The sequence below is a fragment of the Callithrix jacchus genome, chromosome 8 (genome assembly GCF_049354715.1).
Source record: "Callithrix jacchus isolate 240 chromosome 8, calJac240_pri, whole genome shotgun sequence".
In the NCBI taxonomy this organism is placed as follows: Eukaryota; Metazoa; Chordata; class Mammalia; order Primates; family Cebidae; genus Callithrix; species Callithrix jacchus.
In genome coordinates this window covers 60,927,901-61,072,079 of record NC_133509.1, presented here as the reverse complement: position 1 = coordinate 61,072,079, position 144,179 = coordinate 60,927,901, and the positions used below count along the sequence as shown (strand labels likewise).

General features: G+C 35.2%; 2 long non-coding RNA genes across 5 annotated transcripts in view; both read left to right on the top strand.

Annotated features, from left to right (window-relative positions):
- The window catches only part of LOC103795702 (uncharacterized), a 55,564-nt gene extending 44,042 nt beyond the window's left edge, over window positions 1-11,522 (top strand). The window contains exon 3 of the long non-coding RNA XR_623307.2: window positions 11,316-11,522. This is a non-coding gene — a long non-coding RNA (uncharacterized LOC103795702). The remainder of the gene's footprint in view (window positions 1-11,315) is intronic.
- A 14,843-nt stretch (window positions 11,523-26,365) lies between these two features.
- Window positions 26,366-83,706, top strand: LOC118144902 (uncharacterized). 4 transcript variants are annotated; one of them, XR_013521692.1, is made up of 7 exons: window positions 26,366-30,795; window positions 40,475-40,622; window positions 53,660-53,780; window positions 55,687-55,857; window positions 73,411-73,492; window positions 78,462-78,700; window positions 81,507-83,706. It is a non-coding gene; the product is annotated as an uncharacterized LOC118144902 (long non-coding RNA). The 4 variants fall into 4 exon arrangements; XR_013521693.1 differs by having other exon boundaries at window positions 26,366-31,497; XR_013521694.1 differs by lacking the exons at window positions 78,462-78,700; window positions 81,507-83,706 and adding an exon at window positions 77,451-77,719.
- The last annotated feature ends 60,473 nt before the right edge of the window (window positions 83,707-144,179 follow it).

Genomic DNA, 144,179 nt, shown 5'->3' with positions numbered 1-144,179 from the left:
TGGGGATAAATGTTAAACATTGGCTTCTCTAACCCTACACCTTTACAATCTCTTCCCTGCCTACCTTTTCATCTTTCCTTATTTTGTTTATACATATGAAGGATATTGGATGATGGAGCCACTGACCTGTACCTTTGCACAAAGTAGATCCGTTATATACATATAAAAGAGAGAAAACATAAAAACAAACACCATGCTTAAAATTAGAAGGAAATATTTTAGTAGTACATTCAGTTAAAGTTGCTGTTCTTATTTAGGGTGCTATTATAGCTTCTTTGCCAGAATGTTGATTTCTAGAATTGTTCGCTGTTAGCAATTCACCATAAAATTCAAGAAGTGTGTCATATAAGATCTCATCAAATGTAAGAGTTAATCAGATCCTTTTAATTCTCTGCATACATTTTCTCAAAATAGCACATAGTATCCTTAAGAAAATGAGTTCTAAAATATGATCAAAGCAAAAATAACCTGTTTCTGATGGAAGCGCAAAGTCTCTACCAAGTACTTTTCTAATTCGTATAAACAGAGACAAATAGGTTAATTTTGTTTATTGTTTTATTTTAACAGCTCTCAGCCAGGATCTCATTTACACTTTTTTGAATCATAACTCTCTTTCAAATGGGTATTTCCTCAAGACAAAGAAAATTCATAACATAATTGGCATGAGCATGTTATGTGAAATTGAATTATGTTAGCCAGTATTCCTCTAATTACCATTTTTTCATGGGCATCCATTTTTCAACAAAAATATTAGAAAAATAATTAATACCTTCAGGACAAGGACCTGAACTTTATGCAAATATAGATTAGGAGAGTCCAAATTATTTTTTAATGAACTATATGTATTATGTCTTCCTATCTAGAGTTCATCTGGACCATGGCATTAAATAAGCTTAGAGTTAATTAAGCATATTATAACTATTCCTGGCTTCTGCCATTATTAGTAGGAATCTGCCAGCTCAGAGGCACTCAGCAAACATGAAAATACTTTATCAACACCCCTCTCCAAAACACCTTGAAATATTTCAATCCTGTCTGTACTCTTGGGATAATTCTGGAAGCTCAAACCTATTGGGCCCATTTTGAAATCCATTACTTTTCTATTTATATAAATATGAATTTCAGGAATAAAGGAGGCTTTCTTTGTAGATGTTGATTTATATTAATAAGAGCTATAGTCAAACAATAGCTCTCAAGCACATGAACACATGAAGGTAGTCTATCTCTTGCTGCAGAGATATTGGCTTAGGCAGCAGATTAAATGAATTGATTTGCTTCATATTTTAGTGTGCTAAATTGAATACAAGTCATAATAGAAAATCTCAACATGAAAATGAAATCAGAAGAGCTTTTCTAATTTTCAGGAGAATCACTCTTTCAGTTTAGAAAAAAAAAATGTCAGACCACTCATTAATAGCTGATCATATTTTGGCACCAGCCAAACTAATTGAATTTAAACCTACACAGAGGATGTGTTAGTTAGGAGAGTGAACCCTGTTGGAGCAAGTCCTTTTCAAATCTACCCGAAATTTGAGAGACTGATTACTTACATAAGATAATCCTATGGTGGTAGAGGAGCAATGCCGTGAATATCAAGACAAAAGCAATAAACATTCATTTTCTATTAGGAACTCAGCAGGAAAAGTAAAAAAGCAGAGTCAAGATGCATTTTCCATGGGGCTGGTTCAAATTCTATCATACACCCTAAGGCCATATTTCAACAGCTGTGGCAAAATTTTTTATAGAAGAACGATCTGACATTTGAAGAGTTATCTTCCCAGTCTCTTCCATGTAATTCTGTGATGAAACAACAAACTCAGGCACCCTAGAGAGGGCCTGGGATATCAAAAAACCAATAGATTGTGGATTCAGACAAACTAGACTTTAAGTACAAGCATAGCCGTTCCCCACATGAGACAAATCAGTTAACTCTTCTCAGCCTTCGTTCTCTCTACAAAAAGAGAATTCACTACACAAACAGAGCCATTGAAGGCATGTACCTAGCAAATATTCTGAAACATAATAGGCATTCAATAATTATTTATTTGCTCATCTCTTTTTCTTCAGATATTATCTTCACTTTGATTTCTATGCTATTAGCTACTGTTCAAAACTTCAGGTTTCCTGATGCGATTTAGGCTTCAGTCTTGTATATTCTACTCTATCTCAAGGTGTTCATCAGTTTGACCATATAGTATATCTTTTGAAATACCTCAAGACCTTCTCTCTCCACAACCTCACTCCTTTCTTCTCTATAGCTGGGGGAAAAACAGAATAATAGTCAAATGGAATTAATAAGAATAGGTTTTTGTACCAGAAGGTGGAATTTCTTTTGGAAAGAAAAAAGGAATCATAACGCCAGAGAGTCCCAGGCAAACACACTTCTCTTTCTCATGAAATACTCTCCCTCTTAGAATTCCTTGTGGCTGATAGGTTTCTTATCCTATTGGAAAAGAAACACCCATGACTCTGGAGGAAGAGTCCAGGAAGAAGGAACTAAGAGACAGGATAATGAGACCCACACATTGTTTAGGCCAAGGTAGTCCTTATGACGAATATGAAGTACAGGTTTGTTCTCTGGAGTGCTGGACACATAAGCGTTTTAGAGCCAAATGAGTTCTTTTTCTTTTTGTGAAATGGTATCTGTGCACATGGGACTCAAGTTGAGATGGTCAAGGAGGGCTACAACTGCTGTATGAGACAGGGAGAAATTTCAGAGTTTTGAGTCTGTCCATATGCTATCACTACCCTTCTAATAGCTATATGAATGTAGCCCAGCTTTCCTTAGTTACATACAAAACAGCTTATAATATTATAAAACGTTATTTTATAACTTTACTAAAACATAAAGATTTAGTACCTCATAAAGAAATTTTGAACTTCTTTTCCAAAAATGGGTATAAAATATGTGTTCAGATCATTTACAAGGACTCTCTTAGGGTACACATTCAGATAATTATTTATAGACACGAATTTTTGATGGGCCAGTATGGTCAGCTGAAAAATAGTCCCTCAAAATATTCATACCCTCATCTCTGGAATGTGTGGATGTTTTCTTACCTAGCTAAAGAAATGATGCAGATGTGATTTAATTTAGGATCTTGAATCTTACATTATATCATGGACCCTAAATTTAACCATCAGTGACCTTATGCAGAGCAGATGGAGAGAGGTTATTACAGGAGATGATGTGAGGGTGCTGCTGACTTTGCAGGTGAAAGAGGGGATCCTGGGTCAAGGCATGCATCTCCAGAAACAGAAAAGATAAGGGATCACTTTTTCCCAGAGAACCTCCCTAAGGAATATGACCTTGCCTGTGCCTTCATTTTGTCCCAGTCAAATCCACTTCGAGATTCTGGCCTCCATATTTATAAAAGAATATATTTCTGTTTCAAGTGACTAAATCTGTGGTAATTTGCTACGGCAACCATGGGAAACCAATAAAATCAGAAATGTTCTAACCAAATAGAAACTGAGGGTTAAATAATTTATAATCTGAGTTAGTGAACAGAAACTAAAGCTTCTCCCCAAACCTGCAAACTTGATTAGGTGCTTTCACAACATAGCATAATCCTCTCTCACTGCATCCCTCACATACGGTGAAACTTAATTATTTAGTTATTTCTCTTCTCCAAAAACCGTAAAGTCCATGAGAGCCTGGTTTCATACCTGCCTTGCACATCTCTGTATCCCTAAAATTGAGCATAGTAGCTGACACATAACAGCATCAATAAACATTTGTTGAAACAGTGAATACGTGAATGAGAAAATGAGTGAATAAATAAATTATTTAAGGATGGTGCCAAGCAAGGAGAAGCAAAGTGAGGCAACAACACAGGTAAAAGATCATTACCTCACACACTTAAATTGTTGTCAGTGTAGGGAAGAAAGCCAATGGATTCAGGAGATTATTCCATGCTCTTCTTGATCATCTTTTGCTAATAATATGAAGTTCTATATTATTTATAAAGTTTTAAACAGACCTTAAATTATCATAAAATGTAAGCATTTATAGATGAATGCAGGATAAAACATTTAAATATTTGAAAGTGATCTAATTCATTTTATAAATTGTGCTTATTTTATTTATAAATTGTGTTTATTAATTGCATTTAGCATTTCATTGTACTATATTAAAGAAATGCTAATATTATACTGTTATATTGTGTTATTATATGGTCTAAACAATGATTCTTAGTAACAAATTACAAATATAGTACTTTTGCTCTTTTATACAAGCCAATAATCAATAACTGAATTCAACAAGGAATTTGTATTTTTATGCTCCAAATGCTTTGTATAGCCCAACTGGTTGTACTTCAGACAACCTTCACTAAAGCTTTATTCTCTTTGACAATCAGCACTTCTCTAAAACACACTCAAATACATAGAAATGGGAGGCTTAAGTGTGACAGCACTTAAACCACCTGGGTGGTAGGGTTATTTGTCCAGTGACTTGCTGCTTACCATTACTAATATTGCTCAGTAAAGAGGGCTAGGTGTTTCCCTCTTTCTAATATACATAAAAACTTAGGCTTGTAAAAGTTTTTACTATCACTAAATGCATTTCAATCAAAGCCAGTCTATGTATCCCAAGCTAAACACTTTCTTCAAACAGAAGTACATACCCTGGAATCTTTTGCACCTGTTAATTTGAAAGCAAAATTTGGATCTGAAACTTCACTTTTTTCATATTTACCTAAGCAGTTCTTTGCAGCTGTTCAAACTAGTGTGATAATATAAAAATCACATATCATTTATTCAGCAGGGGAATTATCTTTTATAATAACACACATTTCAGAAATTTTTCATGTAGATAAACACTGTTTTTTCCCCAGATTTAGATTCTCTTTGCAAAGATTTGTTCTGTGTCACTGAATTCTTCTTTCTCTACTTTGAGAGCTATATATGAATATGCAAATAAACTGGAGCAACAGTCATTCATTGGAAAGCAGTACTAAATACTAATATTAATGCCATTCATGTCTTACAAAGAATTTCTCAGAGTTAATATATAACTTCAGTGTGTTCTGATAGCCACTGTCACTATACACTTCTTTGAGTCTTTACATCTCCTCCTGCTGCATTTTAAAACATTTTCATAGTAAGTAGCTTGACCTAATAAAACATTTGTATAGCAAAAAAATTATACTATATAATACTATATACAGTATTATATGCAAGTAATTCTCACTCACATATAATATATAAAAGTATGCCTGCCTCAGTATAACTGAAGCTGAATTTGAAAATATTTCCAGTAAAATTCTAATTTTAAGTATTTTCAATACTCTTCAAACAGCAATTTTTAAAAATGTAAATAAATGCAATAGATATTATATATTATTAATGTATATTGAAAGGTTTTATTTCTTTTTACTTTACTGTTGCTCAGTTTTCCTAGCATTTCTAAGAAGAAAATATGTTGCATGCTAATGTATATTATAAAGACCTGTGAAAACAAATGAAATTGTATGTTTCAAATGTTTTAAATAAAAGTTTCATTTTTGATTGTTTAAGATAATCCTGTTACATTTCCTTCATTCTAACATGCATACATGTTTCATATTTTAACATCCCTAAATATGTATGTAACTTAGATTTAGCAGTGTTTTGCAATTTGACAAGTTTTTTTCTTTTCTATTAATAATACATAATAATGGTATATGTAACTAATTATGTCATCTTAGATTGATTAAATGTAGTCAATTATTCAGCATATAAAATAAAGCAACTATATATTTCATTTATCTTTTATTATGTCATTCACTTTATAGAAAAAGTTATTATAAAAGTATCAAAAATTAAGAAATTATAACCTAGAATTATGTATTAAGAAATGCCTTAAGTGTTGGATACTTCTTTGTGACATGTAAGGTTTACTTAAAAGAAGAAAGTAAAAGCATTTAAATATGAAAGATCTCTAGAACAATATCAACTATGCATAGTTGTTACATCTGAAAAATATTTCCTCATATTAGAGATGAAAAAATCTATTTGGTACTTTCCTTTTCTCACTGAAACAATTTTACAGATTAATATTTTCTCAGAGGTCTAAAAACTATATATTAGCATGTATCTAAGACAAATGTCTGAAACTTATTTACAAAAGAAGTATGATTATTTTAACATCAGTAAGTATAAGAAAAGGTAAACAGGCATCAACCTGTGTTGTAAGATTCTAGAAGATGATGGAAAATGCAAATTGGCCACAAATTTATAACTAACTCTCCCTGCAATAGTGCCTCAGATCCTCAATCCACCTAGTTGAGGCATTGCTATTGAAATGCTTTTTATATCTGAGAAGGCTCATTCTGGAACTACGACTAGCCCTTAACATTCCAGGATAAAATAGCCTAAAACAATTGTTAGTCATTCAAAGACTTCGTGACTAAAACACCAAAAACAATGGCAACAAAAGCCAAAATAGATAAATGGGATCTAATTAAACTAAAGAACTTCTGCATAGCAAAAGAAACCATCATCAGAGTGAACAGGCAACCTAGAGAACGGTAGAAAAATTTTGCAGTCTATCCATCAGACAAAGGACGAATATCCAGAATTTACAAGGAACTTAAATAAATTTTCAAGAAAAAAACAACCCATCAAATAGTGGGCAAAGGATAACAACATACACTTCTCAAAAGAAGGCATTTATACAGCCAACCAACATATGAAAAAAGCTCATCAACACTGGTCGTTAGAGAAATGCAAATAAAAACCATAATGAGATACTGTCTCATATCAGTTAGAATGGCGATCATCAAAAAGTCAGGAAACAATAGATACTGGAAAGGATATGGAGAAATAGGGACACTTTTACATTCTTGGTGGGGGCGTAAATTAATTCAACCATTGTGGAAGACAATGTGGTGATTCCTCAAGGATCTTGAACCAGAAATACCATTTGACCCAGCAATCCCATTACTGGGTATGTACCCAAAGAATTATAAATCATTCTACTACAAAGACACATGCGCATGTATGTTTATTGCAGCACTATTAACAATAGCAAAGACATGGAACCAACCCAAATGACCATCAACGATAGACTGGATAAAGAAAATGTGGCACATATACACCATGGAATACTATGCAGTCATAAAAAAGGATGAGTTCATGTTCTTTGCAGAGACATGGATGAAGCTGGAAACCATCATTCTCAGCAAAGTAACACAGAAACAGAAAACCAAACACTGCATATTCTCACTCATAAGTGGGAGTTGAACAATGAGAACACATGGACACAGGGAGGGGAACATCACACACAAGGACCTGTTGGAGGTGAAGGGCTAAGGGAAAGATAGCATTAGGAGAAAAACCTAATGAGGATGACAGGTTGATGGGTGCAGCCAACCACCATGGCACGTGTATACCTATGTAACAAACCTACATGTTCTGCACATGTGTCCAGAACTTAAAGTATAATTAAAAATTTAATTAAAGAAATAAAAATAAAAAGATTGCTAGCCATTATCAAATAATTCCCTAAGGAATAACACACATTTGGATTAGGAGCAAGAAAATGTGGTGAAGATTGTAAAGATTCCCATCAAATTTTAACATTGATACATTACTCAGGCTAAGAGTGACATCAATGAAGAGTGAGTGATGAGAAGAGATTCTGGGCTAAAGTACAGAACCATCGTAAAGAAGATCTGACAATGAAAAGGAAAGAAAAAAATCACAGAATGGTATTCTTAATTCAACTGGTCATCTGCTAGAATATTTGTATTAAGATCTTGATTAATACAGGAACTCCGAGAAGTATGCACAGGTTTAAACACTCAAATTGTTCAAGCAGAAGAAGGGATATCAGAGGTCAAAGTCCAACTTAATGAAATAAAATGAGAAGACAAGATTAGAGAAAAAAGGATAAAAAGGAATGAGCAAAGTCTCCAAGAAATGTGGGACTATGTGAAAAGACCAAATTTACGTTTGATAGGTGTACCTGAATGTGATAGAGAGAATGAATCCAAGCTGGAAAATACCCTTCAGGACATTATTCAGGAATATTTTCCTAAACTAGCAAAGCAGGTCAAAATTCAACCCCAGGTAATACAGAGAACACCACAAAGATATTCCTCAAGAAGAGCAACCCCAAGGCACATAATCGTTAGATTCACCAGGGTTGAAACGAAGGAGAAAATACTAAGGGCAGCCAGAGAGAAAGGTCAGGTTACCCACAAAGGCAAGCTTATCAGACTTACAGCAGATCTCTCAGCAGAAACTCTACAAGCCAGAAGAGAGTGGGGGCCTATATTCAACATTCTCAAAGAACAGAACCTTCAGCCCAGAATTTCATATCCAGCCAAACTAAGCTTCACAACTGAAGGAAAAATAAAATCTTTTATGAACAAGCAAGAACTCAGAGATTTTATTACCACCAGGCCTGCTTTACAAGAGCTTCTGAAAGAAGCATTACACACAGAAAGAAACAACCAGTATTAGCCTTTCTAAAAATACACCAAAAAGTAAAGAGCACCAACATAAAGAAGAATTTACACCAACGAATGGATAAAACAGCCAGTCAACATCAAATGGCAGTAACCCTAAATTTAAATTGACTAAATCCCCCAATCAAAAGACACAGCCAAAACCCAATGGCATTTTACATCCATACCTGTTTCAAATGCAAGGATACACAAAGACTCAAAACAAAGGGATGGAGAAAGATTTACCAACCAAATGGAGAGCAAAAATAAATAATAAATAAATAAAAAGCAGGAGTTGCAATTCTCGTATCGGAGAAAATAGATTTTAAAGCAACAAAGATATAGTGGTAAAAGGATCAATGCAACAACAAGAGCTAACGATCCTAACACCCAGATACGAGACTTAGATTCAATGAGACAGAAAATTAATAAGGATACCAAGGACTCGAACTCAGATCCGGAACAAGTAAACTTAATAAATATTCATAGAGCTCTACACTTCGAATACACAAAATATACATTCTTGTCAATACCACATCACACCTACCCATAAGTTTAAATGAAACATTGATTGGCCATTATTAATACTCAATTTTTTTCAAAATAAAGCAATATTTCCATTTACTCTCCCTCTTTCTCTTCCTCTTTCTTCCTCTCCTTTACTTATTTTTTTTTTCTTTCCTTCTCTCAAAAAAAAAGAAATCAACTTGTAAACCTCTAGATCCAGGTCGGCAATGTCTCTCTCATTGCTTGATTTCCTTCCTTCCCTTCCCTCCCTCCCTCCCTCCCCGCTTCCTCCCTTCCTTCCTTCCTTCCTTCATCCCTTCCTTCCTCCCTACCGTCCTTCTTCCCTCCCTCCCCACTTCCTCCCTTCCTTCCTTCCTTCCTTCATCCCTTCCTTCATCCCTTTTTTCCTCCCTACCGTCCTTCTTCCCTCCCTGCCTGCCTTCCTCCCCCCCCCCCAAAAAAAAAGATCTTGATTTATAGGTGTAAAAGATCACCAAGGCCGGGCATGGTGGCTCACACCTGTAATCACAGAAGGTAGGGAGGCCAAGGTGAGCAGATCACTTGAGTTCAGGAGTTTGAGACCAGCCTGGGCAATATGGCAAAATCCCATCTGTACAAAAAATGCAAAAACTAGCCGGGCATGGTGGCATGTGCCTGTAGTCCCAGCTACTCAGGAGACTGAAGCAGGAGAATTGCTGGAGCCCAGGAGGTCAAGGCTACAGTGAGCCATGTTTGTGTCTCTGCATTCCAGCCCAGGCAATAGAGTGAGACCCCCATCACTAAGAAAAATAATAATTATCAATTTTCTTCTCACTCTAATACATCATGATAATCAAGACCTGAATTATGTTTCTGTTAAGGCCATCATTTAACAGGAAGATAGATAAGAAAAGAATAAATTCACATTAACACTATGGTACTTACAAATTTAAAAAGTGATTATTACCTTTTTATTAATGTCCTATTATTAACAATTTCCTATTTCCTTTATGGATAAAAGAAGAAATACAAGTCAATTTGGATTTGATTAAAAAATTGTAAAAAAGCAATCATTTATTTTGAACATGGACTCTGTAAAGTAAACATATTTGAGCTGCTGAATTCTTCATATGTGTAGCTCTGCCAGATTTTAGTGGTCTTTAGTCTCAGTTTGGCACTCTAATGCTCACACAGACTGTTTCAAAAGGAAATTTGCAAAACAAAGAAAGATCAAAGTACATTTAAATATGTGGATGAGGCTGAAGTATCTGTCAGTGGAAAAGATCTCCAAGATAGAAACTGTGATCTTTAAAAGACAGTTTCTGTTCATCAGCATAAGCCAAACAAAACATTATTTTGTTCCAGAAGATGAAACCAACGCGTTTTGACAATTAGATTTGGATTACGGGCTTCGTAATTAATTTATGACTTCTAGCTTTGTGTGGTAACCTTCCTAATCCATTTCTTGAAGAATAACACCACACAATGAAAAGTCGAATTTATTAAGAATCCAAAGTTACAAATGGGCGGGGACTTAGAATTCAACTAATGAAACGATCTCATGTTACAAGCATGGAAACAAAGGCGGAGGGAGGGAAAGCGTCTTGCCAGAAAGATTACACAACCTTTCCTCTAAAAGGAGGAGACTCCACATCTCCATGCCCACTGCCAAGTTCTCGTTCCCCCAATATTAAAGCACAACAAAGAGCAACTGAATGTGAATGAACGATTTACCATACGTCATACTTGAGTTTTGGCAGCATTTCACCACCTTTTGAAGCCATAGTGTTCTGAGTTATTAAAGACTGACACCACTATTTCAGTAAAGTTTATTGTTCATATGAAACCATTACAAAGTATAGTAAGAGATAGAACAAATTTGATTTTGAAGTTGACTTTCTGTGCTTACAGCATGTGATGAGGGAAAATGTTCTGACAGTTCAAGCTTACTCAAGCTTAATGACAGATCTAAATTGGAGCTTGGAGATAAAAGAAATTCTTTAGTGATGCCTCAGTTGTCATTGATTGCTACGAGCAATTTTAAAGCTATTCAAGATGAGAATTGCCAGCTTAGTTCTGAAAGGAGAGAAAGTGGTACATAAGATTAGAGGCTGGTACAAATGCTATCCTGGTTTAAAAAGAGAGAGGACACTTTAGTATCACACGCATAGGTGACAATCCTGACTACATATAGACATTTATCAGCAGGAAATGACTCAATGAATGTTTAGGGTAGTGTAAGCACCAGCTGTGCTGAGGAAAATGAAAATGAAAAGCAGCTTCCCTTATAAGGATCACCAGCAGCAACATGGTTGGGGAGGGAGGGGGAGGAAAGTGGTTGCTAAAGCTGAGAGCTAATAAAAAATAATAATAAACTATCTTCATAAATTACAGAATATTGTCCTTCTGCTTGCTGAAAATCATGGAATTAAAAAGATATAGAGTTCATTCTGAGAAATTCAATTTCATCGAATGGAAAATGAAAGCATCTCCAATCCTATATATATGCACTGAAGCCTTCATGCCCCATTTACACTACTCGAATCGAATCCTCTAATAAGTTTCTGCCTATTGAATCCACATAAATGGTGCCTATCAAAATGTTCTATTTTAAACTGATCTTTTAAGTTGCTTTCTCTTTAGTACTTTTCCTGATAAAATATCCTAATTTCTTAAGACTGTTAATTAATTGATGTGCTTTCCCCTAAATAATAGTATCATTCATTTAAAGGTAGGAGCCAGAAAGAGAAAATTTCAGCAATCTTTGAGATTTTTTTTTGTTGTTGTTGTTAACAAAAAGAGTTCTGTCTACAGGTATGATAGAGGGCCCCAGGAAAAAATATAGCCCCCGTAGACATTTTTTATTGGAGTACACATCTCTTACCTGTTTATCCCCTAAATATACTTTGCATACTCATACTCAGTTCCTTTTTAAAAATGAAGCCCTTAGTCTATATAAAAATGGTTTTTCCAAGATTATTCATCTATTGTATATAGCTCATTCTCTAATTCTTAACTCCAGCATCACTTTAGTGACTGGAAATCACATGTCAGAGAGAAATAAACATTCTGCCTTTATTCAGAACCACACCTCCAACATAGCAGTATCAGATACAATTAGTTTATTTGCCAATTTCCTTCACTGTAAGAACTGCCCTATTGAATATTATTTGCCTCTGTATCTGCCACAGGAGTTAATATATTGACTAGGACATAGGAGATACTACAGAATATTTGTTGAATAAATGAATAAAAGTGGACTTTACCAAAAAGATTGTATATTTCTTTGCTTTCAATGGGAATTACAATAAAATATAAAATCCAGCTACAGACAACCTTGCTGTTAAATTTTTCTTTTACATATATCACAGAAATGTATGCTTTACTCTAATATGTTCTATGTAAATATTTTATTATGTCTATTTTCTACCTTAGTATTTATGGTTAACAAAGAAATTGCACAGGAATTTATGAGTGTGTTCCTATTATGAGATAAATCACATTTATTTCTTTATTTTGCAGCAATATAGAAGAACTCACCAAAAATATTATTTTCTGTTAATCTAGACTAGGATTGATAAATGTAGAGATGGAAAAATGATTGTATGGAAATGACAGAATCCATCTCCTTTCAGGATTATATCTGGGTTAGGGAGGAGAGCAAGTGAATCACAGGAATTCCTATGTAGTCTCTCGCTAACATCTTCACCTGCAATATCATAGCTTTCAGTTACTGTAGTGAGATTCAGCCACAGCATTTTTACTACACCATACTGTCTGCCAAAGTATTTCTTTGCACAATTCTTTTATAGAAAATGAAAACTATTCTCGTGTATTTATGTTTCTCATATGAGTGGACCTGGGCAGAAAAATCCAGATGGTTTTGGTAAAGTGAGCTGGCAAAACCCAATGTAAATTTCCTAATGAACAAAAGCAAGTATTTTATAGTGTAAATTGTGCCACATCAGGGGAAATCTCATAGTCCACAGATGTTGCAAATCTCTAATAAGATATCCAATCCCCACAGTCTGGGTATATTCAGTTGCTATTTGTTTCTTTGTTTCTACTAGTAAAATGCTATTGTTTTCTAAATTCTTTTTCTTTTTGGCAATGTGCTCTAATAAGAGATGGGAAAAAGTTCATTGAAATAACTTCCCATGAGGGTGCTTGTTCTCTGTGAAGGTATATGCAATGTCATTATCTTTATCAGGGCAGAAATAGTTCTGACCTTCTAAAGAATGCATACAATTGCCAGGCGCGGTGGCTCACACCTGTAATCCCAGTACTTTGGGAGGCCTAGGTGGGTGAATCACAAGATCAGGAGTTCAGGACCAGCCTGGCCAACATGGCAAAAGCCTGTCTTTACTAAAAATACAAAAATAGCTGGGCCTCCTGGCATCCACTTGTAGTCCCAGCTACTCAGGAGGCTGAGGCAGGGGAGTTGCTTGAACCCAGAAGGCAAGGTTGCAATGAGCTGAGATTGCATTACTGCACTCTAGCCTAGGTGACAGAGTAAGACTCTGTCTAAAAAAAAGAAAAAAAAAAAAAAAAAAATATATATATATATATATATATATATATATATATATATATATACAATCAATAAAAAATGAGATGGTTATATTTACTTAACCTGCCTTATTTTATCCAAATAAACATGAAAAGAATTTAACATAATATTTGAAATTCTACCATAGGATATTTTTACTAGAAAAAAATAATAGCAGTTTTTAATTTTTATTTATTTTTATTTATTTTTTTTAAGTTGGAGTTTTGCTTTTGTTACTCAGGCTGGAGTGCAATGGCGCTATCTCGGCTCACAGCAACCTCCGCCTCCTGGGTTCAGGCAATTCTGCCTCAGCCTCCCGAGTAGCTGGGATTACAGGCATTCGCCACCACACCCAGCTAATTTTTTGTATTTTTAGTAGAGACGGGGTGTCACCATGTTAACCAGGATGGTCTCGATCTCCTGACCTCGTGATCCACCCACCTCGGCCTCCCAAAGTGCTGGGATTACAGGCGTGAGCCACCGTGCCCAGCCCAGTTTCTTAAATGTTTGTTCACATCACAAAATTACTGAGAAGCAAAACATTTCTAAAGTTATATTAGGACATTGTAATTCACATTTGTATTAAAATGATGGTTACCAGAAACTGAAAAATGTAGTGGAGGAGTGGAAGTGGGGATGGTCATTGGGCACAAAAATATGTGTAGAATGAAAAAGACCTAGTATTTGATGGCACAACACGGTGACTACAGCCAGCAATAATTTATTGTGCATTTTTAAGTAGCTACAAGACTATAATTAGATTATTTGTAACACAAAGAAAGGAAAAATACTTAAGGTGATGGATATCCCATTTATTCTGATGTGATTATTGCACATTGTACACTTGTATCAAAATAAATCATGTATCCCATAAATATATACACCTACTATGTACTCATAAAAATTAAAAATTATAGAAATTATAAAAAATAAAAAAAAAGATTCTCTTTTCTAGTAATCCTCTAAAATTATATCAAGAATGATATTGATGCTATAACAAAATTATACCAATATTGATAAAGGAGGACTGCAAATTGGGTCTTGTAATAAAAAAATTGCCCTGTGGTTTTTCCTATATAGTTAAGTGGAATCGTTTAGTACTCAAGCCACTCCAGAAGAGCAAGTTACCTAACTTTGGAGAAAAACCAAACCAAACCAATTATTCTTACGAACCACAAGTAACTTAGTAAATTTAAAAAAAAAATTATGAATATTATTGCGAAGCATAAAAAAGACAATGTAACCTATCAATTTATGTCCAGAAATAAACATCAGCTCTATACATAACTAATAATGATAATAATTTTTCAAAATGTTCGTTTTCTGGTAAATTTCTGGCCACTACTTATCATTCCAGTTTGCGCTCTTGCCTAGCTTACACACAGCAGACTCTTAATTTTGTGTTGATTGAACAACTTAATTATTGATTTGGTCTGCTTTTCCTCCGTTAGTCTGAATATTCCAGAACTGATGATGTATTTTCACTTACTCTGAAATTAACTAATAAGAAAGTCTAAATTATAACATTTTAATGCATCAGAATTGTTCTTTCAACAAATATGCTTTTAGCGTTGAGGAAATAGCAATTATATTCTCAAAGTCTTTGTTTCACTAATACTGATACTGCAGAAATGAGGCTTCATTTATTTTTAACAGGAAAACTGTTGATTAGTGGGGCACATTTTTGGTTCTTCGTTTTGTTTTGTTTTGTTTTGCCCTTATTAATTAAAAAGTAGGAAACAGGCTGGGCTGGTGGCTCACAACTGTAATCTCAGCACTTTGGGAGGCTGAGGCAGGTGGATCACCTGAAGTCAGGAGTTCGAGACCAGCCTGGCCAACATGGTGAAACCTCATCTTTACTAAAAAAAAAAAAAAAAAAAAAAAAAAGTAAAAAATTAGCCAGGCATGATGGCGCACAACTGTAATCCCAGCCATTTGGGAGGCTGAGGCAGGAGAATCACTTGAACCGGGGAGGCAGAGATTGCAAGTGAGCCGAGATTACACCACTGCACTCCAGCCTGGGCAACAGAGTGAGACTCCATCTCAAAAAAAGAAAAAAAAAAAGAAACATGTATATGTTGAAGTAGTGCCTTTGCAGTTGCAATAGGTATATTTCTTGTTTTTTAAAATCTGATTCATCATGCAGGCAAATTATTATGTAATCTTTTGTTTCCCTCTAAATTATATTAATGTATTCTCATGTTAAAAAATCACATTCTGTCATGTTAAAGCACACTCATATTTTTAAGATTCTTTAAGTTTACTAAAAGTCATCTGATTATTATGCTTTCAATGGCCAGGCCTATATATCCTTCAACCTTTTCAACAGTAACGTTTGTTCATTTAATCTAAAAGAGTGAAATAGCTAAGGTTAATAAGAAGAGAAAGCCCCTATCAAACCTAGAAAAATTGGATTGATAACTGTAACCAAATGATAATCTGATATGAAATTTGATTTTTAATTTCAATGACATTTAATCTTTAGTTCACATAACAAGTAGTAGTCAAGATTCAAGGACATATTAAGGTATGGTTAAAGAGATCGTTCTGGGTAGAAAAAGGCACTGTAAATAACAATTACCAAGATACTACTGCGAATGCCTTTTTACTGTTCATTAGAGCAAAATGTTGTAGAATTTTCACTATATTCTGGGAGCAATATGAAAGAGATTCTGGAATCTGTGAGCTTTCGCTGGGTCACTAGTGATCCAACAAATATGTATCCCAAGTCATATATTCCTTGATGTGAAAGTTAGAAAATACTTCAACTCTATTACTTTCTGTATTTTTTTACTTTTCAAAAATGGAACTTGACTTTCATTCTTATCAACTACAGGACATGCCTGAAACTAATGGACTTCAGACTCATCTAGCCAAAATAATGCAGTTATCTATTTAAATCTGTAGTGTTTGTGGGGTCCTGTTCTTCTTCACATTCTTAAAGCTGTTATTTAAAATATCTCTTTTTTTACCTTTGATCAGTTTTTCAAATGTTTATCTATTTTATTAATATTTTAGCAGACTTATTTTAATATTATTAATAATTTATTGTTTGCTTGCTTCTTTGCATCTTTTTATTTATTTTCTCAATATGTAACATTATATTTACTCTTAATTTCTTTTATATTAGTTGGATTTATTCTGGGTTTATTTCCCTTAATTTTTGAGTTGAATGCTCAGCTCATTTATCTCAGTCCCTCTGGTGTAATGACACCATGTCAGGTAACTTTTAAGCCAATATCTTTCTCTCTATGTAATATTTAGTTATATGTTATAAATATTGAGGTGTGGCAAATTCAATTCCAAATATTTAACACTTTTCATTATCTTTTTTATTCATATCTTTTCTTTTTAAAAGTAATTTTAATGTTTATTGTAGATTCAAGGGTTACACATGCAAATTTGTTACCTTGGTATATTGCATGATGCTGAGGTTTGGGGTGTGATTGATCCTGCCACCCAGGTAATGAGCATAGCATCCTTTGTTAGTTTTTCAACTGTGCCCTCCTCATTCCCTCCCCACTCTGGTAGTCTCCAGTGTCTACCGTTGCCTTCTTTACATTCATGTTTACTCCATTTTTAGATCCTACTTATAAGTGAAAACATGTGGTATTTTGTTTTCTGCTCCTATATTAATTTGTTTAGGCAAATGGCCTCCAGCTGTATCTATCTTGCTGCAAAGAATATTATTTCATTTTTTTGTGGTTGTGTAGTATTCATGGTGTATATGATTTTTATTTCCCTGATGATTAGGGATGTTGAGCATTTTTAGATATGTTTATTAGCCAAGTGCATGTCTTCTTTGAGAAGTGTCTGTTTATGTCTTTTGCCCACTTTTTAATGTGGTTATTTGTTTCTTGATTGTTTAATTGTTTAAGTTCCTTATAGATTCCAGGTATTAGAATCTATATAATGCACAGTTTTCCAGATGTATATTTTGTGATTATTTTCTCCCATTCTTTATGTTGTTCATTTACTCTGTTGATAGTTTATTTTATTGTGCTGTCTCTTTAGTTTAATGAGGCCCCATTTGTCAATTTTTGTCTTGGTCATAATTGCTTTTGAGGACTTAATGATCACAATTGCTTTTGAGGACTGAGTTATAATGTTTTTCCCAAGGCCCATATCCAGAGTTGTTTCTTGGATTTTTCTCTAGGATTCATATAGTTTGAGGCCTTACATTTAATTTTTTTTTTGAGGTGGAGTTTCACTCTTGTTGCCCAGGTTTGAGTGTAATGGCACAATCTCAGCTCACTGCAACCTCCACCTCCTGGGTTCAAGTGATTCTCCTGTCTCAGCCTCCTGAGTAGCTGGATTACAGGTATGCACCACCATGCCTGGCAAATTTTTTTGTATCTTGAGTAGAGATGGGGTTTCACCATGTTGATCAGGCTGGTCTCGAACTCCTGACCTTGTGATCCACTCATCTTAGCCTCCCAGAGTTCTGGGATCACAGGCAGAAGCCACTACTTTGGGCATTACATTTAATTCTTTAATTCATCTTGATTTAGTTTTTGTATGTAGTAAAAATAGGTGTTCAGTTTTATTCTTCTGCATATGGCCAGTTATCCCAGTACCTTTTATTGAATAGGGAATCCTTACCCCATTTGACTTTTGCAAAGATCAGATGGCTGTTGCAGCTTTATACTGGGGATTCTCTATTCTTTTCCATTGTCTATGTGTCTGTTTTTGTACCAGCACCATGCTGTTTTGGTTTGGTAACATTTTAATATAGTTTGAAGTCAGTTAGATGACAATCTATTGATTATCCCATCCTGTACTCAGCCTTCTACCCACACAACTTGCTGACAAACATATGTTTTTGGTCCCACAATTTTTTACTCATTTTCATGTCAAAGCCAGTTATGTACTTTCCACATTTCTGAACACAGGCCTCTTGAGTTGTGCTTTGTCTTAGCTATGTCTACATCTTTCTTACACAAAGAAAACATTTGAATTCTGGCTTCCTCAAACATACCTCTCAAATATACCAAGTATTCTTCTATTATCTCCTCATCAAAGGAAAAAATTAGAACATCACATCTATTGTGGCAATTTGCTGGTGTATAGAAGAGGATCAAGGCAAAGGCCACGTTTCTGCACACATGTACACACACACACATACACACACAAACACATACACACACACGCACACCCCTCAGTACCTAATTAAGTCCCTCCTCACTAAGTCTCCTCACTACATCTACTCCCACTCTACTTTTCTCAGAGTAATGGAAGTATTATTTAATCTGGATAGAAAGGAGGCAGGAAGGAAACATTTTCTGACTTATTGTGTATTTTTTAAAAACATGTTGTTTATGAGGCTGGGTGTGGTGGCTCACACCCATGATCCCGAAGCATGTGGATGCGTTGAGCCCAGAAGTTCAAGACCAGTCTGGCCAAAATGATGAAACCCCATCTCTACTAAAAATACAAAAAATTAGCTGGGTGTGGTGGTTTGTAACTATAGTCCCAGCTACTCAGGAGGCTGAGGTGGGAGGATCACCTGAGCCAAGGAGGTGGAGGCAGAGGTTGCAGTGTGTGGTGATTGCATTACTGCACTTCTGCCTAGGTGACAGTGAGATCCTGTCTTCCCCAAATATGTATATTTTACGGACTGAACTTTATGCCCAGCATTCTTCAGGGCTTAAGCTTTTGAAAGTCAGAGGTGTTATTTTTTTTTCTTAAAAGAGGCTTCAAGTGTCCAAAATCTGTAATGACTTTCCTTGAGGATGTAAGTGATTCAAAACCTCAAGGTATGAGAGAGAGAGTAGTTTTGAGTAATAGAGAATCCTAAAAGTAACACAGAAGTTAATATATTAAAAATATTATTCTGTCACATACCATATGAGAGCAACACTAATGCTTTCTTTTTATTTGTGTTAAAGCAAATTTATAAGAATTAAGACATACTGTATTCCAATTCTAATCTCCATTTCAGGATATCTCCAATGAGTGAATTATTTTCAGAACTAGATAAGTTTTAAGGAGGTTATATACTGTTATGTAAAGAGCCTTCAAAACACTCAAGGTTGTAAATATTTTTAAAAAATCAATAAGAATAAAGTTTCATTCCGAAATGCCAAATTTTGTTGTTTCAAAGGAAACATACAAGGTCCATAAGCTAGAGATTGTATGTTGTACCTGTCAGACAGCCAAGTTTAAAAAAATAAATAAAAGAAAAAGAAAAAAAGATAGACAATCTTTTACTAGTGGCTCTTCTTTGATAAGAATTTTTCCAGGATTTTAAGTAGAAATCAGTCAAGTTTGGCAATATTAGACCTCCACATCCACAAGACTGATATAATCAATGTTACCCTAAAACTCTGTAAAATACAATCCATTTTAAGCACATTAGCATTTCTTCTGGAAGAGATATAAGATGTGAGAAAGAAGCAATATTTTTAGTAAATAGTGGCAATTAAACATTGAGTATAAGTCCAAAATGAAGCAAAAGAATATCTCTTAGGTTAAATGAAAATTTTAACGTAAGATTTTTCCTTCTGTGTAGAAAAAAATAACTATAAGTAATTTTTAAAATTTGCATTAAATGTATTAGAACCTAGTTTTAAAACTGTGAATGTTTGAGAATATGTACCACGAAGAAACAATATCAATTTAAAAATCAAAGATTCAGAACCATTTAAAAGTACCTTGTGTTTCAAGGCTTTTAAAACTCTTTGATTCTAAATTTTGTCATAAAAACATAAGCTCTATGAGGACATAGGCCTTCTCTAAGTTTTTCCCCACTGAATTTTCACTGCTCAGAACTTTAAATAAAATATGAAAATCACTTCATAAATCCCCATAGAATGAATGAAAATATACGATTTTACCCTGACCACATATTTGTGACACAATGAAGGTATTTTGGTTTCACTATTTCATGAGCAGAGATGCTTAGTGATATTTTTCAAATAGCACACAGTTATTTAGTATCAGACATAAATGTTATTAAGTTTTAAGTCAGTGTAATGTTCTTTACTCAAGAGCAGAACAAGATTGATGAGAATGCTAAAGGGTTACATATGTACATCATTGAATGAATCAAAACTGCTATTTTAATTCCCTACAGAACCTGAAATTTTGTCAGATTCAGAGAAAAAGTTTTCAGTTTGTTTTCCTTTAAATCTGTATCTATTGAAGTATAACTAACATTTGTTCCTGAGCAGTTTGTCTATCAATTCATTCATCCATTCATTTGTTCATCCTTTTTATCTTAATTATATCACTCAGCACTAAAATAAAGCAACCATACAAATGAAATAAAGCTGAGGGAGTCTGGACTATCACAATAAATAACTCAACTTACTTTGTGCTTAGAGAGTACTATGACTTTGTTATGCCTTTGAACTTTTTACAGCAAGAAATTATTTTGTCACATTGGCTTAGTTGTAGGGAGTGCCAATAAAATTCCCTAAACTTTCAACATTCTTTATCATTTTTCAAGCAACTCCTTTTTACTTTACCAGGACAGTTTGATTAGGTCATCTACACTGCAGGATTTCATTCATTCCTGGGTTAAGAGTGGAATGAACACTTTAAGAAGATTCTAGCCAAGCCATATGGGTTTCTCTATGAGCTCAGGATTGTGACAAAAATTAAAGTCATATTGAATGAGAAGAAGTTAAAGGAACCTGGAGGTACTTAGCAGTGAGAAAACTCCATGATCAGGCAAGGTCATGGTCTTCAAACATTTGAAAGGCTGTAAGGTTCCGAAAAGGACTATTTGTACTAGGGATAGAAGTCATACTGGTGGCAGGAAGGTTAAGAGTACAGATTGCAGTTCAGCATAAGGAAGTAAGAGCTATTCAAAGAGAGAATGGGTTATGCAATTCAGCCAATGTGGAAATCTTCACTATTTATTTGTCACTGGGCTTATCCAAGTGTAGGTTAGAAAACCTCTTGATGGGGTTGATGTAAGCCAATTCAATCATTACATTAAGGTTTAGATTTCATGACCTTTAAAGTCCATTCCAATGCTGAGATTCACCGAGGCTCAGAAACCCACTCCACTGGGAGTGCTGCCTGCCAAATTAGTCTTTGCATGAAAGGCACAAAATGATGTCAATTGTGGCAGCTGCAGTGAGTCAGCTGGAAACTGCCTCATAAAGGCAAAGTTCAACCTAGTTACTAAACCCCAACTAATTTTAAATGATTTTAGCTTTCTTAGATGGTTCCAGAATTACACACTCAATTAATGCTGTTGATTTCAGCCAAGTCTCCACAAAAATAAGTGGAAGCAAGGCAATTATTTGGATAAGTCAAACCAAAGAAACTAAATCTTTCTATTTTAACTCTATTTTCAATGGTCCTGAAAACTCAGACCAAAAGTATATCATGATTCATGACATAGAGAATTGAACTGGAAAACACAAGCTCTCAGTCCAAGTCCCTGCCATATTTCATTTCATTTGTAAGAGAGAGAGTTTCAGTCAGGCTGATTTGGGTTTGAAAACTGACTTAACCATCGCTAGTTATGGGACCTTGCAGGAGCCATGATATCTCTGAGTCAGTAATGCCATCTACACTAACAACTGCAACTACCATTATTGGAAGCCTGCTATGTGCCTGTCACTGGACTAGAGTTTCAAATGCACATTTATTATCTTTATAGTATTTCTATGAGATGAGAATGCTCATCTCATTAATTACATTTTAGAAATGAAGAAAATGACTTTCAAGGAGAGAAAGTCACTTCCCCAAGCCACACAATTAGTGGAAATCTTATGAGGTTGAACAGCACTTCTTAACATTTCGTTGTAAATCGTAGCCAGTGAAATGTAAAAATGTCCTGTAGATCTTACAGAAGGATTTATTTGAGAGAGAGGTCATGTTCATCTTATGCCCTGCCTCTGTCCTTGTCTGTGATGGCTAGCTCTGGTAACACATCTAAGGATGAGGAAGAAACACATTGAAAATAATCTGGGTCCTATGATTTTGAGCAACCACCATATGTGTCTAAACCAGCTCATTAAAAAGTTCAACATGATAGGGAAATGCACTTCTCTCATTTTAAGCATTGTGAGACATTATTAATATGAGTTTTAGTATAATCATGCTGACCCTAGTTATCCTAAGTGAGGTACCACATATCCAAACAAATTGTGTTTCTGGAGCAGAGACTCATGCTGAGGCATTATATGAAAGTTGTTTGATTAAGCAATATGCAGATAACAAGTACAGAAACCAAAAAGCTATCTAGAAACTTAAAATTATTGTAAGTTATTAAGTAGCCAACCATGGTAAGTTTGGGGGCAGATTTAACTAAGCAGAATATATACACAAAATAAGTTGGAGTTGAGGACAAAAGCATCTCTTCCTAATCTGTAACACTGGCAAATCAATTCTTCCTATAATATTCCTCTAGAACCCAGTAATAATAAATAAAAAACAGTCATCAATTATTGCTAGAAGCCAATAATCTCATCCTTTGGTTGACTCACTTACTTAAATAATTTTGTCATATTCTCCAACGGGCCATGCCTGTTACATATGCTCAAGTCCTCACGACTGATTAGAGACACAGAAATTGAAAAGCATAATTCCTGTCCTCTAGTGAAAGAGACATAAATTAAACAAACAAACAAATACACAGAAATGAGTGATGTAATGGAAATATGCACAAAATGCCTTGGAAGCCCAGAGGAGAAACATTCCCAACCCACATTATGGGAAGGGAAGGGGATTACAGACTTCTCAAAAGAGGTGACAGTTCACCTGAGTCCTCAAAAATACATAAAATCTAACCAGGCATATAAATAGCAGAAGGGTACCCTAGACAGAGTAAAAAGTCTGTACAAATGCAAAGAATTGATGACTTGACATATTTGGGCTGGAGTACACACATTAATATGGAATAGAGGAAAAGGGGATATGAGGAAAGGATTGGATAACCAAATCCTAGCCAGAGGAGCTTAAATTTTATCCTTGAAACATTTAAGGTATTTCATGAGCACTTAAATGACCGAATGTGTTTGCAAAGATTACTCTAGGAAGAGTTTGTAGGACAAAATTGCATTGTCAATGTAAATTGAAGGGCACAGCTCCCTGCAGCCTCCACCTCCCAGGTCCTGGTGGGACCAGCCTGCTGAATAGCTGAGCCTCCAGTTGCATGGCACCACACTTGGCTTCTCTCTCTTTATTCTTTCTTTCTCTTTCCCTTCCTTCCTTCATTCCCTCCCTTCTTCCTTCCTTTATTTCCCTTCCTTCCTTCCTTCCTTCCTTCCTTCCTTCCTTCCTTCCTTCCTTCCTTCCTTCCTTCCTTCCTTCCTCTTTCTCTCTCTCTCCTTCTCTCTTTCTCTTCTCTCTCTTTCTTTCTTGTAGGGAAAGAGTTTCACATGCTGCCCGGGCCACTGTCTAACTCCTGGGCTCAAGCAATATGTCCACCTTGGCTTCCGATAGTGCTGGGGTTACAGGTTTCAGCCACCACCCCTATCATAAACATTTTGTACTGTATTTTGGTATACCTTTTCTATGTTTAGACATGTTTAAATACATAAAAACATACATTGTACTACAGTTGCCTACAGTATTCAGTACAGCAACATGCTGCATAGGTTTGTAGTCTAGGAGCAATAGGCTATATCATATAACCTAGGTGTGCAACAGGCTATATTGTCTAGGTCAATGGTTCCCAACCTGTTTGGCACCAGGGACTGGTTTTACGGAAGACAATTTTTCCATGAACGAAGTGGCAGCAGAAGGGAGGGTAGTGTGGAGTCAGGATGATTCAAACACATTACATTTATTGTGCACTTTATTTCTGTTGTTATTATATTGTAATAAACAATGAAATAATTATATAACTTATCATAATGTAGAATGAGGGGGAGCTCAATACGTTTGTTTTCCTGCAATTAGATAGTCCGGTTTGGGGGTGATGGGAGACAGCGACAGATCATCAGGCATTATGTTCTCATAAGGAGCGCACAACCTAGATCTCTCGCATGCGCAGTTCACTACGGGATTCGCGCTCCTGTGAGACGCTAAGGCCGCCATTGATCTCACAGGAGGCAGAGCTCAGGCAGTAACGCAAGCAATGAGGGGTGGCTGCAAATACAGAAGAAGCTTAGCTCGCTCGCCCACTGCTCACCTCCTGCTCTGCAGCCTAGTTCCTTACAAGTCAGGGAAGTGGCGCAGGGCTTGGGGACCCCTGGTCTAGGATTTTGTAAGTACACTGTATGATGTTGACACAATGACGAAATCGCCTAATGTTGCATTTCTCGGAAAGGTACCAGCTCAATGCATGATTGTAGTTTTCCATCAAAGCAAAGCTGCTTGAATTGAGACAATATTCAAAACTATGATTCGGGAAGAAAAGTAAAAGGAGAGTGTCTTTTTCTAAAACTAGAGAAAACTGAAAATGTTTATAGTGTGGTGGGGGCAGGAAAGTGTGTAGGATAAGGGTAATAATTGAAGGAAACACCGTGAGCACTTAAGGGAAAGGGACCCTATGCAAAATACACAGTATGTAATAAACTCAGGCAATAGAATAGTTCATGAAAAGGGACCCCAAGCGTGAGTAAAGTATTCAGATTTAAGGAAATCAAGAATTTTATCACTTGCTTCCCTATCCCGGAGGTAAGCCAATTGGGAGAGTCAAAAAGAAAATAAAATGACAGTCAGCAGGTCTGAACAGGCATATTATCTGTGAGATGCTTTATACTTGATCCAAGAAACAGAACAAAGAAATGTATTCTTTTCTTCCCTATTCTTATTATCTTATTTGTCTTTTTCAATGTAAATAGGTGTTGGCATAGAAATTAAAAAAAAAAAAACTTGAAGACATTTTTCTTCATAATTAGGTAGACAGGCAAAACAACTCACTGAATGGAACTATAGACAGTGTTTTAAACATTAAAATCTAACACATGAGGAAAAAGGAAGGAAATTCAGAAAGAAATTGTTAGTATTATTCATAAATGTAAAGACAATATTGTCAGATCAACAGTAGGAAAATTATAAATAATTTTGAGAGATTAACACCTGGGGGAAAAAAATCTCAGGATTAAACCCCAGAGATTAGGAACAGGATTCTCAAAATGCAGTTTTGACAATGGTGAGGACTAGTGTGTTTTTCATCATTGTATTCCCCATATGTGATGCTATAATAGCATACAGCACTCACAAATGACTACTATTTGTATATCATTATGAAGTGTATAACATAAGCCTCATACCTTCAGTATGTTTAACCACATTCTTAGTATGGCTAAGTATGGGCTATCAGTTCTATAACACTTTTTAAAAAAATTAAAGTATTTTTTTAATTGACAAATTAACATATATGTTTATGGTATAAGACATGATGCTTTAGAGTATACATACATTAGGGAATGGCTAAATCCAGCAAATTGATATATGCATTACCTCTTATATGTATTATTTGTGATGACAACATTTAAAATCTGTTAGCAATGAACTTTCCTTCTAGGGTTTTTATCGTGCCAGGTCTTATGTTTAAGTCTTTAATCCATCTGGAGTTAATTTTAGTGTAAGGTGTCAGGAAGGGGTCCAGTTTCTGCTTTCTGCACGTGGCTAGCCAGTTTTCCCAACACCATTTGTTAAACAGGGAATCCTTTCCCCCTTGCTTGTTTTTGTCAGGTTTATCAAAGATTGTATAGTTGTAGATATGTTGTGTTGCCTCCGGTGCCTCTGAGTTTGTGTCGTTTGTAGGGACATGGATGAATCTGGAGAACGTCATCCTCAGCAAACTGGCACAAGAACAGAAAATGAAACACCGCATATTCTCACTCATAAGCGGGTGATGAAAAATGAGAACACATGGACACAGAAAGGGGAGTACTAAACACTGGGGTCTATTAGGGGGAAAAGGGGAGGGCCAGTGGGAGGGGGAGGTGGGGAGGGATAGCCTGGGGAGAAATGCCAAATGTGGGTGAAGGGGAGAAGGAAAGAAAAGCACACTGCCATGTGTGTACCTACGCAACTGTCTTGCATGCTCTGCTCATGTACCCCAAAACCTAAAATCCAATAAAAAATTAAAAAAAAAAATCTGTTAGCTATTTCCAAAGATACAATATTGTCATTAACAATAGTCACCAGATTGCACAATAGTTCTCTTGAGTTTATTCTTTCTATCTGCACTTTTGTATCTTCTGAACAACATCTCCTCAACCGCCCACCTGCACTCCAGCTCCTGGTACCACCAGTCTACTCTCTACATCTATGAATTCAATTTTCTAGATCCCACATAGGTGATATTGTGTGTTATTAGTCTTACTGAGCCTGACTTGTTTCACTCAACATAATGTATTCCACATTCGTCCATGTTGTTGCAGATAATGAGATTTCCTTCTTTTTATGGCTGAATAGTATTTATTATGTATAAATCCCACATTGTCTTTTTCATCCAATGATGTACACTAGGACTGAGTCCATATCTTGGCTATTGTGTATAATCCTACAATGAATAGGAGAGTATGGGTATCTCTACAACATACTGATTTAATTATTTTGGATTCCCAGTATCAGGTTTGCTGAACAATATAATAGTTCTATTTTTAATTTTAATTTTATCTGTAACTAATTTATATTACCACCAATGGTGAGCAAGGGTTCATTTTCCTCCATATCCTCACCAATGCTTATTATCATCCATATTTTTGATAATGGCCATTCTAATAGATTTGAGGTAATACCTCACTGTGGTTTTAATTTGCATTTCTCTAAGGATTGGTGATGTTGAGCATTTTTCATACATTTATTGGCCATTTGAATGCCTTCTTTTGAGCAACTTTTCAGCTTATTTGCCCATTTTTCAGTCAGGTTATTTGTTTTCTTGCTATTTAATTTGATGTGGATTGGCTCTGTGTCCCCAACCAAGTTTCATCTTGAATTATAATCCCCATGTGTCTAGGGAGGGATCTGTAATCCCCATATTTGAAGGGAGAAAGGTAATTGGATTATGGGAACGGTTCCCCCGTGTTGTGCTCCTGAAAATGAGGGAGTTCTCATGAGATCTGATTGTTTCATAGGTATTTAGAACTACTTCCTTTGTTCTTCTCTCTTCTGCTGCCTTTTGAAGAAAGTGCTTGCTTCCTCTTCACCTTCCACCATGATTGTAAACTTCCTGAGGCCACAGTCTTTCATAACTATAAGTCAATTAAAGCCCTTTCCTTTAGAGATTAACCAGTCTCAGATATTTCTTTATACCAATGTGAGAATGAGCTAGAGTTCTTTGAGTTCCTTATATACTTTGGATATTAACCCCCTATCAAATGTACCATTTGCAAACATTTCCTTCTACTTCATAGGTTGTTTCTCCATTCTGTTGATTGTCTGCTGTGCAGAAGCTTTTTAGTTTAATATAATACTATTTGTCTATTTTTGCCTTTGTTGCCAGTACTTTTAGGGCCATATCCAAAAACTTCTTGCCCAGGCCAATATCATTTATGGTTTTGTATGAGTTTTATGATTGTTTCTTCTGTGAAAAAATGTCATAGGAATTTTTATACAGAGTGCATCGAATCTGTAGATCACTTTGGGTAGTATGGACTATTGTAACAGTATTAATTCTTCCAACCCATTAATATGGGATATATTTTCAATTATTTGTGTCTTCAATTTCTTTCCTCAATATTTTGTTGCTTTCAATATGCAAGTCTTTCACCTCTTTGGTTAAATTTATTTCTAAGTATTTTTTTGTAGCTGTTATAAATAAGATTGTTTTCTTGATTTCTTTTTGAATGGTTCTTTGTTGTTGCAAAGAAACACTCGTGATTTTTGTATCCTGCAACTTTGCCAAATTCTTTTATTTATTTGCAAAGAAACACTCGTGATTTTTGTATCCTGCAACTTTGCCAAATTCTTTTATTTATTTGCAAAGAAACACTAGTGATTTTTGTATCCTGCAACTTTGCCAAATTCTTTTATTTATTCTAACAGTTTTTAACTGGAGTGTTTTGGATTTCCTATACATAAATATTGTCATCTGCAAACAGTGACCATTTAACTTCACCCTTTCCAATTTGGAAGTCTTTTATTTCTCTTGCCTAATTGTTCTGGCTAGGACTTCCAATACTAGAATATTAACTACTATGTTGAATAGAAGTGATGACAGTGGGCATCTTTGCCTTGCTCCTTATCTTTGCTTTGCTCCTTACTACAGTGAAAAGCTTTCAACTTTTCACCGTAGTATAATGTCAGCTCTGGGTTTGTCATAGCTGGCCTCGATTGTGTTGTAGTATACTCCTTCTATATCAAATGTATTGAGTTATTATCATGAAACAATGTTGAACCTTGTCAAATGCTTTTTCTGCATCTATTTTGATGTTCATATGGTTTTTGTCATTCAAATGTGGTATATTACATTTATAGATCTGTGTATGTTAAACTATCCTTTCATTCCTGAAATAATCCCATTTGATCTTGGTGAATGGTTTTTTTAATGTGCCAGTTGATTTTCTTTGCTATTATTTTGCTGAAGATTTTTTTAATCTGTGTTCATTGGGAATATTGACCTCCAAAATTCTTGTCTTAAAGTGTCCCTGTCTGGGTTTGGTAACAAGGTAACACTGGCCTTGTAAAATGAGTTTGGTTATATTTCCTCTTCTTCAATTGTTCTGAAGAGTTTGAAATGATTGGGATTAGTTTTTCTTTAAATGTGTGATAGAATTCAGCTGTAAAGCTATAAAATCCTGGACTTTTCTTTAAGAGAGACTTTATTACTTATTCAATTTCCTTACCCTTTATTTATATGTTCAGATTTTTCAATTCTTTATAATTCCGTCTTGGTAGGTCATCTATGTCTAGGAATTTATCTGTTTCTCCTAGGTTACCCAATGTGTTGGCATATAATTACTTTTAGTATTTGCATATGATCCTTTTATTTCTGCATTGTAACACTTTTTAGTGTCTACAACTTCTAAAGGTGCTGGAGAGACAACAGAAGGTTAGATTCTCCAAGGGAGTGCTCATTTATTTATTCATTTATTTTAAAATTATTTAGTAAGCTCTACTCTACATTAGGCATGGTATTGTAACTGGAAATCCAGAACTCAGTCAAGTTGCACTGTTAATTTTTTACGTATTATACCATCAAATAGTTATACCACAATTTCTAGCTATGAGTGGAAAGACTGAAACGGCTTCTCTAAGATGGCAGAAACTAAGAGTGATCTCACAATAATATAAATTGTTTACAGTAGTGTTTCTTAAACCTAAATGTTCATGTACTTCAGAATAATGTTAAAATGTGGACTCTGGGTCAGTAGGTTCAGGGTGATCCATGGACTATACTTTGAGTATCAAACATTAACAGTAATTCAATATAGGTGATATTAATTAGAAAGCACATTTGGAATTTTATTTCTATAGTTTTTCTCTTCATAATATTTTGTCTTTTTGCTACATTTTCATAGTATTTTTCTTTACTTTCTAGTGCAATGGATAATTGCTGTCTTGATTGGAAAGAGTATATTTTGAATATATTCTTGAAATGAAAATATGCCATAGGTCACTGGTTACTATGAATATTAAAATATGTTTTAATATTGTTGGGCTCTGAACACTGTATAACTTAGTTCCTTCAGGGAAAAAATGCTCAATGATGTATTTTATATTATTTTTAAAGTATTATTTTGTTATTGTAGGGAGCACATCAATGCTGTCTTATTTTCTCTGACAACCAAATTATTCTACTTTTTTCAGTACTTAACTAGAATGATCTCAATCTTCATTGCAATGATAAATTTGTTACTAATATCCTGTGTAAACTTGACTAGAAACCTAGAGAAAAAATCTTTTTCCTATTTGAGCTATAACTTTTAAAATCTACCAAAAGAATACTTACAATGGTCACCCTAAGATTTTGCATATTGAAAAACAAAACAAAAACCCAGGAAACATTATTGACCAGCCAACTACTGACAGTGTGAATATAACAATCCTCATTGTTAAAATGATAGTAGAGTCTGCTTAATTCCCTGCACCTATAGCTCTCTAAGTCTAAACTAGTATTACTAACATCACACGAATATTCCATTGCCTCACCCCCATTTTTTAGGGAAAGGTCTAGTGTAAGAAGCTTGGGTATGCAAGTACAGAATACATTTTCCAAGGTCTGTGTACATTATCTAGTTTCTGCTCAGATGTGCAAGAACTGGGAGTTTCTTTCTTTTTTTTTTCTTTTTTTCTGTGATGGAGGTTCGCTCTGCCACCCAGACTGGAGTGCAGTGGCACAATCTTGGCTCACTACAACCTCTGCCTCTCAGGTCCAAGTGATTCTCCTACCCCAGCCTTGGAGTAGCAGGAACTATGGGTACCTGCCATCACACCCAGCTAATGAGCTTCTTATTTCATAAGGTGAGCTCACATTGTTGTTTCACTGGTACCCTTTCTGCTCTTTCCTTAACAAAGAAAAGTATTATCATAAGACAACCTCCAAATATTTGAATTCGACCATTCTGTCTCATCTTAATCCTTTCTTCTCTAAGTTAAAGAACTCAAATTTGTGGCAGAGTTTTACAGATTCTTCATCACTTTGATCCCTGTTCTCTGTTGTGCTCTAATTATGCAATGTTTCTCTAAAGATATGACACTCTGAATAGATCATGATGACCCCAGTGGACCAGCACAAAGCACCACAAACACTCCTGAGACCTGGATAACCTAAAATTTTAAGGATGTCAATCTTCAGTTTGTAGTAAGCTAAGGGACACTAAATCTCTTTCCACATGAAATGTAAGCCAGATATTTCTATATCTTAAACTAAATCTACCAATTATTTATGCCTAAATGTAGTAAATTATATTTTTCTTTGTTAATTTTGTTAGTTTCAACACAACGTTCTAGCTCTGGTTAGGATAACACTTGACTCAATCCACTATACTATTAACTATCCGCCCCAATTCTTTTCCATCTGAAAGTATGATAAGCTTGTCATATACGACTTCACCCAAATAATTGATAACATTTTTCAACAGTATGAAAGCAGAAGACAGAGCCTTGTGGCATTCCCAGATGGCAGCAACCCATTAATCTTTTCTTTTTCTATTTGTCTCCTTTGTAAGTATTTTCTTATGAAACTAACACATGCTTGCTGTGAAAATTTAAATACAGAAATAGATATATTAGAAACAAAATAGTCCTATTGCAATCTACTTTCCAAAAGTAACTATTTTTAATGTTTGTTACATATAGATCTATATAGATGTATTGGCCTGTTTCTATTATAATTGCACATATTCATAGTTTTCAAAAGTGGGCTTACATGGTAAATATTGTTCTACAAATGTTGTTATTTAAATTATCATTAGCCTATTTACCTCTATGTTCAGACATTTCAAACTGCCTTATTCTTTTCTAGTTATATTTTATACCATAATCTAGTTGTACCACAATTTATTTAACTAATCTTTTTCTGATGAACCTACTTTACTTACGATTTTTGCTGTTATAAAATATACTACAATATATATTTATTGTCATATACAAATTTATTGGGCAATATTAATAGTATTTCTGTAGCATTCATTTCTTATAGTAGAACTACTGAATCAAAAGTACACATATTTTCATATTTAATAGATACTGCCAAATTGCCCTCCAAAAAAGATATGGACTGATTATGAGCTTGCCTTTGCAGAAATTATATCAGCAAGGAAATATGGCAGTGGGGGAGATTTAATCTAACCAATCCCTACTCCTGCCTTTAGGTTTCGAGCTACCTTAATTATTTTTAGTCTTAGGCCAAGCTAACTTTGGAAGATATTTAAATTATAGTTTAAATTATAATAGTTCTTCCCCAAAACTCAACTGCCTTTATAAAGCTAATGAAAGATCACCAGGCTAGGGGGAAGAGAGGAGCTGAATTCTGCTAAGATATATACTGGTCACAGGATTTGCAAATTCCCCAATTTCTCTTTCAGATAACATCACTATTGTACATTGGTCTTTTGAAATATCTTTTTAAGTTTTTTGCATGTCTGACACTGATGGCTCCACCTGGACCCACCAAACTGCTACTGTTGCTCCACCAATGAGCTACTCAGCTCAAGAGACAGCTTTGACCTGCTATGATTTAATCTCTGCTGCAACCAATCAGCAGCAAGCACCCATAGCGTAGGCAGGCCCACTATTTTTCCCAAGCTGCTTTAGAAAAATCCCTCACCTACAAGCCTTCAATTATATTTATTTGAGTAATAACTACTGGAACACCATTTTTAAAATGTTGAAAGAAAAGAACTGTCAATCCAGATCATTATTCAGCAAAAATATTCCTTAGTAATGAAGGCATTTGAAATAAATTTCATTCTCAATTTATAAAGACATAGTATGTAACAAACTATAGTGTAAATTGGAGGGCTAAAAGTTCCAGTTAAAATAGTAAAATATTGATTCTAGGTAAACTATGAAATGTTAAGTAAGCACTTTATAATCCATGGAGCAACCACCAAAACAAAACAAAAAAATTCAGAGAGATATAGTAAAAATCACAAAAGATAAATAAAACTAAATGCTAAAAAAAGTTCAACGAGCTCAAAAGAAGACAAGAAAGGTACAATAGAAGGATGAAAAACAGAGGACAAACATAAAACAAATAATAATGTGATATACCTAAATTCAAATATATCAAAAATGATATAGTGTTAAATGAATTAACATGTAATTTAAAAAACACAGATTGTCATAATGTAAAAACAAACATGACCCCAAATACATATTGTTTATTAAAAAAATCAACTTCAAATATAATGTAGGTAGGTTACAATTTAAAAAATGGAAAAAGACATGCTATTCAACACCAAGAACAAGTAGCTGGAAAAAAAATGAAGAGTGGATTTGGATTTATTAAAATATAGTCACCTTTAAACCAAAGAAATTATTAGGGATAAAGAAGGGCACTATGTTGTTACCAGCAGTGAATTCATAAGGGTCTGCAGCAGCTTGATTCTTCCCTCCTCAGAGGAAGTAAGTTGGTTGAGAGGCAGAAGTAGGTTTAAAGTAAAAGGAGAGACCAAGACAAGTTTTTAGAGCAGGAATGAAAGTTTATTAAAAAGTTTTAGAGCAGGAATGAAAGGAAGTAAAGTACACTTGGAAGACGGCCAAGCAGGTGTCTTGAGAGATCCAAGGGCCTTGTCTGGCCTTTGACTTGGGGTTTTACACATTGGCATGTTTCCAGCTTTGGATTTCTTCTCCCTTAATTCTTTCCTTGGAGCAGGCTGTCCACATGCACAGTAGCCACAAGCTCAGTATGTTTATTGAAATTGTGCACATGCTGACTTGAGGTATTTTTCCCTTACCAGTCCAGGTGATCCCTGAGGAAGGTCATATACTGGTTAAGCTCAGCCATTTTGCCTCTTTGTGCACATGCTTGAGCCCTCTTGCCCAACTTCAGAGATCTTATCAGGAAACTACTGATCACCAGTTTCAGGTGTTTTCTATTTCTTTCCCTGGCATTGGCTGCAATCAATTATTATTTTAAAGAGACAGTTTTACCAACCACCTGACCATCACCTGATGGCTGCCTGATATTCCTGGCAGGGGTGGGCCTGGGGGGGTCTTTCTCCTGCACTGTTCATGTTTTCCTGCTACCTATTCTAACAATAAAATTACAAAAGTTTTAGCTCACCAAAAGATATACCAATCCTAAATGTGCATATACCTAACAAAAGAGCTGCAAAGCAGATGCAAGAAAAACTAACAGAAATAGACAAATTATAGTTGGAGACAGAAATTCAGTATACATTGATTTTACATGCCTTTATTGAATATGTTTATCAGTTCCAACAGTTTTTTGGTGGAGTGTTTAGGTTTCTCCAAATGCAGATCATATCGTTAGCAAACAAGGATAATTTGACTTCTTTCTTTCCAATTTGGATGCTCTTTATTTCTTTCTCTTGTCTGATGCCCTAGCTAGAACTTCTCTCTTCAATTTTTTATTTGTCATTTAGCTTAACACTTTATTATAAACAATATGATAATGAATATCTATTGGCATGTATTATCCCTTATTTATTTATTTTTCTTATTAATTTCTGGGTAATAGGATATCTCTGTTCAAACATATTTATGTTTTAATAGTTTACATTTGTTAACAAATTGTCCCACTGAAAGTACCAATTTAGTGTGAATGTTTCCTCATGTCTTTACTAGCATTGAATATTGTCAATCACTTTACTATTTCACAGATCGACAAACAAAAATGTGAGACATCATTGTTTTGTGTATATGTGTTTCTGAATGTCAGTTATGTTGATATGTTGTCACTTGTTTAATAGCTTTTTACATTTCCTTTTGAATTGCTTGTTTATGTCCTTTGCCAATTTGTAGTTGGCATGTTTATTTTATCTTATTGATTTTGAAATGTTTGTATGTATTAAGATCATTAACATTTTTATCATATATGGTGCAGATATCCTCCAGTTTTCAATCTCTTTATTTTGTTTTATTAAACTAAGTATTTAATAAAATGTTCTATTTGGTATACTAATTGTAATAAAAATAAATAAAAATATGTAAACAAAAATGCTAATGATCCCATATTTGTGTGATAATATAAGTGACAGTGGGAGACAGATTATTATTGTCTTGTCTGCCCAGCATGCAAGTATTCAATATGGCAAGCAATTTCCTCCCACTTCTATCGTATGTGAAAATATGTCTCTCTCAACATGATTTAGCAGCTAGAATTAGGCACGTGACTCAACACAGCAACTTATTAGATGCTACAGAAGAAGAAGGAAACTGGGGGAGTGACACAAAGATAAAGGGTCAAATAGGGGCTCTGTGAAGCCACTACCAAGAGTTGACACCATAGCGGCATGATGTAAACCCAGTATTCAAAGATGTAGGCAAGCAGCAGATCAGCTAATTGTCCAATGGCATCAGGGCCAGAAATGTCACATGACTAGTGACAATTATGCCAATAGTCTTGCCCTAAGCAAACACTTCTTATAAGAAAATCTTAGCTGTGCAAAGTTTTTTGCACAACCAAGATCTTGCTTAGTCTTGGTTCTCATCCTCCATGTTGATTATGTAAGCCACCTGATACCCTGTCTGCACCACTTCTGGCCTAGTTCCATGACTTTCTTTCCTTTTACTTATTTCTAAGCCTTCCATAATCTGATGACTATGTAATTGTTGTTTATAAATTAATACATAAAGCAATATAAAATATATTCTTTTATTACCTCTGTTTTTAATTTGTATAGCAAAATTTCAGGTATAATTGTCAGACACATATTTGCCAAATTTGCTTAATGACGTTATATTTAAACAAGCAAACAAATCTGGATTCACATATGCCTTAAGAATTTTGTGATATACATAGCAACGTTCTTTTCACTTTCAAAGAAAAAATGTGGTCAACTGAATAATTTTTATTTACATAATCTGTTGATAAAGCAACATGGAAACTTTATTTAAAATAGTTGTCACTCACCACAACATGTACATGTTGAAAGCTGCAAGGGCATGCTTTGATTATACTGGAAAAAAGTATTTCTTGATTATGCTGGAAAGGTAAATTTATTGAAAGTAAATTTTCCTGTATAATATTATCAATTACCAAGCATCAAATTTTGAATAAAGAAGAAAATGAGTGATTCTTCAATTAAAAACCCCACATGAAGCAAAATAATTTGCAAGTTTAATTTGACACTTATAGACATCTGGAGAAACATTTGGTAAATTTAGAGAAGTTACACTGGATTTTTCAGAACTCCTTACTGCAAATTTCTCTCATTAAAACCAAAGGCAAATAATTATTTAAAGTGACATCATTTTTCTCTGAGTAATTAAAACCAAAATCCAACTTTTAATAATATTTAACTGTACTTCACTTTTTAATAACCATTATCTCTTGGTAGGTACAAAATTTCAGAAAGTTATACCAGTTATACATAAAGGCAAATTGACTTTACGTATTAACATCCTAATTACCCTGCCCAGTTAATCTTGGAGTTCACTATGTGATATGCTTTGGCTAATGGAAGGTGAATGGATGTGAAGTATGCCACGACCAAATAGAAGCTTTGAACACTCGAGTGGTTGGGCTCACTTAGCAGCTATTTTACTTATTCCATAAGAATTGCATGGCCCAAATAGAGACTGTTTCTTCCACCTGAACGTTCAAATGAAAAACACTCATAGAAAAAGAGTAGACTTGGGTTATCCCTGATTAGCAGTGGCCTACAGATGACGTGTAGTTAGAGAAGCCATATAACTTTCTTGTCATAAGCAATCCAGATTTAAGAGATACTTGCTATGTGTCATAACATAATGCAAGATGACTAATATAAGTGGTATTTGTCTTTATTGTGACCCAGTCTACATCTTCAGATCAGAAAATTCTGCATATTCTATATTACTTATTTTAAAAATAATAATGAGAGATAAAATGTATGAATCTTAACCCCAATATACCCAGCAGAATTTGTTATTTATTTTAATTAGAACAGCTTAAATCGCACATTACTTCTGACTTAAGTTAGAAGTAAGATACTTACTGTAGTCTACATATTCCACTACTGTAGTCCAGAGTGAAAGCAGTTTCTCTAAAACAGCAAGTATCACTCAGTGGAAACTGAGAACTTTTGGAAACTGAGAAAAGAGAAATAAGTGATTAGAATACAGTTAATTATTTGTTACACCATAAAACAAGGCACTCTTTAGTGCCATCTTATAAATATTATTGTAACTTTTAAAGAAAATGGGTGCATAGTTTATATTTACAAATGTTTAAAATGTGGATAGAAATATAACTTAGTGGTTAAACTATATTAGTGGTTAAGATCTACTAGATTAGTGGTTAAAATTCTAACCACTAAAATGTTACATGATTAGTTTGATACAGAAATTACTAAAATACTTTGCAACCAGTGAGGAAGGTTATGGAATAAATCTAGATATTTGTACACATATTTGAATATGTGGTACATTTCATATTAATTAATGTAGGTAGTTACAGAGACCATTTCATTACTTTCATCTTCAAAATACATTGTCCTATCTGAAAATGAAATACATGCATACCTTGTATGAAATGCCCATTTCACTTTGTTTAACAATGTTAGAATAAGAGCATGTATATTTTTTGTCTTTAAATTCAGTAGCAGTTAAGTGAGATATTTAACCATATTTAACTGTCCATATGAAAATGAGTAAATATAGAATCAGAAGAGGTGAGTGACAAAATGTATTAAATAAAAAAAAGTAAGGAATCAAAGGTGCCTCAGGAATGGACAAACGATAAATAAGTTGGAGTACCATTAAGGATAAAAGGGATACAAATGCAGGCAGCAACAGTTAATGCCAGTAGAAAAGTAAGTGCCTTAGTCCCCTAAAAGGATTAAAATCTCAGAATAATAACTTTGATTGGAAGTTTTTGAAAGTTACTTTTCCTTATAATAAACTACATTTTAACAAAAGAAAGAAATTATTTCTTCTCTTTCTACAGAGATGTAGTAAAGATTTTTAAAGGAAAAAATGGAGTCAAACCAATGTCATAGTTGTCTCACTTATTCCCAAGAGCCCACACTTGTGAAGAAATCTATAGGTAGACAAATAGAAAGAAGGATATCATTTACATAGTCTTTCAGGATAACTGTGATTCTAACTTTGCTACACGGGAAAAAAATTGAAACAGAATTTGATTGATTGTGAAAGTGCCTTTTCTTCCTTCAAAAAATGCCCCTTCAGTGGATATATGTATTATTAGTGAAAATGAGCTCAGTTGCATCACCTACTGTGAACATACAACTGTATCAGTCAATGATTTTTTCTTTCAGCAAACCAAAAGAAAAATTTTTAGGCAAGAACTAGAAAGGGAAGTCAAGTAATTGTGTTGTATGCTTTCCCCCTTTGGGAGTGAAGTGAGCTTCCTGAAATAAAAAGACAGCTGCAGCAAGTAACACATGCCCATTGTTATGGCTGATGTTCTAATGATTTTAAGAGAATACCATGCTATTAATTGAGCTTGAATCTTGTGATTTCCTAAAGTCTGCTCTCATGACTGGAGCTATAACCAGGAGTTAAAACTTGACTGGGCTTGTTGATGATGACATGCCTTTGGAGTCCCAGTTACTCAGGAGGCTGTATCAAGACTACTATGGGAAACATAGAAAGACCCCATTCTTAAAAACAAAACAAAGCAAAAAACAAAAACAACTTTTGTTTATCTTTCCCTGTATCTTCTTTGCCATCTTTCATTTGTTCTTTTGTCATTTAAAAAAAAAAGAATTTGTGGAGGACTTTATCTTTAGGCTAGTGGATTGTCACTTGGGTGCCATGTTAAGGGTTATTAATCAGAATATAGCAAAAGCCTTGATATAAATGTTTTGAGCTCCTGGAGTTCTTAAGGGAAGATTTGCATAAAAAACTATGTTAGTGCTGTCCCTTGGGGTTTAGGGACATACTTGTATTGCTAAAGGCATGCTATGTGAGTCCTCCAAAACCTTGGCTTCCAGTAAAATACAGATACTATAAGAAACTGGCTTCACCATCACCACTAAAAGTACCAGTAGTATGAGATAAGGACAGAAGTCACTGGTAACATTTTACATCCGTGATATGACATTATTCTTCCTTCCCTTTTATACCCTGTGGCTATTTATTTGGGAAAATCATACAGGAGTTATATATGAATGAAAGAAATAGCAGGTCATTCAATTATAGATAATGGCAAATTGATAGATCATATTGAAGAGTGAAGAGATCTTAGATAATTGAAGAATTGAAAATTTTAGATGAGAAAAATGTCCATTTTGTTCTGTAAAGCTTCAATTTACGGATGACTAAAGCAACGCCTACGTAGGATTTTAGGTGCCTAAATTCAATCAGGAAAGCTCTATGTCTTCATGTTTTATTTTAAAATGCTGCCTTGTAAGATTTCTTCTGCATAAAAGATTCCCAGTGCCCAGCACAAACACTGTCTTTCACACAAGCTAAGGCATACCTTGTCTCAGATAAAGGAGGAACTTTAGGCAGAAGGATGGTAATCCTAGGAATGGAGGAAAAAGCAAGTGAAAAATGAAGAAAGTTAATATAAAACAATAATATTTTTTGTTGTTAAATATTAAAATTAAAGTATATAAATCAATAACATGTAAGTCTGGAAAGGGTCATTAAGTGGACATAAAATGTTATACAGTTCTAATATTGTCTGAGAGGAAGACAAAAGTATTGAGTATGTTTTGATTAGTAAGTTAAGTATGTAAATTTTTATTTCTAGTGTTATTACTAAAAGAATAGAAAAAGTGTATTTTTAAGTGAGCAGAGAGGAAATAAATTCTTTAGATTCTCTTCTGCTATGCACTTTCATATTTCTAAGCAATATCTTTACATGGGTGCTTGATCAATTTTAAACACTATCAATTATTGGTCTTTTATCTGGTCTAACCACTTTTAACACCCCATACCATTTTCTTTCCTTGTGTCCTTCCCAATATAGTTATATCATGGCTGTGAGGTAAATCAATATTCAGCTTTAACAATGTCATGACTATATAAACAGTGTTACTTGCTAAAACAAGTTTATTACAAATGTATTTCCTTTCTTGTATAACACTTTGCCATTTTTCTGGAATTATAGTGGCCTCATTTTTCTTTTTCATCCATCATGTATCTCTAATTATTTATTAAAGGACCTTTATAAAAGGTTCTTTGGAATAAGAACTAGGGAGGGGGATGAGTAAGGCTGAATATTAAAATATTTAACAACCAATAACTTACATACATACCAACTAATCCAATAGTCTCTGTCCACAAGCAATCAGTAAGACTGACTGCTCAAGCATACACCTAAACAACCACCTTGGGGATGGAAATTTAGAAGGAAAGAGTGGGATAGAAAATTGCTATTTTAGAAGACTTGAAATGCTGTTTGACCATTTAAACAATATGTGTAAATTATATCTGTGTTAGGCCATTCTCTCATTGCTGTAAAGAAATACCTGAGACTAGGTAATTTTCAAAGAAAAGAGGTTTCATTGGCTCATAGTTCTGCAGACTGTACTGGAAACATAATACTTGTTTCTCTTAGGCTTTCTGGGAAGGCTTCAGGAAACTTACAATCATGGCAGAAGGTGAAGGAGGAACAGATACATCACATGGCCCAAGCAGGAGTAAGAGAGATGAGGGAGATGCTACACACTTTTATATAACCGGATCTCATGATAACTCACTCACTGGTAAGAATAGCACTAAGGAGATGATACTAAACCATTCTTGAGAAATCTAACCCCATGACCCGATCACTTCCCACCAGTCCCTACTGGGGATTACAAATAGACATGATATCCAAACCATACAGATGTCAAATTAAAATTAAAATTAATTTAAAATTTAAATATATTTGCTTGTATTTAGCTTTTTATTCTCAATCGGTCAATTAGACGCTAAATAATTCATTATGTGTAATATCTACAAAATAAAATGCAAGTATGTGTTTGAAGCAAAAGTCAATAGTGGGGAGAAAATGTGTCTGGTGTGTAAGAGGATTGCTCAACAACCAAGGCACTTATTTTCTAACAAATAAATATTTTTGCCACTGTTTCAAGCCAGAAGCTAAATTAATATTCAAGTTCTTCAAAGCAAAATGAATTGAATATATAAGGCAGATTTCCTCTTGAGGAAACCGTTAAGCAATTGCACCCTATTAGGTGATAATTTTTAACAGGTTCTGCTTAAATGTAATGTAGCATCATTCTTGTATTTAATAAGGTCTCGAGTTGTGCCTCTTGGTGCCGAATTTTATACCAATTCATTTAAATTGGATGAAGTTACTACACCTCCCCCAACACAAATAGAGATAGACATGCCATTTAGTAACTGTAAGGGACACCACATTAATTATCATTCTTAATTTCCCTATAGAAATCATTTCTGTCAATAATTCTACTTCAACTAAGATGAATGGGAGACAAAGGTATTAGATTTAAGCAGCAGGCTGCTGACAAACTGATTTTGGGACTACAGCTGAGATTAGATCATGAAAGTGTGAAATAGTGGAAATGTGTCATATAGGCCACTTATTCTGTGGTGTACAAATATACAGAAAAAGAGAGTCAAATAATCTTTCTTCATGTTGAATTTTTGTTGAAATACAGAATACCTACTAATACAGTAACTTTTGTACGCTCTGAATATGAAAGAGGTTTCTTTTAAATGGATTATAAAATAAATGTCTTCCCCTTATATTTTAGAGTTTCAGGACAAAAGCCTGAAGCAAAATCTATGAAGAATTTAAAAAACAAAAGTGTAACTGGACATTGGAAACAATATGAAATTGGCTATAGAGATGATATTAAAACTGTGAATATCAAGCAATCCGCAGAAATTAACAATATGTGTGTGAGAGTTACAAAATAATACAAAACTATTAAACATTAAGTTGTTTTATTCAATTCAATAAATATTTAAGAGAGTGTTTGGAGATAGTAGAAAATGGCATGGTGTTGTCTTTGTGAAAAAATAATCTAAAAGTGGCAACAGAGGGATAAGGAGATACTTTTATAATAACTGAACAACTAGAGATCTGTGGTTAATTTTGCCTTGGGCTGGATTGAGGATGACTTTAGTTAAGGAAAAACTATTTGAAATATATGTAACTGATAATTAAATAAAGACAAAAAATGCATTCTAGGCAGAGGGAACAGCAAGAAAGCATGAAATGAAAACAAATTGAAGAAAGCATGAAGAGTATGAGGCAGTTAGAATTTATAGCACCTTTTTGTCTAAAAAGAGCACTTATTGGGAAAGAGTAATAGAAATCTAACACATTTGCTGTTTTCTGCATTTATCTAACTTCTCAATTAGATAAATTGTCTGTCCTATTGGAATTATGGTTCCAGCATATGTTTATTTGTGCTCTGCATTTTGTAAGTAATCAACACTTGTACTCCAAATAAAAATTCCTTTGTGTATGGCAATATTCTCTCCATAACAGTAACCATGCACCCACCAACAGAATCTAAAGCACTATCTCAAAACATAGGCACATCCTCAGAAGCCTCTACAGGTTTGAGCAAATATTTTCTTTCTATTTCTGTCTTGGCCACCTTATGCCATATTATCAACATAGGATATGAGCCAAGAAAATCTAAATTTGAAACTTAGTCATTTTTCTACCACATCAACCAAGAAATAATGATTGTCCTCAGATTATGAAAATGCTAATTCATATATTTTAATAGCTACAAAAATTTAATCCATTAAAATAAGTTGTGGAAAGGCCCAGAGTGCTATTCAGCATAGATAAAATAAAGAAATATCATATTTCTACATAATTTTTATCCCCTTAGAAAAAGCATACCCTTTTTCAATGAATAATCTTATACGTAGAAGTCTTACATAACACCTGTTTGCTATTATGACTTCATTATCTTCTTTACCCTCAAGATATTCTGACTTGACACAATGCAGCTAGTTTTTATAATTCATATCATAATTCTCTCAACATTTTATTTACATCATCAATAAATTTTAAAAGCTAATAAAATTTAAGGGAGTCTTTTGAAGTATGTATTTTAGCTATTGCTTGGATAAAGGGAATTCAGGTGACTCAACTTTTCATAGCAGAATTTTCAGTCTTTGATTTTGTGATCCTGTTTTCATAAATAAGATCTCCACAAATCTCATATTTATAATTATACTGACTGTGAAAATGTTGACACTCCTGATTTTGAATTATGGAAACTGTCCCTCTTTCAGTATTTACAATTATAAGGCTCCCATAGACTTTCATCTTCTTTAAATGTTTTCAATACTAGTAACTCCAAAATTGAACTTCAAGTATTATTTAACAGCCCTGGTATCAGAAGGGCTTTACAAATAACCACATTTGTATTTATGCTAGTTCTGAGGGGGAAATGTGACAGTCTTTACCTTCCTTGTGCTCTTAAAGTAAAAATGAACATGACTTGACAACCCTTAAAGTCAAACATATGGATGTTCATGCTTTCTGAATAAATTGCAAGCATGAATATTTTAAACAAAACTTTAAAAGGTGGAAATGTTTGTAATATTTAATGTGAAATGAGATCATCAACCATGCATCCAGATTGTCAAGTACTTGCCAAAACTTCATAGGTTTTTGAAAAACTGTCTTCATGTAAGGCAAGTGATGAATATGTCAACTTCTATTAACTTATGAGCTGAATTTTTGCAAATTATTCCTGAATATAGAAATTTTCATTTAAAAATTATAAGGAAAAATATAACATTTTTATTGGTTGTTTTGAATCATTGCCTGGGTGTTTGTTCCAGCAAAAAAATAAACAAAATAGGTTTTGGAAAATAAGTTATCTATTATCATATATCTATGGAATCTAAACAATTATGCTTTCATATGAAATCATATGAAACTTAGGAACATAAAAGCTTTTGCCAAAGTCTCATTGAAATCCATTAGGAAAGCTCATGTCAGTCATGATGTTTAGGAACTCAATAGAGAAAGCATTTATCTTACTTTAGGGAATCAACAAGACAGTTCAACTCTCACTTTCTCCTCTAAGTCATCCAAAGTTGGTGGTAAAAATTCTTACCTACTTTTTCATCCATAATCTATATAAAAGAAGATGTGATATTCAAAGAACATTTTTAATAATATAGTCTCAGGACTTTTTTTAACTTTTAAGGTCAGGGATACGTGTGCAGGTTTGTTATGTAGGTAAACTTGTGTCATGGGGATTTGTTGTGCAGATTATTTTGTCACCCAGGTATTAAGCCTAGTACCCATTAGCTGTTTTTCCAGATCTTCTCCTTCCTCCTATGCTCCACCCTTCAATAGGCCTCAATGCATGCTGTTCCCCACTGTGGGTCCATATGTAATCATAATTTAGTTCCCACTTATAAATGAGAATATGCTGCATTTGGTTCTTTTTTCTTGCACTAGTTTGCTGAGAATAATGGCCTCCAGATCCATCCATGTTCCTGCAAAGGACATAATCTTATTCATTTTTTATTACTGCATAGTATTTCATGGTATATGTACCAAATTTTCTTTATCTAGTCTACCATTGATGGGCATTTAGGTTGATTCTATGTCTTTGCTATTGCAAATAGTACTACAATGGACACACACATGCAGGTTTCTTCATAAAGGAAAATTTTATAATCATCTGGGTATATACCCCGTAACGGGATTGCTGGGTTAAATGGTATTTCTGTTTTTAGGTCTTTGAGGAATCACCACATTGTCTTACACAGTGGTTAACTAATGTAGACTCTGGCCAACAGTGTATAAGCATTCCTTTTTCTTTGCAACCTCTTTTACTTTTTAATAGCAACCATTCTGAATGGTGTGAGATGGTACTTACTGTGCTTTTGATTTGCATTTCTCTGATAATCAGTGATGTAGAGCTTTTTTCATATAATTGTTGGCTTCATGTATGTCTTCTTTTGAAAAGAACCTGTTCACATCCATTGTCTTAAGACAATTTAATTGGCCTTTGGTCACAGAAAGAAATTAAACTCCTCTTAAAAGTCAACTTTAAACTTTTTTATTTAAAAAAGGTGGAAAATCACTTCAAAATTTTGAAATTTATTTCCAGATGCTATGTCCAGGAAACTGCATGATTGTATTAAAAAAGAAAAGACACAAACTATTAACAGAAAACAATGAGAAATAATAGACATAACTAAAGTGAATGATTAAGAAAAATGTGAAATTAACTAATGTTATAAGGGAGGCAAGGAATACTGAAATTCTAAACATTGTCTTAAGTATAAACCAGCAATCAGAAGTGAGGTTTGGTTATATGGTTATTTTACTAGAGTTCATAAAATAAGTGACTATTATGCTCTACTGTGTTAGCACAGATAATATTATAAATAAAATACCCTTAAGGAAATACCATACCCTTAAGGAAATTATCATCCATGCTTTTCTCTTCATTTCTACGTGGCAAAAGCTAAAAACTATCATATATCTAAGATAACTCTACACTACAATATTGTAGTAGAGTGGCATTTTTATTTTTTCATCAAAATGGAGCTCTTTCCATTAATAGGAAGAGAAGAGAAAGAAAAAGAGAGAGGAGAAAAACTTTACCTCTATTAAAGTAATTATGCTACGAAGTTTTATGTGAAATTTGTTTACAATAATATTTTCTTTTATTGAATTTTCCAAACATCTTCCAAATATGTCACAAAACTAGTTAGCAAAATAAATATTCAAATTTGTGTTTTAAAGAGCTATTTTATGAATATATGATATTGTCAAACTGTTGAAAAAAAATGTTTCTGCACAATTTAAAGTTTAAGTACTTTGAAAGATCTTTTATCACGCCTAACTTTAGCATTAGAGAAAATAGGAAACTACCAACTTACCTACCATCGCTGTGCAACTTATATAACTTAAGATTAGATCTTTAATAAAGATATTTCGCAAATATACCTTAAATTCCTTTAAATAAGTAGTATGTGAAAAGAGTCCTGAAATTCTTAAGGACTTTAGGCTAATTAAAAAACAATACTCTCATAATACTACACAATAATTTCTCCTATTTGAAAAATGTATTATTTTTTCACTGTGCTTTACATTATTTAAAAGTCATTTTACTATAATTGCACACAATATTTTGTCCATTTTTCTGTGTCATGGACCCACAGACAAATGATCAAAATTAAATCATAGACGGATGTTAATTACCAAAACTGAAAATGGTCTCTGAAATTGTAACTAAATATTCTCTAGCCAATAAAGCACATGGGCAGCTGTCAATTAACCAGTAATTCAAAATTTGTCAGAAGTATTTGGTAATATTAAACCTTAGCTATCACTACACATCAGATTGCTGTCGTCTTGTCATATTAAGGCCACCTAAATCTTTAGTCCTCTCTCTGGTTCAGCACTGTACTTAATAAACAACACTTAAGCCACACTTAATACACACACTAAAATTACGTTGAATGAAATTAGCCAAGTACAGAGAGATAAACTGCATGAACTCCTGATATGGTTAGACTTTATTGCCCCTACCCAATTCTCTTCTTGAATTGTAATCCTCATATTCCCAATGTGTCAAGGGAGAAACTAAGGTGGAGGTAATTGAATCATGGGGGCGGTTTCCTCCATGCTGTTCTCATGATAGTAAATGAGTTCTCATGAGATCTGATGGTTTTATAAGGGGCTCTTCCCACTTCACTTGGCACTGCTCTCTCCTGCCACCCTGTGAAGACTGTGAAGAAGGTGCCTTGCTTCCCTTTGGCCTCCCCAGCCATACTAAACTGTGAGTCAATTAAACCTTCTTCCTTATTACCCAATCTTGGGCAGTTCTTTATAGGGTTATGAAAACAGACTACTACATCTCCATATGTTAAATCTTAAAAAGTTGATCTCATAGAGAGTAGAATGGTGATTACTAGAAGCTAGGATAGTTGGGGTGGGGGAAGGGGTTGGAGAGATACTGTTCAAAGTGTGCATATTTGAGTTAGATAAGAGGAATAAGTCCAAGAGATACATTGCACAACATGGTAACTATTGGTAATAGATTTTTTTCCTGAAATACACTGAAAGTGGATATTTAGTGCTCTCACTACAAAGTGATAAGTATGTGAGGCAATGCATGTTAGTTTGCTAATCAGTTATTCCACACTGTGCATGTTTCAAAGCATCATGTTGCACATGATAAATACATAAAAATTCATCTGTCAATCTGGAAATTAAATTTTAATTAATTTAATGTTTAAAAAACCCTTTAGTGTCTAATACAATTATTTCATGGGAAATATAAATGGTTTTATTTAGGTTTTTGTTTCCTATTAAGACAGATAGAACTTGGCATTTAGAAATATCATTTATTATGCCCAAATTTGTCATACCCATCAAAATACAACTGGGGATCGAAGTGGTCTTGGAGCAGTTTGGGAGGCCAAGGAGGGTGGGTTTCTTTTTTTTTTTTTTTTTTTTTTTTTTTTGAGACAGAGTTTCGCTTTTGTTACCCAGGCTGGAGTGCAATGGCGCGATCTCGGCTCATCGCAACCTCCGCCCCCTGGGTTCAGGCAATTCTCCTGCCTCAGCCTCCTGAGTAGCTGGGATTTCAGGCACGAGCCACCGTGCTCAGCTAATTTTTTGTAATTTTTAGTAGAGACGGGGTTTCACCATGTTGACCAGGATGGTCTCGATCTGTTGACCTCGTGATCCACCCGCCTCGGCCTCCCAAAGTGCTGGGATTACAGGCTTGAGCCACCGCGCCCGGCCAGAGGGTGGGTTTCTTGAGGCCAGGAGTTTGAGATCGTCCTGGGCAATATGGCGAAACCCCATCTCTACTGAAAATACAAAAATTAGCTGGGCATGGTGGCATGTGCCTGTGGTCCTAACTACTCAACAGGCTGAGGCACGAGAATTGCTTGAACCTGGGGGCATATGTTGCAGTGAAACAAAATTGTGCCACTGCACTCCAGCCTGGTGATAGAGTAAGACCCTGTCTCAGAAAAGAAGAAAGAGAGAGAGAGAGAGAGAGGGAGAGAGAGAGAGAGAGAAACGGGGCGGGGAGAGAGGGAGAGAGAGAGAGAAACGGGGCAGGGAGAGAGGGAGAGAGAGAGAGACGGAGGGAGGGAGAGGGAGCAAGAGAGGGAGGGAGGGAGGGATGGTGTTGAATACTCTATGTGTCTCCTAAAATTACTTCCGTAGTGTAAGAAGTACAAACATGGCCAGCATAAGGAAACATCCAGTTTTGTTTTTCTGATCAAACTTTGCTTCTAAGTAAAGAGAGACCAAATTAAATGGGATATTGGCAAATCATGCCAGTGTTATTGGAAAGGGGAACTTAGTGTGACTTTCACATCTAAACTGAACTGTGATGGGCAAGAAATGGAAAAAGAGATCTAGAACCTTAGAACTCATTCTCTTTTTTATTTTTCTTTTCCAGACTCAACTCTTTTCTTTTTAACTACCATTAGGTCACGCCACACACAAAACACGTTTTGGTTTTTTTTGTTTGTTTGTTTGTTTTTTCCAACCTAAATCTTGCAGATTCTTTCAGAACAGAGGAATTTAAATTTAAAAGCTATTAAAGTTATTTATTTCTCATTTACTCTTTCACTAGTCCCCTGATCTTTAGTTTATTCTGCCTTCTGATCTACCCTATACATGACTGATAGCATTATATGATGCTCCTCCAATACTGCGTTTATTCTGTTATTACCCTGGCTCCTCATAATATTAGCCGAATGTCCTTACCTTGCCAGTCTTTGAGTATGATATAAATGACATTTTTGCTTAATAACCCCCAACAGAATGTCCCAATTACTATGTCCCTTCCAAGAGCCTTGTTTCTACTCAGGTATATTTCTGGATGTTTTATTATACCCCGGAATATTTTTCTCTCTCCAGTCTCTCCACCAGGTGGCCCCACTGCCTCCATTGCTGCTGCTGACTCTCCTAAGACTTGGCTTCCATTTGTCACAGCTGTCCTCAACTGGCGACCATGGCTGTGGCCACTGCTCTGGCCTCGAAGGATTCCTGAATGTTTATTTGTTTTTTTTCTCAGCACTGACCCGGCATAACCTGTATCCCATTTTTATTCCCTATTGTTCAGCAGATTGAAGTTATATATTTAATATACATAGTTTTACTAAAGATTCAGGTAAAACGAAGGTAAAGTGTAAACAGAAAAGAACTTACAAGGACTACTGGAGATCACTACTCTCAGAACCCATAGGCTAAGAAGCTTCTTCAGTAATTCTCATAAGGCCTTCTCCCCATCCATTTCCAATGCTGTCAGAATCAGATTAAAAGCAGGTAACTCCTAACCAGTGGGAATACTTTGACTATGCACAGTTCCTAGTCCAGAACAAAAGAATCACAAGATACAACAAGAAAACTTTTATTTGATTTACCTCAAGTGGGTGTAACACATACTCTTAGACCTTATTTTCTGTTTTATTTCCTTGTTTCCTGGAGGCCATATTAGATGGTAGGGAAAATGTGTATTTCTTTCAACCAAATCCCTTCTACCTGTCGCAGAAGCATATTCTAAGTTGATTTAAAGAAAATAATCACACTGGAATACAGAACTTAACATCTACAAATTCTGTATCACTCAGTTTTAAAAATAATGCCAGTTGTGAACATCAACAACCCAAACTGTGTATCACTATGCCAAGATTACATCAGTTCCATGGCAGTTTTCCATAGTGGCAGTTTTAGAAATTGCACATGAAACTACCAAAACAGTTACAATTCATACTAAGAAAGCTATACTTAATTTCCTAGTCTACAACATCTGCATTCAGGTAACTTCAGCCACCTCTAAGACTATTGCTTTTTGCATGCATAACTAAAAAGGTCTTGGTAATTTTGCTTACATCTTTGGAACAGCTTTTACTGGCTGCTGTATCCATGAAGAGCAGGTGGAGGGGGAGAATGATTAGTCTCAATGGGCAAATTTTACACTTGGGTATCCATTACATGATGTAGCTTCTAAACTTAACATCTTTAAGCTAATTTTCAAGACCATATAAAAGTTTTCTATCGCATACTATCTATTTCTTTACATGCTGGTTAAAAATCATCTCCATAATCCAATATAGCTTACTGATTGCCACGTCACTTCTTCTGCCTGAAATCTAACCTTACAAGTTAGAAAAAAGAATATAAGTCTGTGTTCTCCACTTCCTTCAAAGCCAAGTGCAGCCAGTGTTTACTGGTTGTCTTCTCAGTGCAATTTCCCTTTTCCCCTTCCTATTAGTCTCTTCTTTTCATTTGAGATACAGAAGTCTCTGAGGAATTTACTTCTCTCTCCAAGTTAGGGATGGGGCATATGCACTCCATACCCACTAGTTACAGTAATTCATTCAGAGAATCTCCTAGGATAACTCAGCCTCTGGAGAGTGGGAAGAGTGTTTGAAGTTTGGGATTCTGTAATCATTGTTGCCAGAAAAGAGGTGCCTGAATATGATGCCAACATACTAAGGGCAGCAGACACAAAAAGTTACAAACAAATGGAGCCAGATTCCTTGATGACGTTTTGTATCCCAGGATCCATTCTTTTCAGAAGCCAGAACTACCTTTGAACTTTCTTGTTCCAGGAGCCAATGAATTCCCTTTATTTTTGTATCCAGGTGGGACTTCTTATTTCTTGCAATGGAGATTATATTGTCTATTACTCATAGTGTAAACTTCATCTTCTTGGGGAAGGATTTTATCCTTGAAGCCACCTGACTTTTCTCTCCTACTTATCTTTTCCTCTGCTGTTAAGTAGCAGTCTACTAGGGTAATCAGCAATAATCCACAGTAATATCAAATTAAAATACCAAAAATCGGTTTTAGTATTTAAAATGTTCCTAATTAGATTACAAGTTTCTAATGGCATAAAGAAAATCTCGTGCATTTTTTTTCTTTCAAGAACTATATACAAATATGGTTCTTAAAATTTTAATTCAGAAAATGTTGACAAATGTCAATAAATGAGGCAAACAGCAAAAGAAATAGAATTTCTTTTTACAGATGATGACCTAGTAACTGACATCTTGTGATTAATAGATATTTAACACATCTGAAAATCGCAATGAAGAGGTATTGAATTTGCCTAGTCACTTGGTCATTTTCTTCTTTAATTGATCCTGAAATCAATTAAAGATTTCATGTTTGATAGAGTTTTTCCAACTGTATATTCAATTTAATTATTTTGCCTAAATATTTCAGTGACAACTTGCTCTAATATAGCATATGTAAAATGAAGATAAATACAGAATATCCTAGATAAGTACAAAAAATCAACTTTTAATTTAACATCCAGCCTCACAAATTGCAAATATAGAGAAAGATAATAGAAATGAAACACATGCAGTGCTCACAGAAAATTTTATATGCAATTTTCTATAACTGGTATCTCAACTGAAACAGCAAAAAAATACCTACTAGATTAGTTCAATATTTCACCAGCTTATTGCCTATATAGACAAAATACAAAGTGACTGAGAGTGCTGATCCATGAAACTAAAGTCCAGTGGTTACAGAGTGTTCTAATTCTCTTAATATTCCTTCTTGAATTTTTGCAATAATTGAATGGCTAGTTTGTCTAAATATAGTGGCATTTGTAACCTAGATCAGAAATCAAGTATGCTCAAGTTTTGGAAAAGCTAAAAATCATTTGTTCTGCAAACAATCAGATCTCTTTTAAAGACAAGGTTTTGTTCAGCCAAAATTTGAACAACTGCCCTTCAGATACTCTTTTTCTGGTCCCTGGCTTCCTGGCAGATTATTCTGCATCTCTGTGCCTTACTGGTTTGTTTTGTTTCAGCCTACTATGCTAATCTCTGTTACTAAAAAGTATGAAAACTTGAGTATAATAATTCTGGAGGCTCCTGAGTGTGTTTGTAAGGGATGACAGGATAGTCTAAAATTTGATTCCAGATATCATAAGCTGATAATTTTGCTGGTGATAAAACTATTCATTAAATAGTTACAGAGCAATGAATGTTTTTCATAAGGCATCATTTAGCTTTTCTTCAGAACTGCAAATCCTCATTACAGAGAATGAATGCAATTAATAGCTTAAAATTCATAGCAAGCTCTCAAATACTGGGATGAATTAATAGTTTAGATTTAGACACTTCTCTTTCTAGATTTTATGTTGAATTAAATCCCAAAGTAAGCCATTTTATTTTCCCAATTATCCTCAATTTAAAAAAATTATTTGAATACCTACATTGTGCCCTGTACTATGCAAGCTTTAGAGAAACAATGGTAATCAATGCAGGAGGTTTCTGTTCTCAGGGAGCTTACTGTCTAGCACATATTCATAGTTCATATATATAAGGAAAGTAATTTCAATGCGATTTGAGAAATGGCATGGGAAGGCTCAATGTGCTCTGGAAGTCCTTTAAAGGGGGTGAACATATTATTTCTGTTTGGTAGAATCACAAAAGATATGCCAGGAAAATAATGTCTAAATTAAAACTTCATGTTAGGTAGGATTCAGGTGGTTAGATTGAGGAGAGTGGCAGTGCTGAAAGATGCTGCCAGAAGAAAGAAGAGCATTTGTGAATGACTAAAGGGAGACCATTAAGCAATAATGATTTGATATTTATTAGTTTTGTGTTAACAAAACCAAATTGAGTGCACAGAAATACAAATGTGAATTTTCTAAGTTTTGAATTTTCAACATTCTTCTCAATAAGCTAGAGCATTCAGGGTCAGAGCAACAGAAAAACAAAATGAAGTGTTGGATGTGGGTGTCTCCCAATGTTGTATATATATGATAACTATTTGTATGGGTTCTTTGGGTTAATTGTTGTAATAATTTAATATCAACAAAAGGAAAATATTATAAATTCATTAACTTCCATTTGCCCATATCAAAGATTTAAATCCCATTATTTTCATGGGTCAGATTCAGATTAACCTAATCTTACTGTGTAGTACGTGTTCATTGGCAGTGAGCAGGCATTCAGGTAACAGGGAAATAGAAGAAAATTAATATGTAAGTGCCTGCTACATGCCACTGTGTTTTATATATGCAGCTTTATTCAATTTAAAAGAGGAAGGTTTTATTATTTGTATTATATGAGTGAGACTACTGAAGCTTGTGAAGTTATTACTTGTTTAATTAAACACAAAATTTGTCATCCAATATCTTAAAATATGAACACATTGGAGCAACAATGATGGATTTCAGTAGCTGATTTAATCCATTTGTTTTTCTGCTTTTACAATAAACCACATATTTGAAGTTCTTATGATAGAATCATTGGTTAGGAAGGTTCTTGTTCACATGTATATATTTTAGATTTGGGCTTGCACGTGACTTCAATATAAAATTGTGCAACTGTGTACAATGCCACAGCCTTATGTGTCACACTTAATAAAAGACCACAACCTGTGCATGCATTTGTATGTATTTATTTTATACATGTTCTCTACAAATCAAACAGCCAATTGTAAACCAACTGAACCCTCAGCCTGTGAGTTAATGACAACATCATACTTTATAATAGACTATGCTCTCATTGAAAATAATTTAACTTGTATAACTTCTATGTTTGCGATTAAAATACAAGCTGTTATAAAGTACTTTTTTCCTGAATGGCTAACAAGTTGATCCAACAGTATTTATTAAATATTTTATTCTTTCCTCTATCTCGCTTGAGAGGTCAATATTGTTAAATTCTCTCTATACATGGTTCTATTGCATGTACTATTATTTTCACTAACCTGCTTGTTCTGTTGCATACTTTTAAACTATTAATGGTTTTGTTTTGCTTTGTTTTGTTTCTTGAGATGGAGTCTCAACCTGTCGTCCAGGCTGGAGTACAGTGGTGTGATCTCAGCTCACTGCAACCTCCACCTCCCTGGTTCAAGTGATTCTCCTGCCTCAGCCTGTCGAGTAGCGGAGATACAGGTGGCTAATTTTTATATTTTTAGTACAGATGGGGTTTCACCATGTTCGCCAGGCTGGCCTTGAACCTCAAGTGATCTGCCTGCTTTGGCCTCCCAAAATGCTGGAATTACTATACGTGACATAAAGTATTAATGTTAATACCTTTATTTTTCAAAGCTTCTTTAGTTATTCATCAAAATATTCTTCAGTTATTCCTTAATTATTTTTTTAAACATATAATCATTTTGTCAAGTTTTACTTTTAAATTTATATTTAAATTTTGGCTAAGTTTACAAGAAAATTTTAAACTGTTTAACTTCGGTGAAAAGAAAAATTAGGCAGAAATGGCCCAATTGATTAAGGATTTCCCCATGCAATATATTATGATTTTTATGCTTTTGAAAAAGAAAAACAGAAAATTATATTGCCTATGGAAATTTTAGGAAGTATAATGTTCTGGATCAAAATATATTATAAATCAATGACAAATTTTGCCAGGCAGTACAAATTAGCCAAGAAAAACATGGTTTGCATTATTGAACTATTGTCCTTAAGTAAATAAAAACAATTTAGTAAACACTTAGGCCTGTATTATCCATTCTCACATACCTGAGAGTGGATAATTTAGAAAGAGAAGAGGTTTAATTGACTCACAATTCAGCAGGCTGTAGAGGAAGCATGGCTGGGAGACCTCAGGAAACTTAACAATCATGGCAGAAGGTAAAGGAGAAGCCAGCACATTTTACCATGACAGAATAGGAGAGAGAGAGAGCCAAGGGGGAAGTGCCACATACCTTTAAACAGATCTCATGAGAACTCACTCACTATCATGAAAACAGAAAGGGGGAAATCTATCCCCATGATCCAATTACCTCCCACTAGGCCCCTTTCCCAATTTGACAGGAAATTTGATGGGGGACACAAATCCAAACCATGTTAAGACCATACTCCTCTGACAGATTGCAGTGAAAGATAAATCTTCCTTTTCTGGTGGAAGAAACTTGTGGGAAGTTTACTTATTCTCATGAGTATATTTTCCTTAAGTTCCTCATGTTAATTTTAGTGAGTAGGCATGCTTGGGCAAGGAAGAATTACAATAGGATTCTAGAAATTTGTTGCTCCAGTGAGGTTTTCTTAACACATAGATTAAACATAATTTTGTAAAAATTTAAACACTGTTTGGTAAAAATTATTATTTATTTTAATATAAGCGTTCTCAAGATTTCCTCCAAAGTATAATCCCAGTGATATCATGAATAAAACATGTTTATCAGATTTTCTAATTATTTATTGTTGGTATGTAAAAATGATCATTTTGTATATTGATTTTATAAAAAGAACATTTCATATAACTCACTCATTAGGTCCAGCAGAATTTCAGAAATCAACAAGCAGAAAACAACAATCCCATTAAACAAAATGGACAAAGAATGTGGCAGACCTTTCTCAAAAGAACAGATACATGTGGCCAACAAGCATAAGAAAAAATGCTCAACATCACTAATCATCAGATAAATGCAAATCAAAACCACAGTGAGAGACCATCTCACACTAGTCTGATTAGCTATTACTAATAAGTTAAAAAATAACAGATGTTGGCAAGGTTGCAGATAAAAGGGAACATTTATATGTTGTTGGTGGGAATGTGCATTAGTTCAGCTACATAGAAAGCAGTCCGGAGACGTCTCAAAGAACTGAAAACAGATACCACAATTTCCATTACTGGTTATCCACCTAAAGGAATATAAATTGTTCTACCGTAAAGACAAATGCATACATATGTTCATTGCAATATTTTTTATCATAGCAGAGACATGGAATCAACCTAGATGCCCATTAATAGTAGACTAAATAAAGAAAATGTGTGATGTATACACCACGGCATTCTACACAGCCATAAAAAAGAATGAAATCATGTTCTTTGCAGCAACATGGATGCAGCTGGAGGCTATTATCCTAAGTGAATTAATGCAGGAAGAGAAAAACAAATACCTCATGTTCTTACTTATCAATATGAACTGAATATTGAGTACATATGGACACAAAGAAGGAAACAATTGACACTTGGGCCTACATAAGTGTGGAAGGTGAGAGGAAGGTAAGGATGGATAAACAAGCTCTTGGGTAGTATGCTCACTACCTGGGTGATGAAATCACTTGTACACTATGCCCCAGTGACACACAATTTACCCATGTAACAAACCTACTCATGAACCCCTTGAACCTAAAACAAAAGTTGGAAGAAAAAAAAAGAATTTCAGTTGATTCTCTTGGGTTTCTCAGGTAGGTACTTATTATCTGCAAACCAAAAATGATTTTGACAATATTCATTTTAAAATCTATATATTTTAAAATTTTATTTTATACAATTAGCTATCTCTTCCAAAAATACTGAATAATAATGATAGTAATCAGCTTTGTCTCTAGTGTAGCACTTGCCAAAGTTATTTCAGCAAAATTTTAGTTTCATATTAATACAATATTATTATGTAGAAGAATATTCTATAATCATGCAAGTCTGGAAGAGCAAATCTCACTAGTGAAAAAAGGCCCAGGAGTTTTAATATGACAAGTGCTTATATTTAATCTCCTAGAGTCTAACACTGTGTGTAATTTATCCTCAAATTATTTGACCAGTTTAGATCATTAATTCATCCTAATTGAATTTATATTGTGAGAAAACGGGTACCAGTTGATTTTATTTTCAAATGATTACCTCTCATAAAATCATGTTTTTCTCTGTGGATTTGAGAAATTATTTGTAATATTTACATTTCTTGTTCAGCATATTTTACTTGTATTATAGGCATTTTGTTGCCTTTAACAAAGGCATTTTATTTCTACATGTATACTATAGATTTTCTGATTTTTGTTTCTTTTACTCAGGTTTTACACATTAATCCTTTGTCAAATGACTTTGTAATAACTCTTATTCATATTTCAGTGATCCTTTTAATTTAAACAATAGCCAAGATAAAATAGCCTTATGTACTTGATGTTGTTTTTTTTCTTTTTTTCTTTTTTCCCTGCCTCCCCTACTACTAGTACAAATTTCCTTTTTAATAGTTTATGCTTGTTTAAAATATTTATGTGTTTAATTACTTTCAAATATCTCCTGAAAACATCACGTGGTCATATTCTTTAAAATGTTTGACTTTAACAATTATGTATTTCCATAAATAATTAATTTTGTTCATATTTATTATAATTCATAGTTTATCTTATTTCAGTCAACTTTTTCCGAATAGACTACATTTTTTCTACTTTTGCATTCTCCTGTGTGTTAAATATAACATATTTTGTTTTTAATTTTACTGATGATTATTTGAAATAGTAAATAACATTTTAAAAGTGATTATCAGAATCAAGTGTTAATTGTATTTATTGAAAATTGCATTTTATATTTTTTCTTTTCTTTTTTTTGTCTACCACCTTGGAAGGCAAGAACATGCTTTTTCATTGATAAATTTCGCAAACTAAATCCTAAAATTTTTGCCTTTGCATCAATTTTTATTACATATATGTACATATTTTAAATTTTTAAAGAGTGTCTATGTATCTTGAAATGTAAGAATTACTTTATAGTCTAAATATTTCTGACTCAAACATAAATTACTACAACATATTTTTCAATTATAAAAAAGAGATAGAAGAAAATGAAACATTAAGAAACAAGTGTATATTCTGTCTTGATTTAATTGTGCTGTGTTTATAGAATTATTTTAGGTTACGTTATTAATAACAATTTCATAATGAATTTGTGTTCTCTCTCTTTATATTTTTCACTTTTCCCTCTGTTGTCTTCCTTCTCATCTTCCTTTCCCCTTCTTTTCTTCTCCTCTTCTTTTTCCTCTTGGCACATCTTTTAATTTTTTCATCTTCAGCTCACCTTCTCTCACTCTCACCTACAATCTGAGACTATCCACACAGACATTGGCTGCTTAAAGACTTTTCTTAAATAAATCTATATGCAGAGGTAGCTATATTTCTAATTTAACCCTTTCGCTGCAACCACAAATCTTGATATTAGACCCCCTAGTACAAAGCAGGTATATGAGTGGTAGTAAGGGAATGGGAAGATGTTGCTTCATTCATGTGTCATCTCAGGACACAGTCCAATGTCCTGAGGTGGAAAGCAGCATGGCACTAGTCATAGCGCTTTATGGTGTTTCTGACTTTGCTAAAAATGTACTACCAGGACAGGAATGAGAATTTTTTATACACACCATTGAATCTCCAACACCTACTCTGTCTTAACACAATTATAAAGTTAAAATGTATAAGGAATCATCTAAATTAAAACAATGGTGAATATAACCAAAAACATTCAAATTATCCTAGGCAATAACTTGCTTTTCTAAAATTAAAACAAGGTAGATATAAAATGTATTGTCATTTTTTTTAAATGTGTTCCTTGTGATAATTCAAGTCTTCCTCCACTCTTGCTCTTCAAACTCTGTGACATCTTTATTCCAAAAGAACAGCAAGGTCTTCATTTGATGAAGATACATTATTTACATGCTGAGTTCACTACTTCTGTTCTTTTCTCATTAGCCAGTGACAACTGAACTAGTACTGCACTGTCTTTTTTCATGAGGTCAAATCAATGTTTTAATCCATTGAAAAACTTAAGAAACTAAAGTTTTTATGCTGTGAAAAATGTATTCTAATTGCAAATTTACTTAGCAAAAGGAATTATATGTTATAACAGATAAACTTATTCATCAATAATATACATTAAATTATTGTTCTCATCTTGACATTAAGACATGCCATCTTAATGGCAGCACAATAATAGTAAAGAGTATCATTTACGGTTATACTTGCCATTTACAAAATCATAAATATGCATACACATCCAGGAACTGAAATAATAATCCAGACTGTAATTACATTAATTTTCATTTTTATCAGCCAAATTTTTTAAAAACCCACAAAACATAAAATTCTTATAGAGTACTCCTGTACCATAAAACAGCATTTTCTAAAGGCAGTTTGGAAAACAGTGAATTATATCATGCTCAGGATTATAGGAGGGAGAGGCATAAATGATTTTGATGTGAGAATGAACTGGAGGTAGGCAGGTTATAGCTGAAATGTCAATGAATTTTGTTGAAATTTTGGCTCTCAGCTAGTTGATGAAGCAATGAGGACAACTGTTTCTCTGGACTTAACTTTGACCAAAAGAAAAAAATAGTTCATGAAATTCAAATGACAGGAACCTTGGGAGAAAGTCAAGTTGTCATCTTAGTGCTTGAAATAGCCAAGAAAGGAAACACTTGGCACAGTCTGACAGATACTTTGGGCTTTAGAAAAGCAGATTTCAAAAATTTCAGAGAGTAGATGTGAGTGATTCTACCACCTTAGATTTTTAAAAGAATTTGAGGTTTTGAAAAAGAAATTCTGATAAGAAAATTATAAATGACTTCAATGAAGTAGAAACAAGAGGAAAAAGTATATAAAAGAAACTACCACAGCTATGTATACACATTCCTGCAATGTAACAATGAGAAAGGAAAAAGATTCCTAAGTGTTTTTGTTTGTGTTTTGAGATGGAGTCTAGCTCTGTTACCCACACTGGAGTGTAGTGGTGCAATCTTGACTCACTGCAACCTGTGCCTCGCAGGTTCAAGCCATTCTTCTGCCTCAGTTTCCTATATAGTTAGGAATACAGTCATGCACCAACAAACCCGGCTAATTTTTGTATTTTTGGTAGAGGCAGGATTTCACCGTGTTGTCCAGGCTGGTCTCGAACTCCTAACCTCAATTGATTCACTGACCTCAACCTCCCAAAATGTTAAGATTATAGGTGCGAGCAAGATTCTTACATTTTGAACATCTTTTATGTGGAAACAAGATGCTTGGTTGTTCACATAGATGATGTTAAGACAGGTATTTCTATATTTATTTTATTGAAGAGAAAGCTGAGGCTAGGCTCAAGGAGATTAAGGAGCCTCCATAAATATTAAGTTCAGCATAGAGTTGTTAAGATAATTGAAGATAATAGAAATATATCACCCATGTTCAAGGGACCTTTTCAAAAAGATAATGAATTATAGTTTTTGAAACTGATCACTTCATATTAACCAAAATAGTAAGCAAGTATAGGTATTTAAGACTCAATTAATCTATAGTGAAAACTTACCTTCATATGACTACAGATAAATCAAGTTCAAAGAAAAGATATCTAGATGACTGTACCCATTATAAGAGGTAATTGTGTCAATGAATATATAATTTATAATCTAGTTTAGCAAAAGCATCCATTAAAATGCCCTGTCTTGGTCCCCTTCTCAGCAATGGGAAACTGACAAAAATCCTGAACCAATCAACTAACAACTAGCAACTAAGCAGATTCATTATCTATGTAATCTCAACTGAAAAACTCAGAAAGAATAGCTAGTGAGATGAAGATAAGCAATAGAAGAGTTATTTTCAGTTATGCAAAGATCAGCATTATAAGTCTAAGCTATTTGCACAGTGATGCCATGGAGGACTCATGACTATGAGTAGCCAAAGAATGCAAGCGTTCTGGGAACATAAAGATCATGAGGAATGCATATAAAGAAAAGTATAGGTAAGAAGCCAGACAACCCTACAAAGACAAAAAGCAGTTTCAGATACCAGCTTCCTATCCCAGGCCTCATGTGTAAGCTGTCTTGCGTTTCTTATCCTTGGATAGCTGAATGATGCACTGTAGGTGGTGTATACCTACTGGGCTGTCTGTACATTGTCTCTAGTTCTGGAAGTGGAATTCTCCACTCGGCACTCCACTTCCGTTTGAGAATAGGACAATCATATTCACACAACATTATTCCATTTCCTTGACATTGGTTAATCCAGGCATTGAAACCTCAGCCAAGTGAATCAAAAATCCATTCTGCATAGAATATGAAATAAGAGATTTCAGCTTATAGACTGAAATAAGCCTTTTCTGAAATAGTATGGTTGTAAATTTCAGAGTTATTCATATTAGTCATTATTTTCTATTTGAACTAGGAAACATATCAATTTTCTCTGTAGAAATAAATAAATACGGATAAGAAAAAAGGTGATGTGAAAAGGAAAAGAGAAACAACAGATTAAGAGAACTTACTGAGTTCCCTTCTAGTGTACTGATGTGTGGTTGATCTCTGAAATACAGTTCTATCCCTGCCTTTGGGTTCCATGAGGCAACTCCAATTTCTCATATAATTACAGCATCAATGTAAACAGTATGTGGCTAATCGTGGTGAATGAAAAGAGTGCTAGAAAATGGTAAACAGATCAATATTTTTCTGTTTCTCTCATGTAAAATGTAAATGGACATAACACAATTATATATCATGGAGCAATCCATAATTCCCAGCAAAATTCCAAGACATATAATTAAACAGAATGTCTCATGAACACCTAGAAAAGGAAGAAGCAATCACCAAGAGCCACTTTAAGTTCACTAAGAATAAATTATACCAAATTAATTAAATTATTTAGACATAGTGAATCTGCATTTCAATGAGGCACTTAATGCAGTGTTCCATTGGTGTCTTTGTGAACAAGATAGATGTTAAGAGGATTTTTGTAAATTATGTGGATATGTGTTAGTTGAACAATTGTCAAATGATGATGATTAAATGGCTCATTTTTGACTCTGCAGTGAGCCTTAATCACAACTTTAGTTTAAAAATAGATGTAGACATAGAAAAGATGTGCATCAATTTGGAGAGGTGGTCAAATACTGGATAACAGAATCGTGTTGGAAAAGCATCAGTTTTTTTATTATGAAGGTTGAAACAGTAGATCAATTTGAGCAAGAAGGAATTCTGCAAGACATATATAAAGTCTAATACCTTATTTAAAACTCAACCACAAATACAGAGATTGTGAAAAGAAATGCTCATGTCCTTGGTTTAATTAATAAGAGATTTAATATGAGCCAGCAAACATATATTGCATTTTCATAGACAAGTGATTAGCAATGGAGTCAATAATATCCCTGTATCTTGCATTGATAATACTTTATTTCTAGCACTGTGTCTGCTCCAAATATTAATATCAATTGGATCAATGATGGGATGTAGTGGTTCCAAAATTAACAGGAGGGTGAAAAACAGGACTCCTATATTTGTCATGGTTCTCCAGAGCAAAAGAATCAGTAGGGTGTGTGTGTGTGTGTGTGTTTCTGTGTGGGTGTCTATGTGTATGTGTGACTGTATGTGGGGTGTGTGTGTGTGTGTGTCAATTCTGAGAGAGAGAGAGAGAGGAGAGAGGGAGATTTGATGAAACTGACTCACACAATTATGGAGACTGGAAATCCGGAGAAGAGTTGATGTTGAAATTCAAGTCCAAAGGCAATCTGTTGGCAGAATTACCTCTTCCTTGGGAAAGGTCAGCCTTTTTCTTAAGGCCCTCAGCTGATTAAATAAGAGTTTCCCACATTATGAAGGGTAATCTCCTCTACTCAAAGTCTGCTAACTTAAATGTTAACCTTACCTAAAAATTGCCTTCACAGAAATATCTAGAATTATGTTTGATCAAATATCTGCCCACAGTGACTCAGACAAGATAACACATAGAACAAATGGTTAAGGAGAAGAGAGAGATTTAATTGTGAAAAAACAAAAGTTAGGGAAATAAATGACACCTTTTAAAAAATATTTCAAATTTTGAAATAAAGAAAAGATTAGACGTTGTTCCTGTAAATCTAATATGTTACCCTAAGATGCAGGGTGGAAATTACAAATGAATCCAGTGAATAATATCTTTAACATTTAAGCAATGCTATCTGATTGAGAAGATATACATATAACAAGAAATATGTGACAAGTTCTCAATTCTCAAGGAAATTTATAATTTAATTGCAAAGACAAAAATGCACACATGAAGTAAAACTAATTCATTCACTGAATAATATTCATTAATTATCTACCATGTATCAGCACTTTTCTATACATTAGCAATGCAATAGCAAATAGCAAAATTCTCCTGCCCTCATGAAGCTTGTGAATGATACAGAAAACAAATAAAATATGGATTTGTAACATACAGTGTGTTAAAAATGATAACTGCTAATAAAACAGGAGACTTTGGCTCCTGGCTAAAAACCTATGTGTGACTTCAGGTCCAACCACAGGAAATTATCAAGGCTTTATTTTCCAGGTCTCATATGGGAAAGCTGTTGTACCCACAGCAGACTTGGTGCAGCCAGTGCGTTGCATCTCTGAAGGAAGTTCCAGTCAAAGTCTCGGGCCCCCTTGTCCAGCCATGCTTTATGCATACCCAAATTCCTAGCCCAGAAACCTTCATTTCAAGGCCTCTATGGAAGACTTCCTCCAGGTTCCTCTGTCTAAAACTCCTTATGGAGTGCAGAGATGAGGAGATTCAAATATCTTTCTTTTCACTCTGACTCAGTACCAATGCTCCTCAACTTAAAATGGTGCTATGTCTTGACAAACCCATTATTAGCAGAAAATATAAGTCAAGAATACTACAACTGGAAAATTCACTTAATGCCCCAATAAACCCATGTTAAAGTCAAAAAGTCATAAGTTGCACCAGCATAAGTCAAGGATCATCTGTACTCAATACGTTTCCTATACCTGGTCCTTTTCATTCCTTCTCCCCATAGCCTCCAAGTCCATTAAACTGCAGGAACCTTTTTTCTAGTCTTCCTCAGCAGTGAGACATCCTTTACATCTGTGCTCATCCTCATGACCTTCAACCTCTCTGCCTTTCCATGGGGGGAAATGGAAAGAAGTGGGGTGACAGGGGAGTCTACACTTGACCTAATTTATTCTTTCACTTATACTCCACCAGTAAGTGATAAAAGGTCTGATACTTTCTTTTTTTTTTTTGTCCTGGTTGACTATTCTGAAAGCTGGTACCTGGTTCAGCAGATCTGGCATAGAGACAAAATAAAGCAAGAAAGGAAGACAGGTAGAGACAAAAGAGGTAGGGTTACCATAAGGTGGTCAGGGGCCTAAGAAGGTGATATGCAAGCAAAGATCTGAAGGAGGCGAAGGAGAAAGCCTTTGTTTGTCTAGGAAAGACACTGCAGGTGGGAGAACAGAAATAACAAAGGCCCTGAGGATGCAAGGCTTTCTAGGCACTGGGAAGATGTTGAATATCCAACACATAGGCTAGCAGAGTCCTGGTTTCCATGATTCTTCCAGTGTAGATGGAGAAGAAGATAGCTAGAAGACAGTGACAAGTGCTATGACAGAAGAAATGTATGTATGCTTTGGAGGCACAAAGCAGAGGTGCCCAATAATCATGGAGTCAGAATGAAATGACCAATCAAAAAAAAAAGAATAAGAAACAAGAAAAGGTGTCATGAAGGATTCCATGATGGAAAAAGATGAGTCATCCGGTAGGGACGTTGTGCTGCACATCTCTAGGGGACCTCACTTATATCACAGTGTTAGACTCATGCAGCACACAGCTGTGAGGCCCTATATGACTGCCCTAAAATCAGAAGCTAAAATCAATATGCTGGCTTTAGGGAACCAACAACATTCAACAGCACTGAGAGATATACAAATGATTCAAAGTCTAAAAATATTTTAAACAAGAGATTTGTATGACAAAAATCTTTTTTTTTTTGCCAATCAGTTGGAGCTTATGAGGTTGCTCAGGTTAGCCTTGAACTGATGACCTCACCTTTGCAAGCACCATGACCTCCCACGGGAGCCACTTTGGACCCCCGACAAAAAACTTTTATGATGGATTGGTGACTGTGGGGCAACAAGAAAAAACAGTTCTGATACTATGATCAAAGATGTATTTTCTCGGCTTAGGCGAGGTTCTCGAAAACAGGGTTGAACAAAAAGCAAATGAAGATAGGTAGAAGCAAAAAGTTCTGGGAGTTAATGGAATTAGACATGGATGAGATCAGTAAGGATGATCTCTATGTTTTGATTTGGACACCTGATACACTGGGGTGGTTCCACCCCAAAGCAAAAACAAAAGAGGACAGTTGGGTATTGTTCCCAAGATGAACTGAAGTTCCAGCAACACATTCAAGTAGAAAAGCAAACAGGATGAAATGTTAATGGATATTCCACAAAAGAAGGGTTTCCTGGTCAGATATATCTGAGAAATACTACATATTTTATCCTCTCATGAAGATCCATTCAGTTATTTATTAATTCAACCTACATTTTGTAGTTTCTGCTTTGTGCCATTTCAAACTGTGTTTTACTCTGGAATGTAGACGTGAATAAGAAAAATATGGTCCCTGCCTTCAAGAAGCTTACATATGGGGAATATGTGAACAAAATAAATAACTATTTAAACTATAATTGGGAAAATGTTGCGAATGAGTAGCAGAAGGTGCTAGGAGTGTGTAAAATGAGAATAATTTAGCATAACAAGCTCCTGTGTTATTCTCACATTGGTGTTTTCAAATCCTACTACTCTAGTGAACCCTATCAGAATTATTTAAATAAGAGTTTCCAAGCACTTTTAGATGTTTTTAAGCATGGAAGCCTTTTTATTTCCCCCGCAAAATATCTATTACTTGTAAAGAGCAAACCTTGGAATGTAGTTTGGGAAAATCTCAGAGAGGGGACAAGGGAAAATCTGGTAAGAAGTTGAGTCTTCATCATCAGCATGTAGTTTTCCCCTTCTGCAGAGAAAGACCAACAGGATCAAAGGTGTGGATTCAGGACACACAGGAGGCACAGGAAGGAGAGTGGCCCGATTAGAGCAGAGACAGACTGAGTTAAAGCAACTCTGGCCAACTGAGCACTAAAGAGAAACGACAGGATTACTTGGACTGAATCACTTGACCACCCAAATTGTGTCCGTTTTCTATTTCACATATTACAAATGACGATATTCATTTTCTCTTTTCTCCCTATCCTAGAGACACAGCAAGGCTGTCATAGCTGTGTTTAATGAATGAAAGAATGAATGAACTCTGATCTCCTTGGTATGTGTAATGAATAAAATATTTTTTGTGTTAATAATGAAATACAGTTATTTAACATTTAACTGGCACAGATTGAGATTTCAGTTCTGATGTCCGGAACTGTACTTTGAGTCATCAAAAGACTTTAAATCAGTTGGATGTTCAGGCAGAATATATATGTATATATATGTATTTTTTTTTCTTTTTCAGTATGATTGTGAGTCAGGGATACTGGAGCTACAAATATGGCCTGGGAGGACACAGGATTTAGTGTGCCTTCTCAAATCCTCTCCCTCTCCTTGTTTCTCTTGTCCTCCCAAATATATTCTATAAATTCTTGATCAAAATTTTTACAATTTATGTGCAAGCAGTTTTAGAAACTGAACATTCATGGGTTGATTAAATAAACTAGAGCAAATTGCTGCAATTAGGTAATATGCAATGATTAAATAAAAATGCCACATTTAATAGCATAAGAAGATGTTCCAAATATGTTGTAAGCAAAAAGAACAAATTAAGTTTAAGCTCCAACTTTTGTTTAAAAAAATTGCAACTGTGTAGTAAAGGATCCTACCTTCTGGGTAGTTTTCAAAAAACAGGATTTTTTTTTCATTTTTTTGTTCATATATGTTTTCAAATTTTCCTGTTAATAATTTAAATAAAAATATTGAACAATTAAGCATTTCAGAGGCATTTGGTAACATACATTTTTAGGAGCTACCTATGAGTTTTTATGACTAATAGTTATTGGGATTACAAGCAAATTTGAGGGTTTTTTTTTTTCATTTTTAGCTTTATATATCTAACAGCTTTTCTGACATTTGGCAAATATTCTGTTAAGTAATTATTCCACGCTTGCCTTTCTGAACACTCTACTCTTACTACTTCTTCCACAACTCACTAGCAAAGAACAAGCAGTGGTGGCAACCACTAGCCAGGTTCAAGTGGTCCTGGTAATTAAGTGTATCATGAATGTTCACTTGTAGGTTATGCATTTGGAAAGGAATGACCTTAGTGGAGGAAGTAGTGAAGAGGCTTGAGGATGTAGACCAGTTTATTTGTGAAATATCAGGCATGTTACACAGGCTGTTGAAAAGAGGGCTGATTAACTCAGCCTTTTGGATAACTAACTTGCCATTTTTTGCCAAATTATACTTTATTCTATGTAAAATAATAAAAGTGTGACCTTAAAGTGCCAAACTAATTTTCATGGGTCTATGAAGTCTAATATCTTTACAGTAACATTCCAAAAAATGTTTAATAAACACTGTCTATGTACCAGCGAGAGAGAGTGTATGTGTTTTGTTTGTGGTGAGGGATGAAACGAAGAATACATTTAGGAATAAAATTATTTCTGCTTTAGAAGTGCTTACAAAATAGGAAGGCAATCACAATGCAAGGTGGAATAAACTAATTTAACCCTTTGAGGATTGATGGGCTCTCAGTGATGGGGAAGAAAGTAAGAAAAACATACTCCACGTTAATTAGGACAAAAAGCATAATAAGTACGTACATGGATGTGCTGAGAAAACGGCCAAAAGGTAAGCTTAAAGAAAGATAGACATTCAAAGGTAGTCTGAACAATCATACAGAGATCAGTTATAGCAGCCTATGAATGTCATTTTAGGTAATTTTTACTGTATTTTGTAGTCCATAGGCAGTTGTCATTTTTTTCTTTGTTTAAAAAAAGTGATATGCACTCTGACCTATATTTTAAGTAGCTAATTCTAAACACTGTAAAAGGCAGAGTAATATAATGAAAGGCTGAAGACAGAGATACCAATTAGAAAACTCCAAGAATTTTCTGGGTATGAGATAATGTTACTGCCTACTGTACAGGAGAAAGAACAAAAATAAATTACAGACTGATGAAGAACTATGATGCAGTTAAAACAAATAGAATTAAGTAATTTAACAGTGCAAGGATGATGGTGATGAAAGCAGGATCACTCATGTTTCTTTTCATGAGTGACTGGAAAGATAAAGTATCCACTATACTGGATTGCATTCACTTTGGCTTTAAGATATGCAAATTATTGGGACTTAGGATTAAAATTTCAAGAAACATGTAAAGTTGCCAGTTATTGCCCAAAAGCCAGGGCATGATATTTCTGAAGATAAAAAATTCATTAAAAGTAAAAAGACCAAGACCAGAAAGGGAAAGATTTTACATGTAAGGATTAATCAAAAACCCCAGAAAACTGTGATATATAAGGGATGAGAAGAAAAGTAATAAACTCAATGGTGAAATTGACAAGGAGACACATTAAAACCAACAGTAGCAAAATATAGCCCATTTTTACTTCTTTGATCAGAGTTTAAGAAATAAGGTAAAACTAACTAAAGAACAATGTTAGAGAATCAATGGAACAAGAAAGTTAAAGAATGAAGAGTGTCCAATAACTGTCAAATACAGCAGAAAATTTGGGGAAGATAAGAACTGAGAATGACTAGAAATGGCAAAAAATACATTACTGATGACCTCTGATTCAGTAGTTTCAATAAAGTGTAGGAGACAGAGCCGTAAAGAAACATCTAAATGAGGCTGGGTGCAGTGGCTTATGCCTATAATCCCAGAACTTTGGGAGGCCAAGGTGTGTGGATCATGAGGTCAAGAGATCGAGACCATCCTAGCCAACATGGTGAAACCCTGTCTCTACTAAAAATACAAAAATAAGCTGGGCATGGTGGCATGCAGCTGTAGTCCTAGCTACCTGGGAGGCTGAGACAGAGGAATCACTTGAACCTGGGAGGTGGAGGTTGCAGTAAGCCAAGATCATGCCACTGCACTCCAGCCTGGGCAACAGAGCAAGTCTCCACCTCAAAAAGAAAGAGGCCAGGCACGGTGGCTCACGCCTATAATCCCAGCACTTTGGGAGGCCGAGGCGGGTGGATCACGAGGTCAAGAGGTCGAGACCATCCTGGTCAACATGATGAAACCCCGTCTCTAATAAAAATACAAAAATTAGCTGGGCATGGTGGCAGGCGCCTGTAGTCCCGGCTACTTGGGAGGCTGAGGCAGGGGAATTGCTTGAACCCAGGAGGCGGAGGTTGCTGTGAGCCGAGATCGTGCCATTGCACTCCAGCCTGGTAACAAGAGTGAAACTCAAAGAAAGCAAGCAAGAAAGGAAGGGAAGGGGAGGGAAGGGAAGGGGAGGGGAGAGGAGGGGAGGGGAGGGGAGGGGAGAAGAAAGAGAGAGAAAGAATGAATGAAAGAAAGAAAGAGAGAGAGAAAGAGAGAGAGAAAAAGAATGAATGAAAGAAAGAGAGAAGAAATATATAAATGGATGGCAAATAAATGGAGACAGCAATGTAAAATAGTCATAAAACAGTCTTCCAAAAAATGTAGCAAATTTAAGAGAAGAGATGAGGTGAGGGAAGCAGGGCTTGGTAAAAGAGTTTTGTTTTATTTGTTTACATTTGAAATATGAGTGTTTGTTGACTTCAGAAAATCTGGGTGAATATAAAGAAAGATATTAATTGAGTAATAAATTAAGGGACTAGAATTATGAAACTGAGAATAATAATGAATGCAATCAATAATAAGAATGAATTCAATTAAGGATAGAAGAACTTGCTTTGTAAACCAGGAGCACTTTTTCTTCAAAGACAGGACAACCTGAGTGGAAGTCAAGACACAAATCAGTTTATTAGAAGGGAGGGAAGTTAAGAGTGGTATGTTCACTTGTTTCTTTACTTCCAGAGGACAGGCCAGCCCTGTGGTTTAAGGTAATATATGGATTTAATGATTCTATAGCCTATTAGTGGTTCACATAAGAATTTCAAAACTTCAGAAAAGTTTTGATAGAATCCTATCTGACATAGCCGAACAGGTAAGGGTACAACTGACAGACTCATAGTTACAGACAAACCTCAAGAAGAACAATCACTGTCACTGCAACTAGGTTTTCTTAAGAAATATATTTACTTTAACACAATAAAATAAACCTGTTTTAGTGCCTGAAAAATCCAGCTTCTACACATGGTTTATTGAACTATACAACATTATACTACTGCTTTCATGTAAACCTAATTTTACATGATAGCTGCCTTAGAAAAAGATGCAATAAGTGACATGAGCAGCTTGGGTTAAAATTGCATAGTCTTTCATTCAGAACAGGGCACAACTGGCCAGACTGAGGTCGTTATGGCTGAATTGAAGATCTAGCTCTGCCATTTAGGTGTGATCATAAGCAAGTTACAATCTTTTATGCCTCTTTTTCTTTAATGGCAACTATCTGATAGTTTTGTTGTGAGGATTAAATAGCTCGTGCATGTAAAATTCATAAAAATTACCATTGTTCTCCTCCAGTTGTGCTCCTCCTTTTCCACCTCCTCCTCTACTTTCTCCTTCCCTTCTTCCTTTCTTCCTTTTTCTCCTTCTTCTCCTCCTCCTCCTTTTTTTCCCACAACCCCATCTTCTTGCTCCTCTCCTCTTCTCCTCCTCTTCATTTCCTTATCTTTCTCTCCCTCTTTCAGATTCTTTCTTCCTTCACTATATTTCTTAATTCCTTTAACAAGGAATTATTTAATTCATTTATTGTGTCAAATACTATAATACTCTACGATGCCCAGGATTTACATTGAGGAACACAATATATATGATTCCTGGAGCAAATAAAAATATAAATAAATATAAGATTACAAATTGTGATAAGTTCATTGAAGAACACAGCATAGAACAAGAAAATGGACTGATACAAAGATTCCAAAGTGAAGGCAAGGGAAGGACTCTGAAGAACTAATGGTTAAGTAGAGATGTAAAAATCTTAAATTTGAAAACACAAATATTACTTGATTTTCCAAAAACTTAGATCCAAAATTTTATTTTAAGCAGTTAATATTTTAAGTGCATTACCTTACATTATGCTCCTATCAGAAATTCTGTAACTAAACGCAGAAAAATCTTTGCTTAAAGTTTAAGATTATTTCTATGATAAAACGTACTAAGCAACTAAAACATGGTAAGTTCCATTTTAAAGGTTAACAAAAAATTAACATAGCCCTTTAAATTAGTATTACATATTTTAACCAGATGTAATCGAATTAGTTTTTGTGGAAGATACAATGGAAGCTACATTAGCCAAACATATAAACTTAAGAGAAAAAAAAAGACTCATGAGAAGGAAAAGGACAATTATAGTTAATTTGTACAATATCTGTCATGTAGATATTCCTGTAATGTCTGAAGTGTCAGGAAAAGGATTTTAACTCTCTATGCCAATATGTTTCGGTAAGGCTACTTATTATATAGTTAGTCCACAAGACCAGTGAAAACACGAATATTAAACCATTCAAAGTTTCAGGATTTAATTGGAGCACAGAAAATAAAAGAAAGTGGCCGGGCGCGGTGGCTCATGGCTGTAATACCAACACTTTGGGAGGCCGAGTGGGCGGATCACGAGGTCAAGAGATAGAGACCATGGTGAAACCCTGTCTCTACTAAAAAATACAAAAATTAGCTCGGCGTGGTGGTGTGTGCCTGTGGTCCCAGCTACTCAGCAGGAGAATTGCTTGAACCCAGGAGGCGGAGGTTGCAGCCAGCCACGATTGTGCCACTGCACTCCAGCCTGGCTCCTGCCGACAGAGCAAGACTCTGCCTAGTGGTCAAAATCAATAAATCAGTAGGACGTGAGTCATATATTTAAGTCAAGAGGGTTTATTTCCTGGTACTTCAATCACGTTGCCAAGAGGCAACAGATAGAAGAATAAAGAAATAGCCATGTTTTAGTCTTACAGATTAGAGCATAGAAGAACTTTAGGACCTGAATCCACATGGGTAGATGTATTCCTCCCTATAGCTTGAAATGTGAAAGTAAATGCCAAATCCATTGGCCTCACTTGTAGACTTAGGTAATATATATCATATTAGCTATATATAAAATCTCTTGAGAGTGAATTTGCCTTTACAACCCTTTTTATTTTGAATTATTTCTAACAACTAATATAATTTCATAGAAAAAATGGAATGGCAAGAGTTTTGGTAGTTATGTTAGAGTTAAGAGCTGAATTATCCACAGCAAAGAAAAATAAGCAGTAAATTCATCAATCACATATTCAGTTCAAGGATACGTTGAACTGAAGATTATGTCAATATTTGATTATGTCAATTATGTATGGTTGCCATATATAGTTTAAGCAACATATATATTAGTTGGAAGGAGAGTATATAAAAATACTCAATATACTTGGTTCCCTAAGTAAAAAGAAAAATACATATGAATTCCATGTACTGGGAAAATGCATCAAATATATTTAAAGACAGGCTTAAGTTTCTGTAATGAAGGTAGACATTAGCTGCAAAGTAGAAACAATTAGCTCAAATAATATATATGTCAAGTAGATGGACAGCAAATTTGCTACTTTTCATAGCTTGTGACCTTAGCTTGAATTCTGTGTTCATATGTGATGTGTACTTTTCTACATTACCACAATTAATCAGTTGATGATTGTCATAGGAAAGAATTTTAGAAGTTTTTACCTCTACTCACCATAGTTCCTTGTCCTTACTTATTTTAAAATTATAACATTGTTTCTTTGGGAAATTTTTAATTAAAATTCATAGCTTTAAATGACTTCTATGCATCCAATGAAAATTTTACTATAAGAAATTAAACTGGTTAGAGTTACTTTGGACTTATTCCATTTTAAACAACATTAAGGCAATAATTTTTGCTTTTGCTCAGTGACATGGAAATAATAGTCTAAAATATTTAATAAATTTAAACTTTCTTATATTGAATCTGATATAGACCATATAAAATCAGGAAGGACAAACAAGTTTTCAGGAAAACAAAACTAAATTCAGGATTATAACGTTTCTATGTTGAAATTTTGTTCGCAGTGATATTATACACATACTGACTTCTCTTTAAGGTGAACATCAATAAATTGATTGACCCAAAAGATAAATATTGATTTTGGCAAGCCCAAGTTCTACATTTATATCAGACAATTCTTCTTGATATTTCCTAGGATGCAAAGTCAATAAATAAATTGTTATATTTATATTCTGAATAATTTCTCAAGTCCACTGGAAAGTTAAATTTTTCAGTCCATTATGAAGAGGTGCTGATCAATTTATGTCCAGAGTCTGTGAATGCTTACTAAAAATGTTCAAATGGCATATCTCATATGTTGCACTAACATTTACTCACTTTAATAATCCCAAACATTATTTTAATTCAGGTTATATTTTTATACTTATCTTTCCATTTACTAGATTTATTTTTGTGTGTCTCCACTATCTTCAGGCTACAGGTGTACCCAACGTATATGGTCATTGCATTTAGCCCAGAGAAAAATAATAATTTAGTTATTAAATGAAGTATTCTGTTCTGACTGCTTACTGGTAGGTAAAGTAAGTACACAGATGTTTGAATAAATTGTTTTTATCTTAAATGAACAAAGGTTCCTTTCTCCACGAGGGATATTATATCGTTTTTTTTTTTTTTTTTTATAACCTAGGTTTCTTGGCTTCAGTTTACTCTTAAGAGGCAGACAGCAGCACATGGTACATGTTCTTGAGCTTTAAACGGGAATCAAGGCATTTGCTTAAGAATAAATTCAGAATCTTGATAATGATAGTCTTAATCTCTAAACGAAAAGTTTATCACTATCAATGGCGAGTTAATGTAGATAGTTAACCTAATGTGCATTTTGAATACTGCCTCAAAATATTGTTATCTTTTTGTTTCCACATTGAATCTGTTTCCCATGGAAGGTTAACAAGGTATGATTTTTTGTTTCTCTACCTCCTAGGAGACTATGGTGGTATAATTTAGGATAAATGAAGCTATGATAAGTGTAGCACATCCTTCTGGAGTATCATTTTTACCAAATGGTGAGTGTATTAGTTTCCTAGGGCTACCATAACAAAGTACCACAGACCAGGTGGCATAAACAACAGAAATTCATGTCCTCACATTTCTAAAAGCTAAAAGTCCTAGATCAAGATGTTGGCAGTTTCTTCTGCGAGCCTCTTTCCTTGGCTAGGAGATAGTGGCCTTTTTCCAGTATCTCCACATGGTCTTTCCTCTGTATACCTATGTCCTAATTCCTTTTTTATTTTATTTTAGTTTAATTTAGTTTGAGACTGAGTCTGCTCAATTGCCCAGGCTGGAGTGCAGTGGCATGATCTCAGCTCACTGCAACCTCTGCCTTCCAGGTTCTAATGATTAATCTGCCTCAGCCTCCTGAGTAGCTGGGATTACAGGCACTTGCCATCAACATTATTGCATTTTTAGTAGAGACGAGGTTTCACATATTGGCCAGGCTGGTCTCGAATTCCTGGCCTCAAATGACCCACCTGCTTTGGCCTCCCAAAATACTGGGATTACAAGCATAACTGATATTGAATTACTGTCCACCTCAGTGATCTCATCTAAACTTAATTGTCTCTTTGTATTTATTTTATTTTATTTTGAATGGTGATTCCACTTTTTTAATAGTACTTTAGGTTCTGGGGTACATGTGCAAAACATGCAGAATTGTTGCACAGGTACATACATGGCAATATGGCTTGCTGCCTCCATCCCTCCATCACCTATATCTGGCATTTCTTCCCCTGTTATCCCTTCCCAACCTCCCCAATTCCTGCTGTCCCTCCCCTATTCCCCCACAACAGACCCCAGTGTGTGATGCTCCCCTCCCTGTGTCCATGTGTTCTCATTGTTCAACACATGCCTATGAGTGAGAACATGCAGTCTTTGATTTTCTGTTCTTGTGTCAGTTTGCTGAGAATGATGATTTCCACATTCATCTTTGTCCCTACAAAGGACATGAACTCATGGTTTTTTATGGCTGCATAGTATTCCATGGTGTATATGTACCATATTTTCCTTGTCCAGTCTATCATTGATGGGTATTTGGATTGGTTCCAGGTCTTTGCTATTGTAAAGAGTGCTGCAATAAACATACATGTGCATGTGTCTTTATAATAGAAAGATTTATAATTCCTTGGGTATATACCCAGGAATGGGATTGCTGTCTAATGGAATTTCTATTTCTAGTCCTTGAGGAATTGCCACACTGTCTTCCACAATGGTTGAACTAATTTACACTCCCACCAACAGTGTAAAAGTGTTCCTATTTCTCCACATCCTCTCCAGCATCTGTTGTCTCCAGATTTTTTAATGATTGCCATTCTAACTGGCATGAGATGGTATCTCAATGTGGTTTTGATTTGCATTTCTCTAATGACCAGGGATGACGAGCATTTTTTCATATGTTTGTTGGCCTCATATGTGTCTTCTTTTGAAAAGTGTCTGTTCATAGCTTTTGCCTACTTTTAAATGTTTTTTTTTTTTTTTTTTTTTTTTTTTTTGTAAATCTGTGGTTCTTTGTAGATTCTGGATATTAGCTCTTTGTCAGATGGGTAGATTACAAAAATTTTTTCCCATTCTGTTGATTACCAGCTCACTCTAATGTTTCTTTTGCTGGGCAGAAGCTCTGGAGTTTAATTAGGTCCTATTTGTCTATTTTGGCTTTTGTTGCCAATGCTTTTAGTGTTTTCGTCATGAAGTTCTTGCCTATGCCTATGTCCTGAATGGTTTTACCTAGGTTTTCTTCTAGGGTTTTTATGGTGTTAAGTCTTATGTTTAAGTCTTTAATCCATCTAGAGTTAATTTTAGTGTAAGGTGTCAGGAAGGAGTCCAGTTTCTGCTTTCTGCACATGGCTAGCTAAAGACCTTTTCTCCAAATACAGTCACAGTCTGAGGTCCTGTGGGTTAGGACTTCATCATACTAATGGGGGTGTGGGACATAAAGAATAATTGCTTTTATTTAAAATTGGCATGAAAATATTATGAACAGAAAGAAATTTTACATGATTTGAAGATATACAAGTGACTCTAGAATGTACTTCTCTGTAATTCTTCAGATCGTGCTGCTAAAGCTGCAGAGTACAGGGTTCTCTGCTCGGAGGATGTTTTGGTAAAGCACTAGTAATGGAAAAATAATGAGATTTCAAATTTAAAATTCTGTCCTCAGGTCCTGACTTTACCACTGCTCACCTCATAATGTGGCAAATTACGTGTGATGTCTATACCTCAGTTTTCCCTCTTAAAAATATAAATAATAACAATCTTTAGTTCATATATGTAGTACAATTCAATAATAATATAAAAATAATGAAGGCTGGGCACAGTGGCTCACGCCTATAATCCCAGCACTTTGGGAGGCCGAGGTGGGTGGATCATGAGGTCAAGAGATCGAGACCATCCTGGTCAACAAGGTGAAACCCCATCTCTACTAAAAATACAAAAATTAGCTGGGCATGGTGGTGCGCACCTGTAGTCCCAGCTACTTGGGAGGCTTAGGCAGGAGAATTGCTTGAACCCAGGAGGCGGAGCTTGCAGTGAGCCGAGATTGCACCATTGCACTCCAGCCTGGGTAACAAGAGCAAAACTCCATCTCAAAATAATAATAATAATAATAATGAACATATTTAATTACTTGTATAATCATTAGATTTCATTTCAAGGAAAGTTCTCTATGTCTTGGTTTGAAAATAAAATATTGAGGATGAACATGATGGCTCACGGCTGTAATCCTAACATTTTGGGAGGCTGCAGTGGGTGGATCAGGAGGTCAGAAGTTTGAGACAGACTGGACAATATGGTGAAACCCTGTCTCCACTAAAAATACAAAAATTAGCCAGGCGTGGTGGCACACACCTGTAAACTCTGCTACTCAGGAGGCTGAAGCAGGAAAATCACTTGAACCTGGGAGGTGGAGGTTGCAATGAGCTGAGATCATGCTACTGCACTCCAGCCTGGGCGACAGAGCAAGACTCACGCTAAAAAAAAAAAAAAGAAAAAAAAAAAAAGAAAGAAAGAAAGAAGAAAGAAAGAAAGAACATTTTGAAATATGACCTTCGCCTAACAGACAACAAGAGAACACTTGCTAAGATAGTAAAAAAAGTAGGCATACACAGGAACATTGAAAGATTCTTGTTTCAGGTCTATTTCATCATATAAATGTTAAACATTATAAAAAGATATTCGAATATGAAAATGGACACAATAGAGAATCAAAACCCATAAAACCCATTACATTATTTTAGAGAATTTCATGTCATCCTTGCTTTTAATTTTCTACAAATATACATGTAGATATAGATACATATACATATACATTTTATGCAAGCATATGTGCAGATAGATAGATAGATAGATAGATAGATAGATAGATAGGTAGATAGATGATGACAGAAGCTTCGGAGCCCCTATGATCAATTTGCTGTTTCACAGTAACAAGGGTAAGGATAAAAAGGCTAATGTGAATTAAACATTTACTGAGTTAATACACAGAAAACCCTTAGAAAAGTGATTGTCACTCAGTGATTAATGAATTGAATGTTTGTCATTACTAGTATCAGTCACTATGCCAACCACTTTACATATGCTAGTCCACTTTATTCTCACAATAACCTTATGGGACAGGCACTGTTGTTATCTGCATTTTACAGGTACACTCACCTGGCAAATGACAGAGCCATGTTTCAAAACAAGACATTTACAATTTCAGGACTCAAATTCTTAAGACTATGCTATATTCACTCTCCCATATTTCATCATTGGAGCTGATATGCTCAGTAAACTTTCCCCCACTAAGTTTCAAATTACTTCTGCTTTCAATGATGCTTCTCTATTCCCACCTAATTTACTTAGGTGACTATTCCAAAAGGTCACTTCCAGAATATATTAAATTGTGCCAGCACAAAGGAAATCCTGCACCTATTCTTCCTCTCCTATCTATTCTATTCTGGTTTGAATTTTTAAAAACATTGTGTTTTTCAGGGAGAAATATCCTTATATTTACAAATGTAACCAAGCATGATTGTCTTCGCTTATCAAAATGGTACAACTCCGATTAGAAAAAAACAGAAAAGCCAAACAGGGGAAAAGATGTCTATCACAGATCTATAGCTCTGGAAGCAATAATACAAATGAGAGCTCAGATGAGGGATGACTTATAGCATTTTCCTAGCTCCCAATTCAGCATGTTTTCCACAATAACAAGGTACTTAGAGAACATGAATAACTATACAGAACAAATGTGTCTTTGACAGGGCTCAAAAATCTGAAAAAATATTTTTAAAGTTGATTAATTATTGTTTATATAACCAATATGGTGTCATGAATTTTGAATTCTATCCATGTTCAATATTTATTTATCTTTTTTCTGATTACTTATATTGCCTACTCATACTTCAGTATGCATAAACATTTCTGAATCTTAAGTGTAAAGAGCATACAACAGATTCCCTGAATCTTTCTTGAGAAGACATTAATGAAAAATAGTATATAACTTTAACACAATTTGTCACTCTTCACCCCAACCCCTCTCTGGAAGATTCCCATGAGAAAGCTGTCTTGCCACATTTTTATATTTTTGGTTTAATCTTCTCACCTAACCTTTTGAGAACTTAATTAAGTACTTTGAAAGATACTAGCATATACTTCATAGAAATTGACTTTTCCATTAAAAGTTACCAAAACAAATGGATAAGAGCTAGCATAGTTGTAAAGAAAGACAAAGTGAAGATGTCAGCTAAAGGCAGATAAAAGATAGAAAGAAAATAACTGTGTCATCAAAAAGATAATGAAGTTTAAAATAAATAAAAAGGATGAGACATTCTGTAGGACATATAAAACAGTTTAATTAGAGCCAATAAGAAAGATAGAAACTTTGGTGAAGGAAATGTCACTAATTAGATATTGTTAAAACTGAAATGAACATTTTTTATGATTTTATGTGCTAACAAATAAAAAATGTACTTAAACAAGCTATATCTGGTGTTTCCACAGATCAGGGTACAGACTGTGTGACATTATCTCTATAGGAACACAACCTAATCATGTGGCACTATGACACCATGAGGCAATGTGAAAATGCATTTTGGAAAAGATATTGAATTTGTATGCCATAGACAAAAGGAAGCAAATGCATTTTTGAATCATTGGAAAGGATGAAACTGCTAGGACATATGCTTTTGAAAGGAACTCACAAGAAAACACAGAAACAATTTTATCCCGACCACGACAATGTAAGATTAATCTTATTATCAGCAGAAATTAAAAATAACAATGTCATAAATATATTATCTTTTCAAAATATTATCTTATAATATCAAATATGTGCAATAACCCGTAATGGTGAGATATGATATCAGAATCTGTTGTACAAAGGTAAAAATGTTGCCAGTATTTAGTGTGGTAAAGGATGTGAGGAAACAGCTGCTTTAAGACAGAGTTGCGGTATGCAAAATACTACCACCTTTGTGGAAAACATGACATCTTGAGTCAAAAAAGTACACTTTGTCCCAGCAATTCTGTTCCTAAAAGTTTATTCAAAGTAGAGATTACAATAAGGATGTCAAGATACATTCATCCTTATTCATGCTATTGCCTGCATCACTGTTGTAAATGTGTGTGTGTCTGTGTGTGTGTCTGTGTGTGTGTGTGTGTGTGTGTGTGTGGTGTCCACGGGTGGTAGAATTTTGCTTTATTTTTCTGTCTTTCTTATTATATCTTTTAGTATTATTTGCATTTTCTATCATGAGAATATATTTACCTTTCTAAACAGATAAACTAAAAAAGAAGAAGAAAAAAAGAAAAGGAAACCAGAGATTGTATTCAGTACATGGAATAAAGAAGCAAAGATATGAAATGACCCACTCTAAGTCTCACATTAGTTACCAACAGAACTAGTACTAAAGCAAATGTTACCATTGCTGCCACAACCAAGGGATGAAAGAAAGGATTGGATTTGTCTCCCATTTATATGCAGGATTACACTGAGCTAGTAACACTCTTTCATTTAAAGAACAGCTAAGAAAAACCAGTTGAAAAACAGTAAAGTAACCATGACATAAATCCTAAAGATCTTTACTATTCCAACTTTGCCTTTTTGTATGATGATTAGCGAGTTCAGTCTTTGTACCTATTATGTTAGCAAAACCCCATATAGCCAATTGTCAGCAAAGGAACCTCAAATAATGTAATATACTGTGTGTTTTCAATAAAAAGAAAAACTGTAGGACACCAGAATTTATAATTCATTCAGGAAGAGATTTTTGTTTCATCTTGTCCATTTTAAAAATAAGGAAACCGAAGTTCAAGATTAATTTGCTCAAGCTGTCAATGAAAGACAGCACCTGTTAAATTCTAATTGAAGTATTTTAGCATTAAAAGGAGTATAGAAAGCTTTATGTCTACCAGTTAGGCATTTCATTCAATTATAAATATTTATTTGGCATCTGAAGCAGGAACTTAGCATGTTTTAGCAGCCTGCTAAGTTCCTGCTTCAGACACCAAATAAATATTGTTTATCGATGTCACTCTTTTCCTTTTATAGACCATCCCTTCTCATCTTAAAACGTTTATCTACCTCCATATCTGCATTACAGAACACAAATGATCTAACTTATTGTCTGAGTTCCAAAGGCAAACACTGAATTCTAAAAGAAAATAGTATATTAGTGTCATCTTTCCTCCAAGACTTTTACCTGTAAGAAGTTAGATGCTCATGGGATGCAAGCCAAAAGAATATGACAATCACCTATATTAATGAGTTGAAACTTATAACCAAATAAAACAAATTTAACTAAAACTAAAATAAAGTACGAATAATACTGCCTTATATTTAGTCATAATTGTGACAGGAGGAGTGTTAAAAACAAATCTTTGTCTTCTCAGCTTTTCTCTGTTGGTAGCCCAGTTACTCTAATCTTACCCAGATGTCATGGGATTTAACTCTCATCTAGTGGGCTCAGTGACAGTGGTGCCAATGTTAGAGATTTTTTTTTTTCCTACCAGGGTTGCGCCTCAGTTGGACATTAAGGCTAAAGAAGCAGAGAGTCAGGCTAATGGTGATCTCAGGAGGAAAAAGACCAAATAGATTGAGAAAAAGAAATCATTTGTTGTTTATCCATTAAAGTAGATAAGACTTAACAGTCCTTCAAGAAATCCTTGAACTAGAGAACTGCTGCAACATGGTCTTCCAATTTTTCTAGATATTCCTTGAAGTGAGTAAGCCTCTTGAATCATGTATGAATCATAATGAGATGCTATAACAAAATACCATAGGCCGAGTGGCTTGAGCAACTTTTCACAGTCCTGGAGGCTGGGAAGTCCAAATCAAGGTGACTGAAGGTTCAGTTCCTGGTGAGGAAAAGTAGAGAACAGTTACTCCTCTGGATGGGAGAGGACTAAGGAGGCAACCAGTGCTTACTTTCAAAGAAAACATTACCTATGAATGAAATCATCACATGGTATAATTCAGAGAAAACAGGAAGCCTTCCCACCTCCCAGTGTTTCCCTCATACAAATTTAAATAATCATTAAGTTGAAATATAATTCTAGGATAGATTAAGGAGGTGATATATAGAGAGGTTACCGTACATGTGAGACTAAACTCTGATTTTTATCTTGCCCAAATTCCTATCTAAGAGGCCTGGGGAATCATGCCGTACAAATCATAAACTCATATCAGATGGGTTTTATTTAACCCTGTATATTGTAACTTACTTTCCAACCTAACCTGTCATAACATTACGAGACAAGGAAGAAAATAAAAATATTTAACCCAAAAACGTTTCTTTGCCATATTTGGAAATGGCCCTGCGAAGCTGTTCTTTGTGGGGGAAAGTTTGCATCTGTGAAGAATCTCTATTAACATACCTAGATCTCTTTCTTCCAGACCCTCCCAATCCTAAAGAGTGTTAACTAAGATCTGAATAATCAGTATTTGTCATCTATTGTCTCTAAGGGTAGCCACTCTAAGACTTCAAGGAACTTTGGCCTCCACGGTCCTTTATCTTAACCTGAGCATTCCCTTTTTATTGTTCCCAGGTCTTCAAACAAGCTCAACCAAGTCATCCGGAAGATGTTTAAATTCACCTATTGCCTGGAAGTCCCATTTCAAGTTGTCCTGCCTTCTAAACCAAACAAATGTATTCCTTAAATGTATTTGATTGATGTCTCATGCATCTCTAAAATGTATAAAACCAAGCTGCACCCCGACCACCTTGGGCACATGTTCTCAGGACTTTTTGTCACAAGCCATGCTCTCTCATATCTGGCTCAGAGTAAATCCCTTCAAATATGTTACAGAGTTTGACTCTTTTTCATTGACACCTGTCAACATAGTTTAACAGCCAGAGCTGGGCTCCAAGCTCGGCCTGACTCCAAGCCTGCTTTTGAGCACAAACCCTGTATATTCCTTTCTAATATTTGGGGAGACTTCACTGAGAGAATTTTGATGAAAAGTACTGAGGAAAGAAAAGATAATTTTGAATTGGAGACACTACAGAGAAACAAGGGCATACATATAGGGCACTGGACAGCTAAAGGAACCAAGAAAGCATTTATGAGAAGAGAAAAATTGCAGATGTCCAGAAAAGAATAGTAAAAAAAGAGAGAACCCTGGGTGAAAAGGTTTAGATTCTACTGACCAGCCGGGCCCTCTTCCTATTTTAAATGAAGCACAGAGCTCAAATACTTGTCAAGAACTCAGGACTCAGTAACTTTGACCTGCATTATGGTGCACAAAACCAGCAATAGAGAGACAAGGAGGAACTGGACTGGGAATCAGGAGATCTCAACATGATTTGGTGACTTGGGGAGGTCACCTTGTCTCTCTGAGGCCTCATCCCCATGTTGTACTCTCTCAGGAAGAATTTTTCAACCATGACACTATTTACACTTGGAACCATATCATTCTTTGCCAAAGTGGCTCCTATGCATTGCAGGGTATTTGGCAGCATCCCTGGCCTCAACCCCTTCAGTCATGATGAGCTAAAATGTCTTCAAACACTGTCATATGCCCCATGGAGGGCAAAAATCTCCCCCAATTGAGAACCACTCTTCTGTTATCTGTAAATCTTAAATTATGTAATTTTACTTTTTTAATATGTCAAAGTAACACATAAAGAAGCTGTAAAGGGCACAGTGTTTGAAGTCCGAGTTTTGGAGGTGAAATCTCTCTTTATCACTGAGGAATTACTTTGGGTACCTTAATTCATTTATGAAATGAGACTGGTAATGCCTGCTTTATACTGTTTATGAAGGGATTAAGCTATGTGATGTGTCAAGAACAGCATCTTTCTCATGGCATGCAATGTTTGGTGTACATAGAAGATCCTTTGATTTGCTTCCCTACAGCTGGTTCTTTGGGAATACATAGAAGACACTTTTAATTAATGTTAAATCTGAGTATATATACATATATACACACGCACACACACACACACACACACCATTAGTGGTATCTAGATTGTAAGCACTGCAAAACAGGAACTGGATTTATGCATTCATCTCTACATCTCCAAACCCTCAGCATAAGACCTGGCATACAGTGGGCATTCAATAAACAGATGCTGATTAATGGATCAAATGACGGAAGAATGATGTCACACACTGATAATTAAGTGGTCTGCTTAAGATTCCAAAATGCCTAAAAGTGGGTAAAGACTTATGTCATTTCTGATGCTATTTTTTATGCCAAAAGATAGAGAAATTATATGTTAAAAATATGATTACCATATGCTTGAGAATTTTATAGAATAGCATTACTTTGATATAAGAAGTATAAAACACAAATGACTCTATAGCCACATTTCTTGCAACACTGGGAAATCAATAGAAACAAACAATAATCTGTCTGCATCTGCAATCTGTGTCCCATTCTCCACTGACAACACTGGATGCTTAAGCTTCAGTGGAGCTGTTCTAACTCTATCAAACTGTTCTACAAAGGAAAATGGAAAAGCTGAGAAAAGAAACTTATGGAATATAATTCTCCCAGCAATAAGGATTTTTATTGTCAATCTAAAAACAGCTGACACTGCCTGAAAGTGGGACCATAAAAATAAAATATAGCATACACCCTCCATTTGCCTACACTTGAAGGAAATGAGAAGTTCTCACAATTGTTATGGCAACTAACATTACTACATTTGGTAGTTTTTAACAAAGGAAAAGGGGAGATAAAATCTGCTGAGCCTTAAGAGACCTCCTTGCTTTTCATGTTGAAACACTTTAATTCAAGGACTTATACATGACAAATAGATCTTCCTAATAAAAATGTAGTTTATCTTCTTCATATTTCTTATTTGAGTATCATTTTTAGCTACTTATAGGACAAGAAAAGCAACTCTTTCCCTAAGATTGTTAGATTCATTTTATTTTCTACTTTCAGAACTAAAACTTTGATTTCCTCTCCTCTTGGTCCCCCCATATATTTGCAATATTTACCCATTTTCCCAAGATTTCTACTCTTCCTCCTGCTGAAAGGAACCTTTCTTCCTATTTCCCTGAAAAATACAATCTGCCAGGAATTAAGTGCCTCAACTTGCTTCTTAAAAATGTATTTTCATGTGTTCTCATTGTTCAACTCCCACTTATAAGTAAGAACATGCAATCTTGGTTTTCTGAAACTGGTGATCAGCAGCTTCCCAATAAAAGCTCCACAGTTAGGCCAGTGGACTCAAGCATGCACACTAAGAGGCAAAATCATGGAGTTTAAATGGTGTTTCAACTTCCTCTAGGGACACTCAGCTAGTGAAGGAAAAATGCCTCAAGTTGAGCATGTGCACAACTTCAGTAAGCACACTGAGCACGCAGCCCCTACGAAGTGCTGGCAGGCCACCGTGCATGTGGATAGAAATTTACACACACAGAGACACCATGAGTGTAGATGCACAGAAAAAAGGCCACATGAAGACAGAACAAGAAGGTGACCATCTTCTAGCCAATGACAGGGTCCTCAGAATAAAATCAAACCTGCCAAGACCTTGATCTTGGACTTCTGACCTCTGAAGCTGTGAGAAATTTCTGTTGTAGTCTGTGGTATTTAGTCATGGCAGCTCTAGCAAACTGACACAGTGCTTAATATATCTTTATCTTTTTTTTTTTTTTGGCATTAGACCAGATAAAGGTTAAGTTCCTATTGAAGTCTGGTTTTAATTCTATATTATGAAACAGAATCATAGGATATTAAAACTAGAAATATTTTAGGGATCATTTAGTAGAGTTGGGTTTTCTGTTTTCATTGTCACAAAGGTCACTAGATTCATTTCTAAAATTTATGAAAGCCAGAGTCCTTTCACTGACATTATGAATATGAACACATTGACATATATTTATGCATATATATTATTTCATTGTGAACTGACTTTTTCACTTAAACAATTTTTTTTTTTACTTTATGAATAAATAAGTCTCATTTTTCAGGCAAAAACTAATGACAACTTCCTGAAATAAAATGGAAAGAAATTGCACCATGGAAATAAAAAGAAAAATAATTCTCCTCAATATGAAATTTCAAAGATGCTGTTTAAAAAGTTTTAGTTTTCTTTGACATGGCAACAGAGAATGTATCTTGGATGCCTGACGGATTTCTGACTTTACTGTTGCTTGGCAGCAGGAAATAGTCAAAAATTTAGCTCCCCGAGTAAGATGACACTGCTGTATTATACAGAATTAAAATTACCATTACCATTTTGCCACCCAAATATATAATTGTATGAAAAAACAAACAAACAACACATTCTCCAGGACCCATCTGATAAATTCTAGTCACATCATTTTCCCCAGTCAGTAAGGTCACCTTTGGCAAGTACTGTATCACTGATCCTGTCTATTTCAATTTGAAAATAAAATAAATCTGTATTTCAAAGTTAAGGTCATCAGAGCAGTGGTAACTTCCAAACACGTTTTTTTAGTATTTTGATATATCCAAAGATTTCTGCCAGTGGATAAATGACTAAACAGTCACTCTCAACCTCAGGCTCTAGAAGAACTTCTGGAATTGAAAAGCCTATATGTTCTTCAGCTGCTATCCTTCTCTTGCAGAATAAATAGGGTCAAAAGAATGTCTTGTTTTTAAAAGCATTTATAGGCAAATGGCAGGACCTTAAATCACAAAATAATACCTTATTCATTGGACCAAAATATCTACCAAGTAAGCCACTCATAAACATACTTCTCCCTCTGAGGTCCTTCTGTGAATGAACTTTCTCATTCTCTCAAAAGTGAAACTTTTACTTAAAATTGAACCAAGCACTTAAAAAGGTGGCAAACTTCCTGGGACTCAAAAAAAAAAGTATATATTTTTTGTTATGCTTGAATTTGTGACGAAAATTCTTAAAAAGAAAATGATTGAAAAGCCTGGCTTGGAGGAAATTGTTATCCTTCATAACAGTAAACAATGCTCTTCAAAACTGCTGGCTGGATCTATGACACTGGTGTATCTCCATTATCAAATGGGTAGTCAAAACTGTTTATGCCTCACTAGGGCAAAATTATCTTAGGGCTTTGTTCTTTTTTCTTTTTTTTTTGTGGGGTTTTCAATTGTTTGTTTTGTTTTTGTTTTTCAGACAGAGTCTCACTCTATTACCTAGGCTGAAGTGCAGTAGCGCAATCTCAGCTCACTGCAACCTTCGCCTTTCAGGTTCAAGTGTTCTCCTGCCTCAGCCTTCTGAGTAGCTGGGATTACAGGCATGTGCCACCATGCCTGGCTAATTTTTGCATTTTTAGTAAAGACGGGGTTTCTCATGTTTGACAGGCTGGTCTTGAACTCCTGGCTTCAAGTGATCCACCCACCTGGACCTCCCAATCTGCTGGGATTAGGTGTGAGCTCCCACACCAGGCATTGTAGGGTTTCAGTTTGGTTGGTTTGGTTTTTGTTTTTCCCTAAACAAAACTTTACTCAGTAAAAAATGCTTTCACCATTTTGGAAGTATTTATGGCCACTGATATTTCTAAAATGGACCCACATGTTATAACATTCTTTTGACAGTTTTGGTATGCATGGAAATCAGGAAAACTGAGGTTTGACAGTACAGAAAAGTAATAGTAGTGTCACCTAATTGTATGCAAGAAGTATACATAGTTGACAAAATGACAAAATTCTACTTCAGGATATTAGCAGAAATATTAGCAATTCTGATATGTGTAATGTACTTTGCGAAATGCATAGTTTCCATTTTATTCTGTGACTACAATCACAAACTAGTGAAATACTTTCCAGAGAATAAGACTGTACAAAGTATTTATAATTTTATGTGGCCATACATATATACGTATGTGCTTTAAAAAACTATGTAAAGCCACAAATCTCATCCCAATATAAAAGAATCATCAGGAAAGCAAGCACATCACTTGTGCTCATTAACCATCTCTTCTCAATCATCATTCAGTATCGGCCATTGTTCCCTCACTGGCTCAGGCTCCTTGCAGTGAGCAGCAGCAATGGTGTGAAACTGTTGTTTATACCTATCCACATTATTTTGCCATTGTCTACACTGTGTGTGAAGGCTGACAGCATGTACCAAGGTGTCCCTTTCCAAGCCCAAGAGAACAGATATCTGCATCAGTGGAGATTTTCTGCTGCTGCCAAAGTTTCTGGAGCTACTTATTACAGAAGCTGTTGGCTCAGCCAGCAAGGGCCAAAAGCAATCCAGGCCAAAGCTGTGTTCTCTGCTGAGGTGTATAAATTTCTTGCACCCTTGCTCTGAGTGACACATGTGCTGTCAGTACTCTCTAGAGTGTATAGTAGATAAACTCTTTCCATTTTTCTTGAACCTCTAGGGTACAGACATGAATAGAGGTTAGGATTAAAGAAGTATCTCACTAATACATTGTGATACATACAAGCTTTAACCATACACATGTGCTTCACTCTCCACATATCTGTTCCTCTCTGTACAATCTCGTGATGCAGCTGCCTATTCCTATGTGGAACACAGGGCGACTCAAACAAATATCATACTACGTAGTTAACCTGGTTTGGGGCTTATTTCCTGGTAGACACATACCACTCACTGCTCATTGCTTCAGTTTAACACCATCAGGAAAGTATTCCATGAGCAGCTAAACATTACTGAGCTGTAGACAAATGCTAAAGCTATCCTCCATAAATAGACATTAAACCACAGGAAATTAGGTCACTATTTTTGCCACTCACATTCATACACACACACATATACACAAATTACCAAGTTACTTGTTTTCATACCTACAATTGGTTTATTCCACGTTTTCTAATTGCCTTAACCACAATCATTACAGAAAACCATTTTACTTCCAAAAGCATTATTTCAAGAAAACATATCGCCATCTACTCAGTTAGGAAATTAAAATCCTAGGACCCATCTTACTTTCTCCACCTCCATTATTTGTCATACCTAATAGACTATGTCAACACTTTCTTTGAATTATCTCTCAGCTCTATTCTCTTCTATCTTTTACATTTTGTCCTCACCTTAATCACTACTTCCTTGGATATTTCAATTGCCAGTTAGGTCTCCCTGTCTCTCTTACCACACTCTTATTTTCCACTTTCCATATTCTTGTCACAAAATTTCTAAAACTGGTCACTTCGCATTTTATTTTACCTTAGTTATCTTTGTCCCTGCCTTGGACAGTACCTGGTATATAGGAGCAACATAATAATTGTTATCCTCTAGGTAAATATTCAACAAGAAATGCTGAGCTAATGTAGATACTTTCATGAACAAGTTGAATTCACTGGTCTTGAGTAGACATTCCATTCTTTGCCCATCTACAACTTTCTGATATTAAGTTGCCAGAATCAGCCATGACTGCTCTTTCCCCTGTGAGCTGGAAATACTTCTAATGTAACCAGAAACTTCCAGGTTTCCAATGTGATATCTTAAAAGAAGTTTGCATGTAGGGACTGAGCTGGGTTATCTACTCTGCTCTAATCCTGCAGAGGCATATCCTGAATAAGCGTTGTGATTCACAAAAGATAGCAACTTGCACAGTACCATGATCCTCAAACTATGCAAACTACTACATTTCAGAATGGAGATAAAGCTCTGAGGCAGTGGGATCCTTTCATTGATTCAGCTTTTCCAACCTAGTAGGGAAGGAGCTGGGCAGTGCCATAGAGATTCCTAGGGTGAGATGATATATAAGCTTATTATACTCATTATATACCTTATTCTCATGATTCTTGTTGAGATATAATCCTGCGTAGAAATATAGAAACGTCTTGCTGGCTTTCTTTTCTTGTCAGAACATTACATTTTCTTTAGGAATGACAAATTAGAGTTATTTTTAAAATTTTGTACTGTTAACTCATACTTTGAAAATATTTTGTGATGAGGCAGTTTTGTTAGCTAGTTGAGCTGGAGTTGAATAGCTAGTTGAGTAACTAGAAGCTAGAAACTACGCTAACAGCTAGGAATTACTAGGGTAAAGAACACATATGCTCTCAATTACTAGTATCCATTTGATTCCATTGACAAGGAGAAGTTTTCACTTTGTAAGTGGAAAAGGATCGAGGAACTTTGAATGGAGTCTGGGTATCAGGAGAGGGAGGAGCTAGACACAGGGGATGCCATGGTATATACCCCCAACTTATTATTTGGGATTATTTTAGTAATTCTATAGATAGAGAGATTGAGGTGGGTTCCAAAAATATCTTCAAGTTTGGGCATAAGGAAAGCTGCTTTGGATCTAGCAGCTTCTATATCTGGAAGACAGAGTGGGACATAAAGTAGGTAAGAAAGCCATTCCTATATTCCACAGAGAGCCATTAATTGCTCAGGTGTCTTAAGAATTAGAAGTTTGAAAGTGATTAATACAGTGACTTTGTCTTTACACTGATGTTCTCATGATGTGTATAAACAAGAGTGAAGCCTCCAGAAGCAACTCAGTACAAATCCGAAATGAAGAAGTGAAAACTGAAGTAGAAGGATACTGTCATGAATTCATCTGGTAGCTGGCGTGGGGCCCCTGACAGACTCCCTCTGAGAGTATCTCATAAATTATCAGGAACACTTTGAGGATGCTACTTGTAGGCAGTCATCCAATGGGAAAGCATCCCATTACACTTTGAGTATAAAAAGAAAGTGCTCTCTTCCTTCCAGTCACAAGCTATAATGCCTAGAATATTTGGGTTCTTTATATTGGATTCAATATTCTTGATTTAGCATTAGAAAAATCACAGAATCCTAAGCATAAACATAATTGAACTTATTTAGAAGACAAGGAGGACACTGTCGCCAAGCTACTTGAAAACAATTTAACTTGGGTTGTCTTTACATAAAAACAAATGTGTTTGTGTGTGTGTGCATGTTAATGTGTAAGGATGATAAAGTAATGTGTCATGAACTAGTAATAATGAATGATACAATGTACTGGGCCTAAAGTTAAAATTAAATAATAATCAAAAGATGACGAGGCCCATTAGCATAACTGAAATTTTATTGTTTGCTTTCATATTATAGAGTTATTCCATCATAAACATAAGTAATGCTCTCATGATAGGGATCAATTACACAGAGGTATACACTAAATGAAATGTGTAACGTAGGAGATACGGGGCAAATTAAGCAGACAAGGAAGCCATTCTGCATACTCCTCAGAGAGCCATGAATTGCTCAGGTGTCGTGAGAATTAGAAGCTTGAAAGCAATAAAAACAGTGACTGATCTTTACATGATGGGTATAAGCAACAGTGAAGCCTCTATGAGCAACTCAGTGGAAATCAGAAATGAGCAAGTAAAAATGAAGGAGAAGAGAACAAGAAGGATACTGTGTTGTGAATTTACCTGATAGCTGGCATACAGCCCATGAGAGACTCCCTCTGGGAGAATCTTATTTTAACAATTCTTGGCAGAAATGTTGGAGTTGAAAATCAAAATAATGTACATGTCAAAAATACTGAAATAAGACTTTTTAGCAGCATTTATTGTTTGGTCTTTTTTCCTACACTTCTTTTTAAATACTTTAATTAAAATGTCTTCTGTTTCTGAAAAAATTTTTTGTAGTTACATTACACTTTGAACAATATTAGTGAAAGTTGCATATAATTTTTTTTAATCAGTATGGGAAGTTTCAGCACAGAAAGAGGTAAAGAAATCAACAGGAGAAGACCTGAGGCTCCTGTATTCAGAGCTTGTATCTGGTAGGTACCAGCAAAGACATATTATTTCTCAGTTACTCTAATCAAATTATATTATTCCCCCACATAATGTCCCTATTCACACATATATACACCATCACAGCAACCACCTTTGCCTCCACATTATAAAATTCCACTGGGGAAACCTGAACAAATGCTCAGAATAGGGCACTATAGGGCTTCATGTACCTCATAGGTCACTTCAGGAGAATCTTTTGGATAAACACCAATAACCTAAAATGGCCCTTGGAGTGGCAACGAGCAGTTCTCAAGAGCTTGTTCTTCCTGTCAGTGACTTGAGTCAAGTTTTGGCAACATCTTCGAAGGGCTTAGAAACCTCTAAGAAAAACCTCACTGGTGTTTGCCAGCTTTGCTTGCAATGTATCAACAAGCACCTGGGCATCAATTCACTGTATTTTGGGCAGATTTTAGTTCATTTTTCCCGTGTGGGTGGCTATTAAATGTGGCTTCATTTTGGTTACAAATGAAGTATTGACTTTATTAACCTATTATTTAAAACAAACATTTATATTTATACAACAAAGATATATTTCTAAGACACAGGATTAAAACATGTTCATTGAGAATAAATACACATAATACATTATGTTATGACATAATATGACATAATACAGGAAAGAAACTTGAGAAACGACATAACTTATTTAACAGTTCTGCATACCATCAGATCTAATACTATTAAAAAGGGTGTGGTTTTATTTTTTTTCAAAAAAAATGACGTTATGTGTCTTTATTTTTACCTCTTTTCACTTTAAAAAAAATAAAAATAAAAATAAATTTGCAGAAAGGTTGCAAGAATTGTCATTTTTGAGTCACCCAGAAGCCCTCTTGAGTTTCCGTGACTGTCCAGTAATGTCTTCCATGAAATGATCCAATACAGGGTCACATGTACCTAGCTGTCACCTTCAATCTGGGAGTGCTGGATTAAACTGCTTCCCTGAGAATCTGCCTTTCTCATGAGGGTTCCAACCTCTGTCATGCCACTATCTTTTATATATCTGCTTCCTGTGGATCAAAACTTCACACAGGGTCACTTCCTTGTTCAACCCTTGACCTTTACCCTCAGCTACTATCAGCCCTCAGACCTGCTTTATGGATTTAGACAGAATTATTTGCGTTATACTCTCTTCTTGTAAAGGGCTGTGATTTACGTTATACTGTCTTCTTGTTTAGCTGTGATCTAGCCAGCAGTTAAACTGCTGGCAGATCCATCTTGATCCTGCAGGGTTTGTTTTATGCTTTGTTAAAGAAGGTCCATTGTCACTTAGAGCTTGGTCCTAGGCTCTGGCCCTCATCTTATTTTCTAGTGGTTATTTCTAAATACTGCCTTTCTAAGTATCAGCTAAATGCTTCAGGTGTGTAAGACCTTGTTATTCTGCCTGGTTCTGAACACTAAAATCTCCTGCACTGCCTAACCTCTGGTATTTCCCGCTAGCTATCAGCCCTGGAGCAGGTGCTGTCAGTTAAGCCTCACAGTACTGCTCCGTGCAAGACACTGTGATCCTGGGGTGCACCTCACATGTTTCCTTCTTACAAACATCTACACTGCCTTTAGTGCAATCCTAGAAAACAGGTGCACCATGTATTTTGTCCAGTTTTGTAGTTGTTCACAGTGGGAGTGTAATTTTGCCGCCAGTTATTTTGTGTTGGCTAGAAACAGAATCAAACATGTATTTAAAGGTAAAATTAATTTAACACATGAAAATACAGTCAGATACACTGAACATAAATTAAATTGAAGTATATATGTTTGGAATTTTTAAAAGGGTCTTAGTAAATGAATGTGAAAATGCTTTTTAAAATATTAAGCACATTTGAATGACTGCAGCAGTACTTTATTTAGCACAGCTACATAGTTACAATTCTTCATCACACTGATCAGCCAGTATGGCAGAATTTACTCTCATGCAAATGAATACTTAGCCACTTTATGGCACTTTCTTCCATTTCCATTACACTTTCTAATCTCTTTATTTTGTTTACTCCACGAAAGTCCAGTTTAAGTGTGATTACATCCTATTATCTGAAGACACTTTTATTGTTTTGCAAAGAATAAGCAATCATGGTTACTGCATGGGTTGCATTAAAATGCCCACTTTACTATGAGTCAAGCGAGTAAGTTCTCAGGTTGAGGTAAATCATATGCCAATTCTAGCAAAGTCTACCATTAAAACAATTGTAAAGAATGTAGAAACATAAAGTCATCAACTAACGAACCCTAACTGTACCATGATTTATCTGAATAAATGGTGTTGTAGATACAATACAATTCCTTAAGTACCATGTCAGATTAACTGAGACAGCACTAAATCATTTAGCACTGCCATTTCTAAGAATGCGTTTACTTCAGTAAGCTCAGTACCACTGAATTATTATTAATATGCATCTTACTCTGAAAAATATCATTTTTAAATTCTGTTAGACTTTTACTTCAAGAGTTCCAAAGAAAGGTAGTATAAATTATAGAAATTGATAATGATATTAAACCATTATATATACCCTATATACATGCATAATTGAGTCATTTTTAAACATCAGTTTTATCACATATCATGGCTGAATTGAATTTTCAGGTGTACTATTGGAAGTCAGTGCCAAAGATTGGAAGAATAAAGGCAGGAAGATTACCCTAATTTAACTAGAGGTGAGATGTGAGGTGTGTTTGCCCTTTACATGCATATCCCCTAAGGTTTTCATTTATGCAAGAAGAAACCTCCTTCTATGGCTCTGATTATCCACATTCTACAGAAAATAGAACGCATTACGGCAGGAAGTTCACTTCTGTCATGTAGCCACTTAAGACTCTCAATTACTTTTAAGTTTTCAGTAACATGAAAGATAAAAACCACTGTTCCTTCAGGAGATATAGATCATACTAAACAATTATCACTGGAAATTAGTTTAGCACAGAAATCTGTGTCACTCAGCAGTATAGAATGTAAGCAACATGCAAAAGAAACCATGGAGGAATTACTGGTTAGGAATTAAATTCCTAACCATGGTTAGTAATTAAATTCAGCTATAGTTAATGAAAATCCTACCAGAGCAGCCTAACTAAATGTGGAATTATTTTTCTTATGTAATCAAAGTATGTAAAAATGAAATCGAGGGTGGATTCAGCTATTCAAGAGAGTGTTTATGGTCTTGAAGTCTTTTCTCCTGTCAAAAGATGGCTGTTCCACCTCTATGGGTGTCTATCTTTCAGGCAGGAATGTTGAAGAATAAAGGGCCAAAGACAAAGGCCAAAGAAGCAAGCAGGCCTGTCCCTTTGTCTAGCCCCATCTCTTTTAAAAAGCAACTTCTGAGTGTATCTTATTGACCAGAATTATGTCAAGTCATCACCTCTAATGGCAATGGAAAGGGAGGTTGCAAGATTAAGTACTTAATTATATTGTGTTTCATTATTAAACAATAGGAGAATCATTATTAGATAGACAACTAGCAATGTCTGTTCTGTGTCCTTTAGACATTTTTTCTACATTTCATTTTTTGAGTTTGATTTAGTCTTATTTATCTCTGCAAGATCAATTGAAATTTTTTATTCTATTGACTCCCAACTACTGCAAATTCCAAACTGTATATTACTCTACTTTCTTACTTAGATGTTAGAAAGTAAATGTAAATTGAAAGCAACATACAACACAAATTTTACATTTTAATAGGAGTGACAATTATTAATAACAGTAAAAACAGGGGAATGCTAATTAATAACTTAATAATTATTAAAATAATACTATGGGTTTTTAAAACTGTAGACTCTGAAAATTAGATATAAAACCATCTAAACAATATAAACATTAGTCGAGGTAGTTCAAAAGTTAATATATACCCATATGGAACAAAGTAAAATCTTAGGCATATAGACTGGAGTAACAGTGAAACATGAGCTCAAGATTACTACCACAGGAATTAAAAACTCCATGACAAAAATGATTAATGAGATTGTTCTGAAGAGAACCACATGTCTAAGACCGTCTCTAAGTAAAAAGCAACCATCCTTAGCTGAATTCTCTGAGGAACGAACCTCCTCTGTGCCACACAATTTTTTTTTTTTTTTGGAAAGGATTAATGCAGGTGAAACACATGAGAAATGCTGGGTCCTATGTTCATAGAAACCTATAAGTATCCATTCAAGTTGATCAATAGCTGCAGATCCTATATTATATGTCATGGACACTAGGTTATTTGATTATTCCTTTCTCTTATCCCACTGAATAAAAAAAACATTTCTCTGGTGAAATTTAGACATTCCATAACCAGGCAATTAAAGTTAGAAATATTGACTTGGCTATGCGGGCTCTCTTTTGGTTCCGTATGAAGTTCGTGGTGGTTTTCTCCAGTTCTGTGAAGAAAGTCAATGGTAGCTTGATGGGTATAGCATTGATTCTGTAAATTACTTTGGGCAGTAAAGCCATTTTTACGACATTAATTCTTCCTAACCATGAACATGGAATGTTTCTCCATCTGTTTGTGTCCTCTCTGATTTCGTTGAGCAGTGGTTTGTAGTTTTCCTTGAAGAGGTCCCTTACATTCCTTGTGAGTTGCATTCCTAGGTATTTTATTCTTTTTGTAGCAATTGTGAATGGCAATTTGTTCTTGTTTTGGCTTTCTTTAAGTCTATTATTGGTGTAGAGGAAGGCTTGTGATTTTTGCACATTGATTTTATATCCTGAGACTTTGCTGAAGTTGCTTATCAGTTTCAGGAGTTTTTGGGCTAAGGCGATGGGGTCTTCTAGGTATACTATCATGTCGTCTGCAAATAGAGACAATTTGGCTTCCACCTTTCCTATTTGAATACCCTTTATTTCTTTTTCTTGCCTGATTGCTCTGGCTAGAACTTCCAGTACTATATTGAATAGGAGTGGTGAGAGAGGGCATCCTTGTCTAGTGCTGGATTTCAAAGGGAATGCTTCCAGTTTTTGCCCATTCAGTATGATATTGGCTGTCGGTTTGTCATAAATAGCTTTTATTACTTTGAGATACGTTCCATCGATACCGAGTTTATTGAGGCACATATACACCATGGAATATTATGCAGCAATCAGAAATGATGAGTTGGTGTCGTTTGTAGGGACATGGATGAATCTGGAGAACATCATCCTCAGCAAACTGACACAAGAACAGAAAACGAAACACTGCATATTCTCACTCATAGGTAGGTGATAAAAAATGAAAACACATGGACACAGAGAGAAGAGTACTAAACACTGGGGTCTATTGGGGGGAAATGGGGAGGGCCAGTGGGAGGGGCAGGTGGGGAGGGAAAGCCTGGGGAGAAATGCCAAATGTGGGTGAAGGGGAGAAAGGAAGCAAAACACACTGCCATGTGTGTACCTATGCAACTGTCTTGCATGTTCTGCACATGTACCCCCAAACCTAAAATGCAATAAAAAATTTTAAAAAAATAAATAAAGTTAGAAATAATGTATTAGTATGAGATATGATGGCACATGACAACGAAGGTCTATTTTCAAAGAATATAATCTAGCACCATAAAACTATCAATGCTTTTCAGAGAAAGAATTTGTTCAGTATCAAGACAGTTTAGGAATTCTTAAGAAAAACATCTAGAAGTAGATATATTCCTATTCAATATAGCACTGGAAGTTCTGGTCAGGGCAATCAGGACAGAGAAAGAAATAAAGGGCATTTGCATAGGAAAAAAGAAAGTCAAACTCTCTCTGTTTGCAAATGACATGATCCTACAGCTAGAAAATCCCATTGTCTCAGTCCCTCGACTCTTACTAAACTGATAAACAATTTCAGCAATGTCTGAGGATACAAAATCAATGTACAAAAACCACTAGCATTCTTATATACCAGTAACAGCAAACCAGGAGCCAAATCATACATAATTGTCCCAAAAAGAATAAAATATCTAAGAATACAGCTATCTAGGGAGGTGAAAGATCTCTACAAGTAGAACTGCAAACCACTGCTCAAGGAACAGATCACAGAAACAAATGGAAAAACATTCCATACTCATGGACAGAAAGAGTAAATATTTTTAAAATGGTACCTACTGCCCAAAGCAATTTATAGATTTGACGCTGTTCCCATTAAACTACAATTGACATTCTTCACACAACTAGAAAAAATTATTTCAAAATTATATTTTACAAATCTATGAAACCAAAAAAGATCCCAAATAGCCATGAAAATCCTAAGGGAAAAAAAAAAAGCTGGAGATATCATACTACTCAACTTCAAAATGTGCTACAGGATGACAGTAACCGAAACAACACAGTACTGGCACAAAAAACAAACACATAGACCGATGGAACAGAATAGAGAACCCAGAAATAAGACCATGCACCTACAACTGTCTGATCTTCGACAAAACTGCCAAAAACAAGCAATGGGGAAAGGATTTCCTATTCAATTAATGGTGCTGAGACAACTGGCTAGCCATATGAAGATGATTAAAACTGGACCCCTTTCTTATACCGTATACATGATTAACTAAAAATGCAATAAAGATTTAAATGTAAAACCCAAAACTATAAAAACCGTGGAAGACAACCTAAGTAATACCATTCAGAACATAGGCACAGGCAAAGATTTCATGATGAAGATTCCAAAAGCAACTGCAACGAAAGCAAAAAATGACAAATGGGATCCAATTAAACTAAAGAGCTCTGCACAGCAAAAGAAACTATTAAGAGAGTAAACAGACAACTTACAGAATGGGAGAAAAAATTTTCAAACTATGCATTCAACAAAAGTCTAATATCAAGCATCTATAAAAAACTTAAAACAAATTTACAAGAAAAAAAACAACCCCATAAAAAGGGGGCAAAAGACATGAACAGACATTTTTCAAAAGAAGACAAACCTGTGGCCAATGAGCATATGAAAATAAAAGGTCAACATTACTGATTATTAGAGAAATGCAAATCAAAACCATAATGAGACACCATTTCACACCAGTCAGAATGACTACTATTAAAAAGTAAAAAAAATAACAGATGCTGGCAAGGTTGTGAAGAAAAAGGAATGCTTATACACTCTTTGTTGGAGTGTAAATTAGTTCAGTCATTGTGGAAGACAGTTTAGCAATTCTCAAAGACTGAAAGACAGAAATACCATTCCACCCAGAAATCCCATTACTGGTTATATGCAAATGAATATAAATCATTCTATGATAAAGACATATGCATGCCTATGTTCATTATAACACTATTCACAATAGCAAAGGCATGGAATCAACTTAATGCCCACAGGTTAGATAAAGAAAATGTGGCTGATATACTCCATGGAATACTATATGGCCATGAAAAAGAATGAGATCATGTCTTTTGCATGGACATGGATGGAGCTGGAGGCCATTACCTTTAGCAAACTAACAAGAATAGAAAACCAAATACCCCATGTTCTCATTTATAATTGGGACCTAAATGATGAGAACACATGGAAATGTAGTGGGAAACAACATGCACTGGAGCCTTTTGGAGGGTGCAGTGTGGGAGAAGGGACAGGATTAGGAAAAGCAACTAATAGATACTATACATAATACCCGGTGATGAAATAATCTGTAAAACAAACCCATGATATAAGTTTAACTATGTAACAAACCTACACTTGTACCTCTGAACTTAAATGTATAAGTAAATAATTAAATAAATGCCTAATTTTAAAATACTAATAAAAAAAAAGGAAACTATACTTGCCCCATTAAAATAACATAAATCTTGACGATTGGCCTAAATTCTAAAATGCATCCAAATAAATCCAGAGGAATTTTAATAGGATTAATGACTAATAGATAATAGTCTACTCTGTCTTATCTTTTCAATTTAATTTTCAAGATAGTCTATAGTGTGGTTGATTTATTAACCACATATTAAAACTATTTTACATTTATAGATTTTTTTAAGGATAAAAAGTGTCTGCAGAAGGATGATACCAATGAGAATTAACTTTATTTTCATGGCAAATTCTCAAAAGCTCTTGATTTTGAAGCACCAAATGTATCTGACAGCTAGCATGAAGGGTGGGGCTGAACAAAAGAGGCTTGGTGGGTAGTTTGCCTCAAAAGTTTGGAACCAGATCCCCTTCATCTTTCTGAGATTGTGTCTTCCCCGCCAAAGAAGAATAGATCAGGTTAACCAATTAGAGAATTTGAACGAGAGAGATATGGGCCTAGTTACGTGAGGCAAAATTGCAGGCCATGCTGAAAACCAGGGAATTTATAAAATTCTGCATTGGGAGCAAAGAGAATCTACCCTGTGATCCCAGTCTACTGATAGCAAGACAAATACCAAGAATAAGAATAGAGGCTTTGACTCTAAGAAAAAATAACCAATCCAAAAGAAAAGACATATAAATACTAACATTTTTTGGTTTCCCCAATGAGAAAGTCTACCTGTCACCCAGTCACCCTATATTGCAGCCACATAATGACAAGCCTCAGCCATGCACACAATTTCCAAAAAGATTGTTAGTGTCTCACACTTAAAAACTGCCAGCCTGTATCAAAATATCTCATGTGCCCTATAAATATATACACCTACTATGTACCCACAAAAATAAAAAATAAAGTAATTTTTTTAAAAAATGCAGAAACTGTCAGCTTAGGATCATTACATATTCAAGGAAAGCCTCTAATAAAATATACAGACTAAAACCAATAAAGAGCAAAAGAAACTTTAAGGAAGAAATAAACTTCAAAAAGAGCAATTCATGACATTAGAAAAATCATACAATATTGAATCAATAAAATAATATCAAAAAGGATATGAAAAAAATATATAAGAGCTCAACTAACAAAACAGCTGTTAGCAATTAACACGGTTATAGCAAAAATTTTAAAAATTCTATGGAAGAGGTGGAAAATAGAATCAAGCTAATCTCCTGGAAAATTAAATAAAAAGTCAAAGAAATGGAAAATAAGAAATACATTGTAGGAAAATAAAATCAGTTTAGGAGATCCAACCTCTCTCCCCTAAAACTTTCACAAAGTGAGATGAGACAAAACAAAGAGAAAAGAGTTTTCAAAGAAGTAATGTAAGAAAATGGTTTAGAAATAAAGTAACAATTTCCACATTAGAAAATAAGCAGACTTCAAAGAAGAGATAATAATAAAAGATACAGGAAGCACAATGTTGTAAAATTTCAACGTAGAAAGAATATACTGAAGATATCAAAAGCTTATGGAGATTACATAAAAGGATGTGGATTTCAGAATAAAATCACTCTCTGAAGCAGCAAATATGGAAGACTGAAGACATTAAAAAATACCTTCAAAATTCCGAGGCAAAATTATTTCCAACCTAGAATTTGTTATGTAGCCAAAATATGGGATCTAATGGAAAGTCAAAATCAAATAATATTTACTCATGTAAGATCTAAAAATATTTATTTTCATGCACTTACCAGTTTTTAAGAAACTACTAGAAGCTGAAATTCAGCATAATTTAAACTGATAAGGAGATTGAAATAATGAGAAAACCCATAGAGACCAGGATAAGGAGGATCCAAACCAGATATTAGGCAAAGGGAAACCCATGTTAGATGGTAAGTGAAAATACTAGGATAACAGTTGTGCAGCAGGCTTAGAAAGCAACAGCCCAATTTGGAGTAGGAGGAGGAGTAAGCCAACAGAGTACTAGAAAGTAAAAGTAGTGAAAGAACTGGGTGAAATAATTTAACCTGGGTGAAAGAAAGCTTTACTATATTGGCTAGTATGTTTGTTAATATAGAGTTGAGTATATGTTACACAAGTCAAAAGGATCAAGAAAAATGATAAAGGAAAGAAAGAAATATTTGGCAAACTGACAGCAAGGTGATCCCTGTGATCTTCAACTCCAGCTATTTTACCATTTCATCCTTTGAGTTCGGATGAAACCTGATACCTGTTCCTCAGCAATAGGATACAGCAAAGATGATACGATGTCTTACACTTCCAGCAGACTTGCTCTCCCTTCCTTCTGGCTTGGAAGAAGTAATAGGAAAAATAGAAATAGAAAATAAATATAGCAACAGACTACATAAACTTTAGGAAAAACAAAGTTGTACTACAGCATGTATAGTCACTGTGTAGCTCAGCAATGAACAGTGTTCACAGTCACAACAATGTAAATTCTGAATGTCAACTCTACAAAAATTCCAAATTAGGAATGAGGGGGAATGTATGTATCTTAAATATGGTGATGGTGACTTGAGTCTACTGATGTGATAAAATGCCACAGATCTGTATTCCAAAAGCAAAAAAGCAGATAGACAAGAAGAGTGCATGTAGATACTGGTGAAATTCTGTGCCTGACTAATAACATTGTATCATACTCAGTTTTCTGGTTTTGACTATATACTATGGTTATGTAACATATTATTACTGGGAGAAACTGGGTGAAGAATACAGGAGAACTCTAATTTTTGCAACTCTTGAGAGTCTTAAGCTATATTGAAATAAAAAGTTATTTTAAAAATGTTTAAGTATACGTCTTGTATAAGAAAAGTTTGTAAGAGGACTAACACTTCATCTTCATAGTAGTAGTACTAACAAAATCAATTTCTGGAATTCCATACACCGTGCCTTTTTCAAGTACTAAAATGCTATTATCTCATACATTCATTAGTAGCTTTATTCACTCTTCTTAGTTTTCTGATGAGTGCCTCCTCTTTCTCTCTTCCCAGCCTTCCCCTCTACCAACCCTAACACTACCTCAGCCACTACAGTTCTTTTTGCTGTTAAACTCCTACAACTCTCCTAACCCCTCCCATCTTCCTTTTACTTAAAAGACTGTTCATAGGCATGCTGGGTGAGGCCCTCTAAAGTGAACTAATCTCCCCAGTGGGAAGAAAAGGTTTAGACCACAGGTAACACCAACCCTCCTGGGTTATTTAAAAGAGAAATCGAGACTGCTGCTATTTAGAGCTACTGGAAAAGGCAGTGTACTTTCTCTGAGATGGTGACCTTCAAAGTTCACTCAGGATAGCCCAACATAGTTGGAAGATTCTGAGACTCTCTCCATACCACCAGTAATATCAGAAGTAATATTTAGAATATCTTTGGAGGAGAAAGGGATGATAGAGCCGACATCTAAGAAAGCCATTGGGAATAAAGATGAATACATATTTATAAATTTTATATTTAAAATATTCTACTTTCACTGATTTATTTTATAGTCTGAACACTTTTATCAGTTTTATTTTTTCAAAGTGTGCTCAGAATGCAAGAAAGGAAATTTTAAGCAACATATATATGGAAATGCCAATATTGTCATTTTGCTTAAGTAGTAAAATTAATACCCAGGACAAAACCAATTGACAATATCTAAAATTTTATAATAAAGAAAGAGGAATAATAACACACTATTTTGTTTGGAGATAAGTGCCAGAAAGTTTTGTAAATTACCATTATTCTACAGGTTATCAATGTTTTATTTCTATATAATATGGGACCATACCATTCTTTTAATATGTATTGTGAAATTACAATAATTATGAAAGCGTAACACCGCCCAAGTAGTCAATAAACAAATCTATATAGCACTATAAAAATTCAAATGTTTTTACAGATGAGGTTTTCAATAAAACTGACTTCTGAAAGGAAAAAGGAAAAAGTTAAATGATTGGCACACCTGGTCAGGTCATGTTATACACAGATAATCTTAGGTCTCATCTGTAAAACTAAGACAAGATGCTCTCAGCATAGATAATAACGTCACAGAATTATAGGCCACTCGAGCAACAGGGTGAAAGAGGACTTTCCAGCACAAATGAGTTGAAAATGTAAGGCTATAAAATATCTGCAAATGTGCACAGAAATGTTTATAGCAGTTTTTTCATAATCGCTAAAACTTAGAAGCAATCAATATGACCTTCAGTGGGCAAATGGATAAATAAATGGTGGTACATCCAGACAACAGAATATCATGCAGCACTAAAAAGAAATGATCTATTAAGCCACAAAAAAACCTTAGAGGCACCTTAAATGCAGATCACTATGAAATTATATGGGATATATATTGAAAGGTTTTGATAGCAGGGAAGATTGGGCATATGTGGGGGAGAGAGGTATATAGGAAATCTCTCTATTTTTCACTCAATTTGCTATAAACCTACTCTAGAAAAAAAATAGTCCATATTTTTAAAGTACCTGAGTTCAGAATATGTAAGCTTTTATCTGCTAAAAATATAAAAGCACATTTAAATTTGAAAATTAAATTGAGCTATGATATGGTTTCCCTGTGTCCCCACCCTAAATCTCATCTTGAATTGTAATCCAAAATGTAATCCCCATGTGTTGGGGGAAAGACCTCATGGGAGGTGATTAGATAATGGTGGCGATTCCCCTATGCTGTTCTCAACATAATGAGTGAGTTCTTAGGAGATCTGATGGTTTTACAAGAGGCTTTTCCCCTCTTTGCTCTGCACTTCTCTTTCCTGCCACCACATGAAGAAGGATGTGTCTGCTTCCCCTTCTGCCATGATTATAAGTTTCCTAAGGCCTCCCCAGGCATGCGGAGTTATGAGTCAATTAAACCTCTTTCCTTTATAAAATACCTAGTCTTGAGGCAGTTCTTTATAGCAACACGGAAACAGACTAATACAAGCCATAATACAGAGTAGTTCTGGACTTTTAGGATAAATAGTTTTTTTAAATAACACTATATTTAGAATCCCCAAAATATTAGGCTTTTAATTTATTCTTTGTTATTTTGAATGGAGATAATCGGTTCGCTGTATTTTTTGGATTAATTCAATTCCAAAAATTCCATAACAGTGACCTTAAAGAAGTTATATTTGGGATATTATCAACACCATTATTTACTTAAATCAATTCCTGAAAAGCCCAGTTCTTAAAGTTAAGCCAACCAGATAACTTAGGAACTTCTTAATTAAAAACCAAAAACTTGGAATCTTGAAGAAACACAGGCACACAATACCAGGAAGAAATCTATTTTAACAGTATTTTAGTTTCGTTTAGTTTAATTTGAAACTTTCAATTTCAAATGACAATATCCCAACTCAAACTAGCCTAAGGAAAATAAAAATGGGGTCTATACAGTTTAGTGAGAAGGATAGGCATGGATCTAGATTCTGAATTAGGTCTTCCTCTTCCTCCTTCCCTGAGTTCTTCCTCTTACTGCTTTCTTTCTTGCTCTCTCCTTCTCTCCCCTATTTTGCTCTCCTCATCTTTGTTTACCTGCATGTTTTACATTATTTCTTTTTCTTTTTGATGATTTGATTCTTGCAAGCAGTGGGAGACAAGCATGGCCTGTAGTTGACTTGGGAGTCACAAATCCTGACTCAGACAAACCTGAGGAAGGAGAGAGCATTTATCTCCCAGAGCCTCTACAAGAAATCTCAGTGAAATTTTCTAATTAACCCATCTAACCCAGCTAACACCATGCGCCCATCTCTAGGCCAAAATCATTCAGGATCCATCGTAGCCTCTTTTAGCACAGAAAGGAAAACTCCGCTAAATGGGGAGGGCAGAGATAGAGAAAAATGGCAAAAAGAAAAATTGAGGAGATAGTTTAATTAATATATTTAATTTGTTAATTTAATGAATTGATTTAATAGAAAAAGATGCTCTTTTTAAAACAAAACTCACAGGAATAAAATTATATTTTATTACAAAATAAAAATAAAACAAAATTATATTTTATTAGGAAATTCAGAAATAAATTATCTGAAATATAATAATTTAGAGATAGAGTACATTAGCTAGTAACACTGAATACTTCAGGCAATATTTTCTTGAAAACTAAATGTGACTGACATTGTTCTTTATGATTAGCCATATTCCCCTGTCAGATAAGGCTCATAATGTCATAATGTACAGACCTGTTTAATCTTTTTTTTAATATATATTTTATTGCATTTTAGGTTTTGGGGTACATGTGAAGAACATACAAGACTGTTGCATAGGTACATCCATGGAAATGTGGTTTGCTGCCTTCCTCCCCAACACCTACATCTGGCATTTCTCCCCATGTTATCCCTCCCCAACTCCCCACCCCCCTCGTCCCTCCCCTAGATCCCCCCCACACACCCCAGTGTGTGATGCTTCTCTCCCTGTGTCTATGTGTTCTCATTGTTCAACACCTGCCTACGAGTGAGAACATACAGTGTTCGATTTTCTGTTCTTGTGTCAGTTTGCTGAGAATGATGGTTTCCAGGTTCATCCATGACCTGTTTATTCTTTTTAAGAATTGTTTATTTTGAGGCTATAATCAGTCTCTAGAGCTTTGACTGACTGGTTTATATGACAAGTAACCATGGGTTAGTTTTCAGAGTATTAACAGTGTGTTTAAATTGTTCTTTATGTAACAAAATCTTTATTAAAAAAATTCCAAGATGAAACGTAAAGGGAAATATTAAATAGATGCCATCTATTTAATTTGGGTTTTAAAAAACTTTTTCTCCACAATTGGATGTCTCAGAGGTGTGGGAGTTTGTTCAAATTAATCTACATTTTTAATCTCGTGTTGACAATTCAAAATTCAACACTGTGTAAATCCTCAACATTCTTGAGTAGCCATTTTAGAAGTGTGTTTCCTGCAATCTTTTATTCCATAGAAGTATTGATTGCAACAGGCTTTTTCTGATTCTGTCTGCTCTGTTAAATTAGGTCCCACTCTACATGACAAGATAAGTTGTAAGGTAAAATTAACCCTAAATTCAATTATTTCCTAAAGATTTAAAGAGTGCTGCTTATAAAGGTCTCCCAAATCCTAGTTCATGACCCAGGAAAGCAAACATGTAGATCTTGTCCTCAGTTCCAGTTTCCTCTTCTACATCAGTCAAAGTGTCGAGTTAGCTGGCTCTGCAGCATCTTGAGCTCCAACTATGCCACTTCCAGTCCAGCTCACAAATACCCACCAGTCCCTCTACCTCGATCCTGTTTTTCCTGTGAGACATTAGCTATTGACTTACTTACATTTAATTTGGTTTGGTAAATAGTTTGACAATGTATGGAGACATGAGATTTTGGAAAGCTACTACTCTTCACTCTGTACAGAGTCTTACAATGTTGTAAATCACAATGAAATAAGAAGTAATACCAACTGAAAACAACTAGGTAGCACATATTGAGAGACTGAATTGACATTTCTTGGCCATTCATAAACTGAATTGAATTCAATAGCTCTTGGGTTTGGGACTGTAAATAATGTCTGAAGCAGGATTTTTCCAATACGGGAGAATTTTACATATATTTAATGTAAGCCCTTTACCTTGCTCTCTTAAACCTTCAGAAGTTTAATTCATTTCTGGACACTGGATTGAAAATGCTAAATGAATTCTGTGCTCATCTGTCCCCTCTACACTGTCTTTGGTTACCAGGAAGAAACTCCTAGATTCTAGCCTGTATCTGCATTTCTATATTTTAACTTGCTCTCCCTTTTAATCTAATTTCAACCCAAATATTTTCCTTATATCTGCTTTTAACTACTTTCATTCAGTACATGTGGGCCTCTGGGTTTCATTACTAGATGTATTTGTCCTCTGGTGGCCTCTTGTTAAAATATTAAAATATGTTTGCATTTTTTCAGTATGCAACAACTAATGGCAATAGGAAGAACAAAAGAAGGAGGCATCTTTTCATTAAACGGTCTTTGTAGAGAGCCTGCAAACTATATAAACACAGCTAGATAATCAAGAGTTGGCTGTATAAAAACGTTGATAAGGTTTGGCTGTGTCCCAACCCAAATCTCACCTTGAATTCCCACATGTTGTGGGAGGAACCTAGTGGGAAGTAGTTGAATCATGGGGGCAGGTCTTTCTCATGATGTTCTTGTGACTGTGAATAAGTCTAATGATATCTGATGGTTTTAAAAATGGCGGTTTTACTGCACAAGCTCTCTCTCTTTCTATGCCTTCTGCGATCCACATAAGATTTGACTTGCTCCACCTTGCATTCTGCCATAATTGTGAGGCCTCTCCAGCCATATGGAAGTGTTAAGTCCAATAAACCTCTTTCTTTTGTAAATTGTCCAGTCTTGGGTATGTCTTTATCAGCATCATGAAAATGGATTAATACAGTAAATTGGTACCAGTAATGTGGGGCATTGCTGAAAAGATACCTGAAAATGTGGAAGTGACTTTGGAACTGGATAACAAGCAGAGATTGGAACAGTTTGGAGGGCTCAGAAGAAGACAGGAAAATGTGGGAAAGTTTGGAACTTCCTAGAGACTTGTTGAATGGCTTTGACAAAAATGCTGATAGTGATATGAACAATAAGGTCCAGGCTGAGGTGATCTCAGATGGAGATGAGGAACTGGAGCAAAGGTGACTCTTGTTATGTTACAGCAAAAAGGTTTGTGGCAATTTGCCCCTGCCCTAGAGATCTGTGGAACTTTGAACTTCAGAGAGATGATTTAGGGTATCTGGAGGAAGAAATTTCTGAGCAGCAAAGCATTCAACAGGTGACTTGGGTGCCGTTAAAGGCATTCAGTTTTATAAGGGAAGCCAAGCATAAAAGTTTGAAAAATTTGCAACCTGACAATGCAATAGAAAAGAAAATCTCATTTTCTGAGGATAAATTTAATCCAGGTGCAGAAATATGCACAAATAACAGGCAGCTGAATGTTAATCCCAAAGACAATGGGGAAAATGTCACCAGGGCATGTCAGAGGTCTTCATGGCAGCCGCTCCAGTCAGGTACCCAGAGGACTAGAATGAAAAAGTGGTTTATTGGGCCAGGCCTAGGGTCCCCATGTTGTATATGGTTTAGTGACTTGTTGCCTTGCATTCCAGTGTCTCCAGTTGTGACTAAAAGAGGCCAAGGCACAGCTCAGGCTATGGCTTCAGAGGGTGCAAACCCCAAGCTTCGGCAGCTTCCAAGATCCCTTTGTTTTGCCCAGTTTCTCCCATTTGGAATGGCTGTATTTACCCAATGCCTGTATCCCCATTGAATCTAGGAAGTAACTAAATTGTTTTATTTCACAGGCTCATAGGCAGAAGGTACTTACCATGTCTCAGATGAGACTTTGGACTCTGGACTACTGAATTAATGCTGAAATGAATTAAGACTTTGGGACACTTTTGTGAAGGTATGATTGGTTTTGAAACATGAGGACATGAGATTTGGGAGGGGCCGGGGTGGAACGATATGGTTTGGCTCTTTCCCCACTGAAATCTCACCTTGAATTCCTACATTTTGTAGGAGGGACCTAATGGGAAGTAGTTGAATCATGGGGGCAGGTCTTTCCCATGCTGTCCTCATGATAGTGGATAAGTCTCACAATATCTGATGGGTTTACTGCACGAGCTCTCTCTCTCTGTTAGCCTGCTGTCATCCAGGTAAGACATGACTTGCTCCTCCCTGCCTTCCACCACGACTGTGAGGCCTCCCCAGCCATATGGAACTGTAAGCCCAATAAACCTCTTTCTTTTGTAAATTGCACAGTCTTGGGTAAGTCTTTATCAACAGCATGAAAATGGATTAATACAGGGGCTGAGTAATTACACCGAATTATTCAGTTTATTGATTATCTAAGACATTCACATTGTTTCATTGTTTCTCATATCTACATTTTTACCATTTCAGTAAATGAAAAATTACAATTTCTAATATCTGACATGAGATTTAGAATTTTTGAATTTCAGTGATTTGTGCACCATTGTCAATCAAGATTCAATACTCCTTGAAGAAATATTCAAAATGTTGATAATTTCAAAATATTTAAATATTTTATCATTCCAAACCTAAGACCTTCAGAGCTATAAGAGGAAAACATTTATTGTCAATTATTTTTTCAAGTGAACTAGGTATTCCATTTATTGATGCTGTTAAACTATTTCTTTAAACTGGTTTTCTTCTTGATAATTTGCATGATACATTATCCAGCCACTCAATTTTATCCATTATGTATGTCATTGTTTCTGGATGTTGATATATGAAATATCTGCTTCAAAGACTATTTAAAATTCAATGAAAAAATAAAAAAAATGCATCCTTTGTCATTTAGCATTTCACTGAAATAATAGGAATACACAGCATTTCAATAAAAATAAGGATATCATTTATACTTATATTTAATCTTATATCTTAAATCTATTCTTGTATCTTGAATCAGTTCTTTCTTATAGCTATTTAAGTATGGCTGCTTTGTTAGGCAGGATTTTTTCCAGGCTTCCTTTTTCAGTTGCTTTCCAAAGGTGCAAAAATAATCCTGTCACAACAGAGAAGAAGAGCTTATAAAGATGCTTTAAAAACCTTATCACCAGGAAACAGTGCACAGTGTATTGTATAATATAGTGTCTTAAAATACTTCTGCTTACCTCCTCATTGATGCTGCTACAATATTTACATAACACTGCTAACTAATTCTTCATTATGTAGGTTATTTATCTTTTCTCGTGGAGACTGTCTTCCCAGCACACTTAATATTATCAAATTGAGTCATTGTTTTTATTTCTACCTACTGTTTAGCTGCAGTGAATCTTTTCTCAGTTCTGGGACTGCATTGGTGGGTCAGGATTCATGTTTACTACTCCTCAGGGTAAGAAATGAAGAGTAGGAGGAGAACTGTGGCAGGACAGAGTCTGGCTAGCCATCAATGCAAGTTGTTTATGCCTTCAAGATGGGTTATTTCAGAACTAGAAAAAAATAAAAAAGGAAAAAATAAAATAAGGGAGCTGTTTTGGTTCAGAGGAATGGATGTCCTGGGAGCAAAAAGTAAAAGTGGAAACAAATATTTTAGAAAATACTTCAGCAGAAAGACATTTTTAGTGCAAGATAGCTCACAGGCTAGGGAAAATTATTTGATGCATTAAGTATTTTCAAGATTTTCTGTGTTGAGTACATTTTTAAACCCTAGGCTAGATGTTTTTGTTAACATTTTACGTTAAAGAATTGATTAAAATAAGAAAAAAACCCTAACTTTCTACATGACTGAGGAGCACTTCAAGGAGAACAAACATGTAGCACAATTTACCTAGTTTCAATCTGAAGGTCAGTCCAGATGGACAGGGTCTTTGAGTTCCCTCTTTAACACTTCAACACTGCTAAGACTTTCCATTTATCTTCTTGCATGGGTCTACCATTATAGTACAGACCCTCAGGCTGAGATCACCTAACTTCTAACAAAGTTGTCTGCCCCACTGCACAAATAAGTCACCTCATCAAACAACAACCAATACTATTGTGACTCATACCCACACCCTAATCTCCTGGAGTTTAAACATACTGCTTCTCAAATACATTCCTCTTCCAGCACCTAGGGAAATGAAACCTAGAGGTCACTTCCAAGCTATATTTTTCCATATGATATCTACCAATCGTGTGAGAAATCTCAAAGGAAAACATTTACAGTTATAGAGCTCATGAACTGCCTTAGATTTGCTAGAAAGAAAAAAAAAATCCTAGGTAACGTTTTTCTGGGGGCGGGGTGTGTGTGTGTTTTCCTCACCTGAAACAGAAAGCAACTAAAATTTTAGAGGTTCTATAAACCTGTAGATTTTTCTTTATGTACTAAACTTGGCTGTGTATATATAAAGTAGCCATACATCTTTTTTTCTCACCAAGTAAAACAATAAAATTAGGAATCATTCTGTCAAATAAATGCAGTGATCCTTCCAAAACTAAACTTACCCTGTTATTTCATGAGTAAATTAGACCTATTAATGTATCTAAATAGTTGAAAAGAGTTATGTACCAAGTTAAGCTTTGAATATATCTTGAAGTATAAAACTCTCCCTCCTTTCTTATAAAAGTAATAAACACATATTTATTGACTAACAAGTAGAAAACTGACACTGAACTATGGGCTTTTGCAAAGCTGACTCTCCATGACACTATTAGTTGAATTTTATCATCCCCTTATACTGAAGAGAAAAACAGCCTCTCAAAGAGCAGATGGCTTCCCAAGGTCACTCAACCCATAAATGAGCTCAGATTCAGTCCTAACTCCAGCCCCAGTGTTATTTCCACTACCTGATGCTATGACTCTTCATTTGAAAATTTAATCATAAAGAATACTACATCATTAATCTACAAACATGTTTTCGTTCTACCCTGTAAAACTTGCGAGTACAAAATGCTGTCCTCTGTTAAATTGCATAACCTTGGACAGAGCTAGGGTAGGGTTTGATCTATTGAAAAAGATCTGATTAAAAACCTAAATCAAAATATAGAACTAAGAATATGAAAAGCAAAAGTACATTTTTCAAGCTCAAGGTAAATTGTGTTTTCAGTAGGAATGTTTTTAGATGATTTATAATGGGTATTTTTCAAATTACTTATTACAATAAAAATACTTGATTATTCTTAGTAACTGTATATAAGCACATTTTAAACTATTTGAAAGGATGATCATGATTTAAAACTCTTAATACTAATTTCTGCCTGATGTAGAGGACTTATAACAGATCCATTAAGTATATTTGATGAACTTCACAGAGATGAAACTTATGAGTTCTTCTTTAATGCTAAAATTTAATGCTCATACAACACTAGTTTAAAAGTATATTAATGAGATATTTAAAAATCTAAGTAGGCTTAAAGTATTTGTGATTTTATTTTTTGTCCATATCTTTGAGTATGTTGTCTCATATAAAATTGTATTTCTATAGATGAGAAGTCATTTTTATGATCCTGAATATAACATTATACATAATACTAAGGGTGTTAAGTAGGTGTTATATAGTCTTAATGTTGACTTAGTTCCACAATTTCTATGTAATACATTAGTTTAACTTCTGTAACATAGACGGGCATGGCATTAGTGCTATTTGGCAATAGAATAACTGAATGTCTACTATTCTGATAAATGTGAAGTTAACGACAACTAATATTCTGAAGGGGCAGCTGTCTGATGTAAAGCTTTATAGTTTATGTGATTTAAATGGTAATATAAATAAATAAAATAAATTTTATTCTTTCTTTTTTGTTGGCATGTTCTCTGTGTTCAGCAACTTGCCATTGTTTACAAAGAAAGATGAAGATAAGCTAAAGGGGGCCAAAAGGGAAAATTACTTACAGATTTAAAAAGAAAACACAGGGCTAGTCATATCTTTATCAATCACTTTAATCAGCAGGGAGATTATTTAATTATTTCCTCCTGTTATTTTTCTCATCCTCATAACTCAAGTATTGGTTACCTGAGCCTATCCAAGTTTCAGTTTTCTGAACACATAGGTTTTTCACTTATTTTTAGGTTGGAAATCCTCTTCAGCATTTTTCTATGCAAGCAACTTGGTTCAGATCGAGCCTGTACTCTTTCCATAATCCCGCAAAATAGCTTTTGTGTGTATAAATTGCTTTATATATATTTTAATATTCTTACCAATACATGAGCTCATTTGATGCTGCAAGTTCAGAAAAATATTTAGAAATTTTATGTAACTTACACAAGTGACATTCTTTTAACCACAGTACTCACTCCAGGATTCTCATCTTCCAATGGGGAAGAGGAACTCTGGTAGAAACATACGTACAGATATATAGAGAAAAATAAATTAGAACAATAAACTCGTGGGAACTGTGGGAGGACAAAAAGAAACAAATGTGCAAATGGCTTAGAATTAAGAAACATTTCTACGATTAAAACCTGGCTTCTGGAAAAAAATTCTGCAGTAATTCGAAGGTTGCCCTATTCTCATGGATGAATTAACATCCAAATTATCTAAGCCTTAACTTCTTACCTATATAATGGAAATAATAGTTGATATATCTAAATCCTCTTCAGTGTGTCTACATTATTCTTAGTCTCCCTAACACTGCTGAACAACATGGAATTCTGTATAGTTTGTCAATCTAATTCCTATCACATAAATAATGTTTCTACACCATTTGGAACTTCCTAATTCTACTCTATTGGTTAATGAACCAAATCTGGTTCTATTTTATAACTATAATCAAAATCTGCATTACTGAGAAAATTACATAAACATGGAAAAAGTCACAACTTTATTTTAACTTTTAAGATAGCAAAAGAAATATGAGGTTATTTCCATAGAGAATATGATTTTTTCTTCATCCTAAATTAAGAACAATCAGGATAGAGACATTCAGCAATCAACTTTTTATATTGAAATTAAGATTTTGATGATAAAGATGTCTTAATTTTTCTACCTTCCCTGTTCTCCCTCCCAATTTTTCACAAGAACACAGAAGCACAGAGTTGAACTGATCATAATTTACATTTCAGGGTGCAGCGGTGCATACCTATAATCCTAGCTATTTGGGAGGCTGAGGCAGATCACCTGAACCCAAGAGTTACAGGCTGCAGGAAGCCACAATCCATACCACTATACTCCAGCCTAGATGACAGAGCAAGACCTCATTTCTAAAAATAAATAACTACATAAAAAATTTTTAAATTCACATTTCATAGACACAACCATCATTGGGTCATGAAAGGGACAAAAGGTATTTGAATTAATCTATAAAAGATAACATGTACAAAAAAGAGAAGAGTATAACCAACAATAAATATTTTAAAGTGACTAAGAAAGATAAGATTACTTTTAAAAGACCAATAATCATAATGCAGTGAGGCTTACGAAGAATGCTACTAAACACAGGGAAAATAGAATTTTGAAGTTGTGATCAAAGAAAAAAACCAGGTTGCTTCAGAGTAACATTTTTCATAACATATGGCAAAGAAAAAGCCATGCTACTTAACTATTACTTTATTTTTATCTTCACTGTCAAGAGTAGCAGAAATAATGTTGGTAAAAGGAAATTGTGAAATTTTAAGAAAGCAAATCTTTCCCTAGATTATTTTATATTTTTGTTCCTGATGAACTATACTCAGGTTACAAAAGGAAGTTTCAAATAAAATTTCTGTGCCATTGAACTATTTCTTGAGAAATTGTAAATATTAATGAAGATGACAAAAATATTGGAGAAGAAAAAAGTTATAATTTTTTTCAAATTAAAAGTCAAATAATTCTATAATATATTGGAGAATTTGAAAATTTTTTGTAAGAGATTTATAAATATTTGAAATGTGGTTTATGACCAATTGGAAACAAATGATCAATAGGAATTAACATGGATTCATCAAATGCAAAAATTTATTTATTTCTTTGTGGGCAGACTTCACCCATTTTTAAATCTGGTGATTCCTAGACATATATCTCAATTTATGTAAATCGTCATTTATACTCTTAAGTGATATACTCATGGCCAGAAAAAAAATGGTGAAATCCTGTTATAAAGTGCAAGTGGTTTAAATGGTTGTGCTAAAAATATGTCCTACATTTCATTTTGGAAGAATATTTCTAGTGGAACAGAATTTTGTCCTGTGCAGTGTTCTGATGAAATTTATCTAGAAAAAATATTGTACAAGACTTGCTTAACCAAAAGAAACAGAATGGTAAGTGGTAACTATGAGAGTGTAGCCCAAATATCAAATCTAGGGAGTATAATTTACCAAAAGATCCAGTTGTTATGCTAAAATTATCTGTGTGTTTGTGCTGAGGCCACAGTTCCCAAGGGCTGCTCCCAATCAATGGCTGAGCCTTGCAGAGATACTGAGGGAAGCCTGTTCCTTGGAGATGTGGGACTCCACTGACAAGTGACTTTGGCTCAAGGGCTTTCTGATGCCCTTGCTAAAATTTCCTTCTAATCCTGTCTAGGCAGGTGTGGATCGCCAATCAGATCTGAGGTAAAACTGACTCAGTTTGCCACTGAGGGCAGGCGTGTAAATAACTGGCTCACAGATTTTGTTTGGCTATGAAGAAAATCAGGGTTGGAGCTTCAGATTCTGGGCTTGAGAGTTTGATGTAATTCCTAGCTCTGCTCAATGGGAAATGAAAATAATAATATGAAGTGTAACTTCCTTAGAATTGAAGGGAATCAACAGACCCAAATAGGAAAGACAAAACTAGGAAATTGATGGAAATTTCAAAATGTTTCAAGTAATACTAATCTAAAAGTAGTCCGTGTTTCTCCAAAGAACAACAGTATGTAAGCACAACAGAGCAGAAACAATGTAGAAGTAGTTAAGTACTTCTTTCAAGAAAACACAGGGACCTGGACACAGTAGCTCATGCCTGTAACCCCAACAATCTGGGAGGCCAAAGCAGAGGATAGCTTAAGCCCAGGAATTTAATATCAGCCTGGGAGACCCTGTCTCTACAAGACAAAAAAAAAAGCTAGGTGTGGTGGCATGTACCTTTAGTCCGAGCCACTGGGGGAGGCTGAGGCAGGAGGATCACTTAAGCCCAGGAGGTAGAGGCTGCAAGACTGTGGTTGCACCACTGTACTCCAGCTGGGGTAACACAGTAAGATCGTGTCTCTATTAAAAAAAATTAAAGTTTTAAACAAGAAAACACAGGAATGTCCAAACATAAACACATACCACTGAATTCAAGAAACAACCCTACCTTTCTTTATTAGGAAATCTCCTCAAGGTTCCCTTCCATTTCTCTCCTGCTCTGAGCTTAGAGAAGGATGTCTCCTTCTAGCCCTGATTGCTCTTTTGGTGTAGGTTATGGTGGCCCACCACCTGGACTGTAGAGGTATTTATCTGCTTTTTTTTTTTTTTAAGATCCATGCCATTTATTTTTGTTCTCTTCAGATGCCTAGCATGTAGAAGGTGCTTGATAAATATTTTTTGGTGGGATGAATCTAAGGAAAGTGAAACTGTCTAAAAACTTGCCTCTGAATTTCTTTTTTTTTTTTTTTATTGTGTTTGGGCTCTGGGGTATATGTGCACGTTCTGCATCCTGCAGGATTGTTGCATAGGTACATACATGCCATGGTGGTTTGTTGTTTCTATCCCCCCCGGCACCCCCCACCACCATCCCTTAAATCAGGCATTTCTCCTGGTGTTATCCCTTCCCCATCCTCCCCACCACCCCCTGCTGACCCCCCCACCCTCCCACCTAGTCCTGTGAGTGTTGTTCCCTTCCCTGTGCCCAAGTGTTCTCAGTTCATCACTATCTTCTTATTTTTTAATCAACTTTATAGAGTTTGATTTTCTCCTAATTATATCTTTAGGAGAAACTAAAGGATGTTTCATTTTCTCATGCACAGTTATCCCTAGTAGGCCTGAACTGCCAGCTCTCCAGATATATATGGACAGTCCTGAATGCAGTTTAGGTTCTAAGGCTGTGAGCCAGAAAACACAGTAAAAGAGATATTCAAACAACTGCTTAGCAGCATTTGAAGATGAAACACTGGAAGTCAGACAAAACTGTGTTTATGAATAGAGATTTATTAAGAATCATCTGCATTAAAATAATAACTGCAGAATCAAAAGAGGCACACTTAATGAGGAAAGTGGTGCAGGAGATTTGTCAAAGGACCAAGACTGAGTCTTAGAAAATTCCTATGTGGACTGGGTTTGAAAATCTAACATGGGCCTTTATAAAGCTCAGCTCTTAATTCTTTCCGCAGGTCTCTGCTAGCTCTCACAAAATAGCCTTCTCCATATCATTCCACCTCTTGGGTTCTGTTCTCAATTTCTTCTTCTTCTTTTTTTTCAAAACAGGATCTTGCTCTGTTGTCCAGGCTGGAGTGCAGTAGTGTGATAATAGCTCACCGCAACCTCTAAATTCTATGCTCAAGCCATCCTTCCATATCCACCTCCCCAGTAGAAGGGACTACCGGAATGCACCACCATGCCTGGCTTCTATTCTCATTTACCTTACTTATATTTAAAATAAGCATATGGTCTCTTTATTTTTTTTCAGGCTTTCACTGATGGTCACTATGGTAAATCACATAAATACATACAACTATACATCTGCACGAATGCACACAAGGATATCAAAATAAAAAGAACAAGAATCTCTAGCCATTAAGTGCACTTTTTGAAAAAATCGCTAATTCAACAGATAGGCTAAATTGATGCCTTACTAAGCTTCATTTAGCCCTAAGCTTTCATTTTTCCTGGAGTTAAGAGCCCACCACATCTTCCTTCTTGCATTCATTTTCTTAACCTCTCTGTAGCAGACGCCATTTAAGAAGTCCTCTTATCAGCCAGCATAGTATTTTTCAAACTCTTTGTATATGACCCACATTAAGAAACACGTTATATATAATTTCCCAGTAAATGCACAGCTTAATGTGAGTGTATCAGTTTGAAATAATTACTATTATTGCTGCAGTAAATTATATTATTTTCTATTGTACTTCTTCATTTTGTTTTTTGTTTTGGGTCAGTACAATATGTTGTATCTTACAAACAAAAAAAATTTATTTCTCAAAGTACTGGAGGCTAAGGAGTCCAAGATCAATGGCCAGCAGTTTCTATGTCTAGTGAGGGTCTGCTTTCTGGTTTGTAGATGGCAGTGTCCTTCTTGTTGTGTCCTTATATGGTGCAAGGAGCAAGGCAGCTCTCTGAAGGCTCTTCTGTAAGAACACTAACCCTACTCATGACAACTGTAGGCTTACGAGCTAATCACTTACCAAGGTGTCACCTGCTTATAGCATCACCTTAGTGATTGGATTTTCACATATGAATTTGATGGGGGGGACACAAACATACAGACCATAGCATCATCCCATCTAAAATCCAAACTTCCGCAATAAGTACTTCTTATTCCTCTTCAATACTTGTTTTTCCTTAGTAGCTCTCACTATCTAATTCCATATATTTAAGATATCTCTTTTATTTATTATCGTCTGTCTCTTCACTGGAATATACATGCTAAGAGGACAGGTATAAAGTACAAGAACTTTTTTGAGGGGAGGGGGGAAGATTACAAGCAGAATAATAGCAAAGCAAACAGTTTTCACATCCTCTTATTATCCCAGAAGTGTGGGCTAGGCCAGGTAAGGGTGGACTGCATGGTCTAAAATAGGCATGAGGCAGAGAAGACTCCCATCCCTGAAATGTTCCACATCTTTATAGGGAAAAGGAGAAAAAGCAATTTTATATGTATGTAAACAAAGGAAACTTCTGTTCAATAAATTAGACTTCTAACTCTTAGAAACTGTGAGGAGTAATTGAAGATTTTAAGAAGGTAAAAGACATGAGCAGACTCGCATTTTACAAAGCATGCTTTATTATACGGTGTAGAAGTTGCTCAGAATAGCTAATACTAGCAGCTTCTCTTGTCACTTTCTCTACCTTCTGAGAAATTGATTATGGCCCTCTCTAGGTTAAGGAATCTGACTGGTCAAGACCCCAATACATCTTAGGTAGTTCAGGAGAACACTTGATTTCATTGGCTGTAAAGAATATGGCTTGGGTGATGCCCTATACAGCCATTATATTCAAGGCAGGGAAAGCAAGGATAACAATATGATTTTTTTTCACTTTATTCCCATTTTTTAAATTATATGAGACAAATAAAGAGAAACTCCTTTTTACCTTGTAACTCTAAATGTTTGTTAGCTGATATGATTTACTTTGCTTTTTATGATATTGTAATAATATATTATTTGTTTCTATAAAAAATCTAAAGTATTAAAGCATAGTAGAACAATTTTCTTTTCTTATATAATTTGAAAATTTTATTAACATATTGGAATTCTACAATCTTTTCATTTCTAGATAAGCACTATTCAATAGAGATACAATGTGAAACACAAATACATATGTAGTTTAAAATTTTCTTGCAGTACATTAAGAAAAATAAACATGAAATTAATACTGTATTTCATGCACATTAATACATATAAAATAGTACCATTTTAACATGTAATCAATATAAACATTAAATTAGAGATTTTGCATTTTTTATTATAAGTCTTCAAAATCTAGTATATATTTTTCACTTACAGCACATATCATTTTAGAATAGCCACACCTCAGGTGCTCAAAAGTTTCACATGGTTGTTGGTTACCATATTGGGTAAAATAATTCTAGACAGTTATAGAGAGAAAAACACTGAGAAAACAGGAGCAGAGAATGAGTGTTTACTGAGTACTGTACCTACTTCCAGCCAGACTGCACTAGCAATTTTGTACTGATTAAAAATTTAATCCTCACAAAAACATGTGAGGTAGTCCTTAATATTCTCATATTTCAGATTTTAAAAGTTGCTACTTAGAGGATTAAGAAACTTGTCAAAGTCATCCAGCTAATAAGTCTATCAGATCCCAAGGTACCTTTTTGTACCCCTCTTTTCTTCTTCAAATCAGGTGTCTTTACTACGTTTGTCATTTTAATAAGCTTAAACTATAATAAATATTGCAAAATGTCTAAATTATTAACTAGGAAATTATTAAGTAGGGAAAAGGTAAATAGGAGTATTTTCTTTACTGTTTCTAATAAAATGCACATACTATCATTCTATTACTAAAAATGTAATTTTGGATACATGACTTTACGAATTTTACATAAATCATAAATGCAGGATCTCCAAAATGATATCTGAAGCTGGTGCTTGTCAGTTTCTGTCACTTATCAAATCAGTCTCTTTATAAATTGTGAATGTCTTGGTCTTAGTTGTGAAGGGCATGTGAATATGACATTGTCAGGGTCTGACATGACTGAAGAAAATATGTTTGTTCTGATTTGCTATGCATGAAAAGTATTAATCCCACAACATGTACACCTATATTTACAAGCCATTGCAAATTGAGGCTCTGCATATTTTGGTCACAGATAATTCTGACATGGTTGAATGTGAAATTGGCCATGTAGTATTAGGAAGATAAAAAAGAAATAAATGTATGTATTTTGTTATTTAAATTTGATATATACTACTAATTATAGAATTTTTTATTTTGGTTGGACCAACTCAAGATGGCATGGTGGGAACAACCCAGGATTGAAGCTCTCGGTGAACGCATGGAGGGTGAGTCAGGGCCGCATTTCCAGACGGATCTTTGTTGCCCACAGAACGAGGAAATTCCCAGGTATAAAAGAGACATGGGGCTCCAGCGCAGTGGTTTTGGCTGGTGCAGCTGGCGGCCGGTGCAGTCGGTGGCCGGTGCTGCAGCGCAGCGGCGCTCCACAGCACTCTGCGCAAAGCACACGGGTCCGGGTGCCCTGTTGAACCGGCAATGTGAGACTTGAGAGGGCAGATTGGCATATCCATCTGATTGAACGGGACTTGGACAGTGAGCCAGGCCAGGAGATTCCAGGGAAACGGCATTTGCAGTAGCGCAGTGGGACAAACAAAACGGCAATTCCAAATGCTCTGGCTGGAGAGGTTCACTGCGGGCATAGCTGAACCCAGGATGGTGCAGCTCAGTGGGGGAGGGGTGTCTGCCATTACTGAGGCAATCCGCCCCTACTGACGTATGCTCCCATTGCTGATGCAGCCTGCCATTGCCGAGGCAACCCGCCACAACAGACAGACTCCTCCACAGGGCAAAGCCCGTGGCAGCAGGGTGGAGACTGCAGCAGCAGGGCAGAGCCTGCAGCAACAGGGCGAACCTCACACCAGCATGGCGGAGCCTCGGCAGGCAAATAGTGACTAGACTGCCTCCTAGCTGGGCAGGACAGTGCAACGGACACTCATAGAGAAAGCCCCAACCCCCTGTGACAGACCATCTGAGAAAAAAAGGGGTTATTTTATGAGTTCTGCTGCAGCAGAATTAAACGTAGCAGCCTAACAGCCTTGAATGAACAACAGAGCTCACAGCTCAGCACTTGAGCTCCTATAAAATACAGACTGTCTCCTCAAGCAGCTCCCTGACCCCTCTATCTCCAGAAGACTGACATTTGGCAGGCATCATTCTGGAACAAAGATAGCAGATAAAGAAACTGGTAGCACCCCTCACTGTTCCGCAGCTGCTATAGGTGCACCCCAGACTATCAGGGCCTGGAGTGGACCTCAACAGTCGGACAGTGAAGGGGCTAGACTGGTAGAAGGAAAACAAAGTAACAGAAATACTTCATCATCAACAATCTGGGCATCCACTCAGAGACCCAATCGAAAAGTCAACAACTACTCAGACGACAGGTGGATAAATCCACAAAGATGGGAAGAAACCAGCACAAAAAGGAGGAAAACACCTGAAACCAAAAAACCTTACCTCCTACAAAGGACCAAAACTCCTCACCAGCAAGGGAACAAAGCTGGATGGAGAATGACTGTGACAAAATGATGGAAATAGACTTCAGAAGACGGATAATGAGAAACTTTTGTGATCTACAAGGACATGTTTTAAATCAATGCAAAGAAACTAAGAACCTTGAAAAAAGATTTGAAAAAAGATTCAAGGAAATAATAACAAGAATGGATAACTTAGAGAGGAATATGAATGAATTGAAGGAGCTGAAAAACACAAAACCAGAACTTCGCAAAGCATGCACAAGTTTCGACAGCCGTATTGACCAAGCAGAAGAAAGAATATCAGAAGTCGAAGATCAACTCAATGAAATAAAACGAGGAACCAAGATTAGAGAACAAAACGCAAAAAAGAATGAACAAAATCTCCAAGAAATGTGGGAATATGTGAAGAGACCTAACCTACGTTTGATAGGTGTACCAGAATGTGATGAAGAGAATGAATCCAAGCTGGAAAATACTCTTCAGGATATTATCCAAGAAAATTTCCCCCACCTAGCAAGACAGGCCAACACTCAAATGCAGGAAATACAGAGAACACCACAAAGATATTCCGCAAGAAGAGCAACACCAAAGCACATAATCATCAGATTCACCAGGGTTGAAATAAAGGAGAAAATACTAAGGGCAGCCAGAGAGAAAGGTCGGGTCACCCACAAAGGGAAGCTCATCAGACTCACAGCAGATGTCTCAGCAGAAACTCTACAAGCCAGAAGAGAGTGGGGGCCAATATTCAACATGCTTAAAGAAAAGAACTTTCAACCCAGAATTTCATATCCAGCCAAATTGAGCTTCATAAGTGAAGGAAAAATAAAATCCTTTGCGAACAAGCAAGTACTCAGAGAGTTTGTCACCACCAGGCCTGCTTTACTAGAGCTCCTGAAAGAGGCACGACACATAGAAAGGAACAACCAGTACCAGCCATTCCAAAATCACACTAAATGCTAAGGAGCATCAACATAATGAAGAATCTACATCAACTAATGGGCAAAACAGCCAGCTAGCATTAAAATGGCAGTATCAAATTCACACATAACAATATTAACCCTAAATGTAAATGGACTAAATGCAGCAATCAAAACACACAGACTGGCAAATTGGATAAAAATCCAAAACCCATCAGTGTGCTGTATCCAGGAAACCCATCTCACATGCAAGGATACACAAAGGCTCAAAATAAAGGGATGGAGGAAGATTTACCAAGCAAATGGAGGGCAAAAAAAAGCAGGAGTTGCAATGCTCATCTCTGATAAAATAGACTTTAAAGCAACATAGATCAAAAGAGACAAAGTAGGCCATTACATAATGGTAAAAGGATCGAAACAACAAGAAGAGCTAACGATCCTAAACATATACGAACCCAATACAGGAGCACCCAGATACATAAGGCAAGTTCTTAATGACTTACAAAGAGACTTAGACTCCCACACAATAATAGTGGGAGACTTTAACCCTCCACTGTCAATATTAGACAGATCAACCAGGAAAAAAATTAACAAGGATATCCAGGGCTTGAACTCAGACCTGAAACAAGCAAACGTGATAGACATCTACAGAACTCTCCACCCCAAATCCACAGAATATACATTCTTCTCAGCACCACATCACACTTACTCTAAAATTGACCACATAATTGGAAGTAAAGCACTCCTCAACAAATGCAAAACAACTGAAATCATAACAAACAGTCTCTCAGACCATAGTGCAATCAAGTTAGAACTCAGAATTCAGAAACCGACCCAGAACCGCACAGCTTCATGGAAACTGAACAACTGGCTCTTGAATGTTGATTGGATAAACAATGAAATGAAGGCACAAATAAAGAAGTTCTTCGAAACCAATGAGAACAAAGACACAACATGCCAGAATCTCTGGGACACATTTAAAGCAGTCTCTAGAGGAAAGTATATAGCAATAAGTGCCCATATGAGGAGAATGGAGAGATCCAAAATTGACACCCTATCGTCAAAATTGAAAGAGCTAGAGGAGCAAGATAAAAAAAACTCAAAAGCTAGCAGAAGACAAGAAATAACTAAGATCAGAGCTGTACAGAAGGAGATAGAGACACGAAAAACCCTTCAGAAACTCAGTAAATCCAAGAGCTGGTTTTTGAAAAGATCAACAAAATAGACAGACCACAAGCAAGATTGATAAAAAAGAAAAGAGAGAACAACCAAATAGATGCAATAAAAAATGATAAAGGGGAAATCATTACAGATTCCACAGAAGTTCAATTCATCATCAGAGAATATTACAAACAACTCAATGCACATAAACTAGTAAACCTGGAAGAAATGAATAATTTTCTCAACTCCTCTGTCCTCTCAAGCCTAAACCAGGAGGAAGCTGAAACTATAAATAGACCAATAACAAGGTCAGAAGTTGAGGCAGCAATTAAGAGCCTACCACACAAAAAAGCCCAGGTCCAGAGGGGTTCACAGCCAAATTCTACCAGACACACAAAGAGGAGCTGGTACCATTCCTTCTGAAACTATTCCAAATAATCCAAAAAGAGGGAATCCTTCCCAAATCATTTTACGAGACCAACATCATTCTGATACCAAAACCCGGCAGAGACCCAACTAGAAAAGAAAACTTCAGGCCAATATCCATGATGAACATAGATGCAAAAATCTTCAATAAAATATTGGCAAGCCGATTGCAACAGCAAATCAAAAAACTTATTCATCATGATCAAGTAGGATTCATCCCGGGGATGCAAGGCTGGTTCAACATACGCAAGTCTATAAACGTAATTCATCACATAAACAGAACCAAAAACAAAAACCACATGATTATCTCAATTGATGAAGAGAAGGCATTTGACAAAATTCAACAGCCCTTTATGCTAAAAACCCTCAATAAACTCGGTATCGATGGAACGTATCTCAAGGTAATAAAAGCTATTTATGACAAACCAACAGCCAATATCATACTGAAGGGGCAAAAACTGGAAGCATTCCCTGTGAAATCTGGCACTAGACAAGGATGCCCTCTTTCAACACTCCTATTCAATACAGTACTGGAAGTTCTAGCCAGAGCAATCAGGCAAGAAAAAGAAATAAAGGGTATTCAAATAGGAAGGTGGAAGCCAAATCGTCTCTATTTGCAGACGACATGATAGTATACCTAGAAGACCCCATCGCCTCAGCCCAAAAACTCCTGAAACTGATAAGCAACTTCAGCAAAGTCTCAGGATATAAAATCAATGTGAAAAAATCACAAGCATTCGTCTACACCAATAACAGACTTTAAAAAAGCCAAATCAAGAACAAACTGCCATTCACAATTGCTACAAAAAGAATAAAATACCTAGGAATGCAACTCACAAGGAAGGTAAGAGACCTCTGCAAGGAAAACTACTAACCACTGCTCAATGAAATCAGAGAGGACACAAACAGATGGAGAAACATTCCATGTTCCTGGTTAGGAAGAATTAATATCATGAAAATGGCTATACTGCCCAAAGTAATTTACAGAATCAACGCTATCCCCATCAAGCTACCATTGACTTTCTTCACAGAAGTGGAAAAAACCACCATGAACTTCATATGGAACCAAAAGAAAGCCTACATAGCCAAGTTAATTCTAAGCAAAAAGAACACAGTGGGGGGCATCACACTACCGGATTTCAAACTATACTACAAGGCTACAGTAATCAAAACAGCATGGTACTGGTACCAAAACAGAGATATAGACCAATGGAACAAAACAGAGGCATCGGAGGCAACACAACATATCTAAAACCATACAATCTTTGATAAACCTGACAAAAACAAGCATTGGGGAAAGGATTCCCTGTTTAATAAATGGTGTTGGGAAAACTGGCTAGCCATGTGCAGAAAGCAGAAACTGGACCCCTTCCTGACACCTTACACTAAAATAACTCCAGATGGATTAAAGACTTAAACATAAGACCTGGCACCATAAAAACCCTAGAAGAAAATCTAGGCAAAACCATCCAGGACATAGGAGTAGACAAGGACTTCATGAACAAAACACCAAAAGCATTGGCAACAAAAGCCAAAATAGACAAATGGGACCTAATGAAACTCCACAGCTTCTGCACAGCAAAAGAAACAGTCACTAGAGTGAATTGGCAACAAACAGAATGGGAAAAAATTTTTGCAGTTTACCCATCTGACAAAGGGCTGATATCCAGAATTTTCAAAGAACTCAAACAGATTTACAGGAAAAAAAGAAACAAGCCCATTCAAAAATGAGCAAAGGATATGAACTGACACGTTACAAAAGAAGATACATATGAGGCCAACAATCATATGAAAAAAATGCTCATCATCACTGGTCATTAGAGAGATGCAAATCAAAACCACATTGAGATACCATCTCATGCCAGTTAGAATGGCGATCATTAAAAAATCTGGAGACAACAGATGCTGGAGAGGATGTGGAGAAATAGGAACACTTTTACACTGTTGGTGGGAGTATAAATTAGTTCAACCTTTGTGGAAGACAGTGTGGTGATTCCTCAAGGCCTTAGAAATAGAAATTCCATTTGACTCAGCAATCCCATTACTGGGTATATATCCAAAGACTATTAATCGTTCTGCTATAAGGACACATGCACACAAATGTTCATTGCAGCACTGTTTACAATAGCAAAGACCTGGAACCAACCCAAATGCCCATTGATGATAGACTGGATTGGGAAAATGTGGCACATATACACCATGGAATATTATGCAGCAATCAGAAATGATGAGTTCATGTCATTTGTAGGGACATGGATGAATCTGGAGAACATCATTCTCAGTAAACTGACAAAAGAACAGAAAATGAAATACCGCATATTCTCACTCATAGGCAGGTGATAAAAAATGAGAACACATGGACACAGGGAGGGGAGTACTAAACACTGGGTCCTATTGGGGGGAAAGGGGAGGGCCAGCGAGGGTGGGGGAGCTGGGGAGGGATAGCCTGGGGAGAAATGCCAAATGTGGGTGAAGGGGAGAAAGGAAGCAAAACACACTGCCATGTGTGTACCTATGCAACTGTCTTGCTTGTTCTGCACATGTACCCCAAAACCTAAAATGAAATAAAAAATTTTTAAAAAATAATTTTTGATTTTGGTAACCTGCTAGTAAGAGCAAAGCAGTGTTTGAAGGTTCATAAAAGGTTTAATGCACTATATGATTGAAAAACAAGAAATAATCTCTTTAAACACTAGGAAAAAGTATAAAATTCCAGATACCATTGTGAAAGAATAGATTATAGGAAAGAAGCTGTTTTTGAGGTAGAGAATGATATGATTCTACAGTAAAATGGAAACACAATGCAGGTGAAGGTAATTTCTTAAAAATACTTATCAAATAAGCAAAGGGTTCAAAAGGTTTATTATCTACATTTGCAGCAAAACTGAAATGCAACATGTCAAATTATATAGGAAATTAAAATAAATTAACCAAAAAGAAAGACTTTTATTTTTGATAGCTTAGTAAATCTCTAATAAAAAAAACATATACCTTTCCTGATACTGTAAACTTTTTCTTGAAAAAAACTACTGATTTTCTTTACTTTCATTTCTTTTATAGTTTTTAAAATTTTGATTATTTAAATATTTGTAATGTATTTAGACAAACGTATCTGTAAACAGCATAGTTCATTGATAAGAATTCCGGATTCAGTTTGAAGACTTGGATGTCAGATGGTTTGAGGTTTTTTACCGGGTTTTGTTTTAAATATGAGGTCATATTTGTCATAACTAAATGTTCATTTTGAATAAAATCTGTAATTTTTCAAGTCAAATCTTAAACTGAACTCAAGGAAGAGATGAAAATGTTAACTTCAGTATGACCACATTTTCTAAGTTTAAATTTAAAATAGTTACTGAATAGAAAGTAATTAAACGAGAACAATGATATTGTTTCTATAAATTTTTAAATTTTCTGTGGTATGCTTATCATAGTAGCCTCAACATCAACCTTTAATTAATTTCTTTATTTAATTTGGTTTACCTTTAGAAGAACGTCTGAATTCACATAGAAAATTGATTTCTAAATGCAATAGTTTTGAATGACATGCCTTGCAATCTCATGACACACTTTAATTTAACTGATCCATGAACAAGCATGAAAGAGGATTTAGAGAAAACTATTATTTCAAAGTTGAATTCTTACAACTTATAATATAATAGTTGTTAAAGGAATAAGGTTTGAAGGCTGAATGACCTCCAACTAGAGCTCTGCCTCCGCCATTTAATTGCTATTTGACCTTTACCTCTTTAAACCATTTACTTGAGATGTAAATTAGGAATACTAGTTAGATCTACCTCATAGGATATTAAGTGAGATAATATTTACAAATGCCACTTACACATGAATTAGCTTAGAGTATGGCACATAATTATAGCTGTATTCATTCTGAAAGAGCATGGATAAATGGACTAAACTTAAATATTTATAATGAAATATTCATTTGTGTTATATTTTAAAATTTGGAGAACTTAAGCTGATTTTTATTGATTTTTTCCTGAAATATTTAAAACATATTTATTTTTCTGTTTGTGCCAAGTGATTTGCAAAGTAATAAGTTCCCTTATGTCACATATTATACAAAAATAAACAAATAGGGAACTCTAAACTATTTTTTCTCTTGCCCAGTTGAATTGTAAAGATTTCACGTGTCAGTCTGTAAACTAATTGTCATATAACTTGTATGCACATTCTTCTCTTAGCTTTATTTTCAGACAATGTACTAATTGTATTTTCTTAGCTGCCTGCTAATCTAATTTAATTGTTACAATATAATATAATGTCATTTAATAAGTGCATTTTCAGCATCAGATTCAAATTGTGTTTGCATAAATTTTCAATAACATTAAGCTGTTTCATTTATCCTGAAAGAATTTGAAAGCCTATTTTTATGCTCACTTTGTTTTGTTTCATGATGTAGTAACTTAGCAGAGATTGTAAAATTCTTTTCAAAATTTCACTGCATAAACACATCAAGGATTTGAGTAACTTTTATTGCCATAAAAATGATTCCAACAAAAATAACTAGCCTTTAACTTTCTCGTCTTTAAATTTGTAGTGATTTTGTAGAATTTCTGGCAAAATATTTTATTCTATGTTTTTATTAGTGTGGATAACATCAACTGAATAACCTTACTAACATAATACAACACCTTATATCATCTTAAACCGGATCAATCTAATCACAGGATTCTTTCCAAATTTTTCATATTTTGCCAATAATTTTAGTTTTCAGAGTAGTTTTAAACATTTGAAAAAATAGTAGTTTAAATATTAAAGTTATGCACGAATATAAAGCCTACAATAATATTATCATAAAAAACACAGAAGCATCCAAAATTTAAAAGAAGTGCTTAAACTATTTTATGTTATGTGTATTGGTCAGGATTTTCCAGAGAAGCAGAACTAATAGAACGTATATACATAGACAGAGAAAGAGGTTTATTATAAAGAATTGGCCCAGACAATTATAGAAACAGACAAGTCCCAAAATCTGCAAGGTTAGTCACCAAATTAGAGATCCAGGACAGCTGATGGTATAGTTTCGGTCTGAAATCTGACAGATTTGAGACCTAGGAAGAGCTGTTGTTTCCGTTTAAGTCAGACCTTCAACTGATTGACCCAGGCTCACCCACAAAAGGGAAGGCAATCTGTTTTATTCATTCTACATATTTACATATTAATCCCACCTTAAAACACCTTCACAGACACATTAGAATAGTATTTGATCAAATATACGAGCATTCTGTGGCTTAGTCAAGTTGGCACATAAAATTAACCATCATACCATGTTATTATACACAGAATTTGTTATAACATGACTTGCCAATCCTTAACAAAATCTTATTCTATGCTATTATACTGCACCTCTAGATAGGCCTGAACTTGCCTAGAATCAAATTAATTGCAAAACTGTACACAATGCTATGATAGCACTCTCCCTTTCTTAGCTTATGCTTCTTGTATGCAAGGGTCTGAACATTTTTGATAACAGTACAGCATTAAAGTACAATGACTTAATAAGAGGTTGTACATATATATGTTGAGAACAAGATTTTTTGATACATACAAGAAATGAGTTAACCTACCAAATATTTAACTGAATATCTCCGATCTTTTAAATTCAGCATATAACATCCTTCATATTTTGTGTTTCTCTACTTTATACTTTTTTTATTTGTTTTTAATAAACTTTTACAGAATCTGAGTCATCTTTGTATTAATCCCTAGCAGCCACTTTTTGCTCATATTTATGGGTCAAAGATCACTACTTGAGATAGTAGCCCTTTGAAAATCAACTCCCCAAAATTTTATTTTAAATATCTACAAAATCATCTTAAAATGAATAATTTTCCATACAGTAATGAGAAACAAAGAATTGATTCTGGGAGGAATTTATGCAATCTTCCATTGACAATTTGGGATTAAGAATCAATGCCTGTTTGGGTTGCTCTCATTTTTATCTATTTCTCGTGCTCATTCTAGTAGTTGAGTTTCTGAGTGTGTTTGCTAAAATTACTGTGTCAATTCAACTGTCATATGGGAGCCCTCCCTTCCCATTAACTTTTTGGCTTTATACCCTATGCTGGCAAGGAAACTGCCTCAGGAAGTATACATTTTGCAATTTCTAATGTCCTTTAAAAGTGTATCAACAGAAGCAGGTTTTTTTGTTTGTTTGTTTGTTTGTTTCAGGTCCTAGCAGAAGAAGACTGTAAATAATATTCTTGTCTGCCCACCGTATTTTTGGCCTTTGACTTCTATCTGCAATCTGAGTGAAAGTTAATAAGACCTCCAACCTAGAAGGTCTCATTGCATTTTACTTAGAAACAAATCAATTTGATATCTAAACCCAGTGCAAGGATTAATTTGCAGATACCTTGCATGAATAGGTATGCAAAATTTTATATGTATGTAACTGCAAACAGATTTTTCTGGGTAGAAAGTTTGTGTATTTCATCTGAGTCTTGAGAATGTTCGTCATGCCAAATAGATTGAAGCCACTGACCCATTAGGAGTTTTCATGTTTTATCAATTGCCTTCTGTATTAGGGTTCTTCAGGAGATATATAGATTGTATATAAATATAGATATATGCTTTCCTGTTGGTTCTGATTTTCTAGAGAACCCTGACATATACATCATACACACAGATATATATACATATATGTGGGTGTGTGTATATATATATATATATATGTACACATATATACAGACACATACATATATATACACACACATATATGTATATACATACACAGAGTGAGAGATTTTATGCAATTGGCTCATGTAATTATAGGGCTAACAAATCTAAAATTCACAGGGCAGGACAGGCTGATAGGCTGGAAATTTCAGCAAAAGTTGACATTGCAATCTTGCATCCAAAGGCAATCTGGAGGTGCAATTCCCTTTTTTCAGGAACCTTTTGTCTTTTTTCTTAAGGCCTTCAGCTAATGGGATAATGCCCACCCACGTTATGGATGGTAAACTGCTTTAGTCAGTCCAGTTATTTAAATAATAATCACATTAAGAAAATGTCTTCATAGTATCTCTTAGACTGGTGTTTGACCAAAACACTGGATCCATAGCCTAGTCGACTCAACAAAATTAAATACCACACTTTCTATACACAATGACACCCTTTGGGCACTCTCTTTTGATACTAGAGAGGCCTGAATCACAAAAAGCATACAATAAATATTAGCTTTGTATTTATAATTCAGTCTGTTCATCGGCATCAGATCAGAGCGCTGCCACCTACCATACCTAAGTTGAAAGTAGAATGGATTGCAATTTCTTTTTTTTTTTTGAGATGAAGTTTCGCTGTTGTTACCCAGACTGGGGTGCAATGGCACAATCTCGGCTCACTGCAACCTCCGCCTTCTGGGTTCAAGGAATTCTCCTGCCTCAGCCTTCTGAGTAGCTGGGATTATAGGCATGCACCACCATGCCCAGCTAATTTTTGTATTTTTAGTAGAGATGGGGTTTCACCTTGTTGACCAGAATGGTCTCGATCTCTTGACCTCCTGATCCACCCGCCTCGGCCTCCCAAAGTGCTGGGATTATAGGCGTGAGCCACCATGCCTGGCCTGGATTGCAATTTCTAACTCTCCAAGTGCTTGTCTGAATCTCTTTCAAGAAGGATATGATAGATGCTGTAAAACCAGTTTCCCAACATTTATAGTTAACATGAATAAGGAGAGTCAAGTTAAAAGATGAGACAGGAAAAACAAAAACAAGAGTAACAACAACAACAAAAATCCCATGCCTATAATGAAAAAGACCAGTAGAAAGAGAAAACAAGAATCTAGAATTTACAAGTAGATCTTCGCCTTTCAAGTTACTTATGGATTTGCTTGCCAAAATGGGACAACATTGTAGAATCCTACAGACCCAGTTTTCCAAAAATTTATACTACCTAATTTTAAACTGGCTAATCACTGCTGTTTAACAATGTTTAATTTATTGTTCACTCTTTAGGAAAATAATTCTTAGAGTCAAAATGGAGGTTAGGCAGTAGGGAGATTATAGTTGAAGTCATTTTTCCTTAAGATGAAAATATGTTGTCTTCAGAGGGCCTGTCCCTGAGCCCTGAAGAAAATACCTGCTGTGATAACTGTTATGGATAGTGGTACTTTATACTCCTCAGAAATGATGTGCTGACAGAAACTTCACCCACAGAAGAGAACAATTGTTTACAGTTGGGAAGGACCTCAAAGTTCATGATGCTCCAATCTCATTATTTAACAGATAAAATTATGAAAATCCAAGCAGACTAGTGCCCTGCCATAGTCACTCTGCTGTAAGAGCTGTTTCAAACCTTACCCATGTTTTTCCAGGCTCCCCTGGTTGTTTTTTACCTTTCTCTGCCTCCTGAAAGATCATCTTTCAGCCTATTTTATCTTCCAAATTAAGATCACTATCTTCTTTCTAACCTCAATTTAGTTCTTTCTTAATCTCATTTTAAAAATCTTCTCTTCTCCTTCAGGAGAAAGCACACCATTTTCCCTGTCAAAACTAATTACAATGCATGATCATTGTCTTTCCTTCTCTTTCCATTTAGGACCTGAGTCTTCAAAATGAGACCTGAGGACACCAGCATCCATAGCACCTTTCGTTCATTTAAAGTTCTCTTTTCTGGTTTCCATCCTAATATTACCAGAATCAGAATTACTGGAATGAAGGCTAGAATCTGCATTTTTACCCAAATGCTCGTGATAATTAGGCTTTCCAAAGTCTGAGAAACACTGCTCTTAAAAAATTCCATCAATAATTGCCTCTTTCTCTAACAGATCCAGAAACTTCTTAATTAGCTCTGTTACTTGACTCACATTTCTTCAATATAGTCCATAAATTTTATTCCAATATCACTTATAACCACCTAAATGGGTACTAAAATGGCCTTTTCCTAGTCCATATTCTTAGCCTCTCCTCAGCATGATGAAATAGTTATATCATATAGCATTGAACATCTGAAGTTTCAGTTATGCACACTTGACCAAAAAGAAAAAGAAAAAAAAGTAATCAGGCAATTTATGTGCTAGTCTAATTATTAAACCTCAGCTCCAAAATGAATATGAGCTGGGAAATCTGAATCCACCCTCAGCTCAGTAGGTCTCATAGTGTGAGCTACTTACTCACTGAATATGAGTGCAGTTCGGAACATGTTGTCTTTCACATTCAACATGGCCCCTACATAAAATTCAACTATGCCCTGCAGGACTCAAAGGAGAGGGAGAAGGGAAGGTAAGAAGGGAGGAAAGAAGAGAAAATAGGAGGGAGAAAATGAAGATCTATTTGAATTTGGAGATGGAGAAAGAAAACTTGTGTGGAATTTTTATTTTAAAAAACAACTGTGTGTTAGTATGAAATCTGACACCTCTCTGATAAATTTTGTAAAATATTTTTGAATTTATGTCATTTTTTACTTATATCATAAATTGTTTTAACACATTAATAAAATGGAAATTCACTGAAATTATTAACTTTATTCTTTATTAAACAACTTCCTTAGCCTCAATAATTATACTCTCACTTAAACCTTATTGTTCCTTCTTGTGTCTCCCTCACTGGCTCCTTATGATAAAAGTAAAGGCATTTTTAGCTCCTTTCTTTCTCCTGCCTTTACTTTCTCTGGCTTGTTCCACTAATGAATTCTTATTGAAGAACAGGACCCTCATTTAGTTTCTGAATTAAGTCCAGCCAAGGGAAGAATTCTTCAAGAAGCAAAAATTCCTTGAAATTGTCATACTTCCTAGTAATATAATCAAGTGGTCCAGTCACAAATGTTAAGATATTGTGTTTCTCCCCCAAGTTTCCTTGTATCAGATTCATTAATTTGGGATTTGGGGACAAACTTCTTGAGATTATGTCACTTAGAGGTCTCTGCTCTCTCCTATACAGACCTTGTCCACGGGACTGAGTTTCTGCCTTGACTTTTTACTCCTGTTGAGTGAAAGAGGTCAACTTGTTGGCCTAAGCTGCCAAACACCATCAGCTTCTTTCAGTTTTATCAAATAGTGAAGCTGAGAAACTGGCAAAGTGGATAATGACAGAGATCAAAGTCTGGAAACAGGTCCAGAGGATTTGGGTGTAGAGAATTATGGGAAATAAAACTAAAAGAAATGGAGGATGGAAGAACTTAAAAGAAACTCATTGTGTAAGCATTTAGCCTTTCAGGCATTTTACTTTCATAACTACTATCCAATATTAGACTGAACTTTTATAGTAACTTTTACAATTTATGGTATGCTCTGATTTTTATTCAGAAAAGCACACACATTTCTGTGTTTGAAAATGTCAAAGAATCTCTATGAAATTAGTTCTAATCGGATCCTTGCCATTAGTGAAGTGTGAATTCAGCAGCATTCAGAGGAAATGGCTTTAGGAACATAAAAGTTAATCTATCATGCTAAAAGATCATTGAAAACACTATTTTATAAGCCACATTGATGGCAGCTATATTAACCAAAATACATTTGCAAAGGAAATTTTTAAGAAGTATATCTTTATTTCCATTAGATGAAAGTATGTGCACGTCTCCACTCACATATAAGCAGTTAAAATTATAGGATATTTTATAGTTGGAAAGGACTTAATTATGAAGTCCAACACTTTCATTTTATAGATGAAGGTACCAGGGCCTAGCCAAAGCAGACTAAATAACATGTCTAACACCTAGTTAGTGACAATCCTAACTCCAAGCTGTTTTCCAATGCTATTTCATTTCTACAACAATCTATTGAACACCATTGTTGTGTACAATGATAAATGGAAGAACCCGGTCTCAGCCTTGGGTTATCATACTTTCCTTAATATTTAAATGAACAAGCTTAAGATCCTATTCTGCATATGTTTAAAAAACATAGTCTTCTTTCTCACCTGTTGACTTCTCTGGAGATTCATGGTTTTCCTACTGACTTTTCACTCCTCTTTCCTTGATATATTCTAACACTAATGTTTCATTTTCTTGTGATCAACTTATCCTAAAAGGAAATACAAATGATTTATCTCAGATTTCCCAAAGCACCCAGAAATAACTGAGTTTTCTAAAAATAATAACAGTAATAATGGTATAGTGAACAGACATTAAATCAGAGTTGTAGCCCTTAGGATTTTTGGCTGTATGCAGTAGAAAAAAAATCTCTAACTTCATGAAATCATTCATTCAACAAACAGTTATTGGTCCAAGAATTGGGCGATTTGCTGTGAAAAAAAAATACTCAGAAATTTCTGCTGTCACAGAGTTGCATTTTCCTCTGGGGAGATAGATAATAAATAAGTCAATAAATATAATGTACAGTAATCAGAGAAGGGCACAAAAAACAGTTTAACTTTCAGTTAGGGGAGTAAGAAAAACTTCATGGAGAAGCTGCATTCAAAGAGAAACTTGAAGGAATTGTAGAAGTCATGGGAATTTGAGGCAGAGGAAACAGTGGTGTCTCAGAAAATGAGACACTTTTCATGTTATGAAAAGGGTTGACTGGATTAAGCCTAGACTACTTGCCAAGTAGTTATGTAAAGAGTATTATGAGATTACCTGATCATTTAGACTAATTTGCTGTCACTGCTGGAGGATGAAGAAAGGTTCATCTCATCTAAACCAAATGGTTGCTGCATAATCAGGGAAGAGGGGAAGGAATATTGCAAAGACAGACACAATGTCCAATATAAATGCATGGAAAAATGAAAAAGCAAATGACTTAAAATTAAATATCGAATCCAGCTATTCTTTTTCTCTTTTTTGATATGGGGTTTCACTCTATCACCCAGGCTGGGGTGCAGAGGTACAATTTCATTTCAATGATCTTTTAGCATGATAGATTAACTTTTATGTTTCTCATTGCAGCCTCTATCACCTGGGCTCAATTGATCCTCCCAACTCAGCCTCCAGAGTAGCTAGGGCTACAGGCACACCATACCTGGCTAATTTTTTTGCATTTTTTGTAGAGATGTGGTTTTGCCATGTTGCCCAGGCTGGTCTCAAACTCCTGGGCTCAAGCAAGCCTCCTGCCTTGGCCTCTCAAAGTACTGGGATTCCAGGTGTGAACCACTGCACCCAACCTGGATGCAACTATTCTCAGAAGCTTTTGGCAGTTCTTATTCTGGTAAATCCTCACTGCCTGGTTTTACTATTAAGATTTCCCAACCTAAAAGGATTTCCACATTGCTTGACTCTCTGTCCCTCAAAATCTTTTTCAAATTTGTTTTTCATTTTACTTCGCAAGCTCCTTAAACTGCTCTACCCATGTTGCCACCAGAAAATAAAACATTCACATCACTTGTCACTTGATTGTGCAGAGAAAGGAAATTCAAGTCAGTTGTGCATATATACAAATTCATTAAGGTGGCCCATTAAATCAATAACTGTTCACTCCAGGTATGAACCTTTTAGCAGAATGGAAGAACCTACAGAGTTTTTAAAATTTTCGCTGTTTTTCCTTAAATATGTATCAATTTTTATTCTTCCTCTATGAAGCTCTGTATGTGACAAGGAACTATAATAAGTTTATCTTTCTTTCCTTTTCCTTTTTTTTTTTTTCTTTTTGAGATAGGGTCTCACTCTGTCACCCAGGCTATAGTGCAGTGGCAAAATCATAGCTCACTGCAGCCTCAACCTCAACCTCTTGGGCTCAAGTGATTTTTGTACCTTAGCCTCCCAAGTAGCTGAGACTACAGGCATGTAACACTATGCCCAGCTATTTTATTTTTTAGAGCTGAAGTCTTGCTATGTTGTGCAGGCTGGCCTTGAACTCCTGAGTTTTTACCTCTGCCTTCTAAACTGCTGGGATTACAGGTGTGAGCCACCATGCCTGGCTAGAACTATACAAATTTTTGAAAGCAGATATGAATTGTCTTAGAAAAGAGGAGCAGCAAGAAAGACAGAATTATATATAATTACCTAAAATACTTCTGTTTTAAACAGATGTTTTCTCTGTCCCACAATAATTATTCTTCAGTGATTTGAGAACTTTAAAGAAGTTATAGACAGAATGCTAAAATAACTAAGTAGAATGGGCATCTAATTCTGCCAAGCATGACTACAGAACAGTGTTACCTTTATCTATACACAATGCTGAAACCACTGAAAGCTTCCAAGACACAAAATTATATTTTAGAATAACTCTAAAAGTTATGGACAAGCAGTTAGGATGATGATGTGTAAAACTAGATGCCATGTTGTCAGTTTGGAAGCTACATTTGTCACCTACTAAAGGAGAATAAGTAAATGCCCCAAAGCAGTAAAGCAAAAGCTAGAAAATGGTTTCCATTTAAACACACGTGATTATAAAGTTGAATGATTATGGTTACTTTCCAATATTTCAAATAAAACAAACTGTAGCAATATGAGGTGAAGTCTTTGGAAGCTATAAAGTCTGAGTGAAGAACTTGTTAATTTTGCCACATCCTTTTGCATCTTATTATTTGGTCTCCCTGCCCTCTCCCATTAACACCACTTGAGTTTTGCTTTGAGGGAAGTGGTCTTCTCCCATTAGGTCTAGTCTAGTAGGAGATCAATCAAGAGGATTTGCTTCCCTTCATGTTCTTCAATTTAGATCAGAAAAATATGTTTTATCCGAAGTTTGTGACAGAGCAGAGAAAAAAAGAAAAAGAAGACTGAGACGGTTCGAACCTGTTTCATCCCATCAGCAGCACCTGATGAGATTCTTTTTTGTTGCTACCAGGATTTCAAAAGCTGCCCTGAGTTTTATTTTTTAGGTTTTTCTGTTTTCTTTTTCTTTTCTTTTTTTTTTTTGAGACAGAGTCTTGCTCTGTTGCCAGGCTGGAGCACAGTGGCACAGTCTCAGCTCATTGCAGCTTCCGCCTCCTGGGTTCAAGCAATTCTTCCGCCTCAGCCTCCCAAGTAACTGGGACTACAGGCTCGTGCCAAACACCCGGCTAATTTTTGTATTTTTAGTATTTTTGTATTTTGTATTTTTAGAGACAGGGTTTCTCTATGTTGTCCAGGATGGTCTCCATCTCTTGACCTTGTGATCCGCCCGCCTCGGTCTGTTTTCCTTTTAAGTCAGCTATCCTTGTATCTTCTTATATCCTCTAAGAAATTATTTTTTTCCTACATTAGCTAGGGTGAGCTTCTGTTCCTTATAACAAAATCAACTTAAATAATACAAAAATATCATAAAAAATAAGCCGAGACGTAACAGGATAAAAAAAATCTGGCCTCTTAGTCAACTTGGAGCCTTTTCTACCATAGCATGCAACCTCTAAATATTGAACAAGAGCAAATGTTCTTCAGACCTGAGAAAGATAATGTCCAATGGAAATGTGTTCTTCAACATTGTAGTGAGATAAAGAAGAATACAGTAGCCAGTTGAGATCTCATAACATATTGGTAAAGAACAAATTTGATATTATACACATTAGGACCTTATGTTAACATCATCTACCTTAACAAGGTACAAAAATTATATGAAAACTCTGAACAAATCTAATGCAGCTGTGGGGGTCTAGTAGTGATAGATAACATGCCAAGTTCTTAGATCTTATCGTCAAAACAGCCTGGAAATTTTTCAACTCTCACTGTTGCTGCTGTTGCTAAAAAAAATAAGAATATGTCTATAAAAAATTCCATTTTGTGGTTTGTGGATGAATTAAAGAATCTTCAATCAAGACTTTAAATTGGAACTTTTGCAAATAATAAAAAGCCTTGTTAGTTAAAATGTAAAATCATCTTCCAGATTCACTGAGTGTGGAAGAATAAAATTTAATGGAACCAGCAAGCTTCTTTCTGCTTGGTTTGTTTGCCCCCAAGTTTAAGTGATGATCAGACTCCTCAGACTGCACCTTGATCTCTCTGGCTTCTAGAAGTGAAGGAATTCTTTAATTTATTTTTGCTAAGTAGGAAGCATAGCTTCGTCCACAGTAAAACTCAAGCAGAAATGTGTAATATGGAAGCTAGTTGGGATAAAGAAAGATGAATTCAAAGAGAAACAAACCAACAGACTGAAAAATCCTCAAAGCTGACACATATCAGTGCTGAAAACATTGGCAGATAGCCAGAAAGTATTTTGGCAGAAGATATTCAAGTTTAGAAGTGCTAAGTTTAGAATTAGGAAAGGCAGTTAACTAGAGAAAAAAGCAAAAACCAAGTGAATAAAAAAAATTGGAGTTGATTTTGAAAAGAGACATTGACAGTCTCTTTGTTTTAATGATGAAAAATACCAAAAAAGCATTAAAATCTTTTTATTCGCTGAAGAATTACTGAAAATGAAAGTCCAGTGTAACTAAACACCACCACTATGATTTCTCTGATTTAGTATGCTGCCATATAATCAACAAGAGAAAAGAAGAATATTGTAAATAAAGTATAATTTTACTGACCCTGGCCAAACAGATCTGAAAAGTATAGGACATATCCTCCCATGGATCCATTCTCCAAAGCTCCACTGATGGAGGTAAGACACTAACAGCCTTAGCTGAAAACTGCTTATCTTCACAATTCAGGATGGCAGGACAGCAGATTGATATGTCTAGATGTGTTCTTTAAGTACACAATTACCTTTTCTGAAATATTTTTCATTAGTCAAGTTACAGAATAAATAATTTGACAAGGAGATTTTGAATTAATTGTGAAACACATGCAACAGAAGATAGCACTAAAATACAATGGAGTAATATAAAAGGCCAAAAAAGAGGAAATAAATGAAGCCTCCTTGATGACCAAATAAAAAGAATTTGAGTTCCTATGTATAGAGTTATTGTGCTCATAGATAACATTGTTTTACTTATTGCTTATCTGGATGACAATCTGTGTGGTAGAGGTGCAATGGTATGCCATACATATGTCTTGTCAGTCCTCTGAATTTCCTTTTTAAAAAGCATTATTTTTATGACTTACGGAAAGTTACTTTAATAACTAAACTACATCAAAGATAATATATATTATATATTTCAATGCATTCAAAGGAGAAGTAAAAGTTTGAATGATCAACTTAGAAAATAAAAGTAAATTCTACACCGGAGAAGATTAAAAAATGATTAATGTAAAAACCTGAGTTGGCATGCATTTCTTTCTTTAAACATTTAGCCTTCTTGTGACTTATTTCTGAATTTACTGAAGCTTTACTTCAACAGCAAATATTTTGAATTCCTGATTTTTCTTCTTAAAGCATTCCTCTATTCCCCAATAATCTCCAAGATTGTTTTTCATATACATGAATTTCAATACAATATTTAATAACTGCCATCATCTGCACACATGGATGTCAACTATAAGAAAAAATGAGATGACTAAAATTGACCATCCTTCCACTTATATCTTCCATTATGATACTACATTTCTACAAATACTGATGATCTATGCATCAAATGTGTCTATGTTACATAAGAAGGTCAATGTATAGGCAAGCAGATTGCTTAGCTCCTCTTCAAGTTTTATTCTTGTCATAGTGTATGGATATTTAGAATACTATTATTTTAACATTTTTTTTTTCAGATGGAGTCTCACTCTATCACCAGGCTGGAGTGCAGTGGTGCAATCTTGGCTCACTGCAACCTCTGCCTCCTGGGTTCAAGTGATTCTCCTGCCTCAGCCTCCCTAGTAACTGGGACTATAGGCTCATGCCACCATGCCCAGCTAAGTTTTGTATTTTTAGTAGAGAAAGGGTTTCACCATGTTGGCCAGGATGGTCTCAATCTCTTGACCTCACGATCTGCCCTCCCTGGTCTCCCAAAGTGCTGGAATTACAGGTGTGAGCCACCATGCCTAGCTATTTAGACCTATTTTTGACGTCTATGGGAATGGTATGAAAAGAAGGAGCACAAGTTCTTGGACATAATTGAGCTTTTCCTGTTATAAATAAATTACTAAAATGATGGCAGCATTTTAATGACTTAAAACTGAATAAAGAAATGTAAAAGATAGTAAGAGTTAAGAAAATATAAACACCTCAACACTACCTTTATCTGTGAGCAATTAGGGCTTGACTCAATCATGACTTTATTGGTGAGGAGACTTCTGTTTAGGAATTTATTCTGGTCCATAATTATCCAAAACTTCGGATTTACATAGGAAAGACACTAAATATAAGCCTTTAGCAGAGAATAGATTTTTCTGCTTTTTCTCTAATTATTGAATAAACCCAATAGTGACTCCATTGAACAGCAGTTTTCCAAGGTCTAAACAGAACATGGCAATGTGTAGAATCTGTACTTTTCCAATTGCTTGTCTTCTTCCCCATTCAGGTCATTATCTGAACATGTACTGCTATATTTAATTCCAACCATTATGTTCCTCTGATCTTTCTCTCTCTCTCTCTCTCATTTATTTTTAGAGACAGGGTCTCACTATGTTGCCCAGGCTGTTCTTGAACCCCTGAGCTGAAGTGATTCTCCTACCTTTACCTTCCAAAGTGCTAGGATTACAGGTGTGAGCCACTGCATCCAGCTCCTCTGATTGTTAATTATGTGATGGTTAGTTTGCATTGAAGATTTCTTTTTAAAATTTGCAGTAGGATACAGCCAGATATTCTTAAAGATTTCTAACTAAATTGCCTATCTGACACAACTTTACTTTTTCCTTTCGAGATGTTAAAATTACTCAAATTGGGAGAGTTTGTAACAGGTATGCTATAAATATATAAATACACAAATAATCTGGGATCCCATTAGCTGAGTAACTCGTTTGGGAAAGGCACCTACTTTTTAACAACTCTGTGGTGCTGTGCAAGTCACTTAACATCTCTTGTTTTCATTTTCTTTATTTATACAGAAGTTGAGCAATATGGTACTTTGGGTTGTTTAAGCTGTGATATTTTATGCTGTTCTCAAGACTGTAGTTAAATACATGAAGATATTTGCCTTCTTCCTTTTCTAACCTTATATTGATTATAAACCTACTATGTGCTAGAAAAATAGAATAGTTTTCAAAATACAATTTATCTTAAGAACAGTTTTTGATTTACAGAAAAACTAAGAATATAATACAGAGTTTACATGTACTCTGAATGCAGTTTCCCCTATTATTAATATCTTACATGAATGTAGTACTTTTATTACAAGTGAGAATCCAATGTTGAATCATTGTCATTAGCAAACTTCCATATTTTATTCATGTTTCCATGCGTTGTTGTTTTTTTGCTTTTGTTTTTTTAGAGAGGGAGTTTTGCTCTTGTTGCCCAGGCTGGAGTGCAGTAGTGCGATCTCAGCTCACTGCAACCTCTGCCTCCTGGATTCAAGCAATTCTCCTGCCTCAGCCTCCAGAATAGCTGGGATTACAGGCACCAGTCACCACTCCTGGGTAATTTTTTGTATTTTTAGTAGGCACAGGGTTTCACCATGTTAGGCAGGCTGGTCTCGAATTCCTGATCTCAGGTGATTCACCCTTTTTCTGTTCCAGGATTCTATCCAGGATACTACACCACATTTAGATGTCGTATCTCCTTAGGCTCTTCCTGGTTGTGACAGTTTCTCAGATTTTCCTTGTTTTTGATGAACTTAAGAGTTTTGAAAAAGGCTGGTGAGGAATTTTCGTGAATACCCTTGAGGTGGAATTGTCTGGATTTTTCTCATGACTAGAGTAGGATATTGGGTTTTTTTTTTTAAGCAACTTTATTGAGATATAATTCAAATACTAGACAATTCCCCAATTTAAGTTATACATACTGGGCTTTATGGAAGATGATCCTAGAGATAAACTGTCATATTTATCACATCACATCAAGAGCATACACTATTAACTTGATTTATAACCTAACATTGATGCTGACCCCTGGCTGAGGTTGGTTGCCAAGTGTTCTCATTACTCTTTTTCCCCCTTTCCAGATTGTATTCTGAGGAAGAAAGTCACTATAAACAACCCACACTTTAAAAAAATCTTCCAATATAGTTTTCTTAAAAAGTAAAAGCATAGTGCAGTAGTAGAACATAAAAAATTATGCTCCCCTTCCATGAGGTCAGTCTACATAAACTATTTATAATTCTTATGTGAGGGAAATTTGTCTCTTCTCCCTCACTTGTTAATTTATGCAATAATTTATATATACCAGCATGGATTCGTGGACATTTATTTTATACTTTGGATTACAATGAAATCTTTATTTGTTACTTCAAATTTTTCCAGCTTTAGGCATTTGCAACTCCTTGAGTTGTCTAAGATATTCCTTTAACATACTCCATCAGCATAGGGTTTTGTTTTGTTTATTTTGTTTTGAGTACTTCCTTGCTGTCTAGCATTACAAGATGCTCCATATTCCTCATGTATTTCCTGCTCTTGTTCTACAGTCATCCATTTATCTAAAAATCTCTGTCTCCTCCAATTTGAGAGTAGCACTCAAAATCAAAATTCTAGCTCCCCCACTCAGCTTATTTTATTTATTTAGTATTTATCTATTTTTTGAGACAGAGTCTCCCTCTCTCACCCAGGCTGGGGTGCAGTGGCATGGTCTCAGCTCAGTACAACCTCCATCTCCCAGCTTTAAGTGATCCTTATTCCTCTTCCTCCCAAGTAGCTGGTATTACAGGTGTGTGTCACCACACGTGGCTAATCTTTGTATTTCTGGTAGAGATAGGTTTCACCATGTTGCGCAGGCTTGTCTCAGACTCTGGGCCTCAAGCAATCCACCTGCCTTGGCTTCCCAAAGCACTGGGATTACAGGAGTGAGCCACAGTGCTGGGCCCCTAGCATATCTTTAACCTCTACTCTAATGGTGAGAAAATTGGTTCCCTTATTTCCTATTCATTTATCTAATTTTTTGAATCTCCCTCTCTCTCTCCATATATATATTCCATATGGATTCATGGGCATTTTTAAATTATATATATATTTTAAAATATATATTTATTATATATATATTTATTTTTTATTACACATACACACGCATGGATACATATAATACAAAGAAATATGTATCTGTAGTTGGCCTTCTGTATCCATCGGTTCTATATCTGTGATTCAACCATGGATGCAAAATCTATGGCTACAGAGAGCTTACTATAAGGCACTTGAGAGTCCATGAATATTAGGAATGTTTGAGAGTCCTACAATCAATCCCCCATGGATAGCGAGGGACAAAGGATGACTACATCAACATTGTTAAGTCAAAACCCCATGGGAAACAACTCTGTCAAATAAATACAGTGTGTATCAGACGTTTGCTTTGCTTTTAGAATTGTGTGATCCATTCCTTTCCAAAGTTATTAGAGCAACACCTTCCCCTACCCCTTCATTAATATTTTCTTCCCTTACACTTGTCTCCCTTACAGTTAGTCTCTTGTTGCAATCTGCATTCCATCCTGGGATCCTCTGACCTCCTAGATGATTTTTTTAAACATTTGCATGCATTAAGTTTCACTCTTGTGCTATAAAGTTCTGTGAGTTCTACAAGTTTTTGGGAAACCCATAATGTACCCACCATTACAGTATCACGCAACATGATTTCATCCCCTGAAAAAGTACCCTAATTTTTTTTTCTTTTACGTATTTGACCCTCCTTCCCTTTGACTCTCCCAGGTAACCCAGACCTTTCACCGGCTCTATAGTAGAGTGCCCTTTTCCAGAATGTCATATAATTGGAATCATAAAGTATGTACATTTTCAGCTTGTCATTTTTACGATTAGCAAACTGCATTTCAGGATGCTCCACTTCTTTTCATGTCTCGAGAGCTCTTATTTTACTACTGAAGAATATTCCAATGTATTGATGTAACACAATCTGTTTATCCATCCACCGACTGAAGTATATCTTGGTTGCTTCCAGTTTTTGCTAATTATGAATAGTTAGTTTAAACATTCATATAGATGTGTGTACATAAGTACAAACATAATTGTGTGTATATAAGTATTCATATCATTTGAGTAAATACCCAGGAGTACAATCACTGTATATAGTAAGACTATGTTTACTTTTGTTTTAAAAAATTAAAAATTTAAATTAAAATATATTAAATATTGAAAATATTTTTTAAAACTACCAAAATGTCTTCCAAAGTTGCTAGGCTGCTTTGATTTCCCTTTTTTAGAAACTAATTTCAACTTTTATTTTAAATTCAGAAGGTACATGTGCAGGTTTCTTATAGATGTATACTGCATGACATTGAGGTTTGGGGTATGAATGATCCTATCATCCAGGTAATAAGCATAGTATTTAATAGGTAGTTTTTCAGCCGTTGCCTCCCTACATTCCTCCTCCTTCTGATAGTCCCCACTGTCTATTTTTGCAAGCTTTATGTTCGTGTATACCCAGT